Source organism: Rattus norvegicus, chromosome 15, assembly GCF_021556685.1.
Source record: "Rattus norvegicus strain SHRSP/BbbUtx chromosome 15, alternate assembly SHRSP_T2T, whole genome shotgun sequence".
Taxonomy (NCBI): domain Eukaryota; kingdom Metazoa; phylum Chordata; class Mammalia; order Rodentia; family Muridae; genus Rattus; species Rattus norvegicus.
Window position 1 is genome coordinate 11,416,354 of NC_141548.1, and position 144,179 is coordinate 11,560,532.

General features: G+C 42.4%; 1 long non-coding RNA gene and 2 pseudogenes across 6 annotated transcripts; 1 reads left to right on the plus strand and 2 right to left on the minus strand.

Moving 5' to 3' along the window:
• Positions 1-5,351: 5,351 nt before the first annotated feature.
• Positions 5,352-87,397, minus strand: LOC108352884 (uncharacterized). Of its 6 annotated transcripts, none has more exons than XR_015638653.1 (4): positions 87,208-87,397; positions 86,562-86,614; positions 16,500-16,629; positions 5,352-5,678 (listed from the first exon to the last, which is right to left on the minus strand). It is a non-coding gene; the product is annotated as an uncharacterized LOC108352884 (long non-coding RNA). The 6 variants fall into 6 exon arrangements; XR_015638656.1 differs by having other exon boundaries at positions 5,353-5,678; positions 86,562-86,617; positions 87,208-87,373; XR_015638655.1 differs by lacking the exon at positions 5,352-5,678 and adding an exon at positions 10,149-10,334.
• An 8,679-nt stretch (positions 87,398-96,076) lies between these two features.
• On the minus strand, positions 96,077-96,728 carry LOC148000820 (polypyrimidine tract-binding protein 1 pseudogene; annotated as a pseudogene).
• Positions 96,729-96,771: 43 nt separating this feature from the next.
• Ptbp1-ps1 (polypyrimidine tract binding protein 1, pseudogene 1) lies at positions 96,772-97,685 on the plus strand (annotated as a pseudogene).
• Positions 97,686-144,179: the final 46,494 nt, after the last annotated feature.

Below are 144,179 nucleotides of genomic sequence, written 5' to 3' on the forward strand. Positions count from 1 at the left end.
AAGAAAATTCAATTTTAGTGTTAGGTTAAAAATAGAAGATTTATTTGAGGGTGTAAGTAAGCAAGCAAGCATGTTAGAGAATATACTGAAATCCTTCAGATTACAATGACAAAGAGCCTAATGAATCTTATGAGGTAACATGATACCTCTCCGAACAGGCTGGGATTGAAATAGCCTTTGAGGGCTCACCTTGCCAAGATGGGGACTTTAAAAACAAGGCACAGAAGACAACATTTCAGAGTTTTCCCTTGTGTATTTTAGTGTTCTTTAGGGATGGAAGGAAGGCCAAATTGAGGGAAGTTTTGACTGAATGTGTAATGTTGATGTAGGCACAGCCATGTGGAGGACTCCAGGGCCCTGGACCATGGGAAATTGGCAAAGTCATTATGCATATGGACCAGGTTCAAGAAGAGTGGCTAAGCTTTGTTCATGCATTCTGGTGTGAGTGTTAGTATTTCTGACCTTTGACAAGGATGTGCAAACACTAGCAGCTTCCTCCTCCCAGATGATTACAGCCTGAGACTGCTCATCTGGAGCGACCTCCTACTAAGTAGGGCTAGCCCTTCCCCTTGTGCTGTACTTAATAAAACTCCATGAAGGTCCTGGTTGCAGAGGTAGTGATCTATCCTGGTTCCAGTGTCAGCGTCATTGTGTCCATGTGTCTGTCCTTGCTTCAGTTTTTAGCACCCTTAGTCATGGTTCCAGGGCCTAAGCCACATAGGTTATGGAATGTTACAGAAGGGATTTTAAAACACTGGCCACAGACATTCTATCCAGTTCATAACAAATCAACATTATTACCTGCTATATTCCTACCATTAGCGTCTTGCTCAGTCCTTCCTTTGCATCTCTGGGCTATGGAGCACGTGTGTACAGGGACTGAGAGAAGGATGTTGCACACCTATGATGCATATGTGTTCAACATAAGGGCATGTGACACACATGGGCATCTCATCCCTCCTGCATCCTCTGTGGAACTCTGAGTCTGAGCCAGAGGCAGTCAAGTTTGTCAAAGACTAATAACTCTTCTTCATTCCCCATCCCTGCCTCCTGCACTGTCTTTGGCAGAGTTTGTGACAGCAGATGTGGTAAGAGTGTGTGAGTTTGCCAAGATGCTTAATCTAGCCTTGGAGACTGTTGTGACTGTCACCTCAAATTCCAGATTCAGGAAGACTATCCACTCATCCATGAAGAATCAGGTTCTCAAGGAGGAGGAGGAATAATTTGTATTGGCCAGACTTAGAAGCACCCAATGCATAAATCAAAGTACCAACTTGTAAAGTCATGGTGGAAGCCTCGCTCCAGAGCACTTTCTCTGTGCTTTAGGTTTTATTTGTTTATTCTTAAAATGCCAATTTATTGAGTATCTGTTTCTTGTAAAGAATGCTTCATATTAGATTGATGTTCACAGGGTAACTGCTTGTAAACTAGAAATGTCCAGAAAGAATGGGCAGGATAACCAACCCCAGGTTAGAGGGTGTGAGACGCTCTGGGGCTCTCTCCCTATTCGTGTGCTTTCAGACAAAACAGTCTCTCATCTCTGCACATCTTCTCCACTGCAGTCAAGCACCCTTTTCTCAGCACAGACTCACATGCCTGCCAGCTCATCGTGGCCATGGACTTACATATACAAGCCTTCACAGGGTCGGTCCTCACTCGTTCTTCTAAGTCTCTAGCTCCTTAGTTCATTTCCTTTTAGAAGGGATCTGGTCTACTTATGCTAGATTCCAGATGGTTCCCTTGGTGGGATGTGTCAAGTTCAAAGATAAGCTTCTTTTCCACTTAAGCCTCATTGGAACAGAACTTCTTAGACCTGGTCTTTCCCATGTCAACAGGGACTATTTGTCCTTTGAGTACCTACTTATGAAAGTCTCTTTGGCACATCTTTAATACTCCAGCCATGGAATGCCCATGAACCTTGTGGCAGGCCCCATAATACAGACTCTCTTTAGGTCACAGACAATGTTGAAATGTTCCAAGTGACTTTGGAATCTTATTTAACTGAGTCATTTGTGTCCTACGCAGGACACTTTGAAGTAAAAATTTCTTGTTTCTTTGGAGATTCAGTTGTTTCATGTGATGTTTTCCTGGAAACTGTCTTATAAGGCGATGCTTTTGCTGAAGCAGACAGGTGGGAGGATAGTTTGCTGAGAACAAAAACATGATGCTTTCCTGGAGGCGGTCTTAGAAAAGGGGCATGTGGTGTTTTGCTAGAGAGGTTGCTTGAGAGAACACATGTTTGGAAAGGGTGTGAGTATAACCTAGACAGACAGCAGATAATGCTGTGTGGTATTGGTTTGCCTTGCTACTCTTTGCTGGTCATCCTTTGTCATGACTTTATAGAGAGAAATGCACCAAAGAACTTCTGGTAGTATTCTGATCGCTTCTTGCTGCTTCCACAGACTCTGCCAATTGGCAGAGCCTCTCAGTTTTTTTCCCCCCACTCTGGATCAAACTGCTGTTTTGATTCATGAATGGTGTTCGTGAGTGGCTTGAACTATTGCTGCTGATTCCTGGGAAGTAAACTGCTTGATATCCTGACAATGCGGACTGGATTAGTTCCAAAGAACTACTTCTAAACAGGTTCACACCCTCCATGCCCTATTAACCTTTCCTTTCTACTACCTCTGGCGGGTGTGGGCTAGAAGGGAGGTTAAAGCATTTAAGTACACTTATTAAAGTAGATTCTAAAAAAATAAAAGCATACGACCCTTACCTGAGGGCGTAGTCTACTCTGGGGAGATTAAGCATGGCAGTCATGGCTCAACCAAATCTTGCCCTTCTCTTTTATTCCCTCTCCTCCCTTCAAGCCTTTACATTTCCTCCTCCCCAGTCTCCTTCAAATTCATGGCCTCTCCTTTTACCCATTGTTATAGCATGCTATATGTACAGATACGTGCATGTGTATATGTATATAGTCTTAAATATAATCTCGGTTCATATAGTATTATTCTCTTGTATGTTTTGTGAGCATGTTTTCAGGACATTTCACAATGTTTGGCACTGAGAACTAATTAGCATGCTCTTTATGAGCTGACTACCTCTGAGGTTGGATCTTTTTCTTGGTTGGATTGTTGGAGATGAGAAAGCTTGCCATAAAAGTGGATCATCTGAGGTCAGAAGACCTACCCTAGATCTGGGCCACACCTTCTGGTGGAAGCCTGTATAAAAGATCCTGAAATAAGGACGCCCCTGTCCTTTGCCTGTGTACCCTCCTCTCTCTGGGAAGCTTCTCTGTCCTGCTGCAGGGGTGTTTCTTCACTGGTGCTAGAACTACTTTGAGATCCCAATATATACTCAAGACCATCGTAGACATTTAGCTTTGTGCACTGAAAAACTATTGGATTCTTGAACTTTCCACTGGGCGACAGCCACTGTTGGAGTAGCCAGCCCATAGCCTGCGAGCCACTCCACGAATCCCAATTTAACATGGATTCAGTGGTCCGTTCTGCTCCTTTAGAAGACCGTGACATATATCATATATATTTCTATTTGTAATATGGCGATTGGGGTTAAGCCTTATGCTATGTGTGGACACAGCCTATACTCAGTAATTTCTGATTTATATCCTCCTTTCCTATGTTCTATGCTTTATGAGACAGAACCTTTTGTATTCATGGCTGGCTCTAGATGTCCTATGTGGCTTAGAATGACTTTGAACTTTGGATTCTCTTGCTTCTACCTCCAGAGCGCTAGAATTAGAGGCATGTACCATCCCTTGCAGTTCTGTGCGGTCTGTTAGTCAAACTCAGGAGTTCTTAAAGCTAGGGAAGCACACTACCCACTAAGCTTTTGAAAGGGAAGATATTGGCTCTGGACCACCAAGACTAAGTTCCTAGCACAAAGCAGATTCATTTTCCCCAGAGGAACAGAAGGCAGGGAATAAAAGACAGAGACAGAAAATAGAGGGTGAGGGAGAAGGGGTAGAAAACAAAGGAGAGGGAGGAGGGATATTTGTCCCCAGGGGACAAAGGCCTGCCTCTGGATAGAGAGAAGACAGATATGGCCTGTGGGAAATTGGGAATATGTGGCTTGGCTTGACGTGTTAATAGCAGGCAGGATGTATAGATCATCAAAACCGTCCAGTGCTACCCCTCCACCCACACCCATCCTCTTGCTATTAAGGCTTGCTGTATAGCAACTTCCTCTGAGTTAAAACATTTCAGCCTAAATGGAGGTGTGTGACTCAAGAAATAGCCAACGTAAAAGTCCATGAAATTGATCAGATTTGCAGAGTTCCTTCCTGCCTGAGTTTCTACAAGCAGTAAGGATTGCTGGGAGGAGACTACTTTAGTATCAGCTGGCTGACACGTCACACAGAGTTTCAGGGACACAGGGTTCATGAGTTGTCATCCAGGAGGAGGTGGGCTTTTTAGGGTGATTAAAGAATGCCCTTGAGTTATTCCTCCTCCTCTAAGGACCCCCTCGCCCATATTCCCATAACTAAGCACCAATAATGCCATCTCTGGCAACACTGTTTCTTTGTTCTGTCATTCCCTTCCTGGAGTGAGTAGATTTCTGTTCATGTTTCACCAGAAGTTACACAACAGGCCCATCTCCTAAAGGTTCCATATAACCTCCTAAAACAGTGGCCCCAGCTGGGGCGGGTGGGATGGAGTGGAACCTTCAAACTCATGAACCAGCAGGGTACTTAATCATCCTGTCAAACTGTAACTCTAGGTGTTTTATTAAAAGACAGATTCTCATTCAGTTGCTTTGGGTTGTACCCCAAATTAGACAATTCTATTAATGTCCTGGGAGATGGAGATTCTGGGAGTCCAGAGACTACTGGCTAAGGAACCAGGAGCCAGGGAACGTTACACTGTGCCAAGAGCGGCCACGTGTAAACTGTGTTGATGAGTGTGGGAAGGTGTCATTCTTAGAAGGAGAAAAGGAACACGAGTGGCTTGTTGCAGTGCAGGCTTCAAGGAGGAAAAATAAAAAATTACCTGACAAATTTAGACCCTAAATTTGTACTTGTTAGGGGTCCAGACACGATCTCTCCTTAGAGCAAGGCCTCCCATCTGTGGTAAGTCATGTGCTGGCGAGGGGTTAAGCTTTCTCTCATGAAGGAGCAAAGAGGCCATTGTTGAGGCTTGTGGGCCCCTTGATCTCCAGCAGGTACTGAAGCAGGCCATTGCAGCATGAGAGCAGCTTCGGCCATTATGTGAAGCAGCAGGCGTGGCTTTGTGCTTGCAGATGAAGTGGCCTGCTGCTTTGGACCCACTCTGGCACTAGTGGCTCACTAGGAGTTTAGACAGAACTCACAGCTTATCATTTAGAAATCCTATATATCACAGAGCCTACCTAATTACTCTTGTTAAAAGTATTACTAATAAAAATAGCAAATATCCATTAGTCACATAATTAGTTTAATGTTTGAGTCAAAGCAATTTCCTAGTATACAACTCATAATAATTCAGCTATATGAAATTTGAACTGCAATATGTAGAAATTATAAGTCGGGCGGGTGTTAAGGATGTTGGCCAGTGAGTAGAGTGTTTGCTTGTGTAGGATGCGTGACGTCCTGGGTTTGCTTCTCAGCACCACATAAATAGGCCCTGAAAGCACATGACTCTGATTCCAGCACTTGTGGGATGAAGGCAGGAGGAGCAGAAGTTCAAAGTTGTCTTCTGTGTCTTCTGTTATTTAAGGACCATCCTGGGCTACATGAGCTCCTAAAAACAAACGAAACAAAGCAAACAAGCAAACAAACAGAAATGAATAATGAAGGAATAACAAGTTTCCCCAGAAATGCAATTTGAAACAAAATATGGATAATGTATTAACCAGAGAAATGTACTAAACCTAGTGGTTGATTCCCCATAGAGTACAAATAAAAACGTTGGTTGGACAAAATTAAGACTTCATGTTACGTAGTTCCTGAGTCTAGTGACAGATTAGCTGATTGCTACCTCAGGTCTCCACCCTCACCTCCAGCCATTAAACTGCTTTCGTCAAATGCTACTGAAACAGATGATGTGAACAACACTGGCCCCTTAACAATGGCTATTCCAGATGTTACTCCTTGGCGTAGGTAACTCCCAGTGGCACGGGAAGATATGACTCTAAACACTTACGAAGCATTTCTGGCAGCTTCAGCCTGCACATCACTTGCAAATTCTACACCTTGCAATGTCATTCCTAGTATTTTCATGATAGAGCCTCAGATAGTGGTGCTCCCCCAACTTCTCCCCCCCTGAGTTGAGGACTTGCCAAGTCTGCTCTGAGGGAAGCAGACCTGGGGTTTCCTGCTGGTCCAGCACCTGCAGCTCACTGGCTGGCCGTGTCACAGTGCAGCAAGGCCCTTGTTTTCTAGCAGTGCTTGCCTGTGAGGTTGCAACTCCACAGCCTGCAGGCATGGTCCCAACACCCTCGGTCCACCCCTGAGGCTCCTCCTGGCCTTGGAAAATCTTGCTGAGCTCAAATAACTGGTACTGAATTGTGGCTATAAATGTGACTGTAGGAATTAGAGACATTCACTGAAAGTTCCATAACTCATTTCCTTGTTTTTCTAGACTTTGGGGGAGAAGAATCTAGACAATAAACATCGCTCTACAGTGCTAGCCAACATTTTTCAAACAAGTGTTGTTTAGTCATTCTGTAGGAATTTCTGTAGAAAGCAAAAGCAACAACAGCAACAGAAAGATAATTTCATTTGCACTCTATGTTTCCTCTCAGAATAAATTGGGCTGGCAAGATGGCTCAGCAGGACACCGATCCTGAGGACCTGAGTTCAGTCCTTGGGACACACAGACTAGAAGAGGAGAATTATGAGAGTTGTCCTCTGGCCTCCAAACATGCTGCTTGGCATTTATACACCACTTCCCACCACACACATGAAATAAAAATAAACATGATACATTTTCTCTAAAAGGAGAAACCCTCCCATGCTACAGTCTTACAGGCAACTTCTGACTTTGTTCCAAGGAGGCTTAATTTCCTGAGATCAGAATTCCAGATCAAACTGGTTCCCTGACATTACTGCTTCTGTCTGACTCTCTAGAATCTTGTAATTTTACTTACATTCTCCTCTAAACACTTGGCTTTCCACACACAGCCCCCTGGCCGCCATCCATCTGTGTCTGGGATTGGCATTGGCTTCAGGGTCTTCTGTTTCAATAGGACCCTGAAGGCTCTGGGAATGGAGAGAGGGCCTGTGGCCCATATTTCAGGAGACACATAAGATACAGTATCTATCCTAGTTCAAGAAGAGGTAAAATGAGGTTCACAGAATGACAGCCGCACTCCCAAGATCACTTGCATGATTTCAGACCATTTGTGTGAAGTCCAAGTCTCCCTCCCCAATGCTTCTGGCCCTTGGGGTGGTGGCATTTTGCAGCTGTTTGGGGGACCTTGAATGGATGCACAGTAGAGCATAGTGATGTCCCAACAGCCTCATGTAATAAGAGAATTCAGGGCAAAGATATATTTGAAAGATGTAAAATATTTCCTGTACCCTGTTTTGTGGACTGATAATCACCTGATGCATAGAGAGCCAGGTGTCAGCTACACCTGAGTGCTTGTGGCCAGTAGAAATGTCTCTGTCTGGTGTCATCAGCCAGCTGACCAGGTAAGAATCCAGATAGAAAGCTGGGTCTTCTTTGTCCTGACTCATCATTCCAATCAAAAACCATTTAGCCTTAAAAATGTACTTGTGGCTGGGCATCTCTTGCAGGGGCCAGTGGTTTGATTCACAGCACCAATATGGTAGCTTACAATCCTCTCCAACTCTGGTCTCAGGGGATCCAGTTCCCTCTTTTGGCCACTGGTGGAACCAGGCACATAAATGGCATACAGACACACGTGTAGGCATAACACCTATACACCTATAACGTTAAATAATTTTTAACGTTAGCAGCAATGATGATAATGATGCTGGTGACGTTTTTTTTTGGTTCTTTTTTTCGGAGCTGGGGACTGAACCCAGGGCCTTGCGCTTCCTAGGTAAGCGCTCTACCACTGAGCTAAATCCCCAGCCCCGCTGGTGACGTTTTAAAGGTATATTTGTAGCATAATATAATTTCACAGGAAAGAATGGGAGAGAGCCAGAGAGATCCTGTGCTGGTTCCATTCACAGACACACACAGACACAGACACAGACACAGACACAGACACAGACACAGACACAGACACAGACACAGACACAGACACAGACACAGACACACACACACACACACACAGAGAGAGAGAGAGAGAGAGAGAGAGAGAGAGAGAGAGAGAGAGAGAGGGAGTTTCAGAAGATTCTGTTAGTTTTTGTCATCTTGACACAAGCTGACACTTGGGGAGAGAGAACCACAAGTGAGGAGCTGTCTCTCGATATCACATCACAGGTGAGGAACTGACCCCATCACACTGCCCAGTGGACAGATCTGTGAGGTCATTTTCCTAATTGCTAATTGATAAAGAGGACCCATCCCTCTGAGGGCAGGTGGCCTTGGGCTATACAAGAACTGTAGCTGAGTGGCCAGGGCACAGTGCTCCCCATCTTCAGTGGTTTCTGTTTCAGCTTTTGCCTCCAGCTTCCTTGAGTTCCTGCCTCGACTTCCCATAACTGTAACCTGCAAGTCAAATTAACTTGTTCCCCAGCAGGTGGGTTTCGGGCAGTTTTTTTTTAAATCACAGCATCAAAAGCAAATTGGGACACATACTGAACTGTTATGTCGAAGTTGGAGAAAAAGGAAAGCAAGGTGCAGAAAGAGAATCTCAACCGTATAACATGGAAATCGAATAGAGACCATCTAGGCCACTGGGAAAGGTGTGTGCTTTGCTCATCCCAAGGATCTGAAAAGAGAGAGTCAGATATCCTCTCAGGACAATGAACTGCAGGCTTCCAGATGTCAGCAAGGTGCTAAGCCTCAGTATTTCCCTGACTCATAAGCACTCCCCCAATTCATTGCCTCTGGGGCTGAGGCAACATCTGCAGCTTCATGTACCCATCTATCCATCATCCACCCATCTATCCATCATCCACCCATCTATCCATCATCCACCTATCTAGCCATCATCCACCCATCTATCCATCATCCACCCATCTATCCATCATCCACCCATCTATCCATCATCCACCCATCTATCCATCATCCACCCTTCTATCCATCATCCACCCATCTATCCATCATCCACCCTTCTATCCATCATCCACCCATCTATCCATCATCCACCCATCTATCCATCATCCACCCATCTATCCATCATCCACCCATCTATCCATCATCCACCCATCTATCCATCATCCACCCATCTATCCGTCATCCACCCACCCACCGACTCACCTACCCGTATACCCACAGCCACATGATTCAACCCCTTCCAAACCAGACATCAAAGTGGAAGAAACCCACAAACTTCAAATTTTTGCCGTGAGTACTTCGAACATTAAACCAGGAAAGTAAAAGTAAAATTGCCCACGTATGTATCTGAGGCGTTGTTATAAAAACTATCCAAAAATAAGTGCAGCTGATAAACAAGTGACTGTCTAAGATAGCAGGAATAACAACAACAATGATGATAATGTATCAAAGGTGAGAACATTGCTGTACACTGTTATAAGCAAGAGCAGTTTGAATCCTGGTGGTTCTCTGCGTTTTTCTCTTCCTACCCCTTTCTTCCTTACTCTCCAGCTCTCTTAGTTTCTAGGTAAAAATAGACACTCTCTATGTGGGGATGGCATTCTTTGAGGATGATGGCCTCCCCGTAGAAAATGAGTGTCCCAGTTACTAACCAGAATGGAAACACGGAGCACCCAGAACACCCCTCTAACATATTTAAGTCGCCGTCCATCATAGAAAGTCTTTGAGGATAGCTTCCAACCGCAACTGGTGTTGAGGGATTTCCATGGTTGTTGGCCTCAATGGCTGAGATATGACCAGCTCTGGCCATTCTTTCAACTAGCTCTCACCTGCACACTTGGGGATGTTTTTTTACCACTTCCCCCCAAAATGGTTGGACTAGACCCTCAGATTACCAAATCCCTTCTGCACACTATGGAAATCTGTTACAATATACCCATGAAATAATGATAATACATCGTAAGCACGAGACGTTGGTGAGATTTCTTGTCCACCAGGAACAAAAGAGCAAACAGATGGTGAAACTCTATGTCTGTTCTGGAAGGTTAAAAATATCGTCAGTCATGCACTCAAAAATTGGCAGCAATAAACTTCTATTATTGTGTAAGTGGCTTGAAGGAAAGTTTCAGGAGTAGAACAGCCTGGGCAGGTCACCTGCAGCAGGAATCTTTCATGGTTTTGGTTGCCCAGTTGTGCAACACACATGTCTTTTCACAGGGATACCATGAACCGACCAACGGACAGATACCATCGAAATCCAACCTGGAGAACCAATGAATTTTTTTTGAAGTTATTTGAGGAGAAAAGGTGAGGGCTTACATACAGGAGCAGAAACAACTCAAAGACAACTGCTTCACCAGAGGTCACCACAGCATGGGTGACAGCTCACAAAAGGTAGGAACCGAAGCTCATCATACAGCCTGCACGAAGCTCAACAGGTTGGAAAGGGTTCCTTTCCAGTGACTGGGTTCGAAGCCTCTCCCAGGCAGCTCAGCTAGTTTCCTCCTCCTCCTCCCCCTCTCCTCCTCCTCCTCCTCCTCCTGCTCCTCCTCCTCCTCCTGCTCCTCCTCCTCCTCCTCCTTCCCCTTCTTCTTCGGAGCTGATCTGTTCTCAAATCTTTGGGGCTCAGCTCCCCTCCTATCAGAAGGGGACTCTAAGCTTTTATTGTTTACTCTGGCAGGAAAGGGCCCAGTGACTTTGGTCAGTTTTGGAGATCTCCTGTTGTTTACCTTCCTGATTAGAAAACATACCCTGAGCTTGTAGGTGGTAGAACTAGGTTCAGTGAATTAGTAAGCTGCTGTGAGTTCATGGTGGGGGCTGAGTGTTTTATGGACCCCACTGGCAGGCAGCAGAAGTCCCAGCTCCTAGATGGGCCACAACTGAAAGTCGAATTTCTGTCTCAAAGCTGTGTCTCATTCCCAGACCAGTCCTACTGCAAGGTTGACAGCACTATCTTTGGAAACTGAGGATGGATAAGATTCTGATGATGGCTAATCTTCATTGTCAGCTTTACATGATCTAGAACTTTACACCAGCTAGAACCACCTGAGGCTAGAACCACCTGGGGCAGGTCTGTGAGCAGTTATCGTGATTAGGTTAGTTGAGATTCGATGACTTGCCCACCGTGGGTGACACCGTTCGTTGGGCTGGGGTCCAGAGTTGTGCCAAGGAGCGAGTAAGGCAGACAAACGTATTCACTGATCTTCCTGGCTGTGGTTTCAATGTGATCATTTGATTTAAGCTCCTATCGCCTTGAATTTTCCACTGAGATGGAACGTATCCTTGAGCTGTGAGGCAAAATAAATCCTTTTCTGTTAAGTTGCTTTTCTTGAGGTATTTTATTAAACAACAGGAAAGGTAATCTGACAGTTCACCATTTTCTCAAAAATCCTGAGACATACTCAGCATTCCTTTAGAAACACCCTGGATTTTAACTGAGAAGCAGCTTTTGTGGCTTGTAGTTAAGAATTCCAGATTTCTTTTAAAAGATTTTATTTATTTATTTATTTATTTATTTATTTATTTATGAGTACACTGTAGCTGTCTTCAGACACAGCAGAAGAAGGCATCAGATATCATTACAGATGGTTGTGAGTCACCATGTGGTTGCTGGGATTTGAACTCAGGAACTCAGTCAGTGCTCTTAAGAGCTGAGCCATCTCTCCAGATTTTTTAGCTTGTAGATTTTACTCATATATATCAGAAATAAACAGTGCCTTAGTTAGGGTTTTACTGCTGTGAACAGACACCATGACCAAGGCAACTCTTATAAGGACATTAAATTGGGGCTGGCTTACAAGTTCAGAGGTTCAGTTCATTATCATCAAGGCAGGAGCATGACAGCACCCAGGTAGACATGGTGCAGGCAGAACTGAGAGTTCTGCATCTTCATCTGAAGCCTGCTAGTGGAAGACTGGCTTCCAGGCAACTAGGATGAGGCTCTCAAAGTCCACGCCCACAGTGACATACCTACTCCAACAAGGCCACACCTTCAAATAGTGCCTCTCCCTGGCCCAAGCATATACAAACCATAACAAACAGCTACTTTGATTTGTCTAGTCAGAGCCATGGATAAGTTTAACCAGAACAAAGATGGCCAAGATGTGCAATACCGCCAAGAGGGGCAGGTCTTTGGATGATCCCTCAGAGGCAAACCACAGCCTAGCAGAGTGATAGGTACATTTGGGTCCACGACATGTAGAATGTCACTCAGGCATCTCCTGTGTTTCTCCTGGAGAACTGGTGAGCCAAGGAGATAAGTTCCGTGGTTGCTTGGGCTGTTTCCAACTGCCTTTCATTTTTATGTCCCAAAGAATGGTGCCCCACTGTTTTTAAATGTTATTTCCTCTTCCATGGTTCACTGAAGATCTACATCTATGTGAGGAATGAGGACAGGGCAGATGACTAGGTCTTAGGAAAGGTTTGCAGGCAAATTCTGTCATCTGCTGGATTTTTTTTTCAGAAACAACTGTGAAATATGATATCAGTGAATATCATATCTATAATATATATACATATTATATATATTATATATACATATATATATATATACATATATATATATATATATATATATATAGAGAGAGAGAGAGAGAGAGAGAAAGATAATAAATCAACATGGTCTACCATTGTTGAAATGGGACTAAGAGTCTTACCAGCAATCCACTAGCCTCATATCTACTTGTGATTTCACACATCCAGGGTAATTCCTTCCTAGATTTTGAGATGACCACTCTAACACTTCTCTCTCTCTCTCTCTCTCTCTCTCTCTCTCTCTCTCTCACACACACACACACACACACACACACACACACACACACACACACATAAACCCCTAAGGTTTATTTTTTCTGTTTTAAAAATTCACATAAATATGCTACAAGAATTCCCTTGTGTCTTTTCCTTATATTAAGAGGTCCAGAAAACCAGGGAATAAAATGTTCAATTTCCTGGGAAGCATGCTGGGATCCTGAGAAGGAGCCACTACCAATGGGCCTTTAGTCAATGATGGCCCTGACTTAGGGACATCTGGCAGGAGGACACAAAAAGGCCTGAACTGAGCTGGTTTCTGAAACTCTTCAAGGTCTCACTAAATATAAAGGGACGAGGATAGCAGACAACTGTATTCATCAGTACTGTATTAATGTCAGTGCTTTGTCCCTAACAATTATATTAGAGGTTACCTAACCCTTCTGGAAAACTGCCCTAACCTTGCATAAAAAGGAGCTTGTGAGCCCCTTGAGTCTTGGTCATTTTGATGAATGGTTGATCCCTGCATGCTGGTAGTTTCTGAAGGCTAAAGACGCTTTCCCTCTGCTTATTATTTGAGTCTCTAGTCTTTCTTCAGTGGTTCTTGGACCCTAACAATGTAATACTATAGCATTAAAGTGTGTCTATATTGTCACAAGTAGATTTGATTTTATTGCTATGTGGTATTCTGTCATATGAACTTGGCTTGTTTTGTTCTAGTCTAGTCTAGTCTAGTCTAGTCTAGTCTAGTCTAGTCTTCTATTCTATTCTATTTATTCTAGCCTTCATGAGTTCATGACTGGTTGCTAATACTTTGGGGTAACAAATGAAGCTACTGTGAGCATTCTAAGCATAGCTTCTGTCATGTGCACTTATATATTTTGTACATATAAGCCTAACATGGGACTTCAGGGTTAGAAGATATGGGTAATTTTCACTTAAACAAAAAATGTATACTTCACTTATGAAAATAATGCTAAATTATTTCTCAAATAGCTTTTTAAAGGTGTGTGTGTGTGTGTGTGTTAGTGTGTATGAGCATGTGTGTGCATGTGTGTGAGTATGTGTATGCATGAGTTTGTACTGATGGGCTCATGTGCATGTGTGTGAGTATGTATGTGTGTGTGTGAGTGTATGAGTGTGTGTGTGTATGAGTGTGTGTGTGTATTAGAGTTCCTACCTCTTCTCATCCAATTATATTGCTATAAGTTGGTATTTTTGCCTGGCTTCTAGGTTGTACTAACCTGCAAATACCAGTGAAACTTGTATATCCCCTTATTTATTGAGCAAATAGCAGTTAGTTAGGCTTGTCAAATTGAGTCCTTCATTGGTTTCTTCTTTGAGATTTTGTTACCTCAGCCTGGATTGCTCACAGCAAATGCCTTTACTCACTGTTTTATGGAAGACACCCTGAGAGGCAGCAATATAGAGCCAGAGACTGGGCAGGTTACCAGAGTTGTCAGAGTCAGAACTGTGGCTTGAGAGCTCTAACAGACCAGAGGCTCTGTCACCTGTCTTGATAAGCCAATTAAGAATCAAATAATAGTGAAAAGCAGAGAAAAGAACCTATCCAAAATGGCCACACTAGTAAGAACAATTAAAGTGTTCCAATGATTGCCCTTGCATGTCTATGGGCTCCTAACATGAAATTGGGCTTAAATAGAAGGCAAAGGTATGCATGGTTGGGCAGCTATGGTCCTGTCCATCACTGACCCAGCAGCATCTGGACTCCAGTCTGGTCTGACAAGTTGTCAGAACTGTGTTAAATCTTTCCTTGGGAGATGAGTGTCCTCCCTAGCGGATACTAGGCTTCAGCCTTTCCCTTCTCTAGCCGGAGATTTCTCAGAAAATTTCAGTTCCTCTGAATCCACAACCTTAATTATAATGGTCAAACAGAGATGACATGATTCTCTCTTTAGATTAGAACATCTTAGCCTGCTAGGACCATTGTGGAGGGGAAGATCACATGGCACTTGTAAGGGCATCTGCTGGCCAACTCACTTTTTCCTCAAATAATGGACACAAAAAAATTCTGAGGACGTACTCATCACTCTAGGAGCCTGCAATACCTTTTTTAAAGAGAACTCAATTCTGTCAAGATGTTAATTGTCTTGGTCAACTGGAACTTACTTTTACAAGAAATCTGAAAGTTTTATTTTTTACATTTTCAATTAGCATATATTACTCACACAGAATGAGGGGCTTCGTTACACCATTTTTATACATGCCCGTATGTGCTTAGGTCATGCCTGCCTTTGTTTCCCTCCCTTGATCTCCTCATCCCATTCCCTCCCTCTTCCGAGTGAACTCTCTTCTGATTTCACGTAGGGACATAGTCTAGATTCTGCCTTGTGATGGGAAGCATGGGATATTTGTCTTTCAGAATCCTTTCCCAGTCTGTAGGCTGCCGTTTTGTCCTATTGACAGTGTCCTTTGCCTTACAGAAGTTTTGCATCTCCATGAGGTCCCATGTATTAATCTTAGAGTCCGAGCCATTCCTGTTTAGGAAATTGTCTCCTATACCAGTGGGTTCCAGAGTATTTCCTACTTTCTCTTCTGTGAGATTAGCGTACCTGGTTTTATGTCTTTATCCTCTTGGACTTGAGTTTTGTTCAGGTTGATAAATATACATCTACTTTCATTCTTCCACATGCAGACGTCCAGTCAGACCAGCACCACTTGTTGAAGATGCTTTCTTTTTTTTTTTTCCATTGCATTCTTTTGGCTTCTTTATCAAAAATCATGTGACCATAGGTGTGGGATTATTTCTGTGTCTTTGATTAGATCCCATTGATCAATTTGCCTGTCTTTGTACTGACACCATGCAGTTTTTATCACTGTTGCCCTGTAGTACAGCTTGAGGTCAGGATGGATGGTGATTCTTCCCGAAGTTCTTTTATTGTTCAAGATTGTTTGGGCTATCCTGTACTTTTTGGTTTTTCCGTAAGAAGTTGAGAATTGTTCTTCAAGGTCTATAATACATCGTGTTGGAATTTTGATGGGGAATGCATTAAATCTGTAGATTGCTTTTAGTAAGATAGCCATTTTACTATGCTAATCCTCACTATCCACAAGCAGAGGAGATTTTTTTCATCTTCTGAGGTCTTCTTCAATTTCATCAGGGACTTGAAGTTCTTGTCATACAGATCTTTCACTTGTTCAGTTAGAGTTGCAGTAATATATATTTATATTATTTGTGGCTGTTGTAAAGGGTGTTGTTTCCCTAATTTTTTTTCTTGGCCCATTTGTCATTTGTATAAAGGAAGGCAACTGGTTTCTTTGAGTTATGTTTATATCCAGCCACTTTGCTGAAGGTGTTTGTCAGCTGTAGTTCTCTGGTAGAATTTTAGGGGGCTCTGTGTTTATGATTTATATTTTATCTAGTCCTTTCGTTTTTAAAGATTTATTTATTTTATTTATATGAGTATACTGTAGCTGTACTTCAGCCACACCTGAAAAGGGCATCAGATCCCATTACAGATGGCTGTGAGCCATCATGTGGTTGGAATTGAACTCAGGACCTCTGGAAGAGCAGTTAGTGCTCTTAACCACTGAGCCATCTCTCCAGCATGATTTATTTTTTGTACTGACTGATAGGCTCATCTGCACGTGTGCACCTGTGTGTATGAGATAGAGACAGAGATCGATGGGGAGTACAGTAAGTCCATGCATACTTACCATGTGTTCTAGGTTGACCTTACACTTGAGCTTCTGACTCTGCCCAGGATTCAGAATTCACAGGTGTCCCTTAGCACATCCAGCGGATGTTCATCTGTTTGCTTTCTTGTGGGAAGGAAACTGGGAAAACCTGTAAATGTATGAAATACCAAAAAGGACAGTGATAAAGAATGACTTGCCTACTGTGTAACACTCATTAGCCAATGAGAAAGGGCCGTTTCAAACCAATCCAACAAAACACCCTCTGGGTCAGATCAAACACAGAGAAAAGCTGTAATGCTTTTCTCATCTGTCCTTATGTCCCCCTTAGACATGCTGCCCAACCAAGCAAAGAACAGCCACAAAATCAAATTAAGACAGGTAGAAATGGGAGTGGGCTGGCCAGAATATTCCAGGTAGTACTTACATGCCATGAGCTATGCAAGAACGAAATGGTCACTCTGGATGTCAGAAACTTACCTACCATACAGAAAAACACTGGGATAGTTTGTCTTGATTGTCAACTAGTCAGAACCTGAAACCAATGACACATGCTACTGAGCCTGCTAGAGAGAGCATTTTCCCTCAGAGGGGACAGCACTAACTAATGGTCCCAATCTAAAATGGTGGGGCTGCCTGCCTGTGTTCACTTTTTGCTGAGCTAGTGCATTTGTTGTTGTTGTTGTTGTTGTTGCTGCTGCTGCTGCTGCTGCTGCCATGGCCACCACTACCCTTCCCTGAGATCAGACTCCTGCTTCTTTGACATTCCAATGTAGACTGAATAGCAATGACTCCTTTGGAATCTTCCAGGCCATTGATATCAGTTTGGGGTCGCTGAGATTTCTAGCTTCCTGGGCTTGGGAGCCACTGAGCTTGTCCAGTATGAAGACAGCTACTCCTGGACTGCCCAGACACAGTAGTGTAGGGCAATCTGATAAATACCTTTTATCATGTACAGTTCTTTGGGAGGGGCAGGTAAGAGCCCACTTATTAGGGAGTCAGATGTTAGTAACTGTGGCCCAGTAGCACAGATCCAGATTAGTCAAAATACCATGTTCCAACATGGGAGCAGCTTCTCTCCTCTTCCTCTCTCTCTCTCTCTCTCTCTCTCTCTCTCTCTCTCTCTCTCTCTCTCTCTCTCTCTCTCCCTCTCTCTCCCACCCCCTTAATCTGTTACTTGTTACTAACAGATTGCTACGTCTGACATAGAGGTGGCCAAGAAATGACTATTAGAGGACTAAAAATAGCCCAAAATAAATTGTAATTAGGCTCCAGCCCTGCAACATTCCAGCTGCTCCACTGAAATTCTAATCAGTTGATCAGCATTAGAGAACAGATCAAATCAGCTTGTAGACGGAGCTGCCTTCCTGAAGTTCTTACTGTTTTCCCATCCGCTCTCCCCTTCAGTAGACAAAACATGTGGTAGGATTATTACACTTAGAGTAATCAAAAGCACTGCTTGGCCTAATGGAGGGAAGGGAACAGGTGAACGAAACACACATTTTAAACAACTTAGAGTTAAAAATCTAGGTTCACCACATGCTTTACAGTTACCATGCTCCATAGACTCTGCTCTCTGTATTCAGAGCTTTTACACAAACCTGTTATTTTTTTTAATTCTATTTTTTTCTCATTTGTCAGTTTTGATCTTACAGCTATAACCTCATGCTGAGTGGCTAGTTTTACCTCTGTTAAAGACAGATCTTTAATAATCAAATTAGAACTACTATCTACAGATGCTGAACTGATCTGTTTCTTTTTCTTCTAGAAAATCCTGCCTGCTATGAGCTCACTGTAAGATAATCTTAAAATTATCAAAGTAAAACATTTGTAGATTACATTCATGTATCTTCTGGATATACAAAGAAGTCTTTGCAGTTAATAAACTACAACAAACCTGTAGAGGGCCGCTGCCACCACAAGATGGCGCTGGCTTCCACTGCGCCCCACGTGGAAGGCCAGGATAGCTTCCACCATTACAAGATGGCGCTGGCCTCCGCCGCGCCAGCCGACTTCCTTTCAGGAAGTAAACTGTGTGCGCATGTGCAAGAGTGCCTTCGTGCCAGGTCTTTGCCCACTCCGGGGCGTGCCTTATGAGATCATGGGTGAGCGACCAATCAGGTGTGGATGCACCGTGCTAGGGTGTATATAAGCCGCACTATGCGGGCGCGCGGGGCGCTCTCCTTAAGATTTTAATAAAAGTTTGGCTGCCGCAAGGATTCGTATGTCCCCATGTGTTTTCTTGCTGGCGAGGTCACGCGTGGGATATTTGGTGCCGAAACCCGGAACAAAAGCCACACCATTGCCAGGCACCAAGGAGGGCCTCCGTTTCACGGAAGGGATCTAGAAGCGGCAGGAATTGAGGTAAACTCCGAGAGACATGATAGGAAAGCATGTCAGAAATAGAGCGTAGTGAAAGGTTGCAATGAAAAAATGATACTGATCGATCTCAAGCACCAGGCCCTTCTGTGGTCTTACCACCGTCAGAGGTGATAGTACGGGGAAAGGACGCCCCAGGGACAGTGGCCACCTCGGCTACTGAGGGAAGGACCCCTGCAAAAACTGTGAAGAAACCGAAAGTTATGGATCCTTCGTGGACAAGACTGGTAATTTTGTTTATTTTTTTCTTTGTGTGGGAAGCCGTTACAGCCGCTAGGACAGGTCAGAGGGTCCTTACAGAGCAACAAGAAAGTATGTCGGAGGGAGAAAAGGTCTCTAAAGAAAAAACGAAAAGAAAAGGAGATAAAAGGAACACAGTATTTTGGGAGAAAAATTTTGTCTTTGTGCTGGTAAAAGGTGTGATCAGGCTCTATAAGATTTGCAGTGTCATACTGACTAGGCTTGATAGAGGCAGACCGCCTGAAAATTTATTCAGGAGAATCAAACAAAAGGACATCTCAATGCCCATGCACAGCTTGATGGAGTTAATGTAATTGGGTTGTGAGTGGAAATACTCAGGACTGTGTTTCACTTCCATACCATTGGCGAATGTCAGTCGTGCTGCTCAGATAATATATCTCAGTATCTTACAGGAATTTGGTTTCAACACGTTGATGGACTAGTCCAGGAATTGAGACAATCCATCGTCCATATCGACTCCACTCGAGTGGATAGTCACCGTGAACACCATCTGGTTTTTTCCCTCTTTGTCTATTGTCTGTCCCTGGTGCACCAGGATGTCCCCATGTCTGTCAGTGTATGTCTGTGGTTCTTGTTTCTCGTTGTTTAAATGTTTTATGTTTCATGTTCGAAAGAAAAAATGGTAAAAGCTTTATCTGCTGGTCGTTTGCACCTTGATTTGGTTTTAACTCGTTTCAAAAAGGGAACAAATGAATAAAAAAGTTTCAATCAGGCCTTTAGAGCCCTGCACCTGTAGCTAGGAACATAGGTCAGCTGGAGAAGCTGCCCAGAAGCTAAGCATCTGCACGAGCTGATCTTAAAGGTGCCAGCACCTTCTCAGCTTCTTTGGTACAAGAGTTGAGAGCTGTTTCTCTTAGAGAAATCCCTGACTTATTATTTGACTCAACAGGTGACAAGGTGCTTCTCTTAAAATCATAGCAAAAAAGGTAAAAATGGTGTTTGGTCTAAATATTAAAGATATGTGTAGCCAAGTCAAATTGTTTCTGATTGGTTTTAAATGTGTAAATATGCTCTACTTGCCTTGGTCATAGATTGTTGGCTTTTTAGTTATTGGATATGGTTAAAAGGGTATAATATTGGTAACAGAAAGTTGACATAAAGCTGGTAATTTGGATGAAGTCATTCTAGATAACATGGGACATGGGCCAACCTAGGGAAACAGGTCTAAATTGAGATAATATTTTTATGGAATTCTTATCCTAGAAACCAGGCTTCTAAAAGAATTTAGGACAATGTCTCTTTGTTGAGGTATTGGAGACCACACCATTGTGCGTTCATATATAAGAATTGGCAGTCAAACTTTGTACTAGTTTGTTGGAGATCGAGTTTTGCTTTCCTAGTTGTGGTTTGCCCAGAAGTTACTGTATTTTGATGCTAATTCCACTGCCCCTAGAACAGCTGCCTAGTCACATACTCAGAACTCAGGTGACCTTCCAATGTTGTGGCTGTGCTCTGGTGTTACAAAGAGAACTTAAAGATTGTGATTAAGGATTGCCAGTGTTACATTGACTAACTCAAACTTATTTTTAATTAAGGAAAAATCAAACAGGTAGAGACTGTTACAAGATTTACAAAGGATTGATGAGGTTTTGGAACTCGTGAGAACATTACAGCCAGTTTACTTATTCCAACTGCCATTTCAAGATAGATTCAGAGGATTGCTAACAGCCTTGTATTAGGTAATTTTGTTGCTTCTTCAATGTAAAAGGTTAGAACTTAAATCTTTCAGTGTATATGGAAATTTTTACTACAAACCTTTGCTCTCAAAATGAGCTTTAATATTTGGGGAGTAGCTGTTACACTACTCCAGAAAAGAATATTTGAAGCTAATTTTAAGCTTCTAAGGATATGTTAATTGGCTAAGTACCTCACCCTACCAGAGGACTTAGGTCTTTGTTATGCACATTGGAGATAAAGCTTCAGCTGTGTTAGTACAGAGTTGTGGACTGGAGTCATGGAAGTATTTTGAAAAGAAACCTGGTAAAACATATCTTATTCCAAACAACAGTTAATTGGTTATTACAAAATACTGATATTTGGCCTATTACATATACAATTTTTTCAGACAAAATTGATAATTTTACTCTTTACATGCTTTTGTACTTCCTGTATATTTGTGCATACAACCCATAGGAAATGCGCTTAGTGTATTTATAGGTGGTTCATCTAATGAAAAGGCTACATATATGATTGGATCACTTGTTTATTCTCTTGAGTTTCCCCTGCTTCAACACAGACTATTAAATTCCGTAGTTTAGCCACTGCTTTTAAATCAAGCCTTCAATTCATATACTGATAGCCAATGTGTGGCTTGTGGTTTACAATTGATTTCAATTACTTAATGCTTTATTAGAGACAGGTTTTCTACTTAAAATCAGTGAGTGATTTCAGTGTAAATTGTCTGACAACTCACTGTCCTTTCAGTGCTCTGGCTCAGACAACTAAACAAAACCATAGACCCAGTTCTTTGAAAATGGTAATGGAGTTGATATGAAAAGAGGAAGACTCCATTTGCCTGCTTTCTGTTCCCAGCCTCACCCTGCCAGTTCAGGGATTTCTAGTACGACTAAATCTGGACAGTATTTACAAGATTTGACATTTCTAATTAATGCTTATGTTTAGGTAAATAAAGTTTGTGAGGTGCTAGAGAAATGGCTTAGTGGTTAAGAGCACTAAGTACTGTTCCTTTATAGGACATTTAAGAACTCAAACTGGATTGCCTGGGCTCCTTAACAAGGGAGGACAATGATACCAGACAGATTGTAGGCCTTACATAGGAACAATTAGTCAAAAAATCTCATTCTTTATATATCCAAAACAATAATGCTGGAGACAATAATTTGGTATACAAGTCAATTTATAAATACAAGTGCTGAGTGTCCTCAATTTAATCCTCGAGGATTTACCTTAATAAATAATATCTTTGCTATATCTTAATAAATAAAAAGGGGGAGTTGTCCCTGTATGCTAAATAATGCTCCTTTTATTTCAATTTTAAAATTTGGATGCCAAAGTTTATGGCACCCTACAACTAGGCATACTTCTGCCTAGGTGAAATAGAAAGATCCACATATTGACATGATCCTGTCCAGATATTTTACATGGGGAAGAGGGAATGTTTGTGTTTTTTCTACAGGATGCTACAAAAGTGTGCCAGCTGCCTGAGTGGTTGCTGAGACTTGCTGATCCTGGTTACATGAAGATTCAGCTCTCGTGGTTCGGGTCCCTGGAGTCATTCCTCTTCCCTGAGAGGAAGATAGAAGATTCCCCTTCATCCTTTGTCATCAGAGATTTTGCCGTTGCTGCAGTCAGTGTTACCGCTGCGTGTGTCCCGTCCCACTATGGCCCGCTCTCTGACCCTCTGTGCACTGCTGCTTTCTGGAGAAGACTGGACTCCAGCCGTTGCTGCCCCCTTCATTCCCTGGTGACTCTTGCTGCCTTAACTGGTCTTTTTACAGACTGTAGCTTCACAGGAATGCCACCTGTGTAAAGCTGCTGTGGACTGGGGAACTCTGCCCTTGTTGTACAGATCTCAGAAATGGTTCCATTGTCTGCTGGTTGTTCCAGAGAAAAATGACTGATCCTGAACTGTCCTGGAAAAGACCTTGACACTTTCGCTGCTATTGTAGCAGCCATTACTGCTGCAGACATTGTGTCTGCAGTGTCTGGAGTTATCCTCCCCCAATCTATTGTTAGACAAGCACAGTGGGTGAACTTTCTGGAGTAGTTGCTAACAATGGGAAATTCTAAATTCTATTATAGGAGCGGCTTGACTACGGCCCTTGGTGGTAACAGCTGAGGTGAACCAGATGAAGTGCCCGCTACTTATCGGGAGTGGCTCTGTTTGGTGCAGCCCTATGCTGTGGATTAGTGTTCATACTATGGTTGGTTTGCAAACTCAGATCTCAACAGAAACGTGACAAGGCCATTATCACTCAAGCACTTGTGGCCATTGTACAAGGGGCCTCCCCTGGAATTTGGTTATCTATGCTCAGGAATTAGTCGGTATCTGAGTTCTCTGCTCTTGCACCCCATGGATCTGTGGATCCATTGCACTGGGATGAGAGAGACTCTCTCTCGGTATCTGAGTTCTCTGCTCTTGCACCCCATGGATCTGTGGATCCATTGCACTGGGATGAGAGAGACTCAATGATCCTTTGTTCAGCCCTTCCACATCGCTGAGGTTTCCTCATTGCATGCAATAGGGTGATCATGATTTGTTATAAAATAAATGATTTGTGATAAAAAATAAATAAATAGGGGGAGATGTAGAGGGCCGCTGCCACCACAAGATGGCGCTGGCTTCCACTGCGCCCCATGTGGAAGGCCAGGATAGCTTCCATCATTACAAGATGGCGCTGGCCTCCGCCGCGCCAGCTGACTTCCTTTCAGGAAGTTAACTGTGTGTGCATGTGCAAGAGTGCCTTCGTGCCAGGTCTTTGCCCACTCCGGGGCGTGCCTTATGAGATCATGGGTGAGCGACCAATCAGGTGTGGATGCGCCGCGCTAGGGTGTATATAAGCTGCGCCATGCAGGCACACGGGGCGCTCTCCTTAAGATTTTAATAAAAGTTTGGCTGCCGCAAGGATTCGTATGTCCCCACGTGTTTTCTTGCTGGCGAGGTCGCACGTGGGACACAAACCGGATGTGTTCTCCTGTGTGTGCTGCATTCAAGCAGAGGCAGGAGGACTATGAGTTTATTAATGCCAACCTGGACTTTGTAGCAAGTTCCAAGTCAGTAAAGTCTATGTCATGAGGTCCTGCCTCAAACAAACTGGTCAAAAATTGCAATTCACAAAAATGCAAAAATGATAATAAACATTGAATAGCTTATTCATACTGGAAATAAATTCTGATAATAAGTTTCAATAATCGCATACTTAAAGCTCTTTAAAAGTTATCTCAAATGAGGAAACAGCCTAACATACATAGAGACATCACTGTCTTCCACTTGTAAGCGGTATATGGGAAAGTGAATTTTATTTACCAAATTTCAGTCTTAGAATCATAACAAGCTCAGCCCACAATGGAAGCATCTACCCTTATTTGCCACTAAGAAAAGGCAAAGATTGACCAAGCATGGCATTCTTGTTCTTCCAGACTTATTAGCAGACATCGTTGTTGAAGAAAATTACTCTTCAGGCCTCACTTGATGGCCTGGTTGGGAAGGTAGACAGTTAAGGAAAAGGAGACTTGAGTAGCAGCTGAAGGGAACAGGATTTCACAGTTAGCACTGGCCAATGCAAGCTTTCTTCTGGGGACATCTTGAAGGTCACATAGGACCTCCTACAAATTCAGGCACTGATCTGCAAATACCCACTGCGGAACCTAGGGGTCCACTGCTTCCACCTGCCGAATCCTGAGGTGGGATTCTTACCAGTATGTGCCTGTGGTGTGGGCAGGGGTTTTTGAGATCTGGATATTTGGCAACCCACTGTAACTGGAAATCTCCTCCTAACCCTTCAGTCACACAAATGGAGGGCCTAAGAAACAGCTGACGACCCACCAGGACACTGTTGGCATTTTGAATGGACATCTACTTTGGTGTGTATTGTGTCTGGCAGCATCCTTGACCTCCAGGCACTAGATTCCATTGTGTCTCTGTCTGTGGTTATAAAGGTCAAACAGCACCTCCACCTACTGTCACATTATGATAAGAGGCACCAGGACAAGGCTCCATGATGTCTTGTAAAGCTGGGTTCCATCATTAAGCAGAACAAGCACTTGACAAAGTAAACTTCATACCAAGAACCAATTTTAAAAAGTAATTATTTTAAAAAATTAAATTAGCATATAATGTGTTTTGATATGATTACACTTTGAATAAAATGTGCCTTAGTAATTCTTCTTTATGATCCAATTTTTATTTACTACACGCATAGTAAAGGCCTATTTGATTATGAGCATTTTCAATTTATTCTATTCCAGCTTTAGAATTTCCTATTACTAAAACCTAAATTCCTGACTTCCGGAATCCAAGGCAGCGAGTAAGCTCATAGTGGAGTCCATTCAGTTGCCCCTCCCTCCCCTACTGTTGGGTGATGCTGAAGATGACAATGATGCCCAATGGTCTGAGCATAGCTGTGGCCCATCTTTCCACCTCACTCACTCTCTTCCATTCTTGTTGAGGGGATCATTTCTCATTTGAAGGGGACAAATCCCTTCCAGGAGAAGGCTTTCAGCTCCTCTCATTCTTTTAAATCTCTCTACAGGTTAAATTCTTTCCTCACAGAGGGACTTCCCCCAGGGAACTTTGCAGAAGAGGGTCTGACAGAGTCACAGGAGAACGAATAGTACTGTTAACGCCTATCTTCTGGATATTGTACCCACGAGCATATACTAGTTATGGCTATGTGCACAAGACTTGAATACACACACACACACATGCACACAAATACAAACATGCACATACACACACATGCACACAATACAAACACACACACACACACAGAGAGAGAGAGAGAGAGAGAGAGAGAGAGAGAGAGAGAGAGAGAGAGAGAGGAAAGTAGGAAAGGACAAGTTGAGAAGAGGGGAGTAAACAGGAGTTGATGGGAAATAAAAGAGGCAATAGGGGTGAATATGATCACAGGGCATCATATACATGTCAAGTTGAGAAAATAATTGTATAAAAATGTAAGTTTAATGAGAGTCTATGAAAGTGGGATATGGCATTGGACCCAGCCCAGTGTGCTTTTCTATCACCTCCCACTCCTGTTCCTTTCCACCATGTGATTGGACTGGGCTGCAATGCCCAGTTCCCCACCCCTTCCACAGTGGTGCTAACAGGAGCATATTAGATTTCCTCTCCCTGAAAGTTAAGTCAAGATTGATGCAGACAAGGTCAAGAAAGCTGTTTATTGTGGGTCATATGGTGCAGGAGATTTTGGAGACACCAAGTCTCTTAGAGCAATGATGTTGACTTGAAAATATGTGTGTGTGTGTGTGTGTGTGTGTGTGTGTATAATTGTAGGTCAGGTAAGGACAACCAGTCATATCTGAGTAGTGACTGAACTATATATATCTCCTTGGCTGACCTGGAGTTTGCTTTGTAAAGCAAGCTGGTCTATATCTCATAGAGATCTGCCTGCCTCTGCCTCCTTACAGCTGGGATCAAAGGTGTGCACCACTGTGCTCAGATAAGCCTCTTGCTTTATAGACAAAACAGTTGATCATAGACATTCCTTATTTCAAGGATTTAAAAGTAAATGATGTTGTATTCGTCAGAGTAGATGTGCCTCATTACCTTTGTGGTGGTCAGTGAGGAACCTCTCACCAAGAACTGAGTAAACGCATGAAGATTGAAGGACAGGTCTAGGTGGTGTTACAACTCTTAGAATAACAAGCCATTATAAATAGCTAGTTTCAACTTTCGGGATGTTGTCTTGCTTGAATCAGAACGAAGAGCAATACAGGTCTAGAACAAGACAAAGAACTTGGCATGCTCTCCTTCCTTAAAGATGATCGATCATGTGTCATCTGCCTTAGAGATGATCTATCATGTGTCATCTGTGGACTGACGATTATCACCATGAGGCAGTGATTCTCTTCTCTTTGTTCACGAGAATCTTCCACAGTGTTGGAGCTGTCACAGGTGACAATTTGCTTGTACGTTCTATTCCCTAGGAATTGGGCAGGAGATGACAGGTATTAACATGCAAATGGTCTACTGTTGAATGCCCTGGAGGCCAACACTCTGGAAAAGGAAGGAAGCAGGTTGAGTTCAAGGGAAAGCAGTCTGTCAGCCATGTGGCAGGACCAAGAGCTGAGATCATGGTCCAGAGTTGAGGTGAGGGAAAATCATCATGTTGTGGCCCTGTGGACAGGAATGGCACAGGTCTTGCACAAAGTATGATTCTAGGAGAATGACTGACAGTTGAGAGTGGCCGTCTTCCAGCCCACCCAGCAGCTAGGAGAAAGTTCTGGGTAGGTATCTTCCATGCCTCTGCCCTGTTGCTGGAGCGTTTGACAGCCTCCAGACTTGAGTCCTGAGAGTACGCTGCTGTGTAATAACATCAACTAAAAACAAACAAACAAACAAAAAAGGCCTGGCCTACTGAGTCATCTGTAGAGGTCTACTGATCTAACTGTGAACTTTTGGTGGGTTGGAGTTTCTCTCCCTCCCCTGCCACAGATGACCCCTCTTCCCTGGTTTGTCCTATATTTCCACCTCTTTGCATGTCCACAGTTTCCCTCCTCAGCTAGGCTCAGTTGGACTGAGCTGACACCCTACGAGTGCACAGGAAACCATGACAGCTGGTAGAGGAAGAGAAGCAGGGTGTCTCTGGAGATGTTTGTCTTGGGCAGGGAACTAACTTAAGCCAGCCTCCAGGACACAACCTGCGATTAGGAGGGGGGAGACTAGTTTCTGCTTCAACTCCTGCCTGAGACTACACACTGTCTGGGCATGGGAATTCATTCCTAATGTCGTTTCCAACCTCCAGACATGCAGACCTACTGCTCCAGAGACCTGGTGCTCCTGAGGCCTGCAAGCTTGGTACCACTTCTTGGATCTGGAATGATTTTCAATCAGGCTGCTGCTGCTGCTGCTGCTGCTGCTGCTGCTGCTGCTGCTGCTGCTGCTGCTCACAGACCTGCTTTTAAAAATCCTGCATGATAGTATGTTCTAAGTGTTTTCTTCCTGAGTTCTTAATGAAGCACTTCCTGTTTGATACGTCCCTGTTTGTCTGATTCATTCTTGGAGTGGCTGAGATAAGAACGTGAAGGGAGGCAGGAAATTATGTCCACCTACCTTCTTGGCAGTTCGTTTAGAGCCTACCACACCTTCCAAGATGCACGTGTGACAGAGGCACATACTTTACACATTCTCTCACACACATATTACACACACACACACACACACACACACACACACACACACTCATCCCAGATATTACAATAGTTTTATTTTCTTTAGAATAATTAAATCTTTTCACGAAGTCGAGGTGACTACATGTACTGAATTCCTGTATTATTTTACTTACAACATTTAGTCATCTTTCTAAATTAGTCAATAGCAAATACATTTACAAGGGAATATTTTCTAAGGGGTATACTTTCCACTTTCAAAGCAACATAAAATGTTTTTAAAAGGGCTTTGCTTACTGGCTCTCGTTGAAGCTTCAGTGAAAGGAGAGGGTTCATCTCCTTGCTGCTGTGTACTTGGTGACAAGCCGTTACCAATAGTTTATTACAAAGCTTGTTATTGACCGAAAGGTAGTTGGGCTTGGTAACTGTGCTTCAAGAGAGTGTCTCAATCAATATGCTGTAGTCATCACCGAGGCCCTAAGTTCTTGGCATAGCTGCTGGAAACTGAAACGGCATTGGGTGCTGTTGATGGCTTTGCTCTGCTGTTTCCCATGGAGCGTGTAAATGCACAGAAGGAATGAAGAATCCCTGGGTGGCTTCGTCAAGGGTCTTTTGTGTAGACATTTTGTCATCCTTGTATCCATGGATTTCTAGATTGTTTTCGTCTAGATATCATTATAGAAATGACTAATGTGTATTTATTTGCGCCGACGATATCATCCCACTGGGAAAATACTTCCAAACAAGCATAAAAGGAAATATTTATGTTCTAGAGAAACCACAAATCTGTCAATTTTTTGTAATTTTTGTTACATAAATAGTGATTTATGTTGCTTATAGAAGAAGTTGAGAGCAATTTTAAATTATTCATAATTATGATTCTAAATGAGTCCTTTACATGATTCAGGGTATGTTTACTTGTCTTCAGATTTACGCGCTCAGCTGCTGAAATATTTATTGTTACCGCCCTCGCTCTGAAGTGCTCTCATAATAAAAGAACCAGACCGCTGCAAAATGAAGAAAGTCATCCGGCTACATGACTATTTTTTCCTTTGGTTTGTTTGTTTATTTATTTATAGATAAGATCTTGCTCGGAACATGGAATTCTCCTGTCTCATCTCAGATAGCTGGGCTGGCAGGCACGGCTCTCCATTAGTCTTGAATGTGAAGGACGTGGGATGCTGCTAGGCAGAGTCCTTTCCTAGCATTCAGGAGGCTTTCCATGCGGTTCCAGGCAGCCCAGGACTAGGGCATGGCAGCGCGCACATAAAATTTCTGCACTCACACTTGGAAGGTTGAGGAGGGAGGACCAGGAGTTCAAGGCTATCCTGACACACAGATATTCAAAGCCGGACTGTGGGTTTTACTTTAATTTCTGTCGCTGAGATAAAATATCTCTGACAGAAAGCAGCCTGGAGGAGAGAGAACTTAGTTTGTCTTACAGTTCCAAATTACTGTCCAAGGTAAAGTGGAAGAGGGAGTTGAGGCAGCAAAAACTTGAAACAGCTACTCATACCACACCCAGTCAAGAGTAGAAAGAAAGGCCTGTGGGCTTGCTTAGTGTTCAAGACACTTTCCTCCATGTACTCAACTCAGTATTCAACCAATAAAATGGTGCTGTCCACATCCTGGGTGGGTCTTCCCTCTTGAATAAGCACAATTAAGAAAAGTCCCTCACAGACAGGCCCGTGGCCAACCTGATCTAATACATCCCTCACCGAGACTCTGCCCAGGTGGACTCAGGTTGTTACAAATTGACAGTTAAAACTACTCTTCACATGGGATATAGGAAAGCCCCTTAAAAAGGAAATAAAGAAAATTAATATTAAAAGCAGGCAGCCATTTTAAAACCAGAAGGCAGGGGAGGAAGAATGGGATGAGGAACTGTGGGAGGGGGTGACTAAGAGGAGGCAACAACTGGAATGTAAAGAAATTAGTTAAAAAAAAAATGGTTGTGTGTCAAGGGAGCTCGACTAGAGAGAATAATCTTGAAGGGAAGTATAAAATGGAAAGTCTCAAATTCCTGCTTTTGAAAACTTAGTACAAAGTTGCAGTAGTCAGTTGGAGCTCTGGTAGTCAGACGCAGACTGACTCATCTCAAAGGAGAAATGGGCTTTGACGGGGGTACCAAAGCCATTCGATGGAGGAAGGAGTGGATTCTGTAACTGCCCAGGTCCAGAGACATATCTCCAGTCAAGATACAGAATTAACTCATCCTGCACCAAGGGTATGAAGTGCTAAAGGAATCAGACTTTTAGGAGAAAGGCGGGAGGTTCGAGACCCTCCATAGCCTGGCACTGGACTTGGTGATGTTTCCTGGTCTTGGCAGAAAAGCACAGGCGGCAGGAGGACAAGTGAACGTGGGCCTTTGATTCCACAAAGAGTGTACTACGTAGAACCTTTTGATAAATTTTCACCACTAGGAAGGATTTGTGCTTAGCAAATTTCTAGAAGTTTCCGACCTGTTCTGCCCTTGGAATTACAACGTCCTTCTTGAGGCAGATCGTACATCACAGACGGTGTTCTGATCGCACTGTGGTCCTGTTTGTAAGCAGGAAAATCATTCATCTCAGGGGTTGCTTTCTTGTCCAGTTTTCTGTGAAATTCCTCCATTATTGTTGAAATGGAGTTGGAAAAACAACCACACCTGTGTGTACTCCATTAGTGATATAGCCGTAAGTTCTAAGCACAAATTCCTTAATACAAGTTATTACTACAAAATATATTTTCCTATCTATCAGCATTTTAAAAGAATCTGGTAAATGGTACAATCATTATATGGTTTCTTCCTGATGCTTTATGATTTTCTGATTTCCAATCTTGCCTTTTCTATCAAATTTTTCTATTTTGCATCAGGGAAAAAAAATTCCTCTTAGGATTGGAAACATTTTAACTTGCTACATTTGAGCAATGATTTTTATACTAATGAAATTTTCTCTAAAACAGTTACTGGAATGTAATTATTATAATTGTGCTTCTATGTTTATTTTTAATCATGAAAGGTAAGTGGGTTTGATTGTGACACAGTGCTTGATGGTAGAAAGTACTTGTCTGTTTCATCTTGCCTCTTTTTTTTTTTATTAACTTGAGTATTTCTTATATACATTTCGAGTGTTATTCCCTTTCCCGGTTTCCGGGCAAACATCCCCCTCCCCCCTCCCCTTCCTTATGGGTGTTCCCCTCCCAACCCTCCCCCCATTGCCGCCCTCCCCCCACCAGTCTAGTTCACTGGGGGTTCAGTCTTAGCAGGACCCAGGGCTTCCCCTTCCACTGGTGCTCTTACTAGGATATTCATTGCAACCTATGAGGTCAGAGTCCAGGGTCAGTCCATGTATAGTCTTTAGGTAGTGGCTTAGTCCCTGGAAGCTCTGGTTGCTTGGCATTGTTGTACTTTTGGGGTCTCGAGCCCCTTCAAGCTCTTCCAGTTCTTTCTCTGATTCCTTCAATAGGGGACCTATTCTCAGTTCAGTGGTTTGCTGCTGGCATTCGCCTCTGTATTTGCTGTATTCTGGCTGTGTCTCTCAGGAGCGATCTACATCCGGCTCCTGTCGGTCTGCACTTCTTTGCTTCATCCATCTTGTCCAATTGGGTGGCTGTATATGTATGGGCCACCTGTGGGGCAGGCTCTGAATGGGTGTTCCTTCAGTCTCTGTTTTAATCTTTGCCTCTCCCTTCCCTGCCAAGGGTATTCTTTTTCCTCATTTAAAGAAGGAGTGAAGCATTCACATTTTGATCATCCGTCTTGAGTTTCGTTTGTTCTAGGCATCTAGGGTAATTCAAGCATTTGGGCTAATAGCCACTTATCAATGAGTGCATACCATGTATGTCTTTCTGTGATTGGGTTAGCTCACTCAGGATGATATTTTCCAGTTCCAACCATTTGCCTATGAATTTCATAAACTCGTTGTTTTTGATAGCTGAGTAATATTCCATTGTGTAGATGTACCACATTTTCTGTATCCATTCCTCTGTTGAAGGGCATCTGGGTTCTTTCCAGCTTCTGGCTATTATAAATAAGGCTGCAATGAACATAGTGGAGCACTTGTCTTTTTTATATGTTGGGGTATCTTTTGGGTATATGCCCAAGAGAGGTATAGCTGGATCCTCAGGCAGTTCAATGTCCAATTTTCTGAGGATCCTCCAGACTGATTTCCAGAATGGTTGTACCAGTATGCAATCCCACCAACAATGGAGGAGTGTTCCTCTTTCTCCACATCCTCGCCAGCATCTGCTGTCCCCTGAGTTTTTGATCTTAGCCATTCTCACTGGTGTGAGGTGAAATCTCAGGGTTGTTTTGATTTGCATTTCCCTTATGACTAAAGATGTTGAACATTTCTTTAGGTGTTTCTCAGCCATTCGGCATTCCTCAGCTGTGAATTCTTTGTTTAGCTCTGAACCCCATTTTTTAATAGGGTTATTAGTTTCCCTGCGGGCTAACTTCTTGAGTTCTTTGTATATTTTGGATATAAGGCCTCTATCTGTTGTAGGATTGGTAAAGATCTTTTCCCAATCTGTTGGTTGCCGTTTTGTCCTAACAACAGTGTCCTTTGCCTTACAGAAGCTTTGCAGTTTTATGAGATCCCATTTGTCGATTCTTGATCTTAGAGCGTAAGCCATTGGTGTTTTGTTTAGGAAATTTTTTCCAGTGCCCATGTGTTCCAGATGCTTCCCTAGTTTTTCTTCTATTAGTTTGAGTGTGTCTGGTTTGATGTGGAGGTCCTTGATCCACTTGGACTTAAGCTTTGTACAGGGTGATAATCATGGATCGATCTGCATTCTTCTACATGTTGACCTCCAGTTGAACCAGCACCATTTGCTGAAAATGCTATCTTTTTTCCATTTGATGGTTTTGGCTCCTTTGTCAAAAATCAAGTGACCATAGGTGTGTGGGTTCATTTCTGGGTCTTCAATTCTGTTCCATTGGTCTATCTGTCTGTCTCTGTACCAATACCATGCAGTTTTTATCACTATTGCTCTGTAATACTGCTTGAGTTCAGGGATAGTGATTCCCCCTGAAGTCCTTTTATTGTTGAGGATAGCTTTAGCTATCCTGGGTTATTTGTTATTCCAGATGAATTTGCAAATTGTTCTGTCTAACTCTTTGAAGAATTGGATTGGTATTTTGATGGGAATTGCATTGAATCTGTAGATTGCTTTTGGTAAAATGGCCATTTTTACTATATTAATCCTGCCAATCCATGAGCATGGGAGATCTTTCCATCTTCTGAGGTCTTCTTCAATTTCCTTCTTCAGTGTCTTGAAGTTCTTATTGTACAGATCTTTTACTTGCTTTGTTAAAGTCACACCGAGGTACTTTATATTATTTGGGTCTATTATGAAGGGTGTCGTTTCCCTAATTTCTTTCTTGCTTGTTTCTCTTTTGTATAGAGGAAGGCAACTGATTTATTTGAGTTAATTTTATACCCAGCCACTTTGCTGAAGTTGTTTATCAGCTTTAGTAGTTCTCTGGTGGAACTTTTGGGATCACTTAAATATACTATCATATCATCTGCAAATAGTGATATTTTGACTTTTTCTTTTCCGATCTGTATCCCCTTGACCTCCTTTTGTTGTCTGATTGCTCTGGCTAGAACTTCAAGAACTATATTGAATAAGTAGGGAGAGAGTGGGCAGCCTTGTCTAGTCCCTGATTTTAGTAGGATTGCTTCAAGTTTCTCTCCATTTAGTTTAATGTTAGCAACTGGTTTGCTGTATATGGCTTTTACTATGTTCAGGTATGGGCCTTGAATTCCTATTCTTTCCAGGACTTTTATCATGAAGGGGTGTTGAATTTTGTCAAATGCTTTCTCAGCGTCTAATGAAATGATCATGTGGTTTTGTTCTTTCAGTTTGTTTATATAATGGATCACGTTGATGGTTATCATGCCTCTTAACAAGTGGATGCCCAAAGGGCAGAGAGGTAACCAGCAACCTAAAAGGACAAACAGCCACTGAAGAGAGAGAACTGCATAGAAACCTCAGTATCCTAGGATGTTGCTACATTGTTAAACCAGCAGTGAGCTCTGACTTACAATTAACTGGATAGTTTTTTGCTACTGGAGGCTTCCAGCATGTGCTAGCACCAGTCTTTTAACGTTTGATTTTGCAGTAGGGTTTCTCTCATTGGTCAAGGCTGTACTTGGACTCTGTGCCTCCACTGGGCTTTGGATTTCTCTGTTTCAGTCTCTTAGGTGGCTGGGTACTAGTACCATAAGCCTGAATGATGAAATTTCTCTTTTTCTTTTTTTTTTTTTAGCTTATTCTTATTTTCAAATTTGCGTAAGCATTTAATTTTAACTACCTCAGAGTAAAACAGTTTGCCTTCTGTCATTCTGGGAAGTATCAATATATTCTTATTTTGTTGTATGTGTGTGTGTGTGTGTGTGTGTGTGTGTGTGTGTGTGTGGTTAGAAATCATGATACAAAATAGACCAACTGTGACAAAAACTTCTCCAAATAAAGATCTCGAAGATATAAAGGGCTCCCAACTGAGAGTGCACAATGTAAAAACCCTCAAAAGGTGACCCGAAAAGAGAATTGAATTCTTCTATGCAAATGACTTCTGGGAAGGATGTTCACAAAAGGCACTGTTATGTATTAAAAAAAAATCCGTGTTTATAATATGTAATTTCAGTAAAGAAATCCTTTTATTTTCTGATGTTAAAGTTCTTGGTTCAGGTGATGTATTATCATATGCATAAAACATACATAGACATGACTAAAATGGTATGACATACTAAGAAATGTAATAAGCTTCATATCTGAACATATGCACATATATACTTAGACGTCTAATATTTTTCTTCAGGCAGTGTGTAACTTTTCACTGTGTAATAAATACAAAACAATATCCGTGCATTGCTGTGAGAAGTCTGTTCCTCAACGTTTCTGCCAAGACTGATTAAATGCTTGATTGACAGACCTCACAATTATATTTCAAGCACTTTTCTATTTAAAATTTTCTATTAAAATTTTTTACTTCTTTTCTTAAATACATACACACACAATTTTAAAGACAGAAAAAGGTATTCAAAAGGAAATAATGAAGTGATGTATTAAATATTTATTTTTAGGTTAATACTTAGCAGTAGGTGATTCTAGGAATGCCTTTATTCTTTCCATATATCATAAGTCTCAGCAGACAGCTCTCTGGATGCTTAGCAGATAACACGTCATAGTTCTCCCGAATTCGGCGTGTGGGAGATGAGCCATGGTTTGTCATTGAGGCAGCCTGTAGTGTCTTTGTACAACACCCACTCCTGAGATGCTGAGAGAAAGCTGTCATTCACTCCTCTCCACATGACCTTGCTGTTTCTACCATGTTTTTTTTTAATCTCTGCAAGCTTTTGCAATTTTAAAATTCCATGCATTCACCCAGATTTTCAACTATTCCTTGATGGATGCCTTTAGTTTCTGGTGACTGTCCTCCCCGGGCTCCTAGGAGGTACTCACTCTCTGGCCTTTTGTGCAGATGGAAATCCAGATCTCTTCTCTTCGACTTGCAAAGCTTCCTCCTAGGTATTGATGCAGGGGATTTTTCCGCACTCTGTCAACTGAGGGAATATTTGCTTTCCTGTTTTCAGGAGGCTTTTGCTAAGCCCCTCAGCTTCCCTGAAGCTCTTATGCAAGGCAGGTTCGCCTGGAACTTGCAATGCATCTCAGCCTCCTAGGATAACAAGCATGGGCCACCACGCTATCTCTCTACAAATTTGCCGCATTAATTATCAAGTTTCCTATCACTAAATTCTACTTCAGGTCACAAAAAACATCTCCAAAACTATTCTATCAACTTTACAGTTTTCATTTTCAGGCTTGACTATACCTGACAATGTGTCAATGTGTAAGATCTAAGCCTTGATGCTCGGAAGATGGCCCACTGGAGGAAGTGCTCGCTGCACCTGGAGGAGCGACTATGTTTGGATTCTTAGCACCATGACGCTCCACACTTTCAAAACCAACACCACCTGGGTGACTCTTAACACTACCGAGTTCAGCTCCCAGCACAAAGTACAACCTTGGTCACATGGGGGACTCACAGGAAATACTTTCTGAGGTTCGTCTCAGCTACACTAGTCTCTCTTTAATCATTGCTAATTTCTTAGCTACTCTTGACCAGGATCAAGTGTCCCAGCAAATAATAGTTCCAATATCGCAGCTGCTGCTTCAGCCCCCGCTAACCAGAATCAATCAATCTTAATCTCAAATAACAAATGGCCCCAACAGAGTCTTCAAACATCCCCCTTGAAACTTCACAAGTCATCTCTTCATCATCTGCACCGTCCTCAAAATTCTTATGTTCCAAACCCCTACAGAACAGCCTACCGAGCTTTCAACACTTATTGGATTTTATAGTCCAAATTTTCAAAACCCTTCAACAGTCCTCCTCAAAACATATGGCCATGTCTATCACAGAAATACCCCACTATCCTAGTACTTTTTTGGGGGGTGGTGGTGGCATTTTCTCCAGATAAAGTGGCTGCTGCTTTTGTAGATTAGTTTCTTCAGTCCAAGGTGAAAAGGGCAATATTTCAAGGGGTGGTGCTGGGGACAGAGAGGTTACTTCCTCAGGTGAAATAAACCCTCAAGAATCTGAGGATTCAAAGTTCCCGTCTTCAACAGGGTCCTCCCACATATCCTCATGTTAAGTTACAGAATCCCATTCTTTACTAACCATACTTTAACCTCTGACACCAGCTTTTGTTGTATAAACCTTACTCCACACAAATTATTCTTGATTGGTTAATAAAGATGCCTACAGCCTGGGCTGGGCAGAAGAGAGGGAACTGGAACAGAGTTTCTTGAGGCTTGGCATTTCAGGGAAGACACACAAGGAAAGGAGAGCAGAGAAGGAAGAGGTTGCCTTGGGGTAGCATGGATTTTAAGCACAAGGACATGAGGTTTGGTCTGATGGAGCAGGAACAGCTCAAAGAAAACATGATATCTTAGAAATTTTGACAGGGACACAGACACAATAGCACAGAAGGTTGACATCTGCCCAGCTCCAGTGCTCTAAAGCTTATTTTAAATCTAAAGGTGTCTGTATCTTTTGTTTGGGAACTAGATGATCTGAACTGGGGTAGCAATCCCTAATAGATATTTAAAGATAAGAAGGGGGTGTAGAAAACTCCCAGAATAATAATTACCAAAACAGATTCTCAACCTTCCCGATGCTGTGACAAGACCCTTTAATGTGGTTCCAGGTTTGGAAACCCCCAACCATAAAAATGTTTTTATCGTTACTTTATAACTGTAATTTTGCTACTGTTATGAACCCTAGTGTAAATATCTGTGCTTTCTGATGGTCTTAGGTGATTCTTGTGAAAAGTTCACTGAACCCCAAGGGAGTAGCCAACTGTAGGTTGAGAACCACTGCTTTAGGGCATTTCTTGGTGTTAGCATGTCCTACGATTAAAGTCGGTAGGAGAGTGCAACAGCTTGCTCCACACAGATGGACAAAGGGTCCAGAGTCCTCAGGGTTAAAGATCACCACTTCAGAAAAAGCACCAAGACCTGCTGAGGTGTTTGCTGAGGTGGAGAAAATGCAGGATGGGTAATAGAGAGTGGTAGTTTTCAATACCAGCTGAGGCCATGTGACCAGTTGCAGAAAAGAGAATTGTAACTGGCATGAGTGTTTCTGCTGTATTTTACTAAGGATATGTTTATACAGATATTTGTGTTTTCTTTCTTCAATTTATTTATCATGTAATACTACATTGATTAAAAGAACATCAGTGGATACCATATTTAAGTTGAGATGCTAAAAGGTTGTCTCTCAAGGAACATTGCTACCTACTCTAAATTTATAATGTGTTTGCAGTTGTAAGAGGGATAGTTATATATTATCAGGTGTAACTATGACCTGGTTAAATATATAATGTGTTTGTGATTATATGTGGGACAGGTTCAGTATGTTTAGGTGTTAATATAACCAACTTACTATTGTTATTTGGAAATTAATCACAACATAAGGAGATATAATTGTATGTCAAGTTGTTGGCTATTCTTGGTTGTCTGTTTTACCACATCTGGAATTAAGAAAAACCCCCAAATAGAAAGCACAATTGTGAGGGATTCTACTTAATTGAAAGTTGGAAGATCTACTTCTAATCTGGAAAGTGTCGGGTAGAAAGACAGACATTTAATATGGATTTTGGTGGCAGGAAGGCACACCTTTATTCTAGATCTTTAGTCCAGATCTAATCTTTTGGTTATGTTGATGTACAGAGATTTAACCAAGATGATATGTTCCTCACTTCTTGAAATTTTGCTTGTTCTTGGTCAAAGCTATACACTTCCATGCATGAACTTTGTGATTTCGGTTTTCTTTACTGCTGAATAAGATCCCATTATGCATATATACCCCAATATTATTAACTATTCGTCTATTGATAAACATAGAGACAGTATCCATTTCCTGGCAATTGTGAATAGAGCAGCAATGAGTAGGGGTCTGCAAGTGTCTCTGTAGTAGGATGCAGAGTCTTGTATATGTAAGAGTGGTACATCTATTTTGAGTTTTTTTTTTCAAAAAAATTAATGTACTTTGAATAACTTTTTGATAAGCATAAAGCTGTGATTTGGGGAAGGCTATGAAGGTGCCATGAGTGTGCTTGGACAGTTTTGTGGTTACATTATGTGGCACAACCATTGGTGTGCTAGGTCACAGAAGCTTCTACAGTTCATTCTTCAAAACAATCATCTTACATGAAGTTCAAGGACAAGTACAAAGATATCTTTCTCTCTGTGTGAGTCTGTGTGGGTGTGTGTGTGTGCACACACCAAAGAAAATACTTGAATGTCATGTCTCATGTTTCATTTAGCTTGGTTTTAAGACAGTGTCTCTCACTGACATGTGACTCACTAAGAAAGCTAGGCTGCTGGCCAATGTCCTCGCCTCCTCAGTGCCATGACTGTGAACACATACCACATGCCTGGCAGTTTTTCTTCATGTATTCTAGGATAGGAGTCAAATCCTCACATTTGCAAGGCAAGCAAATTTTTACTGAATCTCCTGCTCCTTCAAGTTGAATAATTTCAAAATTAATTATTAGTAAGGCTAACAAATCAATTCACACACAAGATTTGGGTGGAGTCTGATAAAAACAGCTTTGCAAATCTCCTGTAGGTGAAGTCAATTAATGTGGGACAGTTAGAATATATTAAGTGTGCAAAGGGACTTTAAAATCTCATAATTATCTATCTTTTAAAAAAAAACTTGTAGAAGACACAAAAGTGTTAAAACAAAAATATTGAGGAAAACCTGGAAATAGCCACCTTCCCTTCTCTGAACTCATTGGGAAGATTTGGGAGAAAATGACTATGTAGAGTACCAAAAGGCATCAACTGATAGGATCTCTAAGCAGCATTTTCAGAAATCATGAATAAAATGTAAGCCTTTTATTCAACATCTCTGTCTTACAGGGATACATGAGACAAAATGTATGAGAACAGCCACAGTTCAAGGCTTCATGGTTTATTTACATTGGCTTCAGTACCGGGAAAGAGACAAAAGGCCTGGCTGGTGCCCAGAACCGTTCTGTACAGTTCTTACCACTTTCATCCAGGAGCCAAGTTCATCTCTTAGGGCCACACCCTTTGAATACCATACAAATATCTCCCTGTCTCTCCTCCAGCTGAGGCCTCAACCTGGCTTCTTTTGGATGCCAGTCTTCTCTTGAATCCCTTTGAATCAAGATGTAGAACTCCTGGCTCCTTCTCTAGTGCCATGTTTGCCTGGACACTACCATGCTCCCTGCCATGATGATAATGAACTAAACCTATGAACCTGTAAGCTAGCCCCAATTAAATGTTATCCCTTAAAAGAGTTGTCTTAGTCATGGTGTCTATTCTCAACAGTGGAAACCCTAAGACACTGGACAACCTGTGTGTTCTGGGTTATTTTCTACATTGTTTGCATAAAACCAACCCATTTGAATGCCATGGTGTGTGGGATGGCCCTCTCACAGCACACTTGTTAGAGCTAAGGTGATAGATCTCTGCACATCCTGTCTTTGCTGGGACTTTAGCACTGACTGAACTCCAACTATGATCTCAAATAATCTCCAATTGCAATGTCCTACTTCAAGCCACAAATGTTGAAGAATTAAGAATAGTTCTCTTTCTTACGTTGCTCATCGATGGAGCAAATGTTTCAATGTTCCATTTAGCACGTTCTAGTTTTCATCAATTAAAGAAATAAACACTTATACATATGCATAGAGTAGTAACAATATTGATGCTTTTAAATTTTACATTATTAATATTAAGACAAACTAACATTAACACATACAATACTTTAAATATCATTTGTTTTATAAAATAGAATGAGATATAATAAAATTATTTTTCCTTTTATCATTATCTATCTATGATAGAAAATATATTCTATTTAAAGGTTTGAAATGCATCTATTCATTTATTATTATGTAGGTGGTATGTATGTATGACATGATAGAGCTTCATTTGGAGGTCATAGGCCAACCTTGTGGAGTTTTCCATATTTTTGTCTTTTATGTGAGATCTAGGGATCAAATTCAGGTCCTTAGGCTTGCATGGTCAGGTGCCTTTATCTGCTGAGCTAAATGCATAGGATATAGTTCTAGTTCTCATGAGTAATGGATAGTTTGTCTGGGTATGGAATGCTGAGTACATATATTTTCTATCTTCTGCATTTTGCTCTTTGCCCATGTGGTAGTTATTTTTGGTTGCTAACTTGACTACATTAACTAAAATAAAAAAAATGTAGGACATGCCTGGGAGAGATTTTTTGCTTAATTTGAAGTAGATAGATCCACTTCTAATCCATACCTTTGAGGTAGGAAGACATATATATATATACATACGATCTTGATGTAGGAAGAAACACCTTTATTCTGGGACACCCTTCCTGCTGGAAGCTTATATATAAACACGGAAGAAGGAGCCTTTTGCTCATTCTCTGCTGCCCTTTCCTTACTGGCTAGTCAATTCCTTCACTGGCATTAAAGTCTACTTTTTGGTATTAAAGTAGTTACTAAAGAACAGCTTAGAAATCCAACATCATGTACTAAACAACTATTATATTCTTGGGCCTTTCATTGGTAGACAGCCATTGTTGGAGTAGTTGGGCCAACACACACACACACACACACACACACACACACACACACACACACACACACACATTTATCTTCATACACACAGATAAATTTATCTTTCACATATATTTATATAGGTAATAGTATATATTTATTCATATATTCACATATATTTACATATGTATAGGATAGATATGGAGAGAGATATTCATTTTTATAAGTTCTACTACTCTAGAGAAGCTTGATATACAGCTCATGTTCTTTGATTTTTTTCATTTTCTATTGGTAATTTTACTTATTGACATTTCAAATGTTATTCCCCTTCTGAGTTTCCCCTCTACAAGCCCCCTATACTTCCCCCTTACCCACTGCCACCCACTTCTGCCTCAGTGCCCTGGCATTCCCCTACACTGGGGTATCAAAAGTCCACAGGACAAAGGGGATTCCCTCTCAGTGATGCCTGATAAGGAAATCCTCTGCTACATATCCAGATGGAGCCATCCCTCTTTCCCCACCATGTGTACCCTTAGTTGGTAGTTTAGTTCCTGGTAGCTTTGGAGGGGTTGGTTGGTTGATATTGGTGTTTTTTCTATGGGGTTACAAACCCCTTCAGCTCCTTCACCTCTTGCTCTAACTTCTCCATTGGTGTCCTTGCACTCAGTCCAATGTTTGGCTGCGAGCATCCATATTTGTATTGGTCAGGCTCTGGCAGAGCCTCTCAGGGGACAGCTATACTATGCTCCTGTCAGCAAGCACTTCTTCGCATCGGCGGTAGTGTCTGAGTTTGGTGTCTGCAAATGGGATGGATCCCTAGGTAGGGCAATTTCTAGAAGGCTTTTCTTTCAGTCTCTGCTCCACTTTTTGCACCTGCATTTGTGAAATTATTTTCTTCCCCCTTCTGAGTAGGACTATAGCACCCATATGTTGGTGTGATCTTCTATCTTCTTGGATTTCACATGGTCTGTGATTTGTATCTATTGGTTGAGGCTTGCCTTGTGTCTAATTATATGGTCAGTTTTGGTGACAGCACTGTGAGGTGCTGAGAAGGTATATTCTTTTCTTTTAGGGTAAAATGTTCTGTATATATCTTTTAAGTACATTTGGTTTATAATTCTGTTGGTTTCACTGTTTCTCTGTACAGTTTCTATTTCCACAATCTGTCTATTGGTGAGAGTGGGGTGTCAAAGTCTCCTACTACTCTTGTGTGAGGTTCAATGTGTGCTTTGAATGTCAGTCATGTTTCTTTTACAAATGTGGTTGCCTTTGCATTTGGGGCATCGGTGTTCAGAATTAAGAGTTCCTTTTCATGGATTTTTTTCCTTTGATGAGTATGTCCTTTCCTAACTTTTTTGATAACTCTTGGTTGAAAGTCTATTTTTTCAGACATTAGAATGACCACTCCAGCTTCTTTCTTGGGGTCATTTGCCTAGAAAAAAAATTTCAGTCTTTTACTTTGAGGTAGTATCTGTCTTTATCACTGAGGTGTGTTTCCTGTGTGCAGCAAAATGCTGGGTCGTGTTCTTGTATAAAGTCTGTTAGTCTATGTTTTTTTATTGGGGAATTGAGACCATTGGGGAATGTTGAGAGATATTTAGGACCAATGATTGTTGCTTCCTGTTATTTTTATCGATAGAGTTGCAATTATGCTTCTATGGGTCTCTTCTTTTGGGTTTGTTGTGAGATTAGTTTCTTGCTTTTTGTTGGGTGTAGTTTCCCTCCTTGTATTGGAGTTTTCCTTCTGTTACCTTTTGTAAGGCTGGATTGGTGGAAAGACATTGTTTAAATTTGCTTTTGTCCTGGAATATCTTGGTTTGTCCCTCTGTGGGAATTGAGAGTTTTGCTGGGTATAGTAGCCTGGGCTGGCATTTTTGTTCTCTTAGGGTCTGTATGACACTTGCCCAAGATCTTCTGGCTTCTAGAATCTCTGTTGAGAAGTCTGTTATAATTCTGCTGGTTCTCCCTTTATATGTTACTTGTCCTTTTCCCCTTACTGCTTTTAATATTCTTTGTTTTGAACATTTGGTGTTTTATTAAGTGACAGAAGAAGTTTCTTTTCTGGTCTAGTCAATTTGGTGTTCTGTAGACTTCTTGTATGTTTACAGGCATCTCTTTCTTTATGTTTGGAACATTTTCTTTTATTATTTTGTTGAAGATGTTTGTTGGCCCTTTGAGTTGGGAATCTTCACTCTCTTTTATACCTATTATTCTTAGGTTCAGTCTTTTCATTGTTCCCTACATTTCTTGAGTGTTTTGAGTTAGGAGGTTTTTGCTTTTTGCATTTTCTTTGACTGTTGTGTCACTGTCTTCCAAGATATCTTCTATGCCTAAGAGTCTCTCTTCTAGCTCTTGTATTCTTTGGTGATGCTTGTATCTATGACTCCTGATTTCTTTCCTAAGTTTTCTATTTCCAGGGTTGTCTCCCTTCGTGATTTATTGTTTCTATTTCTACTTTTACATCATGGATGGTTTTATCCAATTCCTTCACCTATTTGGTTGTGTTTTCTTGTATTTTTTAAAGGGATTTATATATTTCCCCTTTAATGGCTTCTGCCTGTTTACCTGGGTTCTCCTGTATTTCTTTATGGTAGTTATTTATATCCTACTTAAAGTCCTCTATCATCATCATGAGATGTGATTTTTAAATCCAAATCATGATTTTCTAGTGTATTGGGGTATCTCAGGCTTGCTGTTGCAGGAGAACTGAGTTCTGATGATGTCAAGTAGCCTTGGTTTCTGTTAATTATGTTCTTGTGCTTGCCTTTCATCATTTGGTTATCTCTGGTGTTAGCTGGTCTTGCTGACTCTGACTGTAGCTTGTCCCTCATGTGAGCCTGTAATCTTAGGTGTTCTGCACTCCTGGGAGATCACCTCTCTCCAGGAGGGATTTGGGTATGGATTGCTGTGGCACAGGGTTAGTTCCAGGGTGCAGATGGAAACTGAAAGACATTCTTTGGTATTTAGTTTTTTCATGGAGCCATCTGATGCTGCTTAGCTTTCGTCTCATTACAAGGTAATGTAACTTATTCACCTGTAGCCCAAAGGATTCATTCCCAATCTAAAATTTTAATAATTATAATATCATTTAACTTAGCATTAACTATTTATTATCAATATATGAATTTAAATCTTTATTAAGGAAAATTTTATTCAGTTATATATTTGTAGATTGTTATCTTTATGCAGGTGAAGACAGGCATAAGAAAGCAAGGCCCATGACTGGGCAGTGAAAAAGTAAGGCAGGGACAGGGTTTTGGTAAGGTGGAGGAGAGGAGAAAGAGAGGTCGAACCAAGATGGAGGCAGAGAAGGACGACCCAGATCTGTGTGACCTTAAATGGCCACAGGTAGCTATGAATATTTTATAAGGGATGAATTTTATTGAATAATTTATCTTATGTAGATGGGCAGTTTATGTAATTATCAATTCGCTGTGAGTTTATTTTGCAGACATTTTGTGGAGTTTGAATTTACTGATATATGGAACTGGCTTGGCAGTGTGACCCGCCTTTGGAACTAGATAGAGTTGCAAGAACTCAGTCGGCTGCTGTGGGGTTCAGATAGTAGCTGGTGGCAGCATGGGATGGAGATTGGGAGCTTAGTGGGTGGAGGGAGACACTTTGCTGAGTAAGATGAAAATACCCTGCTGATACCTTGTGGCCCACCGGTACTGGTACGAGTGTGGTTTGATAGATTCTTTTATATATTTACTGCAACATATATTTATGCCTTTTTATTTCATTTTATGATTTTCTTCTTCAAAGAACCACATGCTTATACTTTATCTCCTTTGCTACTTTGTATAATAACCCCCTTTTTATTTACTACTTTCTATCTTTGTGGGGATGGATTTTAACTATCAACTTGACATGATAATCACCAAAAAATTAGTCTCAACTGAGTAATTATTAGGTTTGCTTTCGGACATTTCTATGAGGGATTGTACTGATTCTTAACTGAAGTAGGAAGCCCTAGCCATTGTGGGCAGCATAATTCCCTATGCAGTTGGTCTGAACTACATAACACAGGAACAAGCAAAGAAGGATGCACTAATTTATGTCTCTCTGCAATCAACTATGGATTTTGTGCTTTTCCTTCTTGCCTTGACTTGTAGCAGTGACTGACTGTAACCTGAATTGTAAGCTCAATCAACCCTTTCTTTCCCTGGTTGCTTTTGGTCAAGTTGTTTTATCACAGCAACAGGAATGAAATTAAAACAATCTCGTTATTATTATTATTATCATTATTATTATTATTATTAATTTCTTCTTATTATTTCTTCTTCTATTTCTTTTCTTCTTCCTTTTCTTCTTCTTCTTCTTCTTCTTCTTCTTCTTCTTCTTCTTATTATTATTATTATTATTATTATTATTATTATTATTATTTTCCTCCAGATTGAAGCATTCTTTTTCCCTTATGGAAAGAATTATGAGATTCAAGAAAATCAGAAAACTCACAAGGTGCGCAATACCCCTGCTTCTCAATGCCACATAAGCAGTAAACAATGCCTACATAGAGGAGACTCTTCAGTGGGCCTACCTAAAAGCTGTGCAAGCAGTCGGTGAACACTAGTGATGTAGGTTTTGTTAGTAGTACTCACCCAGGTTAGATTTGCTTTGTGGTGATACAACTGCCATGTCACCCACTCTCCCATAGGTAGACTCAATCAATCTGGTGGTCCAGCAAACTGAACTTAAACAAGGCCATTTGTTTGCTCTGTGAGTATCCTCCCTATCTGGAAGGAAACTTTCCAGGGAAGGTAACACAGCACTTTTGTGTGGCTGTATCCATGCCTTCACACCCTGAATACTCTGCCAAGTTTGTGCAGGCTGCTTCCTCCCGTGCTTTGCATGGGTTGGTATTTAGTTAAAAAGGATTTCATTCTTTTCTGTAGCTTCTCAGCAGCCACTCCTCGCCTTTGCCTGTGGGTGCTCTGCCTCATTTCTCCTGGTGCCTTTTCTCTCTTTTAAAATTGTGTGTGTGTGTCTGTTTATACATACATACACACATATATGTATAATATATATCTGTATATATGGAGAGAGAGAGAGAGAGAGAGAGAGAGAGAGAGAGAGAGCGCAAGCATTACCAAGCATTAAACATGGACAGGTGTTTGGTGTTTTCAGGTTTGCAGCAAATGCCTTTAACTAACAAGCCATCTGGTTGACCCCTGGCCTTATCTCTTTCTCTGTTGTTTTGTGATGTCCATAACTACAGTTGTTTCATTGTTTTAAAAAGGTACTTTTAATAGCTTGCTATACTGATATTTTGTTTCTCTTCTTTCTTTTCTTTTTCTTTTTTTTGTTTGTTTGTCTCTTACCTTTTTTTACAAATGAACTTCACATTTTTGATTTTTCAGAAAAATTCTGAAGATGATAGGGAGGGTCCTTCTTGAACCCACCTCTCTGACTCTCTGCTATTAACATCTCACAGTGTTCTTGAACATTCTCATGCTTAATGAATCTCCAGCAGCACACAGCTCTTGACCACAAGATATTCAGACTTCCTTTCCCTTTTAAAGCAATGTCTTTATAACAAATCCCTATCAAACATACCACATCCTACCAAAGTATCATTTCCCCATCAGGAGTGGCCATTCTCTGACCTCCTTTGCTCTTTCTGATCTTGACTCCATTGAGTAACACTTTGTGAACTGCTGCACAGTTTGGAAAGGTTATATTTGTGCATCCGTGGGAGTTGGAACAAGGAAGTACATGAAAAATATGGGCCTTCGGCCTGCCTGCAATTGGTTGTGCTCTTCACAAGGAACTGAGCTACTGTTTATATTTCTCTACAGAAAAATTAATAAATAAAACACATTAAGATCCCCTTCATTTGACCAAAGTAAAGGCATGGCATTTCATTTGATAACCCCCTAAGAATTGTGAAAATCATTTCAATTGGCCCAGCCCATATCATCACCTTGCAAATTTTCCGACAATTCTAGTTCCATCCGGCTTTGTTCTTATAAACTGCATTCAACAATGACAACAAAGCCAGAACACCAAACTCCATTGTCCTCAACATGATGCGTTCAGTGCTCAGTGTATCAGAGGTCTACTTGGCATTTATATCCTTGGCAGACCTTGATTATCCAGGCCTTGTACCTTGTAGGTCCTGACCAGCCAGTGTTCTGTGGTACACACTCCTTCAGACACCAAAATCAAAGATCTTTCTTACCAATCTCAGTGTCTCAGACACAGTCAAAGCATGGTGGATGATTGGCTCCTGTGTAGATCTGCCCAAAGCTATAGTAACACAATGTCCACAGGAATTTCCACAGTTGGACTTCTGCCCAGACTCTACATTTATCATATGAATATATTATGGAAAATATAGCGTGAATTTTGTATGGACAGCACCAGGACGAAAGCAGTGCCAGAAAGAAAGCACATAGGTTCCAGTACCAGCACTAGACACACAGGTGCAGCCAAATAGTTCTTTCTGCCACCCCACACATGATGGTAAAAATTCAGGCAACAGACAAGTTACTGAAGCAGTAATTGAGGGAAGCCACCTGGGAACACAAAGACAAAGAGTTGAAGATGAAAATAGGCAGGCCTGGCCATAGGCCAGTGCTCAGACATAGTGACAGTAGTGGGGCCACTGTTCTTATCCTAAGGAGGATCCCGCTGTGAATAGAATAGCAAGTGTAAGGAGAAAAGTTTCCTGTCAGCTTAAGGAGGACTCCCACAGTGAGGAAGTCAAAGGCCACCAGGGAGACTTCAAACTGTTGTGGGATCATCTGTCTCTCTGTGCAGGTAATTCACAAAGGCACACGGGTCTGACAGAAATCGATCACTACAAAGGATGCCATGTGTTCTGATGAGAGGGCAACCTGGAAGCTCACAAAGGATGTCTGCATAGAAAGAATGACCAACAGCACGATTGCCTATATAGCTCTATAGGATAAAATAGCCTGGGTACATTAGCACCAGGACACAGAGGTGGTCAAGTTGACTAGAAACATGGGAGTCCCTGTGAGGAGACTATAAGCAAGGGCACACTTGAATGCCCAAAATATGGAAATGGTCTTCATTGTCTTGATCCACATGCAGTAGGTGAGTAGCATGCAAAAGAGAGCTATGCCTTTGTTCTTAAAAGAGAAAAGAGTCAGCTAAAGGGGGAGAGATATCTAGAAACTAGCAATCATGGCAGCAGCAAAAAGCCTAGCTCCTGAATCCCGAGCTCTTTGCTAAAGTGGTATTTAGCTATAGTGGTGAGACAGAGGAGAGGGGCCGTGAAAATGTAGGCTTCCCAAGTGTTGATGGGATGTGGAAAAATGTTGAGTATATGGTGGGTTGCAACAGGGATTATCCTATGCACGGTTAAATTGTTCTTCCAATGAGTTAATTCCAAAGAGTACCAGGACTGATCATCGAAAACAGTCATGAAATTTATAAAGTTCTCTCTTAGCTAGAAACTAGATAGTCCAATAATTCCAGCATGAATCACATCCACGGATAACACTTTTGAATTTGAGGACGGTAAAGAGATGAGTATAAGAAAATATCACAGCAGAAACTGACAGAATGAAAGCTTCAAAAGGGTGTCCTATTTCTCATAGGGCAATGACAGAAGTCCATGCTTAGTCATGCTGACATCAGTGGGTGGTGAGTGGTAATTGGTGATAGTCAGTTGGCTGCAGACCCCACAGGAGCCCACCCACCCTACCCCCATTCAGTGAAGTCCAGCTTTACAGTTATCTTAGTCTATTTGATGAGTTGAGTCGTCAGCCTTGTTTGTGGTCTGACTTCCTTGTCCCTATGATAAGTTTCTTAGGGAACATGAGGAGGAAGGATGTATTTTAAGTCAACGTTTGGGAGCCTTCAGTCCATCCTGCTGGGACAAGGCAGAGCATTCAGGAAGCACAAAGGGAGGGAAGCCCGGGTCCCTTTCCCTTCTGTTTCTTCTGAGTCTCGGTATCGGGGATGCTGTCCATGCATAGAGTGGGTCTCCCTCAGTTAGTCTTCTCAGTCTTGAAACACCCTCAGAGACACTTGTGGAGGTGTACTGAAGTGTGTCTCGATAATCTAGGCACGTCTTAATCGTCTTAATCCAATCACTTGGGCAAGAAGAATCATGATACTGGGTCACTTATAAAGTAAAGAAGTGGATTTTAACTCAGCCTTAGCATCATTCAGCTTCTAGTGAGGGCCTCTTCATGCTCAAGGCATAGATGGGTACACAAAGGTGGGAGCAGGTATTTGCAGCAGGAGCACATAGACGGGCATCTGTTCTGATTTATTACAGCCCACTTGAGACCCAGCCCAGTCTCTACATCAACACGGGGGCATACACAAGGAATTAGCGCCACGTGATATGGCCCCTCCCACAAAAATCTCGTCTCTTACTAGTTTCAGTTTTGATACTCTTATGCCGGAAGCTGTTTCTTGTGAGACAACGGTACCTAAACCTCAGAATCGTGTGTACAGGGACTAAAGAGATGATTTAGTGATTAAGTCCACTTGCTACTCTTTCAAAAGACCTGGGTTTGATTTCTAGCTCCAGTTTTGGATGGCTAACAACTGCCGGCGACCCCAGCTCTAGAAGGTGTATCCACCGTCCTCTTCTGTCCTGCATGGGCACCCATACACATGTGTACACACAAAGCATACACGAATAATTGAGAAGTAATTTAAACTCACTAGGTAAAATAACACGAACACATTGAGATCTGCAGTGCTGTTGTTTAAAAGTCTGAAGATTTTTGGCAACCATGCAATGCCATCATTCATTGAATGATTCATTGCTATCAATCATTGAATCACACACGGTCCCTCTCCTAAAAGTGCTGCCGTGTTTAATCCTCCCTTCCAGAACACCCGAAGCCACACAGCTTTCCCTTTTATTATAGTTTTGTCTTCTGCAAAATGTCACTTAATTTGAGGAGCACAGAATGCGACCTTTGAAAAGTTCTGTTACTTAGCAGTATGCATTTAAGATTTACCCAATTTACAGCTTGATCATGTATCTATTTTTCCCCTAATAATATTTCACTATGTGTGTCTAGCATTTCTTATCCTTTGCAGATATGGCTGCTTCGAATCTCAGTGATCAAGAAAGGAGGTGCTTCAGGCAGTTTAGCGTAGATTCTGCATGAAGCTATCTTTTTGAAGCAGACAAATTATTGGATCATGCAGTAAAACCACACTTCGTCTGGAAAAAACTAGGAAGCTGTTTTCCAGAGCGGCCGTGAGGCTCCTTCCCCTGACATTAGCAGATGCACATCTCTGCTGCTCTCTGTCCTCGTTAGCATTTTGGACTTCCAATTGTTTTATGATATTTCAAGAGTTCCATTCCAACATCCAACTACTATTTTAATCTGAAATTCCCCAATAGCCTATCAACCCAGCTTATTTCTTATCCTGCTTATTTCCTGTGAGTACCTTCCTTGATGAAGTGGCCTGTCTTAAAATAGGTTTCCGTGGCTGGAGACATGGCTCAGAGGTTAAGAGAACTTGTTGCTCTTGCAAAAGACTACAGTTCCCTTCTCAGAATCCAGGGCAAGTGGCTCACAATGGCTTGTAACGCTAACTGTGGAGAGCCTGGCGCCCTCTTCTGGCTCCAGACAGCATCACACACATGATTACAAACAAAAATCAATCTTCAGTTTTCTTTTCTTACTGCATTTATAGTATTTTTGGACATTTTAGAAGCTTTCCCCTTATCAGATGTGTGTTTTCCAGACATTTCTTCTTGATCTTGTCTTCCTATTCTTTTTAACCGTCCCTTCCGTAGAGAAGGATAAAGTCCAGCCGGGATGTTTTTTTCCTTCCCTCCCTTTTGTCATGATTTTGGTGTTTTATCTCAAACATGTTTGTATTGCTAAACCCGATAGTGCCTGGATTTTATTTCGTTTTCTTCTATATTCTTTACATATTAGCCTTAGGTGTATAATTCGTTCTTGGTTGGTATTTATGAAAGGTGTCAGGTCGGTGGCCCGTTTCCTGGTTGGGCAGGTTTTTGCCCATTGTGCCAACACCGCCCGTCTCCTGAGAGGTCTGCCTTGTCTCACTGAGTGGCTTTGTTGGAGGCACCAGCTGACTGCTATTTTGGAACACACTGCACAGTGTCCCTCTGAGTAGCGGTCTATTCTCCCCGCAATACGTCTTGGCTTGATTGCTGCAGCTGTGCGCCGAATTCTAAAGTCAGCCCGGTAGCCTCCTTAGTTTTATTGCTCTGCAGTACTATTTTGGCTCTCCTAAGCTCTTGTATTTCTGTGCCAACTTTATGCTCAGTTTATCAGTACTAATAACCTATTTTGTCTGGATTCTAATTGGGGTTTTACTGAATCTATAAATAAAATGAGGAGTAAATTGTATCTTAACAGAATTGAGTCTCTCACCCATGATTAGGGACTCTACTGAGTTAGGCTCCCTTTGACTTCTCTCATTAGAGCGTTGGAATTTTTATTTAACATTTAGATCTTAGGCATGCTTGATACATTTTTTTACTGAGTAACTTATTTTTCGGCAGTTTTATGAATGACACTTTCATACACAAACTCCAGTTATACCTTGCAGATATTTTGAAAACAATTACTGTAAAAAGATTTATTTTAATTCTGAGCTGTTGGTATGTGACGGCAGTGCCCCGGGAAGCCAGAAGAGGGCACCAGATACCCTTGGAGTTGAAGTTACAGAGAGTTGTGAGATACCGGATGAAGGCGCATGAATCAAACCTGGGCCCTCTGGAAGGTCTTCAGCCTTTCCTCATGGCTGCATCTCTCCCGAAAACAAGTACGGAATAGGGATTATTAGCCTTGTATTCTAAGAACTTGCTGCTCAATGAAACCTCTTTAGATTGTTTTGTTTTGTTGGGTTTCACTGAATGGGATCCACCATGTGAAAAGACAGACTCCTCCCCTTTTCCTGATTTGCATTCCTTTGCTTTTTATTTTGTTTCCATTTTACTAGGCAGGGCTTTTTTTTGCATTTTTTTTTATTAACTTGAGTATTTCTTATATACATTTCGAGTGTTATTCCCTTTCCCGGTTTCCGGGCAAACATCCCCCTCCCCCCTCCCCTTCCTTATGGGTGTCCCCCTCCCAGCCCTCCCCCCATTGCCGCCCTCCCCCCATAGTCTAGTTCACTGGGGGTTCAGTCTTAGCAGGACCCAGGGCTTCCCCTTCCACTGGTGCTCTTACTAGGATATTCATTGCTACCTATGGGGTCAGAGTCCAGGGTCAGTCCATGTATAGTCTTTAGGTAGTGGCTTAGTCCCTGGAAGCTCTGGTTGCTTGACATTGTTGTACTTTTGGGGTCACGGGCCCCTTCAAGCTCTTCCAGTTCTTTCTCTGATTCCTTCGACGGGGGACCTATTCTCAGTTCAGTGGTTTGCTGCTGGCATTCGCCTCTGTATTTGCTGTATTCTGGCTGTGTCTCTCAGGAGCGATCTACATCCGGCTCCTGTCGGTCTGCACTTCTTTGCTTCATCCATCTTGTCCAATTGGGTGGCTGTATATGTATGGGCCACCTGTGGGGCAGGCTCTGAATGGGTGTTCCTTCAGTCTCTGTTTTAATCTTTGCCTCTCCTTTCCCTGCCAAGGGTATTCTTTTTCCTCATTTAAAGAAGGAGTGAAGCATTCACATTTTGATCATCCGTCTTGAGTTTCGTTTGTTCTAGGGATTTGGGGTAATTCAAGCGTTTGGGCTAATAGCTACTTATCAATGAGTGCATACCATGTATGTCTTTCTGTGATTGGGTTAGCTCACTCAGGATGATATTTTCCAGATCCAACCATTTGCCTACGAATTTCATAAACTCGTTGTTTTTGATAGCTGAGTAATATTCCATTGTGTAGATGTACCACATTTTCTGTATCCATTCCTCTGTTGAAGGGCATCTGGGTTCTTTCCATTTTCTGGCTATTATAAATAAGGCTGCGATGAACATAGTGGAGCACGTGTCTCTTTTATATGTTGAGGCAATAGTGATAAAAACTGCATGGTATTGGTACAGAGACAGACAGATAGACCAATGGAATAGAATTGAAGACCCAGAAATGAACCCACACACCTATGGTCACTTGATTTTTGACAAAGGAGCCAAAACCATCCAATGGAAAAAAGATAGCATTTTCAGCAAATGGTGCTGGTTCAACTGGAGGGCAACATGTAGAAGAATGCAGATCGATCCATCCTTATCACCCTGTACAAAGCTTAAGTCCAAGTGGATCAAGGACCTCCACATCAAACCAGACACACTCAAACTAATAGAAGAAAAACTAGGGAAGCATCTGGAACACATGGGCACTGGAAAAAATTTCCTGAACAAAACACCAATGGCTTATGCTCTAAGATCAAGAATCGACAAATGGGATCTCATAAAACTGCAAAGCTTCTGTAAGGCAAAGGACACTGTGGTTAGGACAAAACGGCAACCAACAGATTGGGAAAAGATCTTTACCAATCCTACAACAGATAGAGGCCTTATATCCAAAATATACAAAGAACTCAAGAAGTTAGACCGCAGGGAAACAAATAACCCTATTAAAAAATGGGGTTCAGAGCTAAACAAAGAATTCACAGCTGAGGAATGCCGAATGGCTGAGAAACACCTAAAGAAATGTTCAACATCTTTAGTCATAAGGGAAATGCAAATCAAAACAACCCTGAGATTTCACCTCACACCAGTGAGAATGGCTAAGATCAAAAACTCAGGTGACAGCAGATGCTGGCGAGGATGTGGAGAAAGAGGAACACTCCTCCATTGTTGGTGGGATTGCAGACTGGTACAACCATTCTGGAAATCAGTCTGGAGGTTCCTCAGAAAATTGGACATTGAACTGCCTGAGGATCCAGCTATACCTCTCTTGGGCATATACCCAAAAGATGCCTCAACATAGGCAGGGCTTTCTGTGTGAGTCATTGTCCCTCTGACTTCCAGCTTGCTGGGGAAAAGCCTCTTTAGCGTCGCAATGCTCAGTCTGATGTCAGCTATGAGGGCTTACTAGAGGCTCCTTAGGGAATTGAATAGAGTTCCACCAGTCCTAGTCTGGGAGAGTTTTTACTACAAATGTAAATTAGACTGTGAAAGATGTTCTTGTACATCAGTTGATAAAACCATATTTAAAAAATATCGATAGAAACATTTTCTAGGATAATTAATTCTTTTTTCACCATATAACATTGGTCTTTATCTCCAATAATTTTTTTTAAAGTCTGTCCTGTCTGAAATTATGATAGCTGCTCCGGCTTTCTTATGTTTGTGTTAGCATTCATTGTGTGTTTGCATTGTATGTTAGCTTTGTGTGCTAGCATTGTGTATTAGTACTGTAGGTTAGCATTGTGTGTTAGTACTGTGTGTTAGCATTGTGTGGTAGTACTGTGTATTAGTACTTTATGTTAGTAGTACTGTGCGATAGTACTGTGTGGTAGTTTTGTGTGATAATACTTTATGTTAGCCTTGTGTAGTAGTACTGTGTGGTAGTACTGTGTGATAGTACTTTATTTTAGCCTTGTGCAGTAGTACTGTGTGGTAGTACTGTGTGGTAGTACTGTGTGGTAGTACTGTGTGATAGTACTTTATATTAGCTTTGTGCAGTAGTTCTGTGTAGTAGTACTGTGTGGTACTACTGTGTGATAGTACTTTATGTTAACCTTGTGTAGTAGTACTGTGTGGTAGTACTGTGATCTTTTCAATGTCAAGCCGAGTCTTTATATGTAAAGAGAGTTTTCATAGACAATGTAAACTCGTTTTTTCAATTCTGTGTCACAATGTCTTGCAATTTAATTGATGCACCAAGGCCATTCACAGTTAAAGAGACCTTTATTTCTTTAACTTTAACTGTTGGTTTAGAGATTACCATACCTTTCATTCAGCACACGATGACAATTTGCTAATCATAGCCTGTATCACAGCAGCCACACGCTATTATGACGAAGCTGTCACCACAGGTTGCAGCATCATGTGCTACTCACTTATCTGTGGTGTAGATGGAAACCAGCACCCTGTGTTGCCATAGTTACAGAAGTAGAACAGATAAACATGTATGGCGTATAATAAATGGCTTGTGGTATAGCTCAGCGGGGAAACCCTGACTGGAACAGGAAATTTGTTTGTGTTGTTGTTTGTATTGTTTTTGATTTTCAGTTCAATGGACTCTCTTCTCATTCTAGGTGAGACTGGCTTAGGGGGTTAGAATCTTTGATGGCCCAAGGGCCGCCACTGGAGACTGTCCTAGTTGGTGGCTTTTAGGTCCTTGTCTCAAGAAACTTAAGAAAAAAATTCAGATACCACAGAAGGTAAATTTTAGTGAGAGATCTGATATAGATTAGACAGAGAGAGGGAGAGGGAGGGGTAGGGGGAGGGAGAGAGAGAGAGAGGGAGAGACAAAGAGAGAGACAGACAGATAGAGAGAGAAAGAGAGAGATAGAGAGAGTCAGAGAGAGACAGAGGGAGAGACAAAGAGAGAGACAGACAGATAGAAAGACAAAGAGAGAGACAGAGAGAGAGACAGAGAGAGAGAAGGGAGGGAGAGAGAAGAAGGAAGGGAGGGAGGGAAGGAGAGAGAGACAGAGAGACACAGAGAGACAGAGAGACATACAGAGAGAGACAGAGAGACAGAGAGAGACAGAGTCAGAGAGAGACAGAGGGAGAGAGAGAGAGAGAGAGAGAGAGAGAGAGAGAGAGAGAGAGAGAGAGAGCGCCTATATAATAGAAGGGCTCCCAGGAAGTAGGTTGCCCTCAGCTCGACTGTGACAGCTTTTAGAGGACTTACAGCAAAGCTGGGGTGAGACATAGGAAGGGAGTGGACCAGTCAGTCCAGTTGGCCAATCAATCACAAGGTTTCCAGGTGTACTCTCAGTTTCTGTCCCTCACATACAGCTTCCAGACGGGGTAAGAGCTTATCTGGGACCCAGCACCACAATTCTTTTCTGGCGTTCTGACCTTCAACAAGAACATTCTCAAAACTGATAATTCTGGGCTTCTGGGCTTCTGTTTTTCCTGACCAGATTCTACCTCTTGCTCTCCTGGGTTCAATCCCCAGTATAGGGAGCAAAGGGGGAGATCAAGGACTGTGGTGTTGAGGTTTGCATTTCCTATGCTCACTATCAATGGTTATTTCAGAGTGGACCCCTTAGCAGCAAAACCCACTGGTGGCTCAGGTTTGCCCCATCTTCTGCTTGCCTCATAAGGTGAGTGACTGAGCAGATCCTCCAGTTTCTGCATGTTCTCTCCATTCATGGTTATGTGGTGAGAGATTTCCTACCTTGTCTCTCAGAGGGCGGGCCCATTATTTACTGCTGTATGGCTCACTTGCTAAACTTTTGAACTTTTTGCTTTTTGCTTTTGCTTCATTCCTTCTCCTTTTCTGCCTTGCTGGTCTGTACTGAGCATTTGTGCATGTGTGTGGTTAGCATGTGTGTTCTCTCTCTCTCTCTCTCTCTCTCTCTCTCTCTCTCTCTTTCTCTCTCTCTCTCTCTCTCTCCCTCCCTCCCTCCCTCCCTCCCTTTCTCCCCCCCCCGTGTGTGTGTGTGTGTGTGTGTGTGTGTGTGTGTGTGTGTGTGTTGATAATTTCATAGTCATCTTGCTTGGCATTTTGAATTTCTCAAATCTATAGATTAATGACTGGCATTTTGGGAAATTTCCACGTACTGTCCCTTGAAACATTGGTTTTTCTTGCACCCTCTCCCTGATTTTTCCGACTAAATGATGTTAATGCCTCTTAAATGTGTTCAAGGGTTTTGGGATGGCAATGTTAGTGGTTTTGCTGCTGCTCTTTGAAAATTCCTTTTTGTCTTTGTGTTTCAATTTGCGAAGTTTCCATTGACTCATCCCCTGCCTCAGCAATTACTTCTTTTGTTCAACCTACTGATGAGCCTCCAAAGACATTCTGTACTCTTTATATCTGGCCACTTATTTCTAGCATTTTCCTTTTGATCTTAGAATTTTTACCTTTCTGTCTGTGTCAGCCGTCTATTTTTTCATGTCTAACTTCCTCTGACCAGCTCTCCTAACACATTATTCGAATCTGACTTACCTTTCCCCGTCTGAAATGGGTTTTGCTAAAGACCTGTGCCATGTCTGACCCCAGTGTAATGCTTGCCTTTCTTTTTTAGACAGATTTTTCTTGCTTTATGCAGTGTGGTATTTTGTTGGAAGGCAGACATAGTATGTCATTTAACCAGCATTGTGGTGAGCTGAGATTAATGTGAGGCTTTATGCTGATCTAGTTTGAAGCTGAGCCCGAGTTCATGTTCGGTGCAGCTGTAGAGGCCAAAGGTTTCAAATTCTGTCACGGTTTTTGATCTTCTGTTGTCTTTGGGCTTCCCTAATAACTCCTCTTCTGAGTCCATCTGGAGCTCCGTTGACTTTAATTTATTCTCCCACGAGAGTTCTGCCGATACTTAAGAGGGTGTAGAAGAGGGGAGGTGCCTATAATTTCATTAAACTCCCTTGCTGTAACGAGATTGTAAACTTGGCCTTGTCACCGTCAGGTGCTGCCTCACCTCTGCCTCATTTATCCCCAGAGGACAGACACAGTCAGGGACCCGCTTTGCACTGGAAGAAAACGCCCAGGCTGCGTATTTCCTTAGAGGACAGGACTTTGTTCTACAGAATGCTTAAGGCACTTCGCAAAGGTTATTGTTTTTCCTTCATCTTTCCTCGAGTTTCCAGTTACTTATTATTATAGCTGGTTCTGGATTTTTTTTTTTTACTAATTTATGACTTTAAAAGATTCTTCCATCCTTGACAGGTTAACCTCTCTCTCCAGTGTGGTGAGTAGATGAGTGATGTCAGTTCTCTGACAAAACTAAGATAAGTCACTGATTTTTCTGTTGTTCTGATTTTTCTTATTGTAAGAATGAGGATAACCAGTGATCAGTTCTTTATGCTACAATATTGACTTGCTAAGCAGGATATGCCAATTAGGGCAATGGTAACACAAAGGTTATAGGGGTAGCCAAACACTTTTTAAAAATAAATTTGAGACATACTATACAGGGAGAAATATATGCCTGGTATAGTAAACTTTGTAAAAACCTCATGGATTGTGAATCCATAAGTCCTAGGGAGGAACCCATTACTGTTTACAAACTATCTTCTAAACATCTATGTTTATACCTGTAGACCAGCTCTGCACACAGCTTTGGCCAGAAACTTCTTTCTATAGTGGGCAAAAAAAGACTCATCAAGGGGCTACTGAGTGCCCATCCCTAAGAGTGACAGTCATATCACCCACTTCTCAAGGCTCAACGAGCATCATAGGCGAGAGAGAGAGCCAAAAGAACAGAGGTTGAGGAGGATCGCTATGAGGCTCTGTCTTCTGGACATGGGATAGCCACTGCAGTCATGAATTCAGTGCCGCTGTGGTCACCTGCACAAGATCAGCAGGCAAAGACTTCCGGACTCAGTGACTCACAAAGTGCGGGGTGGCAGGAAGTGAGTGCTGAAAGGTATTAGTGTTGTCTGTGGGGAGTGGAGAGTCGAGCTGGAATTTTTCAACATACATTGCTTATGTGTATGGGATTTGTTAAAGAATAAGCAAAAGATACTTTGAAGAAGAAAAGAACGTGGTGACAATTTCTGAGCACTTTAATGTGACAATTGTATGCAGAAGTCTGCTGTCCTCATTCTTTTAACCACACTGAGTGGGTTATATATGTTAGACTGCAATGTGTAGGAAGTTCTCATACATGTGGAGTAAGAAAGTATGTTTCCAAGACCTTTCTGGGATCATGTTTTGGTAACAATACCACTTGCTCTAACCCTAACTGGACTCCAAAACCTCCAGTCACCACCTGTGAGGTGATGGCCACTCTCGTGAGACGGAGCCCTGGTTTTTAGGACACTGTCATTTTTCCAATGCCTGTTCTGGTTGCCATTCAGGATTCCCGTGCTGCTTTCTACTTCTCTAGCAATTATACCCCACTTCATTGAATATCTGTTAAAAAAATCATTCTAACTTGGGCATCCATGTTTTATGATGCCTGTCGTCTGATGTGGAAGCTCGTCTACTCTCCACAACAGTGAGTGAGGGAGCTTCCTCTGTATGCTCGTGATACTCACACGCTGTTGTATTGATTTGTTTTTGTGGGATCACAAATGTACATCATATAGAATTTGTGGGCTCACATTGCCTGGCTTTATTCTCATTCCTTGTGGTTCTATTTGTAAGCGGAGAAACAGGAGAGTCCAAAACTGAGCGGCCACTCTGCTCCTGCTCTCGGTTCCAAGTGTGGAGACAAGAATCGCGAGCTGGAAAAGAAAAGTAAACACCAGGCCCATGCCGCTGTCCCCTAAGGAACGTGGTTCCAGCACATCTGGAAGGGCAGCTTTCCTCATGAACACGCAGCCTTCCTCCTCTTGTGCCTTTCCTTCTTGGTGCTATGTGCTTCCCATTTGAATTGAGCGCGGCTCGCCGGTAACGCACATAACGTAGCATGCCGTGCTCCTGGTGCTTCTGTGTGAGAGCCAAGTCCTGTGAACCTCGCTCTACCGGGAGAACGCCAGCAAGAAAGACAATTAGTTGCAGGTTTACATCACCAGGGTTTTCTTCTGTTCTGCTATGAAGCACAATCTTCTAAAAATTCTGAAGCCTTCACCCCTGCACCACATTCACATATGGGAGTTGCTTTACCAGACACAGGCACTCCAGGGCCGTCTTTAGGAGAGAAGTATTTCTTCAGTAGAGTCTGCCAGAAAAACTAAAACAAAAATACTTTCGGCCAATATGGTTTTCACATTGCTCCTGGCTAATTACTTACGCAAATACAGAAAAATATTTTAAATGCATTTGGATTTGCACAAACCGAACTATATGCATGTACTCTGCAATTAAAAGAAATCTGGCCACTTATTTAGAGAACTTAAAAAATACCAAAATATGCTCTTGATAATAGAAAAATTATTGAGTTTTATAAGAATGTGTATTGCAAGAGAAATGAATTTGTTTGCCTTCAGTCACATTTTCTTACAAGCCCGGGAGTAAGTGGCACAGTTTCAGTTACCTCTGTTATAGGCCCGGTTTGCTCCCTTCTGCATGGTTCTATTTAGACAGTGCTTTGGTCTAGACACTTTTTGAGAACTTTTCCATATCAATAAGAAGAACTAGCCCTCCTATTGGTCTCAAGTGTGGCCCAGGAGATACTTTGCAACTAGAAACACAATATACACTACAAATTCCAGAAAGCAAGCTAGCTTTGGCCAGGGGTCTCTCCCAATCATAAAACAAGTGGGCAGAAACATTCCCTGAGGGCCAGTGAGGAGACAGAAATGCCAAAGAACATTCCACAGGCACCACAGGGGCCAGCCAGCCAGGACAGCAAAGGTTCAGAAGTGGACAGGAGAAGCAGAAGATAATGTGTCTGTGTTTCCTAAGGATGTTTAAATGACCAAAGCTCACAAGGAAATCGAGAGGGGAATCACAAAACCCAGCCTAAGGGAAAAAGAATTGCTGTGTTCTTCTCAAACCCAAACTATAATAAGTAATCTCTCCTTATATTGGGAAAATAGAAACAGAAGCAACAAAGAGAGTGTTGTTGAGCCCAAACTCCTGAAACAGGAGGATGTAGTTTATAGCACCATCTTGGATTAAGGTGTTGATGTAGCTTTTGCTACTCCACCCTAACTCCGGGAATGGGGCCATGCTACCAGCCCCCACCCGTAGAATATTGGATCCGAAGAAGAAAAACACAGACACACAAGTTGGTCAATTTCAACTTGCCTTGTTGGCTCAATTACTGGGTAGTATTAATCTTCCATTGCTACTGTGCCCTTCCCAATACTCTTAGCTTAGTGCCCTCAACCTGTCCTCAACTTCAGTTGCTCAGTGACCTTTAGTCCCAGCATCCCAGCCTCCCTCCTGTGGAAGTGGCCTGTAGCTGCTCTGCCCTAGATCTCACAGGGCTTCTTGGCTTTTTTCCTCTCCAGAGTATGGTTAACTCTCCCTTCCTCCTCTAACTCCTCCATCAGAGTTCCTGTGATCAGTCCGATGTTTAGCTTTGAGCATCTGCCTCTGTGTTTGTCAGGATCTGACAGAGCCTCCCAGGAGACAGCTGTATCAGGCTCCTGTCAGCAAGCACTTCTTGGCATCAGCAATAGTGTCTGTGCTTGGTGTCTGCATGTGGGATGGATCCCCAGGTGGGGCAGTCTCTGGATGGCCTTTCCTTCAGTCTCTGCTCCACTCTTTGTCCCTGTATTTCCTTTAGACAGGAGCGATTCTGGGTTAAAATTTGGGAGGAGGGTGGGTGGCCTCATCCCTCAACCGGGGGGAGGGGAGCACGCCTAACCTCTGGAAATGGTCTCCACAGGTTCTTCCTCTCCTTTGTGAATTATTTCAGCTGATGTCATCCCTGTGAGGTCCTGGGAGGATCTTGCTTTCCTGGCATCTGGGACTTTTTGGTTGCTACCTCCAGTTCCCCATCCACCATTGCTACAACCTCCGTTCAACTTCCTGACCCTCTGTACATCTCCCCCCAATACCTGATTCTGCCCCTCTTTTCCCCCTCCCCATCTTCTCTTCCTCCCAAGTCCCTTCCACCCTCTACTTCCTTTGATTGTTTTGTTTCCCCTTCTAAGTAGGACTGAAGCATCCAGTCTTCAGTCTCCCTCCCTCTTGAGTCATGTGGTCCATGAGTTGTATTGTGGGTTATGGGAAGGAACTGACGTGGCCTGATTTGGCATCAATGGGATGGGAGGCCCTTGGTCCTGTGAAAGCTTGGTGCCCCAGTGTAGAGGAATGGTAGGGTGGTGAGGCAGAAGTGGGTGGGTGGGAGCACCCTCATAGAAGCAGGGTAAGTGGGGATGGGATAGGGAGTTTGAAGAGGGGAAATCTGGAAAGAGTATAACATTTGAAATGTAAGCAAATAAAATATCCAATTTAAAAAGCAAAACAAAAACAAAATAAAAAGCACAACAACAAAACCAACTCTTCCTTCCTCTCTCCTGAGTCTGCCCACTTGTTTGCAGGGTCCCAGAAGTCCCACCTATTCCTTCTGCCCAGCCACTGGCCCATGGCATCTTTATGTAGATCAAGAACCAATCAGGGGAACAGGACCTTAGCATCAGCACCACTCCTACACCAAGGTCCTGTTCCTATCTTCCCAGAAATTTTAATGATTTGGTCTCTGGGTTTCTATGCTATGTAAGCAGCAAAAGCCTTTTGAGAAAATGGGCAGGCACAAAGAGAGACCCTTTCAGCAAAGTGTAAGGAACTCAAATCCAATAGCCGTGACGCAGAGAATATCATGCCTGTAACTAAGACGTGAGGGTTCAACAGCCCAGGGGTCCACCCTTCCTGTGGGAACCACAGAGAAAACAGCACCACTCCACGAAACACAAAAAGCCCAAGCCAAAGACCCCATTCACCCTTCCTTCTGTGTATCTATAGCCTACATCAACAAGTTACCCATGCAGAAGATAATGTCAGGGATGGAAGGTGTTTGGTTACTGTGGGAAATGAAGGGCAGAAAGAGAGGTGTGGTCTGACCCTGGGCAAAAGCATTCTTATTCGAGATTGGACTTTGGGGACACTTTTGTTACCCACATGAGCAGGTGGCCAAAATGGGATAAGGTGTGGCCTCTTTTGGGGTGGAAATGGCTATCGATGATACCATAGTAACTCCCTTCTGAACTGCTTGGCTTGGCCTTAAGAGATGCTGTAGTCTTTGAGAAGGAAACTGTAGGGCGTTGGGTTGTGAAAAGTACCCTGATCCCTGGTCAAGAAAGGTCGAATCCCCAGGTACCCTAAAAGGGATGGCAGGAGCATTCCCAGTCTCCCAGAAGATCAGGCCCTTCATAGATACAGCCCTTCACAACCCCCTGTAGAGAGATTTGAGAGATCAGTCACACAGGGAAACACCCAAGCCTCTCCTCCACAGGTGAGGACACGACTACAGGCTACATAGGCTCAAGACAGATCAGACATAGAAGCAGGACCACACCCCCAAATATGTAGATGAGGTCTTCCCAAGCTCTCAGGCCAAACCAATAGGAAGCATCTGCTGTCAGACACTGACCCATCCAAAAACTGTATTTAATAATTGTGTTCAGAAGGATTAAAGGTGAGCAGGAATTATTCTGTCATCTGAGATCTTCTATAATAAGAGCGGTAACACTGTTGCTTGGGGAAGAGATCTGCTCTCCAGAAGCTCCCCTGAACCTCGTGCTGGCTAGTCAGTTTCTTGCTGGCTCAGCCTGGCTGAGCAACAGAAGCGGCACCAGTGGAAAGAAAGACCATTAGCAGAGGTGGCAAAATCTCTTCTCCTCCCTGCCTGAGTTCTCTCCCCATCCCTCTCACCCAAGCACCTAGCTGGGCCAGAGAGCTCTGTGGGGAGCCCCCTAGCATGCAGCCCCACATCAAACCATTCTTCCTAACTCATGGCATATAAAAATACAGGGAGATGATGTTATAGCTGTTGTCTGCTGAGGAGGAGGTAATTCTGGATCCATTCAAGAGGGGTCTGATGGCCATGTAGCAAGGGGAGAGCCTTAACTTGACCAGCTGTGATGGATTGGGGGATTGTTATTCTGTATTCCTGAAGAAACTTGGGAAATAATTACCAGAGGGCTGGAAGCAGGTGAGTTATGTCCAGAGTAAATGTGGAGAGATTTTCTGTGAAGGTTGTGGGAGACAGAAGAGCAGAGATGGAAAAGACATAATGGGTCACTGAGAGAAAATGACCATAGAGGTGATTCAGGGTGATAGGGACTGCTGCATCAGAAGGAGCCAGCAGAGGTGGCAGGGAGTTATGGAGCATCCAGGGAAGGGAACCAGAAAATGTAGAGGACTAATGTAAAGGATTGTGTCTGGCTTGGGGTGAAAAGAGGAAAGTGCCGTTTTAGGCAGAGTTTCCCCACAGTGTCTAAAAGGTCTTTTGTAGATTATATATTTACAAATGGAGAACAAATGGAAGTGTTGTAGGGTGTGGCCCATTGGGACAGCTTGCCTGAAACGGTTTTTGCATATAGGGTGAATTTCAGTAAGTAAAACATTTAAAAAGAGGGTAAAGCACATAGCTGTGAGGGTAATGAGAGAAGAGTGACCATGGGGAGGAACCAGAGAGGGAGAGAAATGAAAGCAGACATTTGTTTGGTCCCTGTGTCACTAGGCCCCATTTCAAAGCAGTTAGGACTTGGCGTATAAGTAGTATCATTTGCAGTGAACGTTAAAAATCCCATCCTTCGTAGCCATTGGGTTTAGTCCCTTTTAAGTTTGGAATTCTGCAGTAGTCAGGGGGTGTAGCTGGTCTTGAAGGGTGTTAAGCTGATATGAACTGGTGAGACAGACAGTGATCAATTAAGTGATTCATTGATTGGTTAATTAATTACTAATTAATTAAATTAATTAATTTTGGTCAAGCTGCCTTAGTTCTGAGTCTTGAAAACATTGCCCAGAGTGGCAGGAAGAGGGATGGGCCATGCCCTCCTTGGTCCCTTTTCAAGATCACTAAAAGTGCTCTTAGAGGTTTGAGGGCATCAATCTGTCAGTAACTGCGTAGAGGATGACAGAGCCGTGACAAGGGGAGCAGTGGTTAGAATGCTTCAAAAGAGGGTCCATCCAAATGCCCATGATAACACTTAACAGTTGGCAAAGATCCAGAGCATAATCCATGAGGTAATTACCATGCAACTCTGTGTAACGTGAAGAGACAAAGTTATGTGAGGAGGACCTTTACATCAGGTTAACGTGAGTTAAATTGGTCACAACTGGCAGGACCACAAACAAGAAAAATGTTAATCAGGTACAAGCATCAGGAACAAGGACCTGGATGCTCTGTAAAGGAAGTCAGCTAGAGGCTGACAAAAGTGTCCAATATTCCTTGCTTCCACGGATGATATGTATTTGCTTCAAATATTACCAATACCAGTTATAATTTAATGAACAAAAACACAACATCTCAAGTAAAACATTAATTTTGGTTATAAACAAAGTAATGGGGTGAAGCTTTAAAAACTGGGACTATTACCTTAAATGATCATATATAATATTTGAAAGCACGACTTAATACATATTTTGTTAATATTGAATTATCATACCTATACACAGTAAATGTATTTTATAGTATCAGTCTATATAAAGAAACGATGTAATTCTAAGTTTTAATCTCCCCAAAGAAATAATTCTTAATTTTTAATGTAAAAGTACTCCCAGAGACATTGACTGTATTGCTGTCTTCTCAACAGGCCCTTCTCTGGAACATTCTAGAAGATCTTATTCATTGACCGCCATATTAAGAGTAAATGATTCATTTTCACAGAGTTTTCTAAAATTAGCCCGATTAGAAGAACCTTTTAAAAATTCTCTATAACATTTTCATCCCATACACTCAACCAACAGATGAAAGATAAAAGCAGTCAATTATACCAAACCTATAATAGATAATCTACATGGAAAATAGACTGAACTAACAAGGAAGGCTCAAACTAACTTTTAGCCTTCTTGTTTTTGAACATATCTCTAGGTAGGTCCCCACATTCTGACAGCAGTAAGCAAGTTTCTTCGCTTACTTTTTTTAAAAAAAGACTAGTTGCTTAGAGGCATGATTTATAAAGCAAAATAACCAAATTAAACATGTTTTAACAACTATTGGCTTGTAGAATTTCTTAGAAAGCCTAGCCTAACTCCTGGAACAGTGAGGTCTCCTTTTCACTCAGGCACTTTACCTCACTGCCAAAGACCATCTTACCGTGTAGGCTTCGGGATAAGAGCCTAAGTCTTGGCTCTCTGGGTAAAAACCAGATTATATTCTCCAAGCACTACAGGTGAGCCCAGGTTGGAGTAAAAAAAAATCTCCTTCGTCTAAATCAGAGCTTCCTAAAGAATCAGAGAACTTGGGATATCCCTACTAAATGGTATTGGTTGCTGATTCTACAGACACAAAACCAGCCATCATAGACACCTCTTGGTTATTCTGAAAGACTTCCCAAAGCTGTGGCAGAATCTGGCATCCTCCTTTAATCAGGGAATAGGGTAACTAGGGAGTGGACCCTGACTTTAGCTTGTGGTAAAAGACAGAATCAAACGCCAGGGTAAAGAGCATGGTCAATCACACTAGTATGCAGGTCTCATACCAGTCAGGCAAAAGCTACAACGTTCCCTGTTTGCTGTATTCTTAGAAGTCAGTTCAGGAGACAGGGAGGGCAGTCATTGCTATTTGACTCTCTGCTGTGTGAGACCTTTAAGATGTGATGCAGACTGGGAGATGCTCTGTTGAGAACACACCCTGTGCTGTGTGAGACCCAAGCAGTAATTCGTCTTTGCGTAACGAGGAGTTTCTTTCTGGTTTGTTCTACATGATTGGGGCCATGCAGCCAGAGACAGAATAAGCAGACCTTGGACAGGTATTTTTCCACGTACTCCTGTCCGGTGACAAGGCTAGCACAGAACTCACTGTGGTGGGATGGCGCTCCATCCAAGAGAACTAAATGATGACTAACTAGGGAGTTGCTTGAGCCCGAGGGTTTCCTGCCATGCAAGACTATTATAAATTTAATCCATTTTACTCAAGCATCCAATTTTTCATAACCAATTTTCATATACCAGATTTTAAATATTATTCTATAATCAAGTAAAGTAAGTTTGGTTTAAACTTGTTTTGATTACTTTTGACAACATATGTAGAAAGTTATGTAAGAGACTGAACTCTGTGCTGAGCTTGCCTCTGTAAATAAATTATATCAGTACTTAGCAAAAGCCAGGGTAAAGGGCATCACTAATTGAACCAGCTTGTATATCTTAATTATCTTTAACACCTTACAAATTGGTGCTTTTTATAGGATTAGGGTTTTTCTTTTTAAATATATCCATGTTAAATTTGAGCCTTAAAAAGGACAATTATGAATTAAAGATCCTTTAGTATAAACTAAACACTAAACCATAAACACAGTAGGAGTAGGAGAGTAGGAACTTCATTGTGATAGTGTAGTTTTATAGAATTCTACTCTGTTATATGACTCAGTTTCTCCAAATGGTTAGAGCTTAACAAAAATAGCAAAACTATCAAAGGTATGTTTTATGACCCGGTTTTAGAACAATCCATCTGGGAAGCCTGGTGCTGCCTCCTTAGTCTCAAAGGAGGAATACAGTGGGTAGTAGATGAATAACACACGAACAATCTCCCTAACCAGGATGGCAGTGAAGTCACCAGGCTTGCTTCCATCTAGATGAGTGTACCAGCCAAGATCATGGCAAGCCACACAGTGTTCCAAGGTAAGCCCAGCAGGCAAATACCATTTTCCAAAGCAAGAGCTGGGTCCAAGTTGCTTATGTGTATGCTATAACAAGTTAAGATTACCTACGCAATTTTTTTTATCTCCCTTTTGTTACAGACTTTAAGCTTACTTTAAATTTTATAGAACCATGAAAAGTCATACTCAATAAACTTACAAATCCTAAAATTTATAAAGTTAAATGGTCAACAATAGCAAACCTTTAAAGACAGTAAAGAAGCCCAGGAAAAGGAGGATTCAGTGAGACACCTTGCCCTTTGTAACCTCTGTGGGAACCTGGTTACTTCCTTCTGGCTCTCAAGCTCGGAGTCTTTTCCTGGAATGTTCTATTTTGTTCTCTGGCTCTCTGTCATAGAATTAGGCTGCCAGCCTGATTGATTTGGAGGGAATGTTTAAACAAACATGCATGGGTCTGGAGCAGACAGCCCAAATTCCAACTCCAGAGCTCGGTTCTCCAGTAGAGTAGAGCAGCATTGAGGGGACTCAGGCCGGCTTGAGCCTGGCAAGTGTGGCAGGCCAAGCCCTTCTCTGTTCCCTCTGCCTTACAAAAACCCATTAGATTACAACCTCGAAGCTGGCCCCCCAAGTCTGTTCCCTTATCTAGCCACTTCCTCCTCCTGGACTACCAATGTCCAGCTATCAAAATCCAGAAGTGCAGCAATTAGCAGCCCCTTTGGCTCGCATAATTAACAAGATCAATTAAAATTAAATACCTCATTCTAACATGGGGTTTCCCCTTTTACCTTTATAAACTGCCATTTTCCTACGGGAAATGGACTCTATCCAGAGGAGCCTTCTGTTCCTCCAGGACAAATAAGCCTCCTCCTCTCCCTTGTTCCCTGCCCCTCCCCTTGCCCTCTATCTCCTGTCTTTGTCTCTTATTCCCTGCCCTCTGTCCCTCTGGGGCAAATAAATTTCCCATGTGTTAATAACTTTGACTGAGAACTTTGTCTTAGAAGTCCTGAGCTGCCTTTTTCTTTCAAGCATGAAATAAATTTTCAGTATTATCCATACCTCAAAGACATCTAGTCTCTGTAAGACCAGATCCGCCAATCTACACATCAGTAGCCAGTGTGTGTGTGTTTGTGTGTGTGTGTGTGTGTGTGTGTGTGTGTGTGTGTGTCTGCAGACCAAAGCAGACAACCAAGCTGTTCCTTCCAGACGTGAAGAAACAGCAACATGACTAGGCCAACAGCAAGAAGCAAATGAGTCGCATTCTACCTCAGTTAGGAATAATGCAAATTTGGAGCCCCAGCAGAAGCGGCTGGCAGAGTGGCTGCTGGCTGCTGATATGGGTGTAAACCAGGACCTTGAGAACATTTCAAGTGACCCGTGAGTTTATGAGAAGGGGCTCAGGCCACACTAATTTTCTGCCTGTGGAGTCACCTAAATTAGGGTAAATATTAAAAATGGAAAGTTCTAAATTTAGACCAGTAGGGACCATTTGTCCTATGTATATTGAGGCCAGATTTGGACTGAGAGGTGAACAACTGAACTTCATATGAGGTCTCCCAAGTGGAGTCGTTCAGATTAGCCTGCAGCCAGGCTGAGGGTGTATACTTTAGAATGGAGAATTTAGAACTCAGGGTAGAGGCGAAGATTAAAAACAGGGGTGAAATCCACTCAGAGGACCCCTGTGAGTCCCAAAAGGAACAAATGGGACTGGAAAGTAAACAGGCACCCTCAGCCTCTACTACTCCAGGGCTAAGAAACTGCGGGGCCAGTGGAAGGTTCTTTGGGCATTTACTTGACCAAATGGTAGGCCCGTGGAGAATTCCCAGAATTAGAATTGCAGCAAAAGTTTCTCGCAGAGTGGAAATTCTCTGGTGCCTTCCACTGAGCAGGTCTTAAGACAGACAGAAGGAAGCTCGGCATGGTCCCAGACATACAAGGGCCTCTGAGTTAGGTTCATTTTTGCCTTGCCCATGAGTTTTGCTACATTGCGTGAACGTTCTGGTCACGTGCAGTGTGGCCTCCAGCCTAGGCCAGACTGTGTTGGGGAGAGACAGTAGGTGAAAGGTAAGGGATGGAGACAAGGAGTGAAAAGAAAAGGCTGCCTGACCTCTTGGGTTGTCTTGGGCTTGGGGATGGGGAAAGTATGAGAGCCAGGGAGGTTTAGCCATGGGTGGGCTTGAGCCATTACTAGGCTCAGATCCCCCTCCAGGGTCTCTGGCACCATATATTAAAGAGCAGCCCTAGAGAGATGGAAAAAGAAAACAAAGAGAGGCTTGCTCTGACCTGAGGCAGGACACAAGACATGGAGGAGACATTTATCACCCACGTGTGCACTTGAGTTCCCTTCTGGAACTGCTTGCCCTGGGCACAAGGGAAGCTAGGAAATGTAGACTTTTGGTAGGAAATTATTAGAAAGAGCGGCCACCAGAAAGTTCTTTTCCTTTTAGTATTCCTTCAGAAACTAGTGACCAGGCGGTAGAGCGTGCAAATAGGACCAGGGCATGTACCAAAGGAGATGCAAACCTTCTGGATGGTTTTGTGCAGCGTTTTTACTGTTCTGTCAAACTCGAAATCCACATGCATGTCTCCACTGCAAACTGCAAACTGTGTGTTCGGGTCATTGTGCACGTGCCTTAAATACCCCTCAATTGTCCTTAAAACTTGCATTGCAGGGTACAAACATGAGCAGCAAAGTTTGTGCTAATTATTCAGAATGCTAACACTCTTTTTAGAGAAAGATTAAATAGCAAATAAAATGAACCATGATGTTTGCAGGAGACAGCACAGAAAGGTTTTAAAAGTTTTTTTCACCTAGGTGATTTTGTAAATACTTCTTTCTCTTATTTTTCTTGTTGTTTATTCTTTCTTTTCATCTTTTCCTGTTTGTTTTTATAATTTTTTTAAGTGAGGGTGTCATTGTAGCTCAGGGTGGCCTGGAGCTTGCTATGTAGGCCAGGCTAGCTCCAAGCTTGCATCATAGCCCAGACTGGCTTCAAACTCATGACAATTACCCAGGCTCAGCTTCCAAGTGCTGGGCTTGCCGGTTGAACACCATGTCTGGCTTTCTTCCTGGTTTCGTGACGATTACCTGGCTGGCTCTGGAGCCAGAGGCCAGCTGTCTGCCCAAACAAAATCAGCTGGATTCTGGATGTGATGGGTCAGGAGGTCTGCTCACCCACAGCGGCCAGGGAAACCCACTCATTCAGTTCCACTACATTCTCTTTCATGCCATGGTGGGTGGTGTGAAAATGGATACTGTGTAAGTCTTGTTCTCCAGAGTAACAGGGAATCTCTGCTCCCATCACAGTGTGTGGTCCTTTTGTCAATAATGGTGCTTGTCAGGTCACTGTTCTTGAGCATCCTCCACACCTCTGGGAAAAGATAGGGAACAGCGTAGTAGTTTGGATATGGTGCCACTATTAGGAGGTGTGACCTTGTTGGAGGAAGTGTGACACTGTCAGGCTAGGCAAGGAGATCCTCCTCCTACCCATGTGGGAGTCAGTCTTCTCCTAGCCGCCTTCAGATGAAGATGTAGAACTCTCAGGTCCTCCTGCACCGTGCCTGCCTCGATGATATTGGACTGAACCTCTGAAGTTGTAAGCCAGCCCCAATTAAATGTTGTCCTTGGTCATGGTGTCTGTTCACAGCAGTAAAACCCTAACCCAGAAAGACAGTGCTAGGGAATCCGCTTTGAGGCCTGCGTACCTCTGACTGAACTGGAGGTGACAGAACTATCTCGATGCTCACCAGCAAGCTTACCATTCTTGTCTCTCCCTGTTGGCAGGGTGGGCACAGTATTTGTCACCTTGAGCTACACAGTGGAATTGTCTGGAAGCTATATAAAAAGCAACACCCAGGCACTATCCCAAAGGCTCCCCATACAGAGCTTCTGTGGGACCAAGACCCAAGTCTTATTCGTTTTTAATTTTCAAAAATGTATCACAGTAACATACTTACAAATAACAAACAGCCGTGTATTCTTACACACTTTCTCTCTTCCTGGTATGATTGTTCTGAGCCCAGTGTGGTGCAAGCATAATCCTCATTCGTCTATGAAAGTTTTCCAAATGCATAGAGTTCTTGAATATAACCATAGAAAATTTGTTAGAACTGAGAAAAAAATAAGAATTTTGTGTATAGGCTTTATTTAAATATTGTCCTTATCTCAATAATGTCCACTGGGAGTCACTTTTGAAAAATCAGTTCTTAAATTTCTCAAACCCTGACCAAAAACAAAACTATTTTTCAGAGATGAAAATTTTATTTGTAACGTGTTTTCAAACCATTAGTCAACATGTTATCATTGTACATCTCAATGAGGTTCGTCGTGACTGTTCACAACGCATAGGTAGCAAGCTGATCAGACCAGTCAATAGACTCCCATTTTCCTTCGAGGATCTTTATCTGAGTAACTTGCTGTTGAGTCTTCAGGGAACACACGGTAGACTATGGTCTATGGCTACCCTGCCACACTTGTGGGATACTGGTGTTGGCAGAAAAATAGAGATGCAGTGCACTTTCAGCTGAGGTAGAACAGTTTAAGAAAGGCTCTGACAGTATTGGCAGATGCTTCTGGGTCATTCTTGGCACCTCTGAAGGAGTTATTTGCAGGGTAAAGCATTTAAGAGGTCAAGAGGGCATAGACATGGAACTGAAAGTCAAGCATTGTGCTTGAGACTTGAATGCCACAAGGCCCTACCTTGCCCTTGCCCACCTAGAAAGCTTTGAAGGAGGTGTCCTTTAAGTCTGGTATTTCTCAGCACCCTGGCATAGCTCCTGAGGTGGAATTCAGCATGTTTCCACAGCAAAGCTGCTCCTGAACCTCCCATCCCCTCCAATCAGGAACACAGACTGCTGAAAGGCCACTGCCCTGGCAGGGAGCTCTGTGTGCGGGCAGAACAAGCAAGAAAAGCGGGCATGGCTATGCCAGCACACCCCTCCACCATCAGGATCCACCTGCAGCTTCTCTGGTGACAGTCTCTGGCATTTGTAAGGAGCAGGTGCTCAGGGGCTGCACAAGAGAATAAAGAGCTTTGTCCAAGAAGTTTATGGAGACCGGGAGAGGAGGCAGACCTGAGGGAGCCAAACAGTCTCGTATAATGGATGCAAGAGTGGGATCCATTAATAAGGATTAAGAGATCACGCAGGTGATTTCTTACCCTAGTCCTATGTGGTAGTCAAATGGAGAGTCAAAAGTTCAAGTGGCAAGGAGTGGGCAGAGTTCTATTTAACGTGTTGATGTTTTTGCTGGTCATAGTTGAACTGTAATCTATTGGAAACAGCTGCAAGATGGTGTCCAGAACTGGAGCTTGGTGGGTGTGGGCTTGTTATCTCGCTCCGTAGATGAACAGGAAGATGGGACCACCTCTTGATAGGGGCCTCGGGGCTTAGGTTTCTGCTTCTCCTGATGATCTTTCTGTGTAGTTTGTGAAGTTCTTATGTCTGAGCTCAGGGCTACTGAGCTGTAGCCCGGTGACTGCCAACCCCATCATCTTAAATTCACATCTGATACAACTCCTCTCTGATTCAACACTCATTAATTCAGCTTATAGGGTAAGCCCTATTTAATGCAGAGCAGGAGGATTCAAAGTTCAGAACCCCAGAAGATGTGGTTCATAATGGGGTTTGTCATTGCAGACTAATTACAATGTTATTAAGAGGCCATTGATAATGTTGCTACCTAGGGGTAGCAACCAAATGAATAAATGTTATTGACAGTGAGAGAGTGGTCCCAGCTATTGCCTGTCTGGTGCATAGTCAGACAACGCTCAGGTGCATATGAGGCAGTATACACCCTAACCCTAATATCTTCCAGGTGTTTTCTGTAAACTGGGGGTATTTCTAAGACCACAGTCATAAAAGGGGAACAGTGACTCAGGGAAGTTTGGTCTAAGAAGAAATTTCTGCAAATTAACTTAGTAAGGAATCTTGGAAAGACAGGGCTGAGCATCCCACCAGTATAGATTTAAAAAAAATAACATTAAGATGTCTTCTTGTGGATTTGTCTTTATGTCCTGAGACTAGCTAGTTACAAGTTTTCTTTGTTTATCTAAAGAGAGAAACAATCATTCTAGATTCCCTAGAGCAGTGTGGTCTATCCCACAAGTTTTGCTGCCAGATTTAAACTCCCTACTCTTGCCCAGTAAACTATGGTGGAGGCCCTGTGAGGAAAAGCAAAAACGGATAATGACTAAATGTCCTGTGAATAGTTGGTTAGTAATTTACATAAGCAAGCCAAGTAAATAGCATTGTTGCTGCTCTAGAAATGTTGGGTATTTCTGGACATAAAAGTTTTAGCAGGATATAACCAAGTAAGCATGCAGGATGCACTTACACCAGCTGCCGGTGATCCTCCATCACTAGTCATTCATTTACACAGTGGAGCATCACCAACCAACTGCTAAGGTTCCAAGCATCTTTATAAACAGTGCCCAGTTATACCACTTATTTAAATTTAGTGTCCAGGATGCTACATTAACATCTAACATTTCAGTCTTGTTAAGCACACTTCTTGCATTCCCAAATAAGATTTCAGTAGCCATGTTTGTCTGAGCTGGTTTGCTTTGTGAAACTATTGTTGCAAAAAGAAATTGAGAAATAAAAGCTCAAAAAAAAAAAGAAGTGAAAGTTCTGTAGCTGATCTTTGGGTCTGGCGTCTGATGGTATACATAAAGCCATGAAGAGGATTTGTCCCTTAGTTCTGCCTTACTCCTACATCAGCCCATGCTGACACCATTTCTAAGCAGTCTGTTACCATTGCTTTCACCGATAAATCTCACCAAATAACATCTTCTGGTTTCTCAGAGACACTAAAGGACGACTTCACTGTACAGGGTGTCTCTCTAGGTTATAAATGGGCTTCCTTTTTTCTTCAGGGAGCTGAATCATACTGGGTTATTCTCAATCAAGAATCAAGAATGTGGAACCCAGGTTGCATGATGAATTTTTCTGTCTCCAAGAGAGTAGGCCTGCCTATGTGTTTCAGACTGCTCTGTGTCTGGAATTCTGTGTTGCAGGTTGGAGGGTTTATTTTTTTTTTTGGTCTTTTTCTTTTTTTAAAATAAGGGTATAAAAATAGAGAAGAAAACAGACGATGAAAGCCACAGCTCCCCAGGGTCAAGGCAGGACTGTACACTCCAGAGAGGGAAAGAAGTTCAAGTATAAATATAGAACACATCAGGGAAGTATTTTTTTTGCCTTCACTTCAACTTTATGTAATTAAGTTATAATTCTTCTGAACAGACATGCGTGATGTAATTTGTTATGTAAAAGATGTGACTAATAAATGATGTGTGCGAAAGAGTCACAGAAGGGAGGGTAGTTCGTGGTTTATGCTGTTCGGCTCAGGTGTGAATGAAATGTGAGGCTTTCTTTAGAGTAAGGGCTGCTACCTTTTGCACATTACGCCCACGGTGCATCCATTTAGAATGAATGAAAGCTGCTGTTCTATTTTCAAAGTAAATGGATATGGTTTTAATGACCCACCTTTGCTTTCAAATCCAGGAGAAATGTAGAACAACGCAGGCTAGAACCAAAACGCTATTTATAACAGAATTCAACTGAAATCTTGATGGAAAATGTTGACTCGCCATATACATGAAACAGTATTTTTTAAAAAACATTAATGGCTTAGCAGATTAATACATAACTGCAATCACAGCATGTGTGAAGATGAGGCAGGAGGATTGCTGCAAGCCTGAGGTCAGCCTACTTACGGGTCAATGTCAGGTCAGTCAGAAGTAGACGGAAAGTGTCTCAGAAAAACCTTTAAAGTGTCTTTAAATTATGTCCTTTGTTAAATTGTTGTTGTTGTTGTTTGTGTGTGTGTGTGTGTGTGTGTGTGTGTGTTCCTTAACTGATTTCCCAACTTAGTTTTCCATATAAGGTCTCTCACTAAATCTGAAGCCACCACCAGTTGCTTAGACTGTCTTGCCATCAAGACCCAGAATCTCCCTCCCCCCGCCACTGCCCCTTACCCAGAAAGCACTGAGGTTACAGAGGCACTGCATGTCCCATACCTAGTTCTTGAATAGGATATTCAGTCTTTATGCTAACATCAAGAGAACTTCCAGTAGTTACCCTCCAGCTCAAATTGGTGTGACCTTTTCCACTATTTAATGGTTAACAGATGTTCACTTGGAAAAGAAAATGCATTTGGTAGTATCGAAAATGATTAAGTTCAAAAGTCTGTATCTGCTGAGCAGGGCCACCGGCTGTTCTTCAAATAGAAACGGCTTGGTGCCCGATCATGTCACCACTGAAAACATGAAGCTCATCCATCCGGCGGCCACCCTCTTTTCTAAGGTCTCTGATACGATAACTCTTATTTTTCACGCTAAGCTCAGAGAATTGCGCCTGAGGGGCTGGCTCCAGCCTGGTAGATGTCCTGGGACCTAGTGAGGATCTTCTCATAATGCTGACGCTTGGCAGGGGGCTACCTCCATTCAAGTCTTCAGGAAGGGGCTGGGAGGAGATTACAACTTATCTTTGAGGACCGTGAAGGTGACTTCTACCTGTTCTCCCTTCCTTCCCAAGCCTTTGCACACCATCTCCTCAAGGACAAAGGATGGCAGACTCAATGTCTTGTGGACTGCAGTGATATAACCTTTCTTTTTACAAACCCAGAAGACATTTCTAGACACCAAAGAGATGGAAACAAGGAAGGTGGCCAAGTCTTCAGGTCTCACCTGATAGAGCCTCTGTGCTCAACAGTGGTCTGGGAACTGGATGTGGAGGCAAGAAGAGCCTTTAATCCCAGAACTCAGGAGACTGTCAGATCTTCTTAAGTTTAAAGTCAGCCCAGTCTATACTCAAACTCCAGGCCAGCCAGATTTACATGAGGCTCTGCCTCAAAATAAATAAATAAATAAAGGAAGAAAGAAAGAAGGAAATAAATAAATAAATAAAGAAAGAAAGAAAGAAAGAAAGAAAGAAAGAAAGAACGAACGGACGGACCAGCTAGGGCAGAGACAACAGCCTCACCATGACCAACGGTTTTCCTGGAGAAGTTTCTGTTGTTTTGTTTTGTATTGTTTTGTGTCTCTCGTAAGAGCCCTAGCCAATGTCTGGCAACGTGTTTGATCATTGCGACATGAGAGCCGTTAGCACATAGTAGGTAAAAGGCAGGGACATTGGATAAGCTCTACAGTAAACAGGACAGGCTTCTTGGCTAAGGGCAGTCTCCGGTGCTGAGTTTTAAAAAGCCCTTCTGCAACCCAAGGGCTTTGTCCACCACATGCTTTACAACTAGGATGCCGGGTGCCTAAGTGAGTGCGTGTGAGAGGAGCCTGCTGAGGCCCGGCTTGAGGAAAGAGATCCTTTACCAATTAAATGTGAGTTGAATTGGAGAGACAAGGTCTGAATAGATATATGGTAGTCACAGAGGAAGTGAGTTTCAGAAATGCATCACTTCCTCCTATTTGCTGGGCTCGAGTCTCACACGTGCCATGTAAATTCTCTACCTCTAAACCACACCCACGCCCCTGTGTGTAATAACTTTCCAGGCTGACTGTGCACCCCATACTATTTCCCTGCCCCAGCCTCCCGAGACAATGGAATTCCTTGCTTCTGCCACTGGGTACAGCTCTATTTGTTGCAATCTATGTGATATTTAATTATTCTGTTTTTCAGGCTTATATTCATTTCAAATACACTTCTTGAGCACCTATTTTTGTGTCAGACAAAATTCGATAGTCTATTTATAGTCTGTATACTTATAACAATGGTTCCTTCCTCCAGAGAACTTGACGTCTCTTCACACAGGGAAAGACTGGTCCATTTTCACAGGCTCATATGACAGATGAATCAGGTGAATTGGAAATTGGTTGAAGGCTTGGTTTTCGCAGTCATTTAGGATTGGTGGTTCTTATCAAGGAAGAATGTACTTGTGAATATTTTCATAATTAAAAATTAATAAAGAAATATTAATTAGAGAAGACAGTAGTTATCCATGCCTTTAAAGGGTGAACAGAAAATTTATACTGCACATTTTCCTAATACATTACCATCAAATTAAAATGTACAGCACAGGTAAAGGCTTTCCATAAGGAGCCCAAGACTCCCACCTACATAGGTGGAATATATGAATAAGACTCTCATGTTAATGACAAGATAGATGAAATGGAAACGTTCTTAATAATCACACCTTAGTGGAACTCAGAAGATAAAATGCAAAATTTGAGTCACCCTATAGGCATGGTGGCAGGAGCAGGAGGCTGAGAGCTCATAGCTGAATTGCAAGAACAAAGCAGAGACAGAAGGCTGGAAGTGGTGAGGGAATTTCCCGAGCGCTACCCCCAGTGACACACGTCCTCCAGCGAGAACCTCACCTCCTAAACCTCCCCCGAGCACTGCTACCAGATGGGGACATTCTCTCTCAAACACATACACTGTCCATCTGTTCCAGTAGTACTCTGTTGTGTGATAAGGTACTCTAATGGAAAACAACTTGGGTAGGAAAGGGTTTATTTCACCCTATACTTCCGGGGTTATCGCTGATGGCATCCGGGCAGGACCTCAAGGCAGACCATAGGCAAAAACTGAATGCAAAAACCATGAGGACTGGTGCTTGCAGGCTTAGGGTCTGACTCTTATTTATATAGTTCCCTTATATTGTCCAGGATCACCTGCAGAAGAAATGGCTCTGCTGACAGTGAAGTCGGAGAATCATGACAGTTCCTCAGAGGCATGCCTACAGGTCACCTGGATAAAGATAATTGCTCCGTTGAGACATTTCTTTAAGGTGGCTCTGGGTTGTGTCAGTGTCTCAGTTACTCCTTTATTGTTGTGACAGTATATCATGACCAAGACAATTTATAAAAATAAATAAATAAAAGATTTAATTGAGCTTATAGTTTCAGAGGGTTAGAATATATAACAATGGAAGAAAGGCTCAGTGGCAGAAAAGCATCTGAGAGCTCCCATCTTGGTCTTCAAGTGGGAAGGAGAGAGGAAGGAACACAGGCGAGTGCATGGCGTTTGACATCTCTAAGCCCACCCCCAGGGATACATCTCCTTCAAGCTTCCACACCTCTTAATCTTTCCCAAAGAGCTCCAACAACTGGCTACCAAGTATTCAAACACATGAGCCAATGAATTTCATTCTAGTTTAAGCCACCACAGTTGGGTTGACAGGTAATGTTAACTAGGATAGCATCCATATTTCATTTTTTATGCATTTCAAAATGAATGCTCCTCTTTGAAGAAATTCTAACATGCTATCACAATGTGCTTAGTCCGTTGTGCTCATTTGTGCAAACCTGACAATAGGCTCCTATGTTGGAACATCAGTATCCAGGAAGTGGTACTGTTTTGGAAAGTCGTGGAATCTTTGGGAGACAGAGTGGCACTGGAGAAAGCTGGTCACCCTGGGTAAGGCACTGAGGCTTGATAGTCTAGTCCCACTTTCTAAGTCTGTTTCCTGATAGTAGATACCAGACCACCTCAGATTCCTACAATCATACCTTTCCTGCTGTGATAGGCTGCATCCCCTCTATTGCAAGCTAGAATAAACCCTTGCTCCCTTAAGTTACTTCCAGTCAGATATTTGACCACAACAATCAGAAAAATAACTTGTACAAAGTTTAGATGGTATCCTACCTAAGACTACCTGAATGGTAGATCTCTGTCCGTTGGTACAAACACAACACTGGCTTCCTTATGCAACACTCTCCAATAGGTCCATGACTGGAGGTCTGCACAGCTAGCCACCTTCCACCTAACTCTCTAATCAAGGAATCCAAGGGTAAGCCACCATTCATTCTCTCCACCCGTATGCAAACTGAAATCATATCAGATTCTGCAGCAAGTGTCACCATTTGGCAGTTATTAGAAAAGGCAGCTAATAGTTCTAGACCACATTCAACAGAGTTCTCTATGGGTTTGTCAATCTTGCTAGAAATTAGAGATATCAGATTTTCCAATGTGGACCCAAGACTCTGGTAGGATGCAGGCAGAAATCTTGATTCTTATTTATAATGGGTTTGGCCTAACGCTGCTTATATCATGTTAATTTGGGTCTCCAAAATTGTGTGAGAATCCGCACATAAAACACCGAGACACTCTTGCCCCTGGAATAAAGTTGCAGGAAGACAATGGCTGGGCAGGGCAGACAAAGGCAGCACTAATGGGATTTCTGGGCTAGGGACAGGGAGGAAGGAGAAGGAAGGAGATGTGCCATGCCTATCAAGCCGGGGAGAAGGAGAGGAAAGACTCCATGCCTGAGAAGGTGCAGGAGGGAGAGCAGAGAGCACGGCTGCCATGTTGGCGCTGGGGAAGAGTGGCCCAAAAAGGGCTGCCCAACTGGATGCCCAGCAAAGATGAAATATAGATTTTAGTAAGTAATAACTTGTGACTATTGGAGGGTGGTGGATTAACCCTATGGAGGTTAGGAAGTGGCCCAGCCATTGAGCTGCTTTGGGAATCCAGAAAATTGGGGCATGTAGCGAGGAATGTGCCCCTGCCCAATCTCAATCTGAGTATTTAATTGGGTACTGCTGCACTTGTTCAATTTGATTTCTGGTTAGGTTTACTGGTATTTGTTCAATGAATCCATGAATAAAGTCCTCAGATAGATGCTAATGTACTTTGAAAATTAAGACATATGAAGGGTCACACAAAATTCAGAACAATAACCCACTGTTGCTTATAGGTAAAGAGGATTTTAATCATCATCGTCTTAAGACATCGGTGCACAGAATGCTACGAACTTGGGATCGTAGCTTAATAACTTCATGGTAGATGATCAACAGCGGAGTTCACCATGATTGTGTGGCAAAATATCAGCTAGATTTCATAAATACCAGTGTTTATTTTCCTTTCTGGATATGAAACTGGGGACTTGGAAGTCAGAAGAACTTAGGACCCAGGAGTGGCTCCCAGGCTCTCAAATTTTAGTCTGTGGGTGAAGATAACCCAGCTGCTGCTTTGTTGCTGATGAGAGGAAAGAGGAAGTACCACCATGTCCAGAGAACCTTCTTCTGTAGCAACCATATCCATGAGGAGCAGGAAGTGACAGTCCATCACTGCAGGGAACTTAAGGCAAGATCTCAGAGCACCTACTCACCCTCACAGTAGGGAAAAGAGAGGATGGCGGGCGTGTTCTCACGTGGTTTACAATTCAGAACCCAAACCCAGAGACCATGCTGCCCACGGAGGGCAGGGCTCACTACACCAGTTAACTCTGTCACAAACATGATCCCTCACAGACACACACGCAGGATCAGGCTGACTTGATCCAGACCATCCTCACTGAGACTCTTTCCACGTGACTCAAGATTGCGTCAAGTTGGCAAGAAAAACCGTCACACTGTTTTCAATTTTTACTTTTGAATTTTCCACTCTGTCTTTATTCTTTTCTTTCTCTTCTCTATTTTACCTTAGGCTTGTTTACTTGGGTTAAAAAGTTACTTTTAATCATATATATATATATATATATATGTATATAATTTATTATTGCCTATGGTCACTCTACCCTAATGCACTCAATCAGATCTGATCTATCAAGTTAAGCAGTGTCTAGGTTATGTCAGGTCCTGTAGGCTTTTCAAATAAGTTAATTAACTAAACATACTATTTTTAATTTGGATTAATTAAATATGCTTAACTTCCCGTGCAAGTGATTTCTTTTTAGACTGAGGAGGATGTCATTCTCCTTTGAGAGGGTTTTTATTAACTTCTGCTAGTCACTCACATGGCTAGCTCTATAGGATGACTTTGTGTCAACCAAGGGACTCAACACCAGATTTCTGGAGGCTGCTTTTCTCTGAGTACATCCTTAGTTTAAAGGTACAGCTTTCTGTTCTCAGCGTGATCTTGGGGACTTTGAGCGATCAGTCTCACTCTGGGCAAGTACTGGTCTTAGTTATTGGTTATGTGACAGGAAGAAGCTCTTTTGAGACGTGCCACTCTCAGGGCCAATAACCAGGTTCCTGTCTGTACATGTTCAGCTTCTGAGTGCTTTCACCATTAGGAAGTGATAAATGGGGGGACAGAACTGTAGACCTGACTTAAGCATTAATACACATACATACATATATATCTATATATTCATATATAATAGATATTATGTGTAATATGTATGATGAATTTACATGGTATTCCATTAATGTTCATAAGATCGTGTTTTATGGACCACTTAAATGAAGAAATTTAGTAACAATATTTACTCAAAAGCACCAAGTTTGGGAAGAAAAATACTAAGTTACCAGGGTGGTTTGTAGTGTGACTCTGCATTGTGACTGTGCATGCAGTGTGACTATAAGGTGTGACTATAAGGTGTGACTGTGGGTGCAGTATGACTGTGCGTGGTATAATGAGATTATGCGGTGAGGCTGTGGGTGAGACTGTACGTGCAGTGTGATTGTGGTGTGACTATAGTTGTGACTGTGTGGTGTGACTGTGTGGTGTGACTGTGTGGTGTGACTGTGTGGTGTGACTGTGTGGTGTGACTGTGTGGTGTGACTGTGTGGTGTGACTGTGTGGTATGACTTTGTGGTATGATTATGTGGTGTGACTATGTGGTATGACTGTGTGGTGTGACTATGTGGTGTGACTGTGTGGTGTGACGATGTGGTGTGACTGTGTGGTGTGACTGTGTGGTGTGACTACGTGCTGTGACTATGTGCTGTGATTATGTGATATGACTGTTCTCTGTTTTGATAGTCACTGGGCTTTTGATTGTGAGAGTTTTTCCTTGTACAATCTGGAAAATCTATAGTTTTCTTTTATAACTTTTGTCTGAGGTATATTTTTCCATCTTCATGCAGTCTCATTGACTTTCATTTTTTCATCTCTTCCTTCTTTTAGGCTTTCTAGGCCTGACTTTTGAACTTTCTTAGTAAGAAAGAATATTGTGTGGATTTCTTAGAACATTAAAAAAACTATGTATTATAGTCCTATTCCAGACTTTGGCCCAAAGAGAATGAAACCCATGTCTTAAGAGGTATGTATATTCTATTGTTCATTGAGCAAGAAACAGAAACAATCTAAACATCGTAACTCTTGAGTGGATAAAGACAACACAGCAACATAAACAGTGGAATGCTATTCAGCCTCAAAAAGGAAAAGGAGTTTGGAAATAGACGTGGAATCCCAGCAAGTCAGATACAAGACAAATGTCATACCATCCCAACAAACCTTGCTTTTATAAAAGTTGAGAGTGGAATGCAGCTGCCAGAGGCCATGGGTCTTAGGAGGGAAAGGGAAACAGGAGAGGTTGGTCAGTGGGTGCTAAGCCACCAGCAGACAGAACCCAGACAGAACCCAGACGCTTACCACGTGTTGAGTGTAAGCACTGATGATGTACTGTACATTTGAAAGACTTGTGACAGTTTTCACATTCACGTGAACACATGGCCAATTACAGAGGGATAAAAGTTTTGGATGGAGTCTGACTGCATAGGATCAAAACATCTCACGCTGTGTCATTAATATGTATAATCTATTTTATTAAAAAAAGTGTTTTATTCCTTTCTCACATTGTTCTGCTTATCTTGACATTTTTCAATACATTCAATATAAGTTTATTCTGTATCCTATCTTCTATAATTCCAATGTTTGGAACCATGAAGGTCTTCTGATATCTGCTCACGGCTTGCTCTACTGTGGCAGACTCTTGACATAAGAATGCAAAGGAATTTCCCCTCTGTGTCCAAGAAGACTTGATGGAGTTACATATTCAGTTTTCAAGGGACAGTGCCAGTCAATTCAGTTGGATGCTTGAGGATCTGGTATTATGTGGTAAAAGCCTTTTTTAGCCTGAGGCATGCTAGCATGTAGGCAAGTGTCTCATCTGTCTTGTAACCACATGGTATTCAGGTGAAGTTACCCCTGGGACTCCACTGACACCTTCTCCTTCAGACACTGGGGAGGAATCTTGGGCTTTTATGGAATCTGAGCATGGGTCTGGGAGTGCCCCTTTTTGCTATAATCAAGGGCAATTTGAAATGCATTCATAAGTTTGGTTATTATTCGCAGGGTTCTCGCCATCTATTGTCATGGCGTGAATGTGCCTCCTGATTCATGTGGTGAATCTTAAGGTGAAAGTATTCAGAAACACAACCTCCAGGAATAGACCACAGTAAGAGAACAGGACCCAGGGGTGGAATCCATCGTTGGAAAATGGGTAGACGGAGTCCCTATCCTTCTCCACACAAGGCACAGTGCTGTCTCCCCCCACACAACACAGGGTGCCTCTTGAGTAGAGAAAGAGGCTTCATCAGATACTGGGCTCACCGACACTGATTTGAATAGCCCTGTCTTTGGAATGTTAAGAAATCAATGCATTTCTGCTGTGTCTGAATTACCTACCCAGTGGTGTGTTTTATTACACCAGCAAAGTCACTAAAAAACAGTCATGATTGTCGCATTCAACTTATTTTCTTATTTTCCCAAAATCTGATGGAAAAACTAAGATTAAGAAACAAGAGTTTGAGGTAATTTTAAAAAGGTGATCAATTGAATCAAATAAGCTTAGTCTGATCTCACAGAGTCAGTTTTCTAAAAAATATTTTTGAAATAAATCATAGCCAAGATATCCTTTCATTAAGAGAACAAGATAAATCTCAAATAAAAGTATGAATAGGGTCTTGGATTATTTTATAACCCAACTGATCAACAGGGATGACACACTGAAGCACCGGGGAAAGATTTATGCTTCGTGGTACGTGAACGGGTGAAATTAACACCGGAGAGGAGAATGTTAAGCTCATATACATTACTGTAATGAGGCCTGAGGTGACAAGCTACTTTGCGAACTCCATCGACTCCCTCAGTGTTCAAGATTGGTCACCTCGCAGCAAAATGCATCAATGCCTGAAGCTGCCCAGTTCAGAAAGAAGATGCAATGACGTTGTCAGGAAGCTGGGCTCCAGTGTTCAAAGCGGGAAAATTGCCACTTTGTTTTACAGTGCTAGGGATTGGTTCCAGGGCCCTGCTCACTGGCTTGCCCGTAACCTCAGTTAAGTTGCCTTAAATATCCATAGAGCAACTGCTTCTCATCAGACATGCTAAGGGAGGACCTTATTCCAGAGAACTGACGTGATAAACCTCTGTGTAAAAGAAGGGTGGGAGTCTTCCTGACTGAAAGCGAGGAAAACACTACTAAAGTGTGTGCTCGGCAGACATTTACAAAGCTTGCCACTTACGTATGGATTATGGTGTTTGAGGGGCCTCATGGTGGCTTCCTTAGTCTAAAACAAGATGTCAGTGCTTAATGTTCGGCTTGAAATTTCTACATTTTTTTTCCAACTTCTGTGACAGAAAACCAAAGGTGGAATGGTTTATAGATAACCTGTCTGGATCTTATGAAGTCCGGTATTCTAGAGCCAGTGGCCTAAGGAGAATCTTTCCCTGCTATCTCACACTGCTAGGATCTCATGCCAGGAGAGCAGGGAACAAGGGTCTCCCTCTCTTATAGCACCATTGCATCCACCATGAAGCATCATATAGCTTTGTTTAATCCACCTCCCCCAGAAGCCTTTACCTCTCAACAGAAACTATATATGAGCCTGGGTATTTGGGTTTCCAGATGTGAACTTTTGGGACCGCATTAACCTTAAAGCAGTCTTGCATTGTGTTCAGTAGCCTCGGTCCACATCTTCTCTGCATTGGAAACATACCCCTCCATATCACGCTTGACTAGCCTGCCAGAAATCTGAGGGCGAGACTTCAGGCTGGTGGCTGAAGATGGGTCTTTCAGGCTTCGGCTCAGGCCTCTGGCTATCACTACCAGAGCCCATGGTTGTTACAAGCTTGCTGAATTCACAATGGACCCCACATCTCCCAAGCTCCTCCCCCCACCCCGGGTTCCTTCCCCTTCATGTTCTTCCCTTTAAACCCTCTCTTCTTTCCACCATTCAGTCTGGGACCCCAGCCCAGGAAGTGCTGCATCCCACATTCAGGGTGTTCTCCCCTTAGTTAAAACTGTCTGAGAATTTCCACAGACACGCTCAAAGCTTTATCTCTTACAGGATTCCAAAAGTTGACAGTGAAAGTTAAGGGTCACAGTGGCCTTACTGAACAGGTGCGGATTTGGACAGACTATGTGCGCAGGTCAGTTCAGCGAAGGATTCAGGCATGGCCAGTGTTCTCTGGAGATTGGCGACATCCATCGCTCTTCTTGGGCACCCTCATTCTTGTCTCCAAATGGGGTTGATAAGGCAAAGCTCATCACTCCTTCCGGCGGGGGTGGGGTATGGGAGAAGGAAAGGCAAAACGCTTTCTCCTCAGAAGGCTTTGGGCTTCTTATTTGCAAGGAGATGGCTCCTCTCAGCAAAGCCTTCCTCTCATGCTTTGTCTCCTCGGAACCATTACATTAGTTTAATCTCCCAAAGCTCAGAGATGCTTCCCTCCACAGTGGTCAAGGCAGCTCCATCTACTCTCGGGGCAGGGCGCTGGTACAGGAGCCGTGAGTGGTTTTTATTACAAGAGATGCAGGAATATTTTAAAAGTGAACTAGAGATTAGTTTTTTTTCTCGAAATGAATTGAGATTATACTTGCTGATTTTGTATTGAAAATACACACTTTTCTTGTTAATAAGAACAAATAGGTAAGAGTATATTTTATCAAGCCTATAGCAAGATAAATTCAGACATTGTCCAGCCACTAGCCTCAGTCTTTTGAGAAGTCCTCAAAGCTAAGCAAAGCAGAACTAAAGCTAAAGTGGCCACCAGTATCCACATTAAAAAAAATTGAATAAATTCCTGACAATTTTTGTTACTTTCTATTTTTTTCCTCATAAAATAAGGCACAGCTTTAAAACTAAGACCATACCCTACCACAGTGCTGACACAAAAGAGTGTTTGTAAGGTTATGTTTGTGGGAGAATGCACCAGGGTTCTCTAGCCGTGGCTTCACAGTTTAGAAAATGATTGTTCAGTATAAATCTGGGAAGAATCTGAGATTTCACCCTAATCACCAACAAGAGCATCTTTTACAGGAGCCTAGACATAGCCTGACAGCCGGCAAGGTGTCACCCTCCTAGGCCCTGACACCCCTAGAAGAGGGGGAAGTGCCAGGAGTTAATGATAGAAGAACTCAAAAAGACTGGGGACCCCAATATTCTATGGGATTGTTAGTGGATCTCCTTGCCTCATCTAGGGGATAAGTGGGAGAGAGGAAGGGAGGGAGGGAGGGAGGGAGAGAGGGAGGGAGGGAGGGAGGGGAGAGCAAACTAGGAGGATAGGAGAGCCCTGCTGTTTGCATATTTCTAAATCTCTCTCTAGCTCCCAAGGCTGCACATGGAACATCCCTGCTGTCATTGGTTCCTAAGCTCTGGGCCACTGGGGCAGTGAGAAATAGCTAGAGAATTATTTAGCAACACTGGCCTGACATTCTAGAAACTCAGGCTCAGTAGGAGTTGCTATAGAGTGACAGGATTTATATTAAATTATAAAAAAATGAACAATACAGTGTAGGGAATATCAACTTACAACAGAGCAGTAGCTTCAGCCAATGGGAAACTCCCCTCCATTTCTCTGCCAGCCTGCTTTACAGTTGACAGTGATGACACAACGTAAAGAGAGAAGGGAGAGAAGAGACATTGTGAGTTCACACTAATACTTTGCAAAGGATTTTATCACTACAACTCATTACTTTTCATAGTGCAGGCTGCTGTGATAAGCTAGTGTCAGAAGGCTTTTTTTTTTTTTTTGCTTAAATAATAAATTATATCCCTTAGAGATGGGGGCAGAGACCCACAAGATCCAGATGCCTTCCGGTCTCTGTCTTCTTCTTTTCAGGAAAGAACTAATCTTGTCATGGTGGCTCCATCCTCAGGATTCGATGTAAATCTAGTTACTCAGGATACAACGTAAATCTAATTACTCCCAGAGACAAAAGCGTTAACATGTGAACTTTGTGGAACACCCATGTTAGGCCCACAACACCCCTCTGTGGATGATGACTACATATTTTGATATATAATTTTTACTAGGAATAATAGAGTATAATAAGTTGCATTTCAGTCTTTGGGTTTCTGCCAAAAAATGTTGTTGGTTATTGATGCCACTCTAGTGGCAGGCAAGGCTGGTGTGAATCCCCTCTGTAAACGTTGTACACTTGGTAAACTTTACAAACCTTCAAGACATGAAAGTGGCCAGGCCCCTGCCTAAGGAGCTCCTTCAGCCAGGCTCTCCCCACAGACTTCTGTAACAGACCGAAGAGCTTTTCCAGCCTCTGTGACTGTCACAAAGGTTATCACCAATAGCCTCAACAGGACACTCCCAGATTACGCTAATTTAGGTGAGAAGACTGAACAAAAGCCACCAACCCTTGAATATAAAATCCCACCAATCCCTGAACTTTCCACATAAACCCACCAATCCATGAAGAGGAAAACCCACCAATCCCGGAAGAGGAAAACCCACCAATCCCGGAAGAGGAAAACCCACCAATCCCGGAAGAGGAAAACCCACCAATCCCGGAAGAGGAAAACCCACCAATCCCGGAAGAGGAAAACCCACCAATCCCAGAAGAGGAAAACCCACCAATCCCGGAAGAGGAAAACCCACCAACCTAGAAAGCTCTCCACTCCTCCCATAAGAAACCCTATATAATGACTGTGTCTCCTCGGTTCCCTGCTGTGTGCTCCTTCTAGGGAAAGGAGGATCCATCCTGGATGCTCCCTGGATCTGTCCCTCCACAACGTTCTTCCTCCAATAAATTTCTTATATGAGATTTAATGCCTGATGTGACTCTCTCTCATCAGAAGGAGCTAAGAAGCAATGAAGAGAAGCAGGGAAGCAGTGACGAGAAGGAGTGGCACTGAGGCTCCTGAGATCTTCAGCTCAGCTAGGGAGACTCGCCCTTGGAAGCTGCAATACCTCTGCTGAGGAGAATTTCTCTCATAGCTGTGCTATTCCTGGGCTTCTGAGTCCCAGGACACCATTAAAGCAGGAAGGTCAATAATTGTCATCGGCCTTCCTGATTTAATAACTACGAGTCAGAATGAAGTCATTTGAATTACGTAATAATTTTGGAGTGAGGCTAAGTATCTGATCATCAATAAGGAAGTATTCCTACAGAAAACACTCATGGAAGTGGGAACAAGGATCTAGACTGCCACCATGGTCTATCTCAGCCTGGCCCAGATAGGATGCCTTGAGACTGGAATGGGACCAGCTGCCCAGAAGGCAGTTGGTGTTCCTATTTGGGTTGGCCATGGTTCATGAGCTTTCCCTGGGAGATGAACTTCCACATGCACCCAGTGCTGCTTATTTGTGGGCAAGCTGCTCCAGTTGGCCAAGGACAGTTCTCAGAAAGTAGCTCATGAGGAAGTCAGAAGAAGTAAATCCCAAAGACGCTGAATGAGAGTACAAAAGGACTTCAGGAAACCTGGCAGAACACCAGGATTGCCCCCTTGTCTAGAGAGGTGGAAAGACCAGTCGGGCTAACCAAAGTTTAGTGGTGCATACAAAACACTCAAGTGACATAAGCTCAAATCCGGGGTTTAAGAAGAGGAGTGCCTGCAGCCAAGGACAAGCTCTACTTTATAAAACTCATGTAAAATTTACAGTAACAGTGCGAGAGCATCCCCAGCCGTCGAGGTGATGCGCAAACCAATGGAAATGCTTCCAGTGCAAAAACACAGCCCAGAGTAGGATGGAGCTGAAGAAATAAATGTGTGAAGCACCCTTCGGTCAGTAAGGAGCTGAGCTACTGGGTTTTAGTTGATTAATTTTTGACATACAGCTTCACTAGCCCTGTCTGGACTAGACTTCTCCATGTAGACAATGCTGGTTTAATAACTCACAGAGATCTGTCTGCCTCTGCTTTGCTGGGATTAAAAGTGTGGGCTGGTTGTTGTTATTTTTGTTGTTCTTGTTTTTGTTCTTGTTCTTGTCAGTGGAGGAGTATTGAAAAGATCTATGTAGGCAACTCTTCTGCTGAATTCTTAGTCCCTCGGCTTATTTACTAAAAGGAAGACAACATATTAGTTTTTCTGGAAGTGTTATTGGTCAGATGCCCTTGGTAAAAGCAAACAGATGAATCAAGGAATTAGTCTCATTAGCTGATAATAAAATCCTGCCCTCTCTCTGAAATATTTGTTTGGCTGCTCTGGTTGGTTTCACTAATGGCAAGACTGGCTGAGAAAGTGTGCAAGAACCATAGTGCGCTGATCTCATCTGATAATTGCCTCTAGAGTTCCTTGGGGGAAGCACATATCTGAAAATGGAATTTTTATAACATTCTCAAAATAACTCTTGAATAACTTAGGAAATGGGTTTGTCAATGAGTCCTTTGTCCAGTGTACATTTTGCAGAACGAGTCAGTACAGACGTGCTGAAAACATTCCCGTCTTTGAGAATCAGCAATATCTCTTTAGAAACAAGACACACAGGAGACGGTGTCCCAGAATAGAAGTCAAGTGGATAGGAGCAAGCTCTTGTTGCTAATAGCAGGTAGAAAGTGCTGAAACGAGGCATTTTATTTACCTAGCCATAGAAGTCGTACCTATCATATATTTTCTTCTAACTTAGATTTCCTTTCAGGGTAGCAAGAAGCTCTAACAAAACCCAGCTTTCTTTCTGTTTTTAAACCTCCCTTGTCCATAGGTCCGTGCTCCTGCTGGCCAGCTCTTGTCTGAACAGATGCAGTCTCTTGACAGACCTTGTGAGACCTACCCAGGGTCTCCTAGACAGAACAGCACAGTGCTGCAGCCAACAGTGATTGGTGCCCATCCCCAGTCTGGGAAGGGTAGAACTGCCCCAGGTATGAGAGGCTAGAAGTCCTTCAGAGTAAATGGTCTAGGGCAGAAAGATGGGGCCAGAAAGAATAAAGAATTGTTTGTGGCAGTCCTGGTTCATGTCAAGGGTTTTAGCCTCTGACTTGTGAGAGGCTCTGCTAGGCGGCAGACTAGTAGCTTATCCTATAATCACAGATGACCAGCTCTGCAGGAAATTTGTTACGTAGCCATTTTATTTCCTACATACCAAATACTCAGACTTTTACATTTTAGATATGTGATCACTTTGGTATAAGCACTAAAATACCTCTAATGTTAGCAAGAGCAAGTTATCTTAACTTTGCATAAAGCGGTCCTGTTTACACTCTCATGACTGTTTAGCTGAACTGAAAGTCCTTTGTATGGTCAGGAGGTCAGCATTTGCTCGCAGCTAGCTTTTGGTTTCAGTTCTCTTATTTCTCAGGTTACAATATTCCCCACCCCCACTTATCTTCTCTTCTAAACATAACCTCTCTTCATCTGGACCGCCTTGAGTGGCTGCCATGTGTGCCACTCACTGCCTGCCTGCCCTTCCTTTGTTGCCCTGTGCCCACTCTGGCTTGCCCCACAGACTTCCCAAGCCCTTTTGTGCACACATGGAAACCTCAGCCAGTCTCACATCACTTGGGGCACAGTCTCAGAAATTCCGTATTATGAATTAGGAACTTTTTGTAAATCGCAGGAGCTGTATATTCCTTGGATGATGCCCCAAGATCATCTTGACCCTCTGGCTCACTCATGTCTATTATGTCCTCTTATTTGGGGTATCTTTTCATGTGTGTTACCTGTGTCTGTAACCAAGCCTTCATTTATGAAATTTAACATAGCTGGTGTTGGTCACGGTCACTCTCAGGGCATACTGGATTTCCCCAAGGTTGGGACTAGAGTTTATTCCTCTTACTCATGACTGCTGCTGGCTTTGGCATCCCGGTGATACACTCAGATATTTTCTATATGCAAATTTCCATTAACCCCAAACAACTGTTTTCTGAACTTCTACACACACACACACACACACACACACGTTTTGTAATCTTTTAAGTATTTTTTGAATGAATCAAGGAACTTGTACATTATTTTAACTGTTCCCTTGTGGGAAGCCACAGGTTATTTAAGGCATGTCCCATATTCCCCACATTCCATGAACTAAAGGCAGTATACATTTTTATTTTAATATTGCCTTTTTTTTAAAAAAAAAAGAAAAGAAGATTCCAGAATGTCTTGTCCAAGCATTCTCTTGAGCCTCAGTTGTGACAGGATGTGGTGTCTGCAAATGGTCCCTTTCTGTCATGGACATAAACAATGTTTTAGAAGGTTTAGCTCCATCTTTCATAGTGCCAAGTTTATTCCGGCACCATCCACTCACTTCCTGTATGCCCACACCCTTAGAGATATCCTGTCTTTCGAATGCGTAACTGGCCTCCAGCAAGAGAAGAAATAGGGTGTCACAGAAAACACCAGCCTGGACACATGCTCTTCTTCCAGTGCAGAAAATGTACACGTCATAAATGGTGAGGCACTACATTCGAAGCTCTTTTGTAACCCGTGGCGCTGCAGCCTGGGAGTGTCCATGCTGCTTTGTACATTGTGTCTTACTCAGAAGGAGGGCCTTTGTGGGATGTAGCGGCTTTTGCTTTTTCTTAGTTATTTTTTTTTTTTTGTGACATATGTATTGGCTCAGGAACCAAGACAGGAGGGTATGAGAAATGTCACCTCCATTCATTATGTTTCCTATGAATCAGACGAAGGGAAACGTGATTTTCTTTCCTGTGACTGGTGGGCCTTGATGCTGTTTTAGTCATAGCAGTTTGTATGGAATGTGTCTATAAAGGAAGGCTGTCTTTGAGTGGTTTTCTGTCCCAGGGTGTTCTGCTGCTCAGGCAGATGGTTTACCATGATGCACTTGGTACTAGTTCTCAAGGACTAATAGGGTGCATTTGCTCGATAGAACCTGAGGTCTCCCTTGTGACGTTCAGAACCTTTAGAGGTGGAAGACAGACCATTTTCCAACTTGAAGAACCTTGATCAGCTGAGGTCAGAACACTTTGCAATGGAGACCAGCAGACAGACACCATAAATACAAAGCGATGTCTAGCTAGGAATCTGAGCCCAGCCCCACGGTTTCTGCTTGTTCTCCTGCTAGGCTGTGCACTGATTTGCTTCTATTAACTTTGATCATCTTTCAGTTTCCTCCATGCTGTTGTATCATGTCATATGCGTTAGGAACTCAACTTTTTGGGAATGATTGTGACTGTCTGGCTGGGTCTAGAGAGACAGGAACCACACTAGCATAGTAAAGTCAGGGTAATATCCTGGCCTACCTCTGGATGCAAAAATAATTAGACTTTCAGTTTCCTCTCTTTGGCAGGACCGAATATTTAGAACACAGACTGAGTATCCCTTATCTGAAATGCTTGAAGCCAGACGCGTTTCGGGTTTCAGACACTTTCATGAAGTTGAAATACTTGTAGGGACTTTACTAGATGAATGCCCTAATTCAGAAATCTAAAGTGTGGGCTCTTTTAAATTCTAAGAACTGTTTTTATGTCCTTCAGTATTCCAAAGCTTCGGATTTCAAAGCATTTTATATTTTCAGATTAAGCCCTCTCAGCCTGAGGTACGGACAGGTTTGTGGAGAGTTTGGCAGCGAAGGAGGGCTGTTAGGTTCAACTCCCCTCTATGCTTGCTGTCTGGCCTCCAAGTCTTCAGGATCCCCTCCTTCCGTGAGTTCCACTGGGCGAAGGCTAGTTCTTACTTACATTTTCGAAGACTAGAGGTTTATCTGACACATTGGCAGCTGAGAGAGCACCTGGCTTACATTCAGTGTCGCACACTTGGCCTGGATTTTAGCTGTGTTTATGGTAGCGGTGACCTTACTGTGAAACCGAGCATTGTCTAGTCGCTGAAAGCCCCCATAGAACTGGAGTGTCGTGTGTCTAAAAGCGCCGCTGAATTGGACCTGCGTTACTTACTGTCTTCTTTCTGTTTCCTGCTGCCTTTAGAGTTCGAGTCCCAGTGTCCGAGGCTTCAGGGTAATTCTGGAAGATCCCTGTGTCCTTAATAAGTTGTTCATTTTCCAACTGCCATCCAGATTCACTTTTCTGTTCCTTGAGCTAAGCTTAAGGTCTGCACTGAGATGGGCTCAAGGAACGTGTTAAGCCGCCTCCCTCTCCAAAGGGACCCCTGAATCCTCCTTACCCAGAAGGCCGTGCGCTTGGCGGTGCAAAAGCCTTGTCTCCATCCAGATGTTTATCCTTAGCAGTCAAGGAGTGAGAGAGATTAGTCCTGCGGTTGCCCTGACTATGTGATTCATGGAGACCGTCTCGGTTTCCTGAGTCAGAAAACCTCAGGTGGGCTGCGCAGCCTCAGGGAACTTTTGCGGTCTTTTTATCCTGATGTTGCAACAGGAATGGGAGCCACAGATCCTCCTTTCTAGTCTCAAAATGCCACAAAGGCATTAACATAAATGCTTTGAAAAACAAATGAGCAAACCAGAGAGGGAGGGCCTAGGAGGAAGTGGGATCCAAAAATATGTGGCCGCCCTTCCATCACGCTGCAGAATATGGGGAACCCGATGGGGTACTGCACGACTCCTCCATGCCTTCCCCTGGAAACCAACTTAAACGGAGAGAAAGGCAAGATTCTAAATCAGCAAAATCACAGATGAGTCCTTTTCAGACCTCACGGAATCATCAGCTAATGACATGGTCTGGCAAAAAAGGGCACTAGGAATCAACTAGCTGTTTACGGAAAAACTTAGCTAAAGCACTTTTTTTTTCTTTTTAATATGAAAAATATGTGGCAATCCCAATTACTCACGAATGCTGGAGAATCACTCAAGGCACATCCAAGAGAGCCAGATAGACTCTATCTATCTAGTGGGAGAAGAAGACAGGGCATGTTTGTGACCCATGGACAGACCTGCCGGGGATTGAGAATCGAATACTGACGATATGGATAAAGCAGCCTCCGAAAACTAAGGATGCTGTAGGCAACTGGACCAGAGGAAACCGGTCTGGGGCTGCGGATACTCCATCGGCAACCCGGTGAAGGAAAAGAGCCAGGGCACAGGAGGTCTGTGAAGGAACACAGCATTCCAGTTAATGCTCACTGCAGGTGACAGCTTGCCACAGCTTGTTACCTTAAGGACCAGGGCTTTTTGGTGAGTGAGCAAAGGTTGCAAGTAAGCCACACCCAGGCTCAGGTCCGCCTCTGTTGCTGTTTCCACTTGGTTGGATGGCCACCACTAAGTGCTAGGCAGTCAGCTGCCTCAGAGTTTTTCCTCACGGCTCTGCAGGCTAAAGTGCAAGAACCGGGTGAAGGTATGGCCAGGCTGGTTCGTCTGCAGACCTCAGACGAGTGACAGCCACCCTTCGATGAGTTGTAGCCGCCTTCTCTCTGTTCTTCACACGGTCTTTCCTTAGAAACCATCAGTGTCGAGTCTGTCTTCTCTTAGGGATGCCGCTCCTATAGGCAGGCTATCCTCTTCCCCAGCATCTCAGCTCAGCTGAATTAGAGCCTTCAAGAGCTTGTCTCCAAAGCTCCAGGGGTCACCTGGAGTTCAAGGCCAGCCTTGCTCCCAAACAAAATTAAAACGAGGCAAAGTAACTTTGAGATGCTTGGAGTTAGGACAGCAACGTGAATTTTGAGTCATTCACTTTCTACATTTTATTGGAAATGTACTTAGCTCTTCTGAGACATCGTCCTTGTCTCAAATAACATATGGGCTGCAGATAGTCATATGATGAAAATATATTGGCTACGACCATAACTAAAGTGGAGGCAAATGCTGTGGTATTAGGGTAGCCGAACACCATGAGCAGACTGTTCCAAGGCAGTGGACGGCCCGGGCACTTGGAAGGATATTGAATCTGCCTTGTGTGCGAGCTCAGAACAACCTCTGCCCTTCGCAAGCTCGTCCTTAACTCCAGCTGCTGCATGGCTTTGAATCTCTCCATCTCCACGACCATGTCTCTCAGCCAGAGACACATGACAGCTGACCAGAAAAAAAAAGTCACTTAAGATTTTGTTTTAGGACAAAAGTGAAACAGAATGGTAGCAAAAGAGGGGAAAATTTTCACGGATTACATTTCTTAGACCCTGGCAATTTCTTGTGTTATCTTTTTTTTTAAGTTATAAAACTGCTTTAATAGAAAGTCTCTCCCCCCCCCCCCCGCTCCCAATACACCATCTGGGCTGGGGTAGATGTGGCCAGAGCTGGCCCCAGGACAGTACTGAACCTGTAGTCATTACCAAAATATACATCACCATAAAAGATGCTGCACCACCTCAGCCCCACAGTAAAATCATAAACATTTACACTCTTCCAGGGCTTTCAAAGAACTAAGGTGCGGGGAACCCTGCCCATAGAAATAGGCTGGGATGGAGATGGGCGTCCAGGAGGGACATTAAGTCCTAAGGGTCAGCCCCTCTACTGGGCACAGTCCGAGGCGAGCAGAAAACAAAACTGGTCCAAAATTTGAAGGTACAAACCCACAAGTCTCAGAGATTTTTCTCCAGCCCTGGCCTGGGCCCACCTGCAAGTCGGTAATCAGAAAGAAGGAGCTCAGGGGCACGGAAGCTTAGAGTACACACACACACACAATTGTACCACTGCTATAAAAAGTTACTTAAAAGCTATATCTCTTGTATATAAACGGAAAAGATTCAGGTGTTTGGTCAAGTGGAAATATGGCTAGGTTCAGGTGTCTGTGACCCCATGGAACAGAATACAAAGGTCCCATGAGGCTCGGCAGCTGAGGACGGCCTGGGCCCTCTGGGCTGGCCAGGGACATGGGAGAACCATGTCGCTTGATTATAAGGGTGTAGGGGAGTGGCCCCAGCTCTTACACGGCATTGGGGAGCCTAAGTATAGGCCACCTGGCTCACGTGCAGGTTTAGTGACAACTGGTGGCCTTAGAGGGTGGGTGTGCGGCCGTGAGGCATGCTGGTTTTGTAAGGCACAGAAAGCGACTGGGTTCGGGGCACTGCTGTGGCCTCACGCCTGAGTCCCTAAAGGCATGGTGCCGGGACTTGGCCTCTGTGTCCCAAGTCATTTCCTGCCAGGGCAAAGTGGGCTAGATTTAAATTTAAAAAAAAAAAAAAACAGGTAAACTGATCTCTCTTTTAAAAAAATAAAATCTCTGGTCTGTAAGGTCATTTCAGCTGCTTTTTAAAGTGGCTTTTCTGGAATGGTGGAAGCTGTGGCAAGCCCACAGGAACCTAGACGGAAGACTTGGAAAAGGACCCTCGCAGGTGGTGGTTCTTGCCCAGGTCACGGTTGTGCAGTTCAATTGGCACCTGCACTGCTTCCTCCACAGAGCCCATCCTTCTGGAAGAACTTTAAGCCTTTGACCACACCACCATTGCTGGAGAAGAGGCTCTTGAGGTCATCCTGACACAGAGGGCGGGATGTTGGAGAGGTGCAGGGTAGCTGAGGGTGGGAAGATGCCCTGGAAGTTCTTGGGCCTGGTGCAGTGGTGAGCTGCCATAGTCCTTGGTCAGTCCCTGGTCCTCCTGTCACTCTGATGCTTTGACAGTGTGATGCACACCGACTTCCCATGCAGCTTGTGCCCCTTCAGGTGGCTCATGGCTAGCTGGGCCTGGCTGCCATCTGCCATCTGCCATCTGCACCAAGAGCTTTCTCCTTCTTATTGAACTGGATCTTCATCCGGTGCATGTCACTGCAGATGCCAAAGAGAATAAAGAGGCTTTGGGGTGTGACCCTCTCAGGGTTCAGGTTGCTGACCCCTGCCAGCCCTGTGATGCCAATGCACCCAATTGCAGCAGCAGCAGCAGCAGAGGGTATGGCTGGGGGGTGGGGGAGCAGGGCTCTATGGACATTAGGAACAGAGAGGCCAAAGGCTGCTGCCATTGTATTCCTGCCCCTCTGCTCTGTCCCCTGTGGTTCTCCTCTGTGTGCCACGGACGGTCCCAGAATAGCAGTCAGTACAAAGCCGGGATCCGACGAGCTCTTCTCCACGTGTGTCAGCAACGGCCCCTTCATCATGAGCAGCTTGGTCTCAGCACCCAGTGGAAATAAATGATGGCAAGAAGTTCAAAGGTGACAACAGGAGCACAGGAGCTCCTTCCAGAGTCATCCATGTATGCAAGCTACCTAGTGATGTCACTGAGGGCAAGGTCATCTCTCTGGAGCTGTCCTTTGGGAAAGTTACTAACCTCCTTATGCTGAAGGGGAGGAACCAGGCCTTCATTGAAATAAGCACAGAGGAGGTTGCCAATAGCATGGTTAACTACTACACATTGGTGGCGCCAGTGCTCACGAATATCCATCTACATCCAGTTCTTCAACCACGAGGAGCTCAAAACCAACAGCTCGCCCAACCAGGCACTTGCCCAGGCAGACCTGCAGGTCGTGAACTCCAGACAGTCTGGAAACCTGACCTTGGCAGCCTCCGCTGCTGCTGTGGATGCAGAAACGCCAATGGCAGACTAGAGGCCAGAACTCAGAGTCATTGTGGAAAACCTTTTCCACCCAGTGTCCCTGGATGTGCTGCACCAGATCTTTTCTAAGTTTGACACCGTCCCGAAGATCATCATGTTCACCAAGAACAGCCAATTCCAGTCACCGCTGCGGTATGCTGACCCTGGGAGTGCCCAGCATGCGAAGCTGTCCCTGGGTGGCCAGAACACCCACAATGCCTGCTGCACACTGCACATCGACTTCTCCAAGCTCACCAGTCTCAGCATCAAATCCAACAACAAGAGCAGAGCTTACACTCGACCTGCCCTGCCCTCTGGACACAGCCAGGCTTCACTTGTGTTATCATTTTTAGCACAACTGTTTCCATGGAAACTTTCTAAGCATTAAATCAGGTATGCACGCACTGATAAGTGGGTATTAGCCCAAAAGCTTGGAATACCCAAGAAACAATTCACAGACCATGTGAAGCTCAAGAAGAAGGAAGACCAGTGTGGAGGCTTCAGTTCCCCCTTAGAAGGGAGAACAAAATACTCATGGGAGGAAACACAGGGACAAAGAGTGGAGCAGAGACTGAAGGAAAGGCCATCCAGAGACTGCCCCACCTGGGGATTCATCCCATATGCAGCCACCAAACCCAGTCACTATTGCTGATGCCAAGAAGTACTTGCTGACAGGAGCCTGATATGGATGACTCCTGAGAGGCTCTGTCAGAGCCCTACTGATACAGATGAGGATGCTTGCAGCTAACCATTGGACTGAGCACGGGGACCTCAATGGAGGAGTTAGGGGAGGACTGAAGGAGCTGAAGGGGTTTGCAATCCCATAGGAAGAAGAACAATATCAACCAACCAGACCTGCCCAGAGCTCCCAGGGACTAAACCACCAACCCTATGGCTCCAGCCTCATATGTAGCAGAGGATGACATTGTCTGGCATCAACAGAAGTCCTTGGTCCTGTGAAGGCTCGTTTCCCCAGTGTAGGGGATGCCAGGGTGAGGTGGGGGTGGGAGTGGGAGCATCCTCATAGAAGCAGGGGGAGGGGAGGGAGGATGGGAGCGGGAGAGGATGACATTTGAAATGTAAATACATAAAATATTCAATAAAAATCAGGGACTTGATGCTAGGCTGAGAGGTGCCAGCAGAGGGCAGCAGAGTGCCAGGCAGCTGGGCTCTGTGGCCTGACAGACACCCACAAGAGGAAAAAGCCATCTCTACAGAGGGGCACTCCTGAGAACCCTGATGCTGCGTACAATTGCAGACTGGTACTCTTAGATTAGACAAGGAGGAGGCAAAGACCACACTGGAGGGTAGCTGTGCCTTATGCATCCATCTACTGGAAGCCCAGGGAGTTAGTTTTGAAACTGGGGAAGGGCTAGTGTAGCTCCTAAAAATGACTGAATGACAGCCAGGCATGCTGCTCCAAAGACAGCCCCATCCTAGAGAAGCTTTTGGAGTTTCTAAGTTGTGTTGGATCGAAGGGATTGGACAGGACTTTCAAAGATACCTGTCAATCACATGGGAATGGTGGGTGTTCGTGATCAATGAGACAATAATTCAGGGCTATTTCATGAGATCATCAGACACAAATGAAGACAGGTGGACTACAAGCAAATGAATAAGGGTGGAGTGGGCACAAGCCATTGAATAGGTACCGGATGTCAGAAGGAAGACAAAACCACCTATTCCACAGCCCCAGGGGAAGCACGGTTACAGTGCCAACATGGAGGTCTCCAAAAGCACGTAGACCAAAGGCTTGGCTCCCAGCTGCTGAGTCCGTTCCTTCAGAGACTGAATGGACAAAAAGGGCCCAGTGAATTGTTGATGGTGTTCTGATTTGAGGATTTAGGAGCTGAGGACTGGTCAGTGGGGGTGGGTCACAGCTTGGGAGGGCACCTTTGCAGGGTCTCTCGCTCTGACCCTTTTCTGTCTGTCTGTGTGCTTCTCGCATCCCATGAGACACACAGCTCCACATCACAATTCTGCTTCTGCAATGCCCTGCCTCCCCTCAGTCCCCAAGCAAGGGCCTGGCTGTCTGTGGCCTGAAGCCTTAGAAAGTCTGAGCCCGAATGCATCCTTTTTCTCATTTTATAACAGGGTCAAAGGTCTTACAAACAGAGAGAGCGAGAGAGTCCTGCTTGGTCACTGTGTCACAGGGAGTGACTCTAGCTGCAAACTGTCTTTAGGTATGAGGGAGTAACAGAGGAAAGTTCAAAGAAATGATCAAGGGCTGTGAATACCAAGGGCAAAAGGGCACTGAGTGAGGTTACTAAGGAAGCATGTGTGGAAGAACCTTGTATGGTGGTTCATGCCATACATATCAGTACTCAAGAAGCTGAGGCAGGAGGATTGCCATGAGTTTGAGGCAAGCCTGCACTACAGCATGAGACTCTATGAGAGAGAGAGAGAAAGAGAGAGAGAGAGAGAGAGAGAGAGAGAGAGAGACAAAGAACATTATGAATTGCATTGCTTACCACTCCTTGAGCCCTAGGAAGAGGCACTGTGGGTTATGCAAACTTGTTCCACACGTACAGGAATGGGTAATTTTATATCTGCTGGCTGAACAGGTGGCTGCTGGGTAGGCAGTGAGACAGAAGTCCTCAAATTCTGTTTGCCAATCATTTGAAGGAAACCTTTTTTTTTTCTTCCTGTAATGTGGTACTTTCTAGTCATTTTATATTTGAAGTTGTCAAGAAAGGTCAATTCTGCAGTCCCGAGAATTAGCAAATCAGATATGTTTCTTTGGAGTAGTAATTCAGAGTTTGTAGAATGCATGAGGAGGTGAGCCAGGGTTGCTGGGACTCCAGAGTCCTGAGATAGCCTGTTGGAGAATTAGTTTTCTTTGCAAGTTCTAAGAGAAGTCAAGATTGCTGGTCTAGGGACTATACACTGAGAGCCACTGTGATAAAAGGGTCACCACTTTGCCTCTGGGTAGAGGCACATGGAAATTCTTACTCTCTGCTTATCTCTGGGCTTTAGTTACTCATGGAATCCCTGGGCAGCGTTCGAAACCCGGATGCGCACCTGCATTTCCCAGGTCAGGGTGACTACTTTGACCTGGGTATTAGTGGATTCCTAAATCTTTAAGATGCTACACGTGAATGCCTTTAGCTGGATGACCATGTACTGGTTCCGGTCAGTCTGTCCTATTTTCCAGAGTTTCTCAGAAACGGTGGGCTCGGATTGATGAGTCACCCTTCTGATGTTGAAAGCTTTTGAGAGTCAGAATAATTAGAGGCATCTAATGAGGGCTTCAGCTTCACAATGAGAGATGGCTCATGAGCTACCCAGTAGGCAGGGGTATCCAGGGTCAGTGACTTGGCAGCGAAGAACAGGAATGGCTGAGAGTCTGAGGGAATATATTGGCTTTCCAGAGTGAAGAGAAAACTGAAGAGCTGAACTTAAAATTAATAAATTGGCAGCATAATAAAGCACTCGAAGACTTTTAGATGACTTCTTATCTTCTTTGTAAGGCCGTTTCTGTGTCCAGTGTCTATACATGTTTGAAAATGCTCTGTTCTGGGTTTGTCAGGTGGGTCAGTGGTTAAGGCCCCTCCCTCGCTGTTCCTACAAAAGACCAGGGTCAGTTTCCAGCATCCACAGCAGCCACTCCAGCTCCAAAGAATCTGATGCCCTCTCTTGGTCTCCTTAGGTACATGTGTCCATGTACACAAACACTACACTACACTACACACACACAAACACACACACACACAGATACATACACACACGCATAAACACAGACACACACAACACAGACACACACAACACAGACACACACATGTATATATATATATATATATATATATATATATATTTTTCAAAACTAATTTTAAAAGTCTTTTAATGATCCTATTCATAGCATGCTGAGTTTCTTAGCCTCATTTTATAAGACATAAAAACTGAGGCATAGAGGACTTGAAATCATTGAAGTCGTACAACTAAGCACCGGGCAAAAAAGTATTTGAACCCAGAGATTCTGACGATGTGTCTAGGTGGGACAGCACAACCACTAAGTGCAACACACTGTTATTTATTGATTTCACACACGTGTGCCCCACACACATTTGCATTCATTACACAATTGCAGCTCCAAGGTGTTTGAAACGCTCTCTGGGAGACTGTGGCTCATTAAGCTCTTTGGTCTGTGGCCGCTGAGTGAAGCAGCCACGAGGAGGGAGGCACAATTCGTGAGGCTCTTTTGTCACATCTGGGTGCTGTGGCATCGCTAGAGTTGGCATTGGTGGCAGATCCCAGACTTGATGCACAGCTTTGGACGGTGTCACTGACCCCGTGTTCTCTGCCTCTGGCAGCAGGAGCTGACCGGGTTTTTATGAAGGAAGAACCTGGGAGCTGTGGCCCTGAGAGCATCTCTCCCACATTCCTGCTGTACAGAAGGGAGACCAGAGTCCTGTGAGCGGTGAATTAGGTCTACTGACGTTGCCACAAGCCAAGTTACAGAGGACAGACGTGTGAAATGTCCATTTCAGGAGGCTGCACTTGCAGGAGAGGACAGCGACCGTGGGATGGCTTAGCAGGCACACATTTCCCTTGAAAACTGTCCTCTGGGCAAGTTCCAGCAACCTCACTCAGGCTCGGATTCTTTCTCCTCGCCTGCCCTCTAGTGGTGCTTCTGAACACACAGCCTCTCGGTTGTCAAAGCCCAGCAACCGTTTCCACAAACTTAGTTTTGAGGTCATTGCCGTCACTTTCTTGGGTGATTCAGTAACTTTTATTTGATGTGTAGGAGAGAACGATGGGGTTGCAATTCTTTTATGCCCCAAGCATTTTATTTAAGCTCAATAATTCATTTCTTAAACTTAATTATGAGATGCATAACAGCACCACTTTGGAATGCAGACAGAACTACAATATTTTATCTAGAATGGAAAGTCAGGGCAAGCAATTCTATTAACTTGGTATTAGTTTAAAATAGGAGTCGTTAGTAGCTTTGGTAGAAAACACTGAAAAAACAGAAACAAAATAAAACAGACAGACGGTGGGATTTGGAAATGTCTTGAAATGACCCCAGAAGGTAGGGCCTCCGGCCAATTGGCCTGTATCCTCAGGTAGCACAGAGTGGCGTTTGGAGTGGATGAAACCCAGCAGTAATGAAGGAAGTGCTGGCTTTTGCTATATCCTTTCTGTGACCGTGAGCTTTCCTGCTCTCCTGTGCATCGTGGGCTGGAATAAAATCCCAGGACTGAGACCTCTCTGCAGAATCAAGCACGCCTGGCACACACACTTCCTCTTCCTCAGCTTCCAGCTTCCCTCAGTTCCTCAAAAGGGCTCATTTCTCCTCTCAAACTTGAACCGGTCAAATATTTTCCCTAATAAATGAGGCATTCCACTATGTAAAAGCCAAACGCAAAATTACACTTCAAATCAACATAATGCATCTTCAAGCCCCACTGATAATTAAAAATTAAAACTGAAGAGAAAGTTATGTTTACTCACTGGTGAGGTTAACTGAGTATTCGAAGGTCAACACACCCTTAGTGTTTCTTGTCAACACAAAGGATACCTGAGCACACTTGCTTGATTAAGCCATGTGTACTAAATGCTTAAACCTGTCAGTTGGAAAATGATTTTAGATATTGCTTATGCTAGTCACAAATGTAGCTGAAGTCCTTGGAAATTGGAGTTGGCTAGGGAAACAATTCAATGTGTTGATTGTAGAGGCAGCGAACACTTCTTGCAGGACGCATGATTTGCTCTTACCTGGACTACCGTGTTCACTTTCCAGCTCTGTTTATAAGATGCTTGGGGGCAGGTTGAAAAACAATGAAGTATCTTGAGGTTCCCTGTAAAACTGGATCAATCAAGCCGTGTGCTGCCTTGCTAGTTACCATGGATTTTTTTTTTTTTACAATGCCCCATTCTGGAAACCTGTGACTGCTTTAGCAGAAAGAGCTGACAGGAATCTGCCTGTTTTCTGTTTCATATTATAATAGAAGAGAGAACTAAAAAACATCTATCTTAGGACAGAAATCTAGGGGACACAAATGGGTCTTGATGTACCTGAGACCAGAGCTAGGAAAACAAAACTCTAGGTTTCTTCTCTCGTCAGTGCATTGGCTTAAAACCATGAAGACTTCCCGGGCATAATCAGAACGTGATGTCATTATGTGAGCAACGATTAAGCCAACATTCTTCAATAGTACCTTTAAATTTGGTCTGTTTTGCATGAAGCCCTTATGTGCTGTGAGTGGACGCACTTGCTGGGCGCTGAGAACTCAGCTGGGAGACCGCCGAGTCTCTGATACGAAGCTTCAATTCTGAAAGTGTCCATCCACCCCAGCTGCTATAATGAGATCCTGGGTGCTTTATGAAGACAGAGGTCTGGGTTTGGGGAAATCTAGAGTTGTGGCTGACTGAGTAACTGCTGAGGACAAGCCTCTTGGTCATAGATGATGTCTGTTTGCTCTGCCTTTACACACCACAGAAGGCATGGGGGCTCCCTTGGACCTATTCTGCAAAGACTCTGATTGCATGACCTAAGCATAGTCCTAAAGCCCTTTCTGACACCATCCGCTTCCTTGAGCATGCGCAGCTAAACTGGCCAATCCTGGGTGGTGGAGACAGCTTCTTGTCTGCTCATTGAGTCTCGGGGGTGACAGGCCCACACACACCCTCCGACTATAGGAGAGCTTTACTTGATACTTTTGTCTGCACACTTTCAGATCTATAAATCCTGACCCCGACAAGGATGACTTCCCAGTCACTGCAGACTCCAGAAGCACCATGCTGGATTCCAAGTGGGCGGACACATCCTGTGTGTGATGCTTGGCCACACAGGACACGAGGAACCCCGGTGTGACCATGGGTAATGCGTGAGATTGAACATGTGCTGCTTTATTTCTTTTTCACTTTTCTTCTGAAAAATTGCCTTAAAAATGTAAATACAACAACAACAACAACAGACCCCCATAAAACCGAAGGCATAAATCCTAGGGGTTTGAAATGGAAAAGGAGCGAAGAAGGGGGAGTAACAGAGGCAGTGACTTTGGTGACAGCATAGTCTATGGCAGGCATAAGAGGCCTCTTTACCTTGTGCAGTCAGCTCATGTGCACACTTTTAAATCGCTTTCCTCATCAGATGACCAGAAAAAACCAGCAGTGAGGATTCTGTCACAGTCTCTGGACTGCGTCCTGAGCGCAGACAGTGTGAGGGGGCAGTTCATTCCGTCCTTGAGACTCAGTGCAGCCCTGGTTTCTATTTGACACCACATCCAGAAAGGATGTTTTAAAAAAAAAAATAAGGCGTTAAATCACTCGCCCACTTTCTGATGAGCTTATAGCTTTTCAGCACTTACCTTTGCCTTTTAGAGGTGAATTCAGTGCACTTGGAAGCGGAAAATAATTCTTCAGAGAACGCACACAGCTCAGTCAAATACATTTGCTCATAAAAACTTCTGGCTTTTCAATAAGCAATGAGCCAGAGATGGGTATATTCTTAATGTCTGTCACTAGCAGCACTCAGAGAAAACCCCCTCCAGCCATTCAACTTCCGGTCTATAGCACGGTTCAGCTTTTGTTCAGCCGTTTTATTTTAATCCGAATGTGCAGAGACTTTCAGCAACTGTTTTTTATGGGCTGCACGCCACATAATGTTGACAAACCAGCTTTTTATTGGCACATAAAAGCCTTTCTAGTCAAACAAGTCAGCCCTGCTATCTATTTTTTCGTGTTAATATGAATATGAATCTTGTGCATCCTGGTTCAGACTTCGGAAACCTCAGAGCAGGTTATCTTGTACGTCTAAGTAGGCTCCGTTTGATTCTGTAGATGATCTCTTTTACAGAGTTCTGTGTTTAAGGATGGCATTGCTGCCTACCTTAAAAAGAGAAAACAAAACAAAACAAAACAAAATGTCATCTCCTATTTACAATGTCTGAGTCTCGAAACTCACAGGTCTCTGGTGAAGCCAGGTACCACATATCAAACCACACAGAGCCCACCACACCAGTTCTCAAATAACTTACTTAGCTTACTTAGGCCTATGGCACCGCTCAACAAATTGTACATCACATCAGCTTCCTTGAGCATGCGCAGCTAAACTGGCCAATCCCGGGTGGTGGAGACAGCTTCTTGCCTGCTCATTGAGCATGCACAGCTAAGCTGGCCAATTCTGGGTGGTGGAGACAGCTTCTTGTCTGCTTATTGAGCACGCGCAGCTAAACTGGCCAATCCCGGGTGGTGGAGACAGCTTCGTCTGTTCTTTGAGCATGAGCAATTTAGACTTTACAGTTGCTGTGGCCATGCCACAGAAGAAACCTGAGGCCAGGACTTCTGGTCACAGTGTTTGCCAAGGGAGTGTTAGAGGACCATCGATGGGGGTTGGTGAAGGGTTGGGCCTGGTAATACTAATGGCTGGAATATTTATAGTCTATAAATCCACGGCCAACACAAAGGACCTTCATGTTTCTACATTCCAAAGCAAATGAATGTTTCATCTGAACTACCACATAAGCTATCACAATATCTGTTGCCATTTTGTGCCTGAGATGTGCTGTCCCTTGGGTCTTTGGTCTGGTGCTATGGTTAGTTTCATTTGAACAGGGATGCCTGTTCCTATTCGGCTCTGGGTAGCCACAGCCTGACTGTCCCTTGTCTGCTTCTTGCCAGTCGCCTCTCTCTTCCTTCCATGGGCCCTCTCCATTCTTCAATGGACTTTTTCCTGCCGTTTTCCACATTATCTCTGAGTTCCCTGAACACCATTAAATACCCCCCAGCAAACCGCACCACACACTACTGTGCACAGTTTATGTAGAGCACATTTACACAGTGGTAGTTGCTGAGGAATTCTACATGAAGAGAAAGGGCCTGTATTTATTTCATTTGATGAAAGTATTGGTTACAGAATGACACCAAATTAAAAAGTTATGCACTGTGCTTAGACCTAGTAAGACACAGGTAAACCCGGGGAATGTGGTGTATTCCGCAGCCAGAGGCTTTGGGGCGCCCTGCAGACAGGATCTGAATTCTGATCTTTGTAAGTCTTATGCATACCCGTCTTAGGATCAGCCCTGCCTAAAATGAAGACGTCTTTACCAGGATTTTCAACCTCAGCAATATTTTCCCCTCTTATATCTGAATGCAATTTTTTAAGTACTATAATTTTTTAATTTGGTGATTTCATAAACACTCTTCTTTTGTTTGTTTGTTTGTTTGTTTGTTTACTTGCTTGTTTCCATTCTAGAGATAGAACGCAGGTCCTCACACATGCTGGACAAGTTCTCTTTGTTCTCAGCCCTTAAGTACAGTTTTGTGGCCTCTTCTTTATTTGGCTACTAAAGAGTTTCTTTATTATAATACCAGCTCACTGGGGAGGGAAGAGGGGGCTTTGCTCATCCTGGCTTAAAAAAAAAAGTTGCCGAACAGGTGCTGGTAATACTGTGTCAAGACCATTACAGAGCGTTCCCCTGGCTGAGTGAATAGTTCGTGCTGTTCCCGAACAAGCTAAGACTATTGTGGTGGTCTGAAGGAGAATGGCCCTCACCAGCTCCGATATTTGCATGCTTAGTCATCAGAGACTGACACTGTTTGAAAGGGTTGCAAGGATTATGAGGTGTGGCCTTGTTGGAGGAAGTGTGTCACTTTGAGGTTCCAAAAGCCCATGCATGCCAGGACCAACTCTCTCCCTTGGATTACAGCTTACAGATCGGCATGGGGCTCCAGACTTCTCAAGCAATCAGCCATGTTACCATCCTGATGATAATACACTGAGCCTCTGAAACTGTAAGCCAGCCCCAATATAAGTGTTTTATTTTGTAAGAATTGCCATGGTCAAGTTGTCTTACTCAGTTTCTTTTTACATAAGAGAAACAGAGTGGCTATAAACAAATTCCTGAGGCAAAAGTTGTGATGAGTTTCTTGTCATATTTCTGCTTCTTCACTTCTAGTCATACCACAATTGCATGCTCATGAGATAAGCCACAGTTTGAGGGTCCAGTGTCCAGTCAGGGCTCACTTCCTAGCCCGTCCATAGATGACCATCCTTTGGTTCTCTCTCATATGGCTATGTTGTGTCAGGAAACATCTGTGAACCCTCACAAGACCACTAAAGAGCCGATTTTGATGCAATTGCGTTAGGGTCTCTTTATTCAGAGCACCACTGTCTCTGACACAGGAGAATGGGAGGGTGACCCAAGCCTAGTTTCAGGCAAGCATTTATAGAGGCAAGAAGGGGGTATCTACCCTGGAACATATCTGATTGGGAGGCCATTATGACCTTTAATTGGCTGGTATTGGGAACCAAACTATAAACTCAACCTCTGCTTTCCTCCTGATTGGTGGTTGTTAGGAAGTGAAGTGTCAGGGGCAGACTTGTAAACTGGAGGTACAGATTTGTTGGGGATAACCTGGAAACTGGTGTTAGACACAGGCCTTGTTGCTGGGGTAGCCTGAAAACTGGAGCTAGGTATTGGTCTGTTAGTTCACTTCAGTTTAACCTTAGGTCTGACTCTCTAAAAGGAGTTTGAACTGAAAAAACTCTAGTCTGTCAGCAGAACGGACAAAGATTTTAACAGATGCTTCTTTTCTCAGTGTTGTGGCTTCTGTTCTTGGGATGTAATTACCTTAGACAAGCTACCTCCTAGTGAGGGTTCAGAATTCAAGAGGAGTTCTGTGGAGATTCACAGGGACTGGACAGACAGGAAGGAAGGTTTTTACTAGCAAAGCACAACAGAGCAATACTACGGCTCCACTTGAGTTTGCTCTGTCCACCCGAGAGATTTATTCACATTTTAATGTGATCTTCTTTCTCTAAGAAGCAGGTTGGGAGCATAGAACACACCTGTTATTACAGCACTCAGACTGAGGCAGAAGGACTGAGAGCTGGAGGCTGGATTGGACTACAAGAGAGACTCTGCCTCAGAAACAGACAAGGGAAGAAACAAACACTGAAGTACGGCTTTTTTCTTAAGGTGGTCTTTGAGGATGCACCGCTCTTCCTGCCATTTTTTCTGAATCTCTTTCTTGATTATCTGTTCACATCACCAAGGCTGTCCCCACTTGTAGCCCCATTAGCAAACAGTGACGCCTTGCGGGCCAGCAGCCAAGAGAGAGAGAGAGAGAGAGAGAGAGAGAGAGAGAGAGAGAGAGAGAGAGAGAGAGAGTATGGACTGAAATGTTGACAAGTCCTGTGGCCAGGGCTTGCCCCACCTCAGGGAGACAAAGCCAGTCATCTCTTTCTGCATGGCTGATTTCATCGTTCAGTGTGATCCTTTTCAGGAGCGGAGGGTTGAATGCTCCTCCAGGTCAAGTTGCAGTATGATTGTGCTTTAATTACCACAAATGGAACAGGAAGTCAGGAAGACAAACAGGAGACACTCATTTAACAGCCCCGTAACATGAATGACAGAGCTCTTTGAAGACTTGAGACAAACCTGACCCTACTGCGTTTATACAAATTGAGTTATCAGGACGCGGAATATTTTAAACTATGTGGCCAGTTGTTCTTGCTTTTTTGTTCTGTGCTAAACAAGGATTCTCTGATTATTGACAGAAAACTTGAGTTTCATCTTACCAGACACAGAGATTGTTTAACTAACCAGTTGAAGACCATGTTCCAGAGCTTCATGACATGACATTCTCCACATTGGGCGGGTGTCCTTAGACAGAATAATTTCCTTCCATGGAATTTCCAACTCTGGTCTACCCAAGGTCTGTGGTGAAGACAGAAGTGTTCAGGTAGTATGTCCCAAGTGATATTCTGCAGACACACTGTGATTTCAGTACCAAAATATTCTGAGGACCACAGAATTTCCTCACCTGGCCGTCACTTCTCTTCCTAGCTTTGCTGAAGGGAGCCATTTTCCCCAAAGTCCTGCCCCTTTTCAAGCACAGGTCATCCAGAGACTGGTCAGAACAGGAGAGCAAAGACCTTGTCCTAATGGGGATAGCTCTGAGCAGCTCTAGAACTCAATATAGGTTCCCAGGGCTTCTGCTGAGATTGTATCTGAGCCCTGCTTCTTTCACACAACCCATTTCTTCCTCCAGTGGGTGTTGGTCTCAAGAGCACTTCTTATATAAGTGTTTCCTGTGTTATCAGAACCTATGTCCTGAAAAATGTTTCCTTTGGTTACGCTCGGTTATGGACCGAGTTTCCTTACCTCTCTTTATCCATTGAAGCCCCGAACTCTAATGTGACAGTTGTTTATAAATTACTTATTTTAAAGATGAACTGGCCTCTATTTGTGGCCTTCCTCCTGCCCACATGCTGAGGTTACAGACACATTATAACGTTTGAAGAAAAGTAAACTTTGTGGAGCTAACTCAGGCTAGATGAGTCCATCCTTAAAAGAAGAGAGAATAACATATATATATGACATAGAGAGGAGCCATCTGTCTGCAAACCACTGAGTCAACACCCTAACCTGTGCTCCCAGTCTCCAGACCAAGGGAAACACAACTCTGTGGATCCTCTCATCCGTGGCACTTCTTCACACAGTGCATGCTGACCCTCTGTCATACTCCCTAACTTCGTGTGACACACACTGACCCTCTCTCTCACTTCATGCTTACTTTAAACTTGGCACGTGGTCAGTTAAAGATGAGCATTTACATCCTGAGTCACCTTAAGTTTTGGTTAAACTATTTACTAAGTTTAGTTTGCATACAGTCCACTCCTGGCTGTGGAGAGGGACTGTTATAGGAGTTTCACAAAAGCAACAGGAGAGACACAGGTACCAGGCTGAACAATGTAGTTGACTTTTAGTCCCAAATGGGCACTTTGATTTTTTTTGTTTGTTTGTTTGTTTTTTAAACTGGTGCAACTTTATACATTTTTTTCTTCTCTTGCCGGAAAAAAAAGTACTGATTTTAAAGCCTCTATTTTTGTTCACTTTCATCTAACTTCTGTCCATTATTTCCTTCCTTTTTATTTACCATTTATTATTAGATAAGATTACCTTCTAATCTAACAAATGTTACATCCTTGATTTTAGATCTTCCTTTATTTCTGATATTAGCATTTACCACAACAGAGTCAGCTAGAAACACAGTTTTAAATATACCCCGTATATTCAGTGTGTGACATTTAATTAGAAATACTCTGAGTTTTTCTTCTAATTTTCTTTTCTCTGAGACAAGGCTTCTTTAGAAACACCTGAGTTACCTTTTGCTTATTTGATTTTTCTAGGAATTTGGCTACTCACATCTAGGCTAATTTTATTTTTCTCAGATAGCAAATATAATAACAATTTTATAATTTATTGTGTGTGTGTTTGCGTATGTGTATGTATATGGGTATGTATGTATGTGCATGTATGTGTATGTATGTGCGTGTGTGTGCACGTGCACACACACATATACATACACATATACCCATGTGAGTACCTTTCAGGTAATCCTTATTTGTCTGAGGAGGGCTTCAATGCTTTTAGTTATAAAAGACTCATCTGCTTCATCTTTAATTCTGTCAATATTGACTTTATGGATTTTGATTTTGATTTGGGGATTGATGTGCTTAAGTTTGCTGCAGATTTTCTGGAAGATTGATTTTCTATCATTTTTTTCTTCTTTGGCACAAAGTTTTATTGGTCTGATATTAAGAGGATCAGTTCAACTTTCTCAATATTTTATTTAACTTTTAAACTTTTTACTTTCTGAACATAAATGAGTCACCATGGTTTTAAATCTTTTCCCCTCTGCATCACAATGCTTTACCCTTTACTATTTAAAACTAAGTATAGATATAGACATTTAAATAGATCACTTCAGTGATTTTTGTTTATGGACCTTTTTATTTATCTTTATATATTTTCATTAGCTTGGTAGATATTTTTATAATTCTACTCTAATCAAAATTTTAAGGATATAAATACTTGAACTTTCACTAACAGTTCTCTAGCGATTAGAATGAATGCCTTTAGCTCACCCAGGGCATTGTTAGAGTTCTTTCATTTTCCCTCCATCTTTCAGGGGGTAGTTTTTACATGTGTAGTACCTATTTATGTTTAAAAATCCCCCAATGAATATACTTTCTATTTTAAAATTTTAGGCTCATTAAAATTAAAATTTATCTCCTCTTCCTTCTTCTGTGGCACTGGGATTGCCGTTGGCATTGTCTTAGTTTTACTTTTCTTTTCTTTTTTTTTTTTCTTTTTTTTCGGAGCTGGGGACCGAACCCAGGGCCTTGTGCTTGCTAGGCAAGCGCTCTACCACTGAGCTAAATCCCCAACCCTAGTTTTACTTTTCTTTAACTGGGGTGGTCCATCACGGTAAGAAGCCTTAGCAGCAGACACTTGAGTCAAACTGCGTCTGCATCATGAAGCAGAAATGATGAATGGAAGTTCTGCACTCACTTTCTTTCTATGTTGTCCAGGACCACAGCCAACAGATGGTGCCACCCACGGTGGGCAGATAGTTATTCTAAATCTCAGGATGGGAATTAAGAATAATTATCACAAGTGTCATCTCACTCATTGAGTGACTCTTTTAGCATTTATTTTAGTCTAATCTTCTGGGGCTAAAAATGGTTTCTTCACATGTAAATATTTTATTTTACATTCATTCTTACTGGTTGACATAGGCATCCAGGTTGACTGTTTGCATGCTATTTCAGCTACACTAGTTTTTATTTTATTTTCTTTCACTTTCAATAGTTAATAAAATGGGCAGGGATATTTTAATTCTTTTGTCAATAGGTAAACTCATTTTTTTTCTGATTAGTTTTAATTTTTATTTTTACTTACTTTTAGAATCAAATGTTTTAACAAAATACCTTACTTTGATTTTTGGTGTGTTTAATCCTTTACAAAACAAACAACAGTTATAAATTAAAATTAAAACATGTCTATATTTTTACCAAATCTAAATCTAAAATATTTTCAGCCATTTTTAAAATTTGTTTGTTCTTTTTATCCTCTTCTCATTTCTTGGGACTCAAAATTCAAGGGAAGGGGGGAATATATATGCATTTTAGTCCTGAAATTTTATATTTAAATAGACTTACTTATTATAATGTTAAAATGACGTTTGAATCCTTTTGTAATTCGTTTTATATTTCCCTTCCATGAGTTCATGTTCTCAAGCCCTATAAACTGAGTAACTGATGCCTATTTTTTATGCACATTTGACTCATTGTGAAGGGATTTCCTGTCTTTCTGACATGCAGTTACCTTCCCTTTGGACAATTTCCATGTGCTTATAAGATTTTGAGTTCTCCTGGGAATCTTTGAATGTGGGCAGATATGTTACCAAAAGCCACTGGGAGATTTCACAGGTGTGATCTGAGACTAACCACTGTTGTATAAGGCACCGCACAATCAGGTCAAGCTGCAGGCCAGACAGATCTCCTAGATCTGCTTAGCATTTCATGTCCTCTCGTAAGACAAAGCTGTCTTCCTGCACTGCAGTCTTTGTGAGTTTGCTCAGGAGTAGAGACATCAGCAAGTGCTGGCTGCAGTCTGAGAACAGGAACATTATTGTAGAAAGTGTCCACACAGGGTTTGGAAGTGGGGGGTGTTGCCATGTCTGCCCATTGCCTTGATATGGAACCACATGGGCAAAAAGAATCTAGCTCCGTTTACTCACTGTGCTTCCTTAGGGGAAATGCCACACACCAGTATTTATTAGGGGGGCTTTGCTGTAGTAGCTCTGGTTTTATTCTTATTTAACTTTTTAAATATTTGCCTTACATTTATCTGTGTATGTGTTTATCAGTGTACGGCACTTGTAGAGGTAAGGAGAGACATTTAGATCCCCTGGAGCTGGAATTACAGATGATTGTGTACTGCCTCATGTGGCTGCTGGGACTCAAACTGGGGCCCCTAGAGGAGCGCCAAGCTGAGCCACCTTAGAAGATTTTATTTTTAAATGGTTATTAGTATGTGGAAAACAAAACGTTATGAATTCTTTCCATCAGAAATTTAAAATCACTAAGTAAAGAGTTGGGAATTTCAGAGTAGAAGAAGCTTCAAGGTGTGACTTAGGAACAGGAATTGAGACGGGAGCTTCAAATCAAGCCACAGTTACACATCCTTTACTGACCGTGGGTCTGTGACACTGAACACACTGAAAGAGAAGAGGTATTCTCCAAGGACTGGTCCTCTGCTGCCTGGGCACTAGTATAAAGGAGGACTTGGGGGAGGAAAGAAAGAAGTGACACTTAGGAACTCATTGTCCAACTTATTTCTGACAAAAATGTTTCCAGACATTGCTGGATGCAATCTAGGGTGAAAATTGTCTCCAGCTGAAAACCACTGCTCTAAGGCTTAGCAAATGTTAGACAGATCAGACTTTGGGTTATAGCCATATGCTCAGCAGAAATTTTATAATTGAAAGCTAAGTGCTAATGTCATCCTTTTTATTAAGAGAACAGAGAACATTTGAAAAAATGTCTTATGTCTGAATGTTACATTTATTAGGTTCCTGGTAAAATAAAGAATCTGGCAGTTAGGTAAATAGCCAAAGGCTCTTTCACCTGCCAATACCCACAGCTATCTATTTCAGCTTGTTCAACAGACTTGGAACACTCCCACAGAAGGCTTAGCACCTTAATTCAGCTCAATCCTGATCTACTGGAACCAAGAACTCTTGCCAGAAGAACATTGCCAGGTTGGCAACACTCCAAGAACACTTTCTAGTTCTAATGAAATTGTACAACCTTTTAAGAGAATAACAAGTTACATGTAATTTCCCAAAGAACTTTGTTATGCAGGATTGAAAATTCAGAAGAAACGTATACAGCCCACAAAGTCATGAGCTAAAAGGACAGTAGATGATGGTTGAGGACAGGAGAACTGTGGATTCTGAGCCTGTCTTAGTACCTGAAGGGTTTCAGTTCCATCATCAGATCCAACTGCATCAGTGTTACTTAAACACAGTTGCTCGTTTATAATGAGAAGTAGAAGATTGCCCAGAGAAGCTCCTGCCTTTATTTTTTTCTTTCTCTTTGTCTAATTTTCAGTGACATCCTATAGTCTTAAGCAGTTGCCCAAAGCCAGTGACACTTCTTTGTATGTGGGATTGGGGTGGGGTGGAATGGGAAAGGTTGGAACAATAGCTAAGTCAGTAAAGTCAACAAAAAATGAGCGCCTGAACTTGACCCTAAGCATCCAGGCAAAAGGCTGTGTGTGATGGCAAACACTTGTGATGCCAGCATTGGGAAGCATCTACAGGGGCATCTTCCAGGCTTGCTGGTCAACCATCCTCGACTGAGGAATAAGCCTTGGTGTCAGTGGAAGAATATGTCTGAAAAAAAAAACAGCAAAGTGATCCCTCCTAAGGAGTGACACTTCAGATTGACTTCCGGCCTTCACAAACAATAGCATGAACATGCACTGAATCCACACCCATGCACCCATATGCGTGAATATCTTTTTGGATACTTATTTAACCGTATGGTTTATACCTGAGAGGTGGTGACCAATAGGTGACATAGGATGGTGCTTCCCATTGAGGTACTTTTATTGAATCTCAGCCAAAGAATGAAGAAGGCATTGGCAATGGGAGCATCTTCCTGACTATCTGAAGTAGGAGGAGAGTATCTTAAAGATATTCAAGCATTAACACGAAAGAGTTTCCCAAGCAGAGATTTGTATAGAATAGAGAAAACCAGACACAGTCTAAGTGGAATTAATGTTCCTCATGTAAAGACACGTGTATGAAGAAGACAGTCCTTATAACAGCCATGCAGCTGTAATGTACATGAACATTAGAGAGGGATAATGCATGGATAAGTTATGTAAGGATTTGAAGACTGGATGTGTGGAGGAAGCAACTTTTTATTGCAAAAGTCAAAATATCAGATATTACTAAAATCTCTAGACATTTCTAGGAACAGAAATCTCTCGAGTAACGATTGTGGAGAAATTTCTTCTATCAAAGTGTATATGCAGTGTGATGGGGCACACGCTGATAAAGGTTAACTGGTGTTGAGTTGAGGCCTTACTCTTTGCCAGGGAGTTCCTGATCTCTGTCTACTGTAAATTGCAATGCTGTATCAAAGTGCAAAATGTCCACTTGAAAAAGAAATCAGCACAGCCATCTTCTTCCCTCCCCCTACACTCAATCTTGCAGAGGGCTCAAGCGATATCTTTTAAGGTTTGAAAAGCACGGAAGGTGGTGACCTCTGAAGCTACACCAAAAATTTTGTCAAAGTGTGGTAGCATCGCATTGGGAGGTCTTGTGTGAGGACTTGGAACTGCCCTATATGGTTCTGCCATTAACTTGGTAATAGCCATTCCATAGTAATCCCCAGGAAAATGTGAACAAGCAGCCCATCCTAACAGTAGCTTAGGCTTGCAGTGGAAGCTGGTCTGGGCTGCTGGTGAGGGACAGTAGAGTATTCCAGCATGTTACTAGCCTATTTTCCTTATCGAGGCTTTCTATGATGGCTAATTGTCATCCTTCAAAAGTTAGAAACACCTGAGAGATGGATCTCTGGGCCTGTATCTGGGGGATTGATTACCTTTACTGAGGTATGAAGAGACGCCTACTGTGGGTAGCAGCATTCCCTAGGCAGGGAATCCTGGATTGTATTAAGAGTGGAGAAAGTGAGCTGAGAACTAGTATGCATGCATTCCTTGCTGTCTTCTGATAAGATTCATCCTCTGGGATGCTAAATGGGCCACGGTTCCAGCTCCTTGCTTCATCAAAGGCTGTTTCTAGACACTTGCTCCCAGAACAGCTTCAAAAGAGGCCACCGATTCCTGGAGAACTTGGTTTATCCAGTCTTTCAGACAGTTCCAGTCGGGACTTCAGTTAATCCCTAAATATTCTAAACATACAGAGACTGGATATCAAATGACAAAGCTAACTTTCCTAAGTCTAACCAATATTTTTAATTTTTCTACTTCTTCCCACTGCTTAAAAAGTTCACTGCCCCAATTGGACAAGAAGAAACTATGGGGAATTGTCATCCTGATTTCTTGGGTTTGGATGTCTGGTTATGGTTATTTTATAAATTTTAGATAGCTTGTCATTTTAAGGGATAATTAGGGGTGAGTGCTGCTGGGATTTATTAATTAAAAAATTAGTGTTAGAAGTGCATTTGCATATGTGTGCCCGGGGAGATCAGAGGGCAATTTAAAGGAGTGTGTTGTTATTTTCCACTGTGTAGGTCGCAGGGATTTAACTCAGGTCATCAGCCTTGACTAAAAATACCTTACCCATTGAGCTATCTCACAGGCTCTACCCAACTGTTTAATTACAGCTGTGAGGAGAAAAATAAAATAAAACAGAAAGGGTAGAAACACCCATTAAGACATTGAGACATAGGAGGGCCTGCATATGAATATCATCTCTAGAAAACTGTGATGTCAAGTATGCAATAACTTGAGAGAGGTGTGGTTTAATAAATGAATATTCAAGTTCACTGTCAATGAAAGGCATATGTATCATGTTGCTTTTGTAAGTAAGAAAGTAGTGATCACCTCCTTCACCCATTCCATTCCGTCTTCTTTATGGAACTCAGTGTATCTCAATTTCCTTAACCCATGTCCCTGACAATGCACCATGGATTAATTGAACTTTTTGTTGTTTTCTATGTGTTTATGGTCATGGGACATTAACATCTGAGCTAAGTTCTAGTACCAGATTCTGTTGCTTATTAATTATATGATTTCAGGAAAGTTCACATAGTCAGAAACCATTCCTATTTACCAATATTTATACCTTTAAAATCATTAGGTTCTACCTGAGGATGCTGCTTGATTAGGACTTTCTGAAGAAAATTATGGAATACCAGCTCAAATGGGCTCAAAGGAGAAAACTAGGATTCCATCTGGCTCCAGGAAATAAGAATTCTAAGACCAGCCTGCTCTTAACATAGATGGATCCAGCTGCTGTAGGGCCACCTTTGGAAACTGTCATCTCTGAGTCTCCCAGTTCTTCTCCTGATGCTGATTTCCTCCCTGAGTAGAGGCAGAGGTGGCTAAAATCCTCTCTGCAATTTTTGGGGACAATGCAAAGAGTCCCCATGCTAAGTCTGGCTTCACATCAGATGGGTTCTTTTTTCCCCTATTCTTCCTTTTAGTAGATATTTTCTTTATTTACATTTCAAATGTCATCCCCTTTCCACGTATCCCCTCTATCAACCCGTTATCCCATCCTTCCTCCCCCTGCTTCTATGAGGGTGCTCTCCCACCCACCTACCCATTCCCTTCCTCCTCCATTCCCTGACATCCCCCTACACGGGGGCATAAAGCCTTCACAGGACCAAGGGCCTCTCATCCCTTTGATGTTCAACAAAGCCATCCTCTGCTACATATGCGGCTGGAGCCATCAGTAGCTTCATGTGTACTCTTTGGTTGGTGGTTTAGTCCCTGAGAGCTCTGGGTTTGGTTGATGTTGTTGTTCTTCCTATGGAATTGGAAACCCCTTCAGGTCCTTCAGTCCTTTCTCTAACTCCTCCATTGAGGACAGCATTCTCAGTCCAATGGTTGGCTGAAAGCAGCTACCTGAATTTGTCAGGCTCTGGCAGAGCCTCTCAGTTGACAGCTGTATCAGGCTTTTGTCAGCATGCACTTCTTGGCATCTACAACAGTGTCTGGCTTTGGGGTCTGTATATAGGATGGATCCCCAGATGGTGCAGTCTCTGGATGGCCTTTCCTTCAGGCTCTGCTCCACATTTTGTCTCTGTATTTCCTCCTGTGAGTATTTTGTTCCCCCTTCTAAAAAGATCTGAAGCATCTACACTTCGGCCTTCCTTCCTCTTGAGCTTAATGTGATTCGTGAATTGTACTTTGGGTATTTTCAGCTTTTGAGCTACTGATAAGCTATCCACTTATCAGTGAATGCATACCATGTGTGTTCTTTTGTGACTGGCTTACTTCATTCAGCATGATATTATCAAGTTCCATCCATTTGTCTAAGAATTTCACGAAGTCATTGTTTTTAAAGGTTGAGAGGTACTCCATTGTGTAAATTTACCACATTTTTTTAAATCCATTCCTCTGTTGAAGGATATCTGCATTCTTTCCTGCTTCTGGCTATTATAAATAAGGCTGCTATGAACATAGTGGAGCATGTGTCCTTGTTATATTTTGGACCGTCTTTTGTGTATATGCTTGGGAGTGTTATAGCTAGTTCCTCAGGTAGTACTATTTTCAATATTATGAGGAGCCCATTTCCAGAGTCTTTGTACCAGCTTGCAACCCCACCAACAATGGAGGACTGTTCCTCTTTTTCCACATCCTTGCCAGCATCCACTATCACCTGAATTTTTTTTTTTTGGTTCTTTTTTTTCGGAGCTGGGGACCGAACCCAGGGCCTTGCGCTTCCTAGGTAAGCGCTCTACCACTGAGCTAAATTCCCAGCCCCTGAATTTTTGATCCTAGGCATTCTGACTGGTGTGAGGTGAAAACTCAGGGTTGTTTTAATTTGCATTTCCCTGATGACTAAGGATGTTGAACATTTCTTTTGGAGCTTCTCAGCCATTTAATATTCCTCCATTGAGAATTCTTTCTTTTGCTCTGTGCCCCATTTTTTAATAGGGTTATTTGGCTCTTTGGAGTCTAACTTCTTGAGTTCTTTGTATATATTAGATATTAGCCCTTTATCAGATGGAGGATTGGAAAAGATCTTTTCCTAATCTTCTGTTTGCTGTTCTGTCCTAATTACAGTGTCATTTGCTTTACAGAAGCTTTGCAGTTTTATGAGGTCCAATTTGATGAATCTTGTTCTCAGACATAAGCCATTGGTGTTCTGTTGAAGAAAATTTTCCCGGTGTCCATGTGTTCAAGGTTCTTCCCCACTTTCTCTTCTATTAGTTTGAGTGTATCTGGTTTTATGTGAGGTTTTGATCCACATGGACTTGAGCTTTGTACAAGGTGATAAGAATGGATTGATCTGCATTCTTCTACATGATGATCACCAGTTGAACCAGCACCATTTGTTGAAAATGCTTTCTTTTTTCCACTAGATGGATTTAGCTCCTTTGTCAAAGATCAAGTGACCATAGGTGTGTGGTTCATTTCTGGGTCTTCAATTCTATTCCATCAATCTACCTGTCTGTCGCTGTACCAATACCATACAGTTTTTATCACTATTGGTCTGTTATACAGCTTGAGGTCAGGGATGGTGATTTCCCTAGAATTTCTTTTATTGTTGAGAATAATTTTTACTATCCTGGGTTTTTTGTTAATTCAAAAGAATTTGCAAATTGCAAATTGTTCCATGAAGAATTGAGTTGAAATTTTGATGGGGGTTGCATTGAATCTGTAGATTGTTTTTGGTAAGGTGGTCATTTTTACTATATTAATTCTGCCAATCCATGAGCATGAGAAATCTTTCCATCTTCTGAGATCTTCGATTTTTTTTTTTTTTACTGTAGAGTCTTGAAGTTCTTGTCATACAGATCGTTCACTTGCTTGGTTAGAGTCACATCAAGGTATTTTATATTATCTGTGACTATTGTGAAGGGTGTCTTCCCAAATTTCTTTCTCAGACGTTTTAACCTTTGAATAGATGAAGGCTTCTGCACATTGCTGCAATTGTTTATCAGCTGCAGGAGTTCTATGTTGGAATTTTTGGAGTCCCTTAAGTATACATCGGCAAATAGTGATATTTTGACTTCTTCCTTTCCAATTTGTATCCCTTTGACTTCCCTTTGTTGTCTGATTGCTCTGGCTAGGACTTCAAGTACTATATTGAATAAGTAGGGAGAAAGTGAACAGCCTTGTCTAGTTCCTGACTTTAGTAAAATTGCTTCAAGTTTCTCTCCATTTAGTTTGATGTTGACAACTGGCTTGCTGTATATTGTTTTTACTATGTTTGGTATGGGCCTTGAATTCCTGATCTTTCCAAGACTTTTATTATGAAGGAGTGTTGAATTTTGACAAATGATTTCTCAGTATCTAATGATGTGGTTTTTTTCTTTGAGTTTTTTACATAGTGGAGTACATTGATGGGTTTCCGTATATTGAAGCATCCTTGCATCCCTTGGATGAAGCCTACTTGATCGTGGTGAATGATTGTTTTGATGTATTCTTGGATTCAGTTTATGAGAATTTTAATCAGTATTTTTGCATAGATATTCATGAGGGAAATTGATCTGAAGTTCTCTTTCTTTGTTGGGTCTTTGTGTGGTTTAGGTATGAGCATAATTGTGGCTTCATAGTAGGAATTAGGTAGTGTTTCTTCTGTTTCTATTTTGTGGAATCATTTGGAGAGTGGTGGTATTAGGTCTTCTTTGAAGGTCTGAGAATTCTGCACTTAACCCATGTGGTTCTGGGCTTTATTTTTGTTGGGAGACTTTTAATGACTGCTTTTATTTCTTTAGGGGTTATGATACTGTTTAGATGGTTTACCTGATCCTGATTTAACTTTGGTACCTGGTATCTATCTAAAAATAACCATTTTCTCAGATTTCCCAGTTTTATTGAGTATAGGCTTTTGTAGTAAGATCTGATGATTTTTTGAATTTCCTCAGTTTGTGTTTTTTATGTCTCCCTTTTCATTTCTGATTTTGTTAATTTGTATACTCTCTCTGTGCCCTCTGGTTAGTCTGGCTAAGGGTTTATCTATCTTATTGATTTTCTCAAAGAACCAGCTCCTGGTTTTGTTGATTCTTTGTATAGTTCTTTCTGTTTCCATTTGGTTGATTTCAGCCCCCAGTTTGATTATTTCCTGCTGTCTACTCCTCTTGGGTGTATTTGCTGCTTTTTGTTCTAGAGCTTTTAGGTGTGCTGTCAAGCTGCTAGTGTATGCTCTCTCCACTTTCTGTTTGGAAGCACTCAGAGCTATGAGTTTTTCACTTAGCACTGCTTTCATTGTGTCCCGTAAGTTTTGGTTTGTTGTGCCTTTATTTTCACTACATTCTAAAATCTTGAGTTTCTTTCTTTATTTCTTCCTTGACCAAGTTATCATTATACTGAGTGTTGTTCAGCCTCCATGTGTATGTGGGCTTTCTGTTGTTTTGTTGGTTATGAAGACCAGCCTTAGTCTATGGGGATCTGATAGGATACATGGGATTATTTCAATCTTCTTTTGTCTGTTGAGTCATGTTTTGTGACTAACTATATGGTCAATTTTAGAGAGAGTACCAGGAGGTGCTGAGAAGAAAGTATATTCTTTTGCTTTAGGATGAAATGTTCTATAGATAAATGTCATATCCATTTGGTTCATACCTTCTGTTAGCTTCACTGTGTCTTTGATTGGTTTCAGTTTCCATGATCTATCTGTTCATTGATAAGAGCAGGGTATTGAATTTCCCCACTATTATTGTGTGAGATATAATATGTGCTTTGAGCTTTAGTAAGGTTTCTTTTATGAATAGAGGTGCCCTTGTATTTGGAACATAGATATTCAGGATTGAGAGTTCATCTTGGTGGATTTTTCCTTTGATGAGTATGAAGTGTGCTTCCTTTTTTTTTTTTTTTTATAACTTTTGGCTGAAAGTTGATTTTATTTGATATTGGAATGGCTACTCCAACTTGTTTCTTGGAACCATTTGCTTAGAAAAAAATTTTTCAGCCTCTTACTCTGAGGTAGTGTTTATCTTTGTTACTGATGTGTGTTTCCTGTATGCAGCAAAATGCTGGGTCCTTTTTATGTATCCAGTCTGTTAGTCTTGTCTTTTTATTGGGGAATTGAGTCTACTGATGTTAAGAGATATTAAGGGAAAGTGATTGTTGCTTCCTGTTATTTCTTTTTTTGGGGGGTGGAATTATGTTTGTGTGGCTATCTTCTTTTGGGTTTGTTGAATGAAGATTACTTGCTTGCTTTTTCTAGAGTGTAGTATCCCTCCTTGTGTTGGAGTTTTCCATCTATTATCCTTTTTATGGCTGGACTTGCAGAAAGATATTGTGTAAATTTGGGTTTGTCATGGAATATCTTCATTTCTCCATCTATGTTAATTGAAAGTTTTGCTGGATATAGTAGCCTGGGTTGGCATTCATGTTCTCTTAGGGTCTGTATGGCATCTGTCCAGCATCTTCTGGCTTTCCTAGTATCTGGTGAGACGTCTTGTGTAATTCTGATAGGTCTGCCTTTATATGTTACTTTCCTCTTTTCCCTTCCTGCTTATAATATTCTTTCTTTGTTTTGTTCATTTGGTGTTTTGATTATCATGTGACAGAAGGAGTTCCTTTTCTGGTCCAGCCTATTTGGAGTTCTGTAGGCTTTTTGTATGTTCCTGGGCATCTCTTTCTTTAGGGTAGGAAAGTTTTCTTCTATAATTTTGTTGAAGATATTTACTTGTCCTTTAATTTGGGAATCTTTGTGTGGGTGCAGAGCCAGCACTCCAGGTCTGCACCCTGTGAAGTTTCAAACTTTGTTTCTGGCTTCCTCCGGTTGTTGTGCAAATGGATGCAGCTCTAGTGCCCAAGATCTGCTCAGGGCACTGGTTGAGACCGGAAGGCCAGATGAGTTTCTTGATGTCCTCTCTTGGAGATTATTTCCATTCTTTAATCATTCACTGTAATGACAATGATCCGATTTAATTACTGGCCAGCCATTCCAGGAGACTTGGAAATTTTGACATAGAAACATCTGAAGGAAAATTATTTGATTCGTGGTGTATGAGAATTCTTCTTGGGCAGTAATTAAAAAATTGTTTGTTGGAAAACTTTTTTGATAAGTTTTTTGAGAATTCTGGTTATTTATTTATCTACTTCATAATCTGGCCAATAATCTCTGTTAAAAGGAGTAAATTCCCCTAGAAATGGGAATAGTATAAGTTGATCAGGTAGCGGTGCTACTCCTATGGTCTATGTGAGCATGAAGTTCATCATCTTCTAAAATACTGTAATTTTTCATTCTGATAACCAGCTTTGAGAGCTAGTGAATCTAACATAGAGGAGATCTGGCTCTGCACTTGATCTTAGCCAAAAGGCCGAGAAGCGATTAGAGAGCTGGCTCTGAAGAACAGTGCTTAGGTTTCAAGAGAAGGTTCCTGAAGAGTAAAGCATGTCCTGTGTTGAATAATCACTTTGATGATGTCAGGTAGAATTTTTTAAATACTTATTTTATTATTTTAAACTGTGTGTGTGTGTGCACACGCGCACGTGCGTGTCTGTGTGCATCTGTGTGTAGGTTTGTGTATATGAGTGAAGTTCCTGGAGAGGCCAGGGAGGCCATTGGATCCCTGCAGCTAGAGTTGTAGGCTGTTGAAAGCTGTGGATTGTGGGTGCTAGGAATTGAACTCCAGTCTTCTGTAAGAGGAGTTCACCTTCTTAAAGGATGTGCTTCCCCTCCAGCCACCAGAAACAAACATTTTTAATATGTGTCATAAGTGGAGATTTGTTTTGGACACAACACAAAGTTAAAATTAAAATAAATGAGTAAATTTGTTTGTTTTCTAAAGAGTTAAACACAATGCTTCTGGAACACTGGTTTTAATAAATGGGGCCCAAAATAAGGACTTCAAAACTTAGGGGCTGCTTCATGTTGCAGATGCAATTCAAATTGAACATGTATTTGACTAATTAAAAAGTGCTCAAGCTACAGTACCTAAATACTCACAAATTCAAAAATTTGTTACAAGTCGTCAGTGGAAGTAGTTTACAGAAGAGAACTGGTTTTGTTGGGTGAATGTTAAGACAGCTTATAGAAAAGGAAAGGCTTCTGGAAACAGGCCTCAGCCTGTTCTGGAAATTATTAGCTTTGGATGTGTAGCTCCCAGCTGAGAAGCACTCCGTTTCAAGTTCTCAGGTGACACTGTATAAGCTCAACCTGGCTGGTTTGAAACAGCAACCCCTAGCCTCTCCTTTGGTGCTGTACTCTAAATATATGTAGTCATTGGCTGTTTCCATCAACAAATCAAATATGCCAAAGCCACCTTGAGCCATGGATCAGTCTGGTGTCTTTACTGGCTGGGAGCTACCAAAAGAATGTAATGAGTAAAGGAAGGCTCCCCAGGGAATATGAGAGCTATTGAAAACAAGGGACAAGTCCCTGAACAATCTACAGATATGTCAAATGGAGTCTTGTAAGGTGTGGAGTGGAGTAAATTCCTTGTTAAAGAGAGTAAAGATTACATAGTGGGTGGATTATAGAACTAAGAATTCAACAGAGAAAAAGGGCTAATGTATTTAAATTGCCTAATGAGTGAGTGAGTGAGTGTGTGTGTGTGTGTGTGTGTGTGTGTGTGTGTGTGTGTGAGAGAGAGAGAGAGAGAGAGAGAGAGAGAGAGAGAGAGAAAGAGAAAAGAGAGAGATGCTGGGATTTGGCCCATTGACAACATGATGCCGGGTTTTCAAGTTGAAAAAATGAGAAGGGAGAAGTAGTCACAAAGGTTCTGAAATACATTTCTCATCCCTGGGAAAGTTCTTGTACCCAGAAGTAAATATCCAAATATGCTGGAGTATAGGGCTGTAATGAGTAAACGAGAAGCTGTCTTTTCCACATGTTCTGCTCTGGAGGAGAAAAGGTGAATGGAGTTTTTAATTAACACCAGAGCCATCCAGGTGCCTGTGTTTGTGGGGTAATGTATTGGGCCGGTAATGGGTATTTTACATTTTATGTTATCTTCATAAGGCAACTGTGAAGGATAAAGTACAAGTCGCACATGTGGGCTGGGGTACAGGAAGCTTGTGGAGGTCTCTCTGTCAAAGAGGTCATGCTCTGGATGATAGCATTCTGATCTCACAGCATCGCTGGAGCACTCAGTGTCCTGGGTCAAGTTCTGCACAGAGTAGAGACTGACTGGGTTCCTGGCTTTCTCTCAGTGCTGATCCCATTCACCAGCTTTCTCTGGAGTCTATCTCTGACAATTTAACATCTTCAGCTTGGTTTATTTTTAAATAGTATTTAGTATTTAGGTCAAAGGCTTTATGGCCCTTGTTGAAGCCATGCCAAGGACTTGAAGCTCTGTCCTCTTACAGTCAATGTTTCCAATTTTACTGTGCCCACAAAAACTAATATCAGTTTCCTATGTTCCAAGTTACTCATAAAGATCAAGTCCAAATGACTTAGGAAAACCCACAGACAGAGGTGGCAGGTTCTGCAGATGCTGTGAATTACTTCTTGCGACAGATGCACTGTCTAGCTGCACATCTGGGTCCCTTGTCACAGGTTTCCCTGTCAACTTGCCAAGGTCAAAGTCATCTACAGAGCTGGCAGCCATATGTGGAAACCACTGTGAAGTTCTAGAACAGAGCAAAGCTGACCTGAGCTCTTCCCATGCCTGCCTCGCCTCTTCACTTCTTCCACCACACAAATAAACAAAAGCAAACCTTAAAGAAATAGATAGCGGGGGCTGGAGAGATGGCTCAGCAGTTAAGAGCCCCGACTGCTCTTCCAGAGGTCCTGAGTTCAATTCCCAGCAACCACATGGTGGCTCAGAACCATCTGTAATGAGATCTGATGCCCTCTTCTGGTGTATCTGAAGACAGCTACAGTGTACTTCTATATAATAAATGAATAAATCTTTAAAAAAAAAAAGAAATAGATAGCAATTCAAAAGAAATAACTGAAAACTATTTATCTGAATCAATGATTTCTGGTTTTAGAGTCATTGACAAGTGTACGGTGTCAAATTCTTAACAGCTGCCGTGGCACAGCAGTGCAACCACAGATAACCTTCAGGGCTACTTTACTACTCTCCTTGTCTGGCAGGTTCCTAAGTGGCCACAAGACAATGATTATTGACAGAAAAATGGCCTACCCCATAAAGCTTCTTCAGTTATTATCATTAAAAGGACAAACAGGGGGCTGGAGAGCTAGATGGCCCTGTGGTTAAGGACACTGCCTGCTTTTTCCAGAGTCCTGGGTTTCATTCTCAGCACCCTGAGGGTGGCTCACAACCAGCTATTACTTCAGTCCCAGGGTATCAGATTTCCTTTTCTGGTCTCCAAAGGCACAAACATACGTTCAAGCAAACACCTGTCTTAAGGGTTTTATTTCTGCCGTGAGACACCATGACCACTTTTTGTCAGGTTGGGGATGAAAGGGTTTCGTCAGCTTACAATCGCACACTGCTGTTCATCATAAACGAAGTCAAGACAAGAACCCAAACAGGACTGGCATCTTGAAGTGGGAGCTGACACAGGGGCCAGGGAGGGTTGCTGCTTGCTGGCTTACTCCCCGTAGTTTGTTCAGCGCACACGTGCAAACAGAAAAATAGATGTTAGAAAAAGAGAAGAATGCGTGATTGACTTGAAGGATCCCACCCAACCTTCACAAGGACTTTGTTAGGTTTCCCAATGCAGCCGTGAGTTCTGTATGGTTTGTCTTTTCATTTCTCATCCCTGTCACCAAATACCTGAGGGAAGCTACTTACAAGAAGAAGGTTTATCTTGGCTTGGGGTCATGTAGGGATTCTATTCACTGGGCAGGGAAGATGGTTGCGGGAGTTACTCTGTCTCTAGCGTAAGAACAGGAAGGCAGGTCCTTGTTCACATGGTGCACACAGGAAGTCTAGAGCTAGACCAGAGCCAGGGTAGATATTGGCTTCAGAGCACTTCCTAAATTACTGACTTAAACTAGCCAGGCCCCACCTCCTGGTCGCTTCATGGACTTCAGAAGGGCACTACTCACAAGCGCTCCTGACTTGGATCTGTGAGGGTCACGCCACCTCAAGCACGTATGGAAATAAAATATGTTTTTCCAAAGGTGCTGTCTATCTCTAGCTTTACTAAAGTCAAGATGATCATGGCTGTCCCGTGTCAGATGGGAAGTGTAGGTTTTTCAGGACAGTTTTGGGGGTTCCAATAAATACCCAAACTCTATTCACATTGCCCTTCATCTTTTGCTTGGCTTCTCAGAGAGATGCCTACTATGAGCTCAACTGTGTTCCCAGTTCGACCATGACAGTCTACCACAGCAACGGATTGCAAAATCTCTGCTAGAATCTGTTTTAGGAATATGTTCTACCAAATATCACAAAAGCAATACTCAGAGAGAAAAAAAGAAGAAGCAAAGCAGAACAAAACCAAGATCAGATATGACAGCTAGCTTTTAGGAGAGCTTTCTTCTTCAACAAAAGCAATGCTATTTTCTACATTAAAACAAAATCTAACTTCACATATAGTTTTCATTTAAAACCAGTTAATCTTCTTTGAAAAACCCAGCCACTCAGCTCTTACTTTGCCCAGGAGGAATAGAGAGTAAGTATCAAATCAACTCAACATTTCTTCTGCCATATGGTTATTTTAAATAAATATTTGGTTTGAAGACTGGGTAACATTTAAATGTGATTCTATTTTTTTTCCCTCTGATTGCTTTTCCTGCCCAAGGAGACAATTAAATGTGACACTCTTGCATTCAACCCCCAGGCCAAAGTGATTTCACAGGATGGTCTTGGTGGCATAGTCTGCTGCTGAGAGGCCTGATCAAGGAAAGGGTTGGGATTAGAGGCAATTTGTGTGACATTGTATCATTTTTATTAAAAAAGACATTAGTAAAGTGTTTTCCTCCAAGTAATTAGGCATTCTTTCTGTTCTTCTCTGCTGTGACTGCTGGCTATTTCAAGTAAACAGAGATAGGAAGCAGTAAGGAGTAAGTGAGCAGCCGGTCCCTCCCACTGGCCCTGGAAATGCCTTACTTAGGCTGTGAAATGCGGCTCAGAAGGAACAAACACAGAAGGAACCTGGCTCTTGTTATAATCTTGACAGAACAGACTAATTTGTAAATGTTTTGAGTTGAAGGGTTGGAGGAAGACAGGGAAAAGGTCCCCATGCATTTCCCGATATCTGCTCAAATGCTCTTAAGCAATGAATCAGGTTTCGGGAAAACAAATCTGGTGGACAAGTTTTGCCCACATAATTCAGCCTCAGAAAAGATCAAAACATTGCTAATGGGAAGCCGGATACACAGAGCGATTGGCACCATGGAAACACTGAGGTGCCCAGCAAATTCTGAGCAATTACAATCCCAAAGAACACCCACAGTGCTTGCAAACTGGGGCCCAGGGAAGGCATCTCAGTCGATGAAAGCTAACAGAAAGCCCAGCTGGACTGAATGAGGCTCATCCTCTGCAGTCAGGGCAGCCACACAGCTTTTAGGAAGCAAAGCTAAGCTGGCAAATGGGGCACCAAATAAAAGCTGTCTTTCAGCAAATGCTATGCAAAGAGGCCGTCTCTGTTTCTTAAATAATTTTACAGTGTTATTAAGGGAATGTGTTATGGCAAAATAGTCTCCTACCAGTCAGGACGGGAGATGCTGTGAGCATAGATTAAGATGTCTATGAAACAATAAGATTCCGTCATCATGCCTATCTATGCTATGTCTAAAGACAGACATAGATAACATGTAGGTCGAGCATTTATTCATTAATTTCATACTAGGTATTGAACCATTGGCATCACACATGCTAGGCAAGCAACCAATCATTGTGCTATTCTCCAGTCCTTTTGTTTAGTTTAGAGACTGAACCTTGCTAAGTTACCCAGGCAGGCCCCGAATTCTTATGCCTTTTAGTTTGATATTCAGTGTAGCTAGGATTTCAGGTCTTAGCCAGTGGGATGCTTAGACTCAGTGGCTTAAAACTATATTGATATGATTTTTTGATTTCTAGATAAGCATCTTTTACACTTTAGTGCCTATGACACAGTCCCTAGAGACCTTGGTGACATGTACAGGCCTCTGGTGGGACATAGTAGTGACATGTACAGGCCTCTGGTGGGACATAGTAGTCTGCTTTTGCTTTGACTTTTTCTGTTTCTCTCTCTCTCTCTCTCTCTCTCTCTCTCTCTCTCTGTCTCTGTCTCTCTCTCTCTCTGTCTCTCTCTCTCTCTCTGTGTCTCTCTCTCTCTCTTCCTCCCTCCCTCCCCCTCTCCTCTTTCTTTCTTTCTTTCTTTCTTTCTTTCTTTCTTTCTTTCTTTCTTTCTTTCTTTCTTTCTTTCTTTCTCTGTGTATGTGTAGCCATGGCTATCCTGGAACTCACCATGTAGTCTAAGCTGTCCTTGTTCTCAGAGATCCACTTGCCTCTTGCTCCTGAAGGCTGAGATTCTTACTACCAACTGGTAGGCAGCTGAATTTTCACCAGTTCTAGGTGATATCAGGACTGCTGGCCAACAAACCATATTTGAGTTAGTATTCTAGGGAAATCTGCCAACATAGGAGAAATGGGAGGGCCAACTTGGAGCCATGCACTATGATGGGATGGGCTTTAGCTTTCAAGCATGCAGCTGTGCTATGAGATCAAAAGGATTTACTGATTCCTGAGACTACACAGGGACTTTGACAGAAGCAGAATAGAAACGTGTTCTGCACTGCCTGTGCTACAGTTTGTGCTCCTGTCTTGCTCGCTCTAGATGGTCAGGCTGTTTGGGAGGTTGTGGATTCTCTAAGAGGTGAGCCTAGCTGGCAGCTGGTTACTAGGTATGAGGCTTTGATGATCATGGTGGTCCCTATTCTTGTTGCACTCTATGGTTCCTACTCTGTGTGATGTGACCAGCATCTATGACATACTCTTGTCACCTACATAACTTGAGCTTCTTCATCATGCCTCTCCACTATGATGGATCGAAACCTTCAGCCAAAACATACCCTTCCTCCCTTATAAGGTTCTTTTAGCATTTCTGTCATGTGATCCAAAAGCCTCTTAGGGCTGTTGGTCTCCCTTATCTTTAAGGTTGGAATTATGAAATCCCTGCCCAAGTACTTTCATGCTGCCATCTCCTGTGCAAGTGGCTGTGTGGGATCTCGTGGAACCACAGTCTGTTGCCTGAATTACACAGTTTGAATTGCTTTTAGGCCCATCCAAATAACCGATCTGCCCCTTTGAGGGCACAACTTAATTTAATCACAACCGCAAAAACCAAACAGGGCAGCATCCACAGACTGATTCCCAGGGTTAGAACCCAATTCTTTAGGAATTTAATTTAGTATGCTTCCAACCAGCTGTGATGCTTAAGTTGTGTTCAGATAGATTTACCAGCATTGTAGGTGACATTGAAGACTAGCGGTCTCAGGACATTTGTCAACAGAGGTGTTAATCGAGTCTTTAGTTCACGTGGTTCTGGGGATTATTACAGACAAGGTCTCAGGCACTTAAGCCCTGCCTCACTCACAAGGCATGCACATTAACAACTACAGTAGAAAACATCAGAACAATGGAATTTAAGTCTTTGGGTAATATAGCCACATAGTTTGCCTCTTGTATCTCTGCTAGTATACACTACCTGTCTTTCAACCCAGAACATTTTCCTATAGGACACAAAGAGCATTAAAAGGAGGCTAGTGAAATGGCTCATCAGGTAAAGGCACTTGCCTCACCAGCAATCCTGGTGATACCAATTTGATCCCTGGATCCCATGGAAGGAAAAACCTCATTCCACAAAGTTGAACTTTGACCTCCACATACATGTGTGCTCTGGCAGCAATACACACACACACACACACACACACACACACACACACACACACACACACACCAGAAAACTTGAAAAAATTGTTTGCCTTCTCAGAAAGTTGTAATGAGTGGTATACAGAAATCCCCTGCCTGAGACCCAGGACCCTGCATGGCCAGTCCATATCAAAGCTAGGGAACTGGCCATGTTATATTCTAGCACAGTTTATTTAGAAGATGTAATGTCCAATGACTAAAGGGAAGCAAAAGACAGTTTTATGTTTTGTGTTTGTTTTAGGGTGGGCCAGAAGTCACAATTCCAGCCTGCCTCAGGAGAGGAAGCAAAGGTGCTTCTCATGGCTACAGGAGGGCTGCTGTCAGGAGATGCTGTCCTAAGTGAATGTTATGAAACTCGTAAACCAGGCAACAGTGCAGTCACTTCTCATTCCGACTTCCCAGCATTTCATTTGGTACAATACAGCCAGTAATCAAATGAATGGAGAGACATCAATCGACATTAGGTCCCACTTAGAGAATGCATCTGTTTACGTGTGCAGTTAGAGCTTTTTATGGGATGGGTTTTTGAGTTTCATAGTGAAACCACCTGGGCTGTAAAGAATTGTGAAGTGTTTTAGGGGAGGTTATTGTTCCCCATGAAAGTATATTATATTCGAATGTTAAGGTATACACACACTTCTTCTCCACGTCAGATGCAGATTGCAGAAAGAATTCAGGGAAACAATCAGAAAGGAAGTGGCTAAATGGGCAAGGAATTCAGAGTCAGCTGACACTCTCCAAGGCTCAAAGACAGAGGAACAGGGGCTGTGGATGATGGTGGAGATCTGATTGAGCCCAAATCTTTCCAAATGTTCTCAATGACTGCATAGACAGACACAGAGGATCTACCTTCCTTCCTTCCTTCCTATGTATCTATCTATGTATCTATGTATCTATCTATGTATCTATCTATGTATCTATGTATCTATCTATGTATCTATCTATGTATCTATCTATGTATCTATCTATGTATCTATCTATGTATCTATGTATCTATGTATCTATGTATCTATCTATCTATCTATCTATCTATCTATCTATCTATCTATCTATCTATCTATTGTGTGCTATTACAAGCATAATCATAATCACACATGTAGAACTCAGGAAACAGAGATTGACATGGACAAAATGCTTTAGAACCCAGTAGCATTAGAACCCAAATGCCCTTTAATAAAAAAAAGTTCCACTTTCCAGAGAATATTTTCCAACATGGTACCTTCAACATAACTACAGTACTGTTACTTCTAGCATCTCTCTTCTGGAAAGCGATGCGTTTTTCTTTCAAATCCCCAGCTTTTGCCTTACATGTGACAGCAGAGATTGGGCTTCCCGACTCAAACCTTCAAGATTTTTTAACGCAGTACAAATCCTTCCCCATCACATAGCTTCTATGAGTAGTTTAAACATTCCCACCAGTCCTCTGTGCTTGTCATGTGGACTAGGGCTGAATCTTCCTGGCATTCACATTTACCCTTACTGTGCTCTTTTAAAATGCAGATTTAGGTGAAAGAGATAATGCTTTATATAGATCAAACCAGGAAGCAAGCATCATGCTGACTCAGCTTCTTCTAGGTGAGAACGAGGCTGTCTTGCCATTAGGGCCTGCACGTGATGTCTGCTTGATAAGCATTTACTGGGTGAGGGATGGAACAGTATTGGGACTTCATTACTGGTGGCAAAGGAAATTCTATGACTTTGCTATTGTCCTTCTGCCTTAGAAGATAGAATTTGAAAGGAAGAAAATCACCATTTAGCATTGCAGAAACGTATGGCTATGCGCACTAATGTTCACTAGAAATCAGTATAACATTGTATTCATTGTTGTTCTCTTGTTGGGGTAAACCATCATAGCCAAGACAAGTTAAGAAATACAGGGCTGATTTTGGCTTGCAGAGTTCTGAGAGCTCACATCTTGAACTACAAGCATGAAACAAACTGAAATGGCAGGTGTCCTTAAGCTCTCAAAGAGAACCTCCAGTGACAGGCTTCTTGTAGCAAGGCCACACTTGTTTTAAAATTAATTAATTTATTTTTATTGGATATTTTTATTTACATTTCAAATGTTATCCCCTTTCCTGGTTTCCTATCCATAAACCCCCTATCCCATCTTCCCTCCCCTTGTTCTATGAGGGTATTCCCCTCCCCAACCACCTATCCCTTCGTGCCTCCCCACCCTGACATTCCTCTACACTTGGGGGCGGGATTAGCTTCTCCTCCCATTGGTGTCCACAAGGCCATCCTCTACTTCATATGCAATTGGAGCCATGGGTCTGTCCATGTGTACTCTTTGGATGGTGGTTTAGTCCTGGGGAGCTCTGGTTGGTTGGTATTGTTGTTCTTATGGGGTTACAAGCCCCTTCGGCTTCTTCAATCCTTTCTCTAACTCCTCAAATGGGGACCCTATTCTCAGTTCAATGCTTTGCTGCTAGCATTTGCTTCTGTATTTGTCATGCTCTGGCAGAGCCTCTCAGGAGACAACTATACTAGGCTCCTGTCAGCATGCACTTCTTGGGATCAGCAATATTGTCTGTACTTGGTGGCTGTATGTATATGGGCTGGATCCCCAGGTGGGGCAGGCTCTGAATGGCCATTCCTTCAGTCTTTGCTCCAAACTTTGTCTCCATATCTCCTCCTATGAATATTTTTGTTCCCCTTTTAAGAAGGACTGAAGCATCCATACTTTGGTCGTCCTTCTTCTTGGGATTCATGTGGTCTGTGGATTTTATCTTGGCTAATTTGAGCTTTTGGCCACGCTTCTTAAATCTCCACAAACAGTGCCACTGGCTGGAAACAACTGTTAAAATATGTGATCCTATGGGGACGGTTAAACTTAGATTTTTCAAAATCTACTTTAATAAGGGTCCTTAAACACTTCAACCTTTTTTCTAGTCCACCAGACACCAAAGGTAGTAGAAGAGAAAGGTTGACAGGAAACAGGGTTGTGGATCTTTCTAGAAATAGTTCTTTGGGGCTATTCCAATCTTTATTGTCAGCAGTCCAGATCTGTAGCAAAACACCATGAATCCACAGTGGCAGTCCAGTCCATTTGGCAATCACCAGTCAGGAATCAGCAACCACAGTTCAATCCAGAAGAAACTGTGAGTGTCAGGCAATCAACTAGAGTCCACAGAAGTGGCAAGAAGCTACTGGAACGTCACAAGAAGTTCTTTGGCAAGTTACTCTCTATTGAAGTCACGACAAGCAGAGATCAGTAACTCGATTCAAGGCGAACCAATGCCAGAGCCTCCTCCCACTACCTTTGTGTTCATATTTGTATTTTTTCTAAACATCATGCATCTTTCATGTATGCTTCAGAAAAACATCCTCTCTCCTGTGTGTGCTTCAGCAAAAAATCCTTTCATTAGTCTGCTTCAGCAAAACATCATATGACATAACTGACTTTCCAAAGAAACCAGAAAGTTCCACTTTAGGGGACATTCTCATTTAAAACACCATAGGGATAGAACTTGGCTGTTGGGTGAGGAGATTGGAGTCTAAACAACCTTGTACTTATCTTTCCAGTGTGAGAGGAAACTGTAGCTTCAGCTGACTATCTCGGCCTTCAAACAGAGCTGACAACAGTGTCTACCAGTTGTTGTGTCTAACAATCTGGCAGAGATTTGTAGAACAAGTACAGAGGGAAGCAGAACCTGGCTGGCCGGTTCTCGTCTCACTTTAATTTTTTTCTTTCAAGAATCATATTTCAACACTGAGTCAAACTTAGAAAAGCTCGACCTTTGTTGAAGGTAAAGCAAACTTTCCTAAATTCTATCTATCTATCTATCTATCTATCTATCTATCTATCTATCTATCTATCTATCTATCTATCATCTATCTATCTATCTATCTATCATCTATCTATCTATCTATCATCTATCTATCTATCTATCTATCTATCTATCTATCTATCTATCTATCATCTATCTATCTATCTATCATCTATCTATCTATCTATCATCTATCTATCTATCTATCTATCTATCTATCTATCATCTATCTATCTATCTATCTATCTATCTATCTATCTATCATCTATCTATCTATCTATCTATCTATCATCTATCTATCTATCTATCATCTATCTATCTATCTATCTATCTATCTATCTATCTATCTATCATCTATCTATCTATCTATCTATCTATCATCTATCTATCTATCTATCATCTATCTATCTATCTATCTATCTATCTATCTATCTATCATCTATCTATCTATCTATCTATCATCTATCTATCTATCTATCTATCTATCTATCATCTATCTATCTATCTATCTATCTATCATCTATCTATCTATCATCTATCTATGTTAAGAAACAAATCAATTCTAACAAGAAACTCTGAAGAACACTACATTCTTTTGTGATTTTTCAAACCATGGGAGAATCTACTTGACAAGTCACATAGCAAGGTGCATATTTCATTTATTATTTTGTTCAGCTCTCACCAATTCTTTTTCAAAATACTTTTTTTTAATGTTTAGGTGTAATTACTTACCACAAGATACTTCCATTGAGCTTTCTCATAGTTTTGCTTGATGACCAATTATCAATATTTTGACTGTATTTATTCTGGGCTCTATTTTTTATTGTTGTTTTGTTTTGTTGATACAGAGTTTCTCTGTGTAGCCTTAGTTATACTAGGGCTTTCTTTGTAGACCACACTGACCTAGAACTCAGAGGTTTGCCTGGCCTCCCTCCTAAGTGCTGGGCTTAAAAGTGGGCATTACTATTTCTTGGATCTATAAACATATAAAATAGTGCTTATTGTATGTGTTGTGTCATGTTTGGGATAAGTGTCTATTTATCAAACATTTATCATTTCTTTTTGATTAACATTTAAAAGAGCTTTCTTCTGGCTGTTTGGAAGCAAATATTCTATATAGTTATCATTCTTTGTGACAGAACATCAAAACTTACTCCTGGCTTACTACCCATTGGCCACAGTCACCAATTTTAAAAGCAATTATTTTTATTTATATATTTATACATGAATTCATGTGTGCCACATATGTGCATTTGCCTTGGAGATCAGAAGGCATTAGATCACTGAAACTGGGAGTACATATAATTGTGAACCACCTCATGTGTGGGTACTGAAAATTGAACCCAGCTTCTCTTTAAGAGCACTTACCACCCTTAGTTTCTGAGCTGTCTCTTCAATGATCTATTTTAACACAAATCCCATCTGGGCCCGGAGGTTCTCTGTGAAAGAACCTGTGTGTATCCCCCAGTTGGGTTGTCTGCTTCATTATACTCATGATTTCTCCACTATCTCCTTTGCTTACTTCCCACAACTGAGGGAGGGAGAGCCTTCCCTACCTTCCTCCAGTCATGCCAGTTAGTACACAAGTAGCACAACATTGCAATTCTATCTCATTTCTCCTGACTGCCACATTGCAATAGCATTTTGTATTCCAGTACAATCTGTATGCTCTCACTAATACTTTGAGATCAACGAGGTACATTTAATGTTCTTGAGAATGCCAATGGAATTGTTTTGTCCAGTCTTGGAAGTATGCTGAGTAAATATGTTTTCATACAGCCATTTGGGGGCTGGAAAGATAGTGCTTCAAAGATAAAGCTGTATCCTACCAATTTAGTACCACTGAGGTAAGAGCCAACCACTCAGCCCACTTGAATGGGAGGCTGGGACCTGCTTGTGAAATCTGCCATCTTAATGGAATCGCTGAGGTGGAAAAACATTAGAAATATAGAAATGACTGTGGATTGACCATGTTAATACCACTGATGAACTATGTAGGGATGTTGTCCTATGGTCTCAGTAGCCATAGAAGGTGTCTGCACCTCACATTCATGAGGAGCTCCTTTGCTTTACCCAATACTACATGTATGCCATCTGACAAACGTTTTAATGGTAAGGGTGATGCTCAGCCATGTCAGATTCCCCTCTCAGGGTTGAGGCATTCAGAAGTAGCAGAAACTGGACGAGAGCCCAGGCCTGGTCCTGAGATTTGTTGTCACAACCTGGTCAAATTCTGAGCTACACTGATAAGTGACAGTCACTTATAAAGTTTATTTAGGCCCGTTTGGTTGAGAACTCTGACTATGGCATACATTGGCCTTTTCTGTGAGGTATATCCTCACTTCTCCCCTTCTTGAGGATATAAATTTGTACCTGCTAATTTTGGTTAATCAGTAGCTAGGATAAAAAGTCTCTGGATGGAACGGACTTTATTTATTTTAACAGAGAGTGAATTTGAAGAGTTTATTATTAGAAATGTCCCTCTGCACTTAGTATACTTTCTGCCAAGCTGCAGAACATACTTAGTTTATATAGCTTAACAATGTTTGGATGACATGCCTAGGGCAGAGAGCTCAGGGGACATTTAAGTGTTAACTGTTGGTCTTCAGTGTGGGGAAATTCTGTGGTTTTCTATAGTGTGCATTAGCCTCTAAAACCTTGTTCCAGCCACTGTCGAGTTAGAATTTCCTACAGGTGAATACATATCTGTGTCATCTGCTTGCATATCTTCTAATCTATCACAGGAAATAGGTATATAACCAGGAAGAGCCTACGTCTAGACTTTGAGGTTCCTTCAAATGAAGACTTACTGACAAGAATACGTATGTAGCCAGAGTATCATGGATATGAGGTGACTCACATGACTTCTCCCTGACTCTGTCTCGTCCTCTGACTGAATTGTGAGGAGCATAATGAAAATACACTCAGTAGCTGCCAGGTACAACAGAAGCTGTGACAGAGCACCGAAAACCCAGGGCAGGGGAGATGGATCTACAGTGAAGAAAACTCACCCTCACAGAGTTCAGTTCCTAGTATCCAAAGTTCCCAAGTCCTGTGACTCCAGCTGCAGGGGATCGGATGCTCTCTTTAGCTTCTGAAGATACTGTAAACAGGGGCATACACACACCTCAATACACATAAATAGTAAATATGCAGAGACTGGGGCCGAAGCTCACTGATAGAACAGTTGTCTAGAATGCATAAGGACCTGGGCCCACCTACAAGCACAGAATAACAAAGCAAGAAATAGAGCATACATCTGTCCAGGCTTGGTCTATTGTTATGTATTGTAATGCTAAATCCCCAAAGGCTCCCATGTCTGTAACCTTGCTTCTTATTCCAGAATGGCAAAGGCAACTGCAGTTGGTTGGAGCAAACATCACCCAAAGTTCTACAATGTGGCTGAGGACTTTGATTGTACATTGTTTTTTGCTTTTGGTTTTTTAAAGAGTCACTCCAAGTATCCACGGCATAGATGGTTACAGGAAGTCCCCCACCCTCCCAAAAGCCACCCCCACTCCTAAGGGGAAGATGGCTGCATCCATGCCCTGAGTCCACACCGGGGAAGGTGACAGCATTGCTTCTGTGTAAATTATGTACTGCAAACATTTTTTTAAATCTTCCGCCTTAATACTTCATTTTTGTTTTTAATTTCTGAATGGTCAGCCATTGTGGCCTCCCCCTATTTTTGTCCCACCAACTTGATGTATGAAGGCTTTGGTCTCCCTGGGAGTGGTTTGAGGTGTTGAGGCAGCCAGGACTGGCCTGTACACTGATGTGAGACTGTTTTAATAAAAGTGCACAGCTTACAAACAAACAAACAAACAAACAAACAAACAAAACCTATTGGTTGAATAAAGATGCCTACAGCCTAAAGCTGGGCATAGAAAAGGTAGACAAGGTTTTGGTTCCTGGGCTTGGGGTCTGGAGCACAGATCATGAGGTAAAGAGGAAAGAAGGGAGACGATGCCATGGGGTAGGTGAGCCATGAGAACGTGGCCATGAGAGCTGGCCAATTGGAGTAAGAGAAGCTTAGACAGAACATGGCAAGTGTGAGTAAACATTTATCACAAAATGATAAGCGGAAGTAGACAAAATAGCTTAGAGGGTTGATATCCACCCAGTCCTAGTGTTTTCAGGCTTAGTACAAAATTTTGTGCCTTTTATTTGGGAACTGAATGCCAGAGGTGTTATAGAAACTCCCAATTAATTTTTTACTATAATGTACATCAGAGTTTTAGGCCATGAAAAACAGTACAGAATGTGCACTCTATTAAATTTTCTGATGGAAGTGAAAATCACGAACTATTAGTACCAAATCTTGAGCATTTTCTTTATCATGCATTATAAAACCCTACTCACGAGGAAGCCATCTCATGGAAACAGGATCACATAGGATTGGGTGGACTCTGTAGGTGACTGATTTTTGCTCAGTGCCACGTCCTTGGGGTTAGTACTTTCTGGTCCTGTGTCTGCATTCTCTTCTTCCCACGGCTGTGTAATACCCTGTGGAATGTGTGCACTACATTTCCTCAGACCTTCATCTATTGGTGAGTAACTCTTTTAAGCGATGCACGGTGAGGGGTTAAAGTAGGTCTTCCAGATTCTGTGGGTTAAAGTGGCTCTTCCAGATTTTGCAAAGGGGATGCTGCTCTTCCCAAGTGTGACGTACAAAGCAGCTAGGGAGACAGAGGCATGGCTACTCCATCTTCAGCCTGCTGAGTGTAACGTTCCCATGGTTATATATTTTATTTAATACCTCTTACTAATCAAGTGGCATTCCCATAAATGATTTCATGATAAAATGCCAGTCTTTGGATTCTTTCTGAAATTCGTTTTAGTCCCTATTTGTGGGGCTGATGGTTTCTACAATGAAAGCTGCACCTGGGAACAAGTTTGGATGGTTTGTGGTTTTGATGCTTGCCCTCCTCTCTCTCCATTCTCTAGATACCACTTGAGCTGTGGCTTCACTGATGTTCTTCTGGTGGGTTACCTGTTGCCTCTCTAGCTCTCTGATCCATGTGCAAGTTGAGGTCACTTCAGATGCACTGCCCAAGTCTCCTTACTCTTCCCACCCACAACAGGTATTTTATGTGTTCCACTCAAATCTGCATATCACTTTGAGGAGGGCTGAAGTGAGTCCTTGCCATACAGAGGACCCCCCTGACCCATCTTTTTTTCTGACTTTGTTCTTAAGAGTTTGCCCATTCACAATTTCTGATTCTTTTCTCATTAGTATTTTAGGGATTTTCCATCCTCTGTAGATGTTCATAAAACGTCATGAATCCCAACAAAGACTCTGGATGAAAAACACTTTGTTTTTTTTTTTTTTTTTAAGTTTTTACAGATTTGTTTTCCCCAAAGCAGTAATTGGTACATTGGCTGACAACAGAGGTTTAGGACAAGAGGTTTGAATGAACACACAGCATGCTCGACCACGACTTGGAGAGATCTGTCTCCTCCAATAGCAGTATACACAGCACCCTCATGGCTCTACCCTCAGACTCCAGGCATTTTAAGAATAGTCCATCTTCAAACTGAACACTTCCATTTCTCCAACCAATAAACTCCATAATATCTTAAAGTCAGCAGGAAGCTTACTGTGCCACCTCTCTAACCCCTTCACTCTCATGCCTTGACTATGAGGTATCATGAGGGTTAGAGAGTCATAAACCTTCATACCTTCATGTAGCCTCAATGGTCCACTACACAGCCCTGTCCTCAATCCCTTCGTGTGGTAATTCAGATCATGTTTCTATTCTTTTGTGAAAATGTGAAAGTTGAAGGTTCCGAGAACCATCTGTACTGTGATCTGATGCTCTCTTCTGGCACACAGGTATATACACAGGTACAACAGTCATATACATAAAAATAAATAAATAAGCAAACAAATAAATCAAATGACACCCAAGACTATGTATAATTAAAAATGGAAAAATAAATCCTTCTTTTTTTTCAAAAGGCATTTAAGTTGCCCAGTCAAGTTCATTGTCCTGATTCTCCTAGCTAGAACAGAACAGGAGTAAGGACATTCTCAGCCACAGATTCCAATTATTAGTGTAAAAATGACTCAGAAATAAGTCTGAGAAGCGATGCATACCCAGTAGTACTCAGGGCAGAGGTTTCTGAAACAGAGGAAATTAGAAGCAGTAAGTGTCCAATATTGCATATATATATATATATATATAATATTAGGGTATGACCTTGTAATATAATGCTATTTCTATTAAAACACTGCTTATGATAAATATTTAAATAAACTAAAATTGTTACATTATAAAAAGTATTTATCTTGGATCTTGGGTTATGGATATAAACAAAGCATACTCAAACAAAGGAAAAATATTTACATTTTGAGTGAGACCTTCACTAGACTGCTTATACTATTCGGAGTTACCATAAACATTGCAGTTTATGATGTTAATTTGGAGCAAAAAATAAACAGTGGCTGAGATTTATGTGAAAGTTGATTACAAGTAGTCTATGGCCTTATACTTCATGTCTCTGACTTGTATGTTGTTGAGTCTCACATTAAGTCTGGCAAAGGCTGCGACAGTGCTCATGAAACATTGAACTCTCACTTAAAACCCTGGTTCTGTAAGTGGTATAGAAAAATCTTAGCATTTCAACAGCTGTAGATGGTGGTTCAATAGTATTTTAACAAGAAGTCTCTAAGCTAAAAGAATCTAAATATCATCTATCTATCTATCTATCTATCTATCTATCTATCTATCTATCTATCTATCTATCTATCTACCTACCTATCTATCCACCCATCCATCTACCTACCTACCTATTAGCTATCATCTCTATATTTACCTATAATCTACCATCTATTTTTCTAGTATTCTTATTTATTTATCTATCATCTAGTTCTATCATCTAATTATTAATTATTTATATGTCATTTGTCTGTATATTCTCTGTCTCTCTTTCTGTCTGCCTGCCTGTCTGTTTCTCTTCTATCTATCTACAGATTTTAGGAAACTGGCCTGATTTCTCCTAAAGCGCTGAAGTCTAAAGTCTGTCACCTTCAGCATTAGGTTGGGGCTTTAACAGGAAGTAATCTTGAAGTGTTAAATTTGAAGGCAGTTTTCAGACAGAATTTCTTCTTCCTCCAAGCATGTCAGTCACTTTCTTCATTAACTGAATGGACAAAGTCTGTCTACAAAATGCAGAGTAATGTTTTCAGCCTACTGAATCAAAAGGTCGTATCTAATAAATTCTTTTACAACATCCTCTCCTGTGGCATTTAAAGTCAAGCCCGATGGGATAGCACACTTAAAATGATGGTAAGCTAAGTAATGATTAACCCTTACATTTAAAATGTCTGCACAAGTCTGAAAGCTAAGTCATAGATTACCTACCCAAGTGTTTTTCTTTTCTTTCTATCCTAGCTAATGGAAACACTGCTTTAGGGAAAATTTAGATGATTTTCATTCAAAAATTAGTAGGTTGTGTCCGTAAGTCAGCCAATGAAAGGATCCGGATCTCAAGAGAATTAAAAATAAGTAAGAGGCTCTTTTGCTCATGTCCCACCCTAACCTTTCATGGGAGGAGCACAGAGTCTCATCTCTATGGACTCCAAAGGACACTTCTTTCTCTAAGGTGAAAATTCCTGATGGTTTTGTTGGCATTGCTGGTAGCTGATTATGACGTTATCCAATTACAAAGTCCCTTTCTCATCTAAACAATAATGGGCTCTCATTTTCTAGAACAAAGGATTTTGCATGCAAGGTTTCAGACAATATCTGGGTTGACACAAATGGCAGGGATGGATATACTCCCAGGAGCTGAGAAACATCCCACGGTGCACATGACATCCCAACCCCTAACTGTAATCCATTTTGGGCCTCAGCAGTACAGAGGTTGGGAAAGACTGCCTCATCAGACACATTTCCATGGTTCTGACAAACACCCGCAGCCAAGCCACATGAAGAGAGGGACTTTCCCTTGCACTGTTTCCTGGATCTCAGGTCACCGCTGGCCAGGTGCCTTTGGTGAGGTTGGAATTCATGCTGTGGAGCTACGGAGCTGATCAACTCCCTGCAGCCAGAAAACAACGTTCCAGTTTCCAACAACAGTGTGGCTCTGTGCTAAACAGCAGCAAACAAAAGAGAGTAGAGGGTTCTGTGGTCATGTAGAAACCTTTCCTTTTTATCAGTGTGTTGGAACACGGTGTATCAGAGAACACCCCAGTCCAAAACATCTGGTGTCTCCTTAGACTCTGACGCTTGATTAATGTGACACTTAATGAATGTGTCTATGGGGCTCTTGCTTTACAATGGCTAGCATTTCATAGTGAAAGCCATGACTCACGTCCCTATGGATCTTGTAGGGAGGCCTGGTCACTCATGTGTATTGAAGATATGGTCAACCTCCTATTCCTTCTGGTTATCTCTGAAGAATAAGACCTTAGTTATAGTTATACTTAGACGAATCTCTGGGTTTGCCATCTAGAGGTAGGCCAAGTCCTGTTTTGACACCTTAGCTTCTCATGGCTAAAATAAGTTGTTAGGATAAGGAAGTGTCATACTTTGTGTAAGCCCAAGTACTTGGTATACTGAGCTTACAAGAGATTTGAAGCATCTGAAGGCAAAACATTTTTCCCTGTGAAAGAACAAGCCAGAGGTGACAGTAAGAAGGTGAGCAGTGGTTGATGGCTGTGATATTGGGCACTGGAAAAGAAGCCTAGAAGCTCTTCAGCTCTCTCAATCAGGACTTTGACACATGAATTGATTTTCTAGATTGTTGAACCTTCAAAACTGCAAATGGATGTGTTCAAATTGTATGAATGCTTTGGGATCCTCGTGGAAGTGATATTTTAGTGGCTTTACTTATGAGCTAAGCATGGCTCACTTTTAGTTGTTGCATTGAGGTGTGGTAGAAGAGAAGCACTGCAACCATCAAATATGTTTAGATGCTGAACCAAGACCAAAGCCTAGACCTTGACATGGATGTCCTTGTAGGTAGACACCAAGCTTTATGGATTTCTTATCTCAGCACCATGCCTCCTTGCATAGCAGGAGTTCCACCAATGCCTCTGAATAGTTGTAGGGGTGAAACTTCATCTCATTCAGAACAGCCTGAGAACAAACAAATATACATACACATATACCATAACACACAAATATAAACACGCACAATACCACCACACATGTGCACACATCACACATACATACAAATACACACACTTTCCCATACACACTCACATACACACATACACAATTTCAAACAGCTGATTGGCTAACTATCTCATCGACTTGTTGGAATTACGCTTTAAAGATTCATGGAATAATGATGAGGGCAAATTTTGATGTGGGGATCCTTCTCTTTATCCCCATGTAACATATACATTTATAATTTAGTTCTTTTCATCCTCTTCTTACAAAGGCTAAAGCTCAATTTAGAATCATCAATTCAATCACTGTGTTCTGTAATCTATGGTTTGTGACTATAATTCTGAGTTAAAATATCTAACTTCAGGGCTATATTTAGATACAGCAACAAGATATATTCAAGTAGTCAAATATCTCTTTATTGGCCTTTCTTCCGGGACATTGTTCTTTTCTTTTGAAATTCTTGGAGCAGACACACATGTATTTTCCATAGTAGATTGTGGGAAATACCATGTCAGTAAAACATCGCCCCCCGCCCCCAGCATCGGTATGTATTCTGGAAACCCCTTAGCTCTTAAATCACCACCACCTTGCTCTCTGAGACCGTCAAGTGAGTCTTGAAAGGTGGGCTCCCTTGGGGTAGATAAAGTCCCTCTCAGTTCTCCATTTCTCTTTTCTTTTAAGCAATTCTATTCTAAGGATTTGTGTCCTTGGGTCTAATGACCAGTTCTTCATCAAGGACCTGAGGCCTTTCCCCT